The following is a 117,396-nucleotide window of genomic DNA, read 5'->3' as shown; positions in this document are numbered from 1 at the left end:
ATGTCATAAAATAATACCAAAGGGGGGCCTTTGGTTTGTGAGGGGTTCGAATCCCTGAGGGTTGGTGAGGGGGTCGAAGCCCTGAGGGTTGGTGGGGGGAGGGGTAGGGCGTCCACCTTTCTTTTAAATCCGCCCCTGAGTGGAGGTTCAGGAGCAAGTTTAGGGGATGGAACGCAGAAGTTTCTCAGGAATTGAACAAGGATTGCTGCCCTGCTAGTATTTGACGACACACATCCAATAAAAATCGATAAAAAATTCAATGCGTTTCGCAATCAAAAAAAGATTTTCAGACGTCTAAGGGTCAGTATTAATATTCAAAGCTGTGCTTTTATTCGAGCAATCTTGTTTTGCATTTGGGATGCCGGATGACTGTGCAAAATCATCAGGTAAAATGAAGACGGTGGTCAAATGAACCCATTAATTTCACAATATCTTCAAAAATTAAACTTGCACCAGTTTTCTGGGACTTTTCCATGTTTTTCTGGAGCACATGTGTTCGCTGTAGTGTTCAAGCTTTGAGGCGTTCAAATTTTAATTTGAATTTCATTGTGATTGTATCTCCATTATGCAGTTTATGACGTGGTTGGTATTGATTTTCTCGGGTTGATTTTGGCGGCTGGTATTGACTGAAAGATGGCGTGAGATGCTTAATCACCCTCTCTGTTTATACACTAAACTGTACAGGGAGCTCCCACACACCGAGTTGTACCTGAAACAGAATCCTAATAATTAAGAAAAAATTGATGCTTTGAGTCAATTTGGCAGGAAATTAAAATTTCGAAAGGCAGAAATCAGATCAGCAACGGATTTAGGAAAGAAGGCGTATCTCGTGCCTCTTTTTTTAAATAATCGGACTCCCTATTTGGGAATTGAGCCACCTTCACACTTTGTACCATTTTGAAACATATATTTTTGCATGAAACAAACACTTATAGTTTTACTAGGGTGCATTTAGTGGCAAAGTTTTAGTCTTTTTTGCGGACAAATATATACCAGATTTGAGGTCTCAAAAAATGTTTTATTTTTTCAAAAAACTCAAATTGAAATTGCAAGAAAATTTTTAATTCTTATTTTGAAAAAAAAAACAGGGAAACGATCAAAATCACAGGTTTTTGATGGTTATCATCACTGTTTCGTTTATCTGCCAGTTTTTTTAACAGTCTGCGAATATTTATAGCTGCTTAATGGCCATAAAAGCACATCAAAGAAGCAGCTGTTTTGAAATGTCTAATGCTAATGTGACCAAAACAAACAAGAGAATTTCACCTCAAACAAAACCTGTTTCATCTGATAAATATGCCAAAAACTAATCAAAATATTTTACCACGCATGAATTATTTAACATCCAATTTATAATTAACCGATTGTGGAAATGCATTTTAAGTTTTTGTCACTCAGCATCATATTTGAAAGATTTGCTTAAATCTAAGGCATCAGGCGTGGTTAAAAGCATATACTTATGTCATTTTTTGGAAAAAAAATTAAATATTTTGTTTAAATTTTCGGACTCTGAAATAGCTTTGTGATCGGCTTAACCCATTTTTAAATATAATAAGCGTTGAAGATTCAAGTGCCCTCAGAATTATTATGGGACTAGTCAATGAATACGATACGTCGTTAAACCTAAAAAAATTGGTCGAATTGGCATTACGTCAAAATCATTTTGGCAATTGTTTTTTAAACCAAAATTCCTTCTACTGTTGGATAAATCGTACAATTTCTCCCCCCAATCGATTTAAAGGAAAAAAATATGATTTTTTACTGGGATTATTAAGATTAGAACAGAACATCAATCACCGAACTAGCAGATTAAATTATCGGAAATTAGATAAAGCGTCAATTCATTTGACTTTGTAGACTACCAAAAAAAATGTATGAATAATTCTGATTAATTATATTTTGTGCAATCATATGAAATGCAGAATTAATACATGCTTGGGGAGGACATTCTACAGTAGGTCACTTAAGAGAGGGCGGATTCTATGGTTGATCCCTGCTGTTTTTTTGTTTTATTCTCTCAATTATCAAAAAAATATACAATCGACCAATGATTTTTCATGAAAGATCATATAACGCTAAGAAGTTGGATCTACTTAACAATCTCCACCCCTTTCAAGAAAGGGGAAAACTTGTTTAGTAGATCAAAATGGTCGATTTTTCTACCCATCAGAATGCAGCAAAATTAAATTTCTCAATAGAAAGCTCAGTGTTAATTTACTGTGTTTATTTAGAGGGACGGAGATTCTTAAGTAGGTTCCCGTGGGGGGAGGGGGAGGGAGATTGTTAAGTAGATCCAAGACGTTTTCTTCTGAAAAACTTTATATTTGAAGAGTTTTTACCAAGTTAAAGTATGTATGAAGCTGCAGAGCTGTTGTTTTTCCTACTCAACTTACTAATTTTGGTGGTAATTTTACTTGTGATAAAGTTTCCACGAGCAATTGCTCATTAGTGTTTCCTTTTTTGGGTTGGAATGTAATTTTGTGAGTTTGTGTTTGCGCTTCTTTTGAAAAATGCTTTGAGGTGACCCGGCATAGCAACTGAATAAATTCTTTCGGTCGTAATGCTTCAAGGTTTTCTTCAACATTTGTTTTCATCAGGTATCATTATGTTCTTCAAATCAAATGATAAAAAAGAGATTTATTCATCCCTCTGCCTTCTTGTAAAAACTAGCGAACTGTTTTAGAAATTGCGATCAGATCAAAAGTATGAGAATAATTTTATATAAAATTTTTTAAAAACTTTTCTGAGTTTCAATAAACGCTTTGAAGGCACCTTTTTTGGCCGCGCTGATTTTTTAATTTTTTTTTCAGGAAAAAATCAATTGTGTACGCTAATTTTTGATAATTTTTGCGGTTTGACTTTCGACTTTCTAAAATTCAATTCAAATTCATTTGCTGAAGGAAATGCAATTTATGTTTACCATTAACATAATTGCAATTTGCTCAACTTGATGTGAATGACTTTGAATTTTGAAAGTGGCTTCAGTTTTCAAAAACATCAGCGCTAAACAAATTTTTCTACTGATCCAATTTTCTCAAGTTTAGTAAATTTTGTTAAAAAAAGTAAAAAAATAAAAAATCAAATATCTTCAAAGTGATTGATTTCTTTCCATTTTTTAAAACCTGAAAAATGTTCAGGCTTTTTTTATTTCCTTGATTTTTAGAGATCCTTGAATTCTGGAGTCAGTAAAAATCCTTGAATTCGTTGGATTTACTAGAAACATCTGTTTGGGGTTCTTTTTCATCCTTTTTTGAAATTTTGCTTTTAGTCTGCAAAAGAGAACATTTTGAAATTTTAGATTTTTGCAGAGCAATAAAATGTTCTGTTTTCATACACGTGAAGAATTTTCGTAATTGTACCTTTATCAGTTGCTTAGACTTTAAACTAAGAATTAACTGCTGTATATTGAAAACGTATTTGACTTTCTCTTGGTTTCAGCGCTGATTAAGATGATGCTATAAAAATAGGGAACTGAGTTATCATTTTGTTTGCGATTTTTAATTTTTTTTGCAGCAAGTTTTAAAAACCTTATTTAAGGAAATGTGCAAAATTTGTTTCTCTCTCTTAAAATTTTAAGGCTCGTTTTTCAATTTTTTAATGAAAATTTATGCACAAAACGGAAAAGATTGTGCACTGTTGGGAAAAGTCTAGTTACTTTTTTTCTTATGCGGTACCTTGCTAGGTTGGGAGAACTTGTTCAGTAAGAGAGCTTTTTTAAATTGCTAAACTCATTATGCTTAAATATTAAAAGATGAAGGTTTTGCTCGAGAGTTGATGAGTACAATATTATCTAAAGCTGCCTCATTTTTCAGTACTTTGACTATTGTTATGCAAAAATTAAGCAAATACTGCCAAATTAGGCAAAATTATATCTAGCTGCACGTTTCACTAATTTTATCAGCTGAAAGCTCAACTTTTCTAAAAATTGAAATGAGTTTTTCTTTCAAAAAAGGATTTGAATTGTATGAAAATGTTGATTTATATCTTGAAAAACGTTGATGCTCAGGGTTCAAACATGAAAATGATTTCACCTGTGATCAAACATCGCGCTAGTCATCATATCACCGTGCTAGTCATCAAAACAGTGATTGTTACGACTTTCGATACGAAAGTAACGGAATATTTGTGCTCGGGGTGGTTTTTTTTCAGACAAATTTCGACTTTTTAGCTAGCCATACTTGGCGGAATTTTTTTAAATTTCATTTGAAAGCTATTGTTGTCCTGAGCTCAAAATTGAAAAATTATTTCACCTGTGATCATTTTTCGTTAACTTATGAGGGTTTAAACATTGCCATTTTGGCCATTTTGACCAATTTTGAACAATTAACGCGCGATGTAATTCGCGCTATTAACGCGTAAGCGGAGATTTAATCCGTCTTGGAAATCGTTCCAAATTGGTTGAAAGAAGCTTATTTGCCATAATTGATTTGTTACAAGGAGCGAAATCTGTTGTTTTCTACTTGATATGGCGTTTGGGGGACCATTTTCATAGAAAAATTTCAAATTTTGGAAAAAAATTTTCATTTTATTTTCTTTCATTTAATTTTTTTTATGTTGTTTATGTTATTACTGCTCCATAAACAATAAAAGGCAGTCGGAACTTTCAGGGCTTTGCCCTGATACGAGCAGTCTTGTTTTTAGTTTGTTTCTAATCATGTTATTTCAGCAATTATTTCTTCAAGCCGTACTACGCCTAAAAGCAGCTAAAAAGCACAGCTGTACATATTGGTATCAATGAATAGGATATGACAAAATCAATTCAGTTGAACATAATTGCATATTTTCAACTTAAAAATCTACTAATTAAGCTACTGAAACAAAGCCTGAGAAGTCAAAAAGCATTACGCCCAAAAACACGAAAGGGATGTTTGCTTTAGATTTTACAGGATACCAGATTTGTTTGTAATTTTAAATCACTTACTTTGATTTTTGCGATTCGGTACAGACCTTAAATAATTTTTTCTAATGTTTTTTTTCGACTTCTGAATCAGTAGACCAAAACTTTTTTAAGAAAAAAAAACTTGAGGTTTTTGTTTGATTACCTTTCATTACCCTCAGTTTGAGGAAAACAATAAAAATGTTTTTCAATCATACTTCTCAATTAACAAAATGCAAAAAAATAGCAAAAACGGAAAAAAAGAGTTGGAGTAACTAGGACAATATCTAACAACAGTTGTTTCAACAAGAAGTTATTCTGAGATCTTGGAGAACTTCACACCACATAATGCAAATATACATGCCTGTTCGCAACCAATTTTTTTGTTCCGACTTTTTTGTGCTTTGGTGGTTTTTTTAGACAAATGACAAGTTTTGACTTTTTAACTACCAAGTTTGACAGAATTTTACGGTTTGAAAAATGTTGATGCTCAGGGCTCGAACTTGAAAATGATTTCATCTGTGATCAGTTTTCAAAAAATACAAGGATTTGATTTCGGGACTAATTTGGCCGCTATAATTAGCGTTCAATGAGTGATGCCCAAATCTATTCAAGCCATCACCTTAAAGAGAGGCTAGAAGTTGCAAATGGAAATCCTCAGAGGCTTTCCATTTGAAGTTGCACAGAGGCTAGACATTTTTAAATACCGAAGCTTTCGACCAAAGTTAGAGATCGCTCGGAGCATCCAGAGTTTCGCCTTGATACGAGTAGTTTTTTTTAGTCTTTCTGACAAAATTGGCAATTGTTTGAACGAAATTGCTGCCTCGTTTTAACCAAAAAGCGAATATTTCCAACCTATTTCGTTAATTACTAATTTTTTTTCGCCCTAATTACATTTTCAAGGTCCAAAAAAAATAAACACACAAAGTCTAATTTCGCAGGCCACGTTGCGAGATCGAAATTTAATAAATCATAATTGTTCAAAAGGTTGTTTTTATCATCAAAGCAATAATTTGTGCGAGCACAATTGAAAATTCATAAAAGATTTTTCGGCCTCGTTTTGGTTTGAGGTAGATCGGTTTCGGGTAGCTGGTTGATTGGCAACATTTCTTTCCGTGCGTAAACTTACCGTAATTATCGGAAAAACAAGTCAACAAAGAATGTCGAACTGACATAAATTTCGCTATTTAAAAACAGAATTATGTTAGCCTTCTCTCTTATAAATTGACTGAAAAAAAAACTAAGATAGAAATGAATAAGTTTTCCGAGTTCTCAGATTGAAGTCAAAATTAGAAAAGTTTTGATGTCTTGTTGAAAATATTCTCAATTGTCCTAAAAACTCAAACCCAATAATGCAGTGTTCGATTACTAAATTTTGTAAATTTTGAAAAATTATTAAGTTGTGTAATAAGTTCCTCCCATCTGCACCCCAGCTGGTCAAGGCCAGGGGCAATGGTTCTGACTTTATCAAATCATTAGAACTGATTCAAACGAAATGAAAGTCACCACCGGGAACCCGTTCTACCTTTCCGAGGTAGCAGTGGTGGTCATGACGCTACAATCTGCACAATTTTGCCTCTTGATTGTACGCACCGGGGCAACGCCAACATGACTTGGCGGCTCGGGCATTGGCCTTGCTTTCACCCAGGAGTATCGGTGCTTCACATAACAGTGATTGATCATTGACTTTCTAACAGAGCACCGGTAGGAGCAGAGCGGACACTTTAGCACCTCATCACCCGTGCTAGTGTCTTGGTTTGATGCGAAGGATTGCCGACTCAGTTGCGGTGCTGAGACGGTCGATTCTGATGCGCTGATCAGTTTCACATGCGGGTGACAGTTTTGCATGTGCTTTGTCCAACCGCTGACATAGACATAAGTCTTGTTACAGTCGGACAGAGGGCAGTCGAATTTACCCTTTTTGGACCCCCCGTCGCTGGGCTGCTGGGGGATCTCTGCAGTTCTTTCAATTCCTTTAATAGTTTCAGATCTTTCAGTTCCTTTAGTTACAGTTCTTTCATTTCCTTTAGTTACAGTTCTTTCATTTCCTTTAGTTTCATTGTCACTACTAGCGGAGGTCTGGACCGAGGGTGAATGATTGTCTCTGAGATGCCTATACATCTCTTTTTTGCTATGAAACATTCTACCACAGTTTTCATTAGCACATTGAACTGTTTGCGTCCTCTTGCCGATAGCATTTGCTTTAAAATCCCCGCCGTCTGTGAACTTGAGTTTGGTAATCGGATTATGCAACCAGTTATCCTGGTCGCACTTGGTCTTGAGCCCATGGTTGTCAAGGTCAACCCTGAGCTGCCTGACCCAATCCTTTTGCCAAACTTTAGCACCTTCAAGCAGTTCATTCAAGCTATCGACCCCGATGTTTTTAAAGGAAGCATACAGTTGTACCCTTCTCCTGCATAGTTGGTGAGCGACTGGCGTTGTTTTTACTTTTTCATTCAGTTCCTTTAGTTTCATTTCATTTCTGGTTTCTAGCCTGAGACACATTCTTTTAGCGCGGTGTATAACCGCTTCTAATCTACCAAGATCTACGCATCTGATGACAAGGGTCTCTAAGCCGTATAGAAGGACAGGCTTTAGGAATGTCTCAATGAGGAGACCCTTGTTCCTTAGTGTCAGCCTTTTAGACACCAAGGCCGGTCTAAGACGTAACATTGCTATTCTTGTCTTAGAGATGCGAGCGCTTATAGCCTTTTCAGCGCTCCCATCAGATGCTATGATGCTGCCGAGGTACTCAAAGTGATTAACCTGTTCTACCTGTTCACTGAGTACATTGATAGGGACATTAGTATTGTCTTTGGTGTTAATTACAATACTTTTAGTTTTTTCGACAGAGATTTCTAATTGAGCCAATCCAAAAGTTTTTGCCATCTCATTCAGCGACTTGGTAGCATTTGCCTGATTGTCAGAGATCAGAGCCAGATCATCAGCGTATGCAAAGTTTCTTTTCTCCCCACTGGTCTTACTTAGGAGGAAGTCAAAAAGGATGATAAACAACAGTGGGCCCAAAACGCACCCTTGCCTCACCCCTCGGTTAACTACAAAGGTGTTATCCTTATCAAGCTTGCCGATGGGTTTGGTGTGAAGCGCTTCAATCAAACTGATGATATCTCCTGGGATTCCAAAAGATAGAAATGAATAAGTTTTCCGAGTTCTCAGATTGAAGTCAAAATTAGAAAAGTTTTGATGTCTTGTTGAAAATATTCTCAATTGTCCTAAAAACTCAAACCCAATAATGCAGTGTTCGATTACTAAATTTTGTAAATTTTGAAAAATTATTAAGTTGTGTATCTATGTCAACACCGACTTTTTGCAATAGTGCTCACATACTAGTGTTTCATTGTTTATTGCAGTTCTGTTTTCTTATTTTCCTCGAAAGGAGTCAAAAAAGCCCTGTGGGGGCTCTGATTACATTGTGAGCACTTAAAAGATTAAATTTTCAAAATTGTACTTAATATGTAGTACAGTTCTGAAATTCGATGCTTGTAAGTCCTCAAAACTCGATCGATGCCCTCTTAAGTTAGATCATGTGTGGTTGCTTTAGTAACACGGCTTGATTTTTCAAGGACAATCTAATTTTTGCTCTTTATCTTATATTCTTTCCTCTGGAAACTCCCATAAGCAGACAATTTCTGAGGGAAACGCCTTTGCCCTAGAATTCAGAACCGCCCTCATTTAATTTTTCATCTTGTTATTCATTTAGCCTCTGACACAACAAGATGAAAATTACATATTTAAAAATTAGCTGAGAACAAATCAGGGCACACTTCCTGGAAAAAAGTGAAATTCTTAAGTGATTGATTGGTAAAATAATCTACCTTGCAACTCAAGTCGGCTTTTTTCTACTACCCCGTCTCTCTTCTCTCCCACGCACTCACACATCAAATATACTATTTCATAATTTTTATTCGAGTTTTTCTGGCTTAATGAGTTGTGTTACAATCTAAACCAAGAATAACAAATGTGTTCACCATACTTAGTTTGCTCACTGGCAGTAGAGTGCCGAGGGGGGAGGTGGGTAGGGAAGTTCGACCGCCCCTTCTCCCAACCCCCCCCCCCCCCCCACTCAATTCTGGTTGTCAAATTTTTCCTAAGGGTCTCCCCGTTGCTACAACTTTATGACATCCATTTTTCGCTGGAAAACTTGAAAATTTTTCTACAGTCACCAATTGACTAAATTGGAGGGGGGAATGCGCGCCAAAAAAGCGCAAACTTTTGGTCAAAATTTTTCAAAAAGTGTCTAAAAACGCCTTTTTTAGCCTGTTTTTTGAAAAATTTGCGTGCGGCGCAGAAAATTGTTCACAATATATGGTCCTTATACTATTTTGGGAGAGCTCAGAAAATCAAATTGTTCAACCTAATAAAAAAGTCAGACCCCCCCCCCCCCCCCCCCCCCCCCAGAAAAATATCTGCGCATGCCGCTGTTCACTGGCCAAGATTCATTTGCATTATGACTTTGCTAACAAATTTTCAAAAATGGAAACAATGAAATTCAAATGAAATTCAAATTCAAATGTGTTAGTTGTGTGTGTGTGTGTGTGTGGGGGGGGGGGGGGGGGGTACTGCAAAAGAGCCTTGAAATCTTATAATTGATTTGATTATCAAATTGGAAACTTACTAGAAAAAAAGATGTGACGATTCCCATAACAAGATTTTTAATAAGGAGTTTGCTTGACATATTGGGGGAAAGGAACTGTTCTGAGTCCTGAATGTGTCACATAAATACTAGCTGACTTGAAATTGTTTTCAAACAACACTTGTTTATTTACAGAAAACTAGTGTACTATTAGCAAACTGAATCTGAAAACGTTGGCGAACTTTAAAATCAGTGATCTTATCATAAACCTTTCGAAAATATTTTAAGAAAACCAACATAATTTTTTAAATTCACCCGGTTCGTAAAAATTGTTGATATTGTGCAACCTTATTAAATGAGAAGATGAAATATTTTCTGAATATTAAATAGTCTTTTTCAGTCATCTTTAGTTGATTGTTTTTAGTCGTTCCCAGGACTTCACTATCCAGTCATATATTTTCACACAGGTTGTCTTTTAAAAAATGCTAGTCATACGACCGACCCCCATATGTCAGAATCGATTGCTAGTTTTTTCAAAAACACAGTTTTTCCAAACTTTAATTTAATTACGAAAAATTTAAAGCTGATATTGGTATTCAAACTTATGTTCTACTCTAAATGTTCCGGAAATTTTGATGTTAATTGTTTTTTGAACGAAGTGAGTTAAGATGGATATGGTTAATTCATAGAGTAATTTCGGATAGGGTACACCGTCTGCTCGTCACGCTATCTTATTTTCGGCCGGATAGATTCGTGCCGAACTTCTTAGTCTAATACCGATCCTAATCTTACTCTTATATCTACTAGTCTCATGGTGTTTAACTAGTCTCTGCTAGGCTCAATAGATCTAGAGTATACTGGCTTATTGCAACTGCTGAAGTTCTCTTGGAGAGGCAACTAATTTCTAAGTTAAATTCAATTCTCTCTGGTGCTGAAATTACAAGTAATTTCAGCACTTACAAATAAGTGGGTTGTTAGTTAGATGGATTATGATTGGTTTATATTAAATACTTTACAGTGGTAAAATATCTAATTTATTCAATAATAAAATATAGTTTAGATCAGGTTCCACCCATCCGGGTTTTACAGAGTTTTTTGGAAATATCTTTCTTCTCTGCAATTTGAAGGATGGGTGATGAACGTTTGTATTTGGCGAACATCATTTTCTTATCCGGTTCCTCTTGAGGAAGAACTTTCCAGGACGCTGGAATCAGGGATAGAAAGTTATTGTTTCGTCATTCGACAACGACTGTGATCCCCAATGAAATCAATCAGATTTCAAGATGGTTTGCTATGTCAGGTTTTCCTTGTATTATGTAGAGAACTTGTTTTGTGTGCAACCTCGTCTGGGAATGGCGTGAAGATCGTGTGTGGAATGGATGCCTTGTAACTCGGATCTGTAAGTATACTTGAGCATCGAGGTGGTCATTGGTCTAGTTCAATGAAGTCCTTTTCTACGAAGTCAAGTCGTACTCTAAATCCTTTGAGTCGTGATTGTGGACTGCATGTCGGTTGTGTTTAGCCATTCTTTTGTTCGAGTGTGATGGGGTCATCTAGTCTTTGGATGTTTGTCTTTGTTGTTGTGTATGTTCTATATACTGCAAAGTATGATTTACATTTTATAAAATTATGTTAGTTCGGTTTTTTAATCATGAATTTAGTTAGTTGTTTTCACCAAAGCGTTTTGTTTTAGTTCGGTTATTTTGAAGAGTTACTCACCCTTGAGTACCTCTTATTAAAAATAGAAGTGTGGTCACAAAGCGTGGATGTAGCGCGGTGGGTTAGGCCGGCCATAGAGCATGCTCAGGACGTCCTCTCTGGTGGGTTAGGCCAGGAGTGGGAGTATGATTGCATGCTGTTTCTTTGAGAGGTCCTGTTTTGTGATAACGTTTTATGTTGGGTTTATGTTGGTCTTTCTTATGTTACTTTGGTTGTGTCCTTTTTTCAAAAATCAAATTGTTTTTGGTATTGGTTTGTCTTGCGACTTTTTTGTGTTTTATTATTTCTTTCTTAGACTTTATAATAGTCTTCAAAAGAATAAATTATCCAGTTTTAAGCTGGGTTAATCCGGTTTGGGTAACGTTGGTTTTCTTTTCTTAGTCATGCTGTTATTTTATGATTTGTGGTGTTTAGTGGGCTGCGTTGGTTAGTTTGGTTTGGTATATAATTCCTTTCCAACCGGATTAAAGGAAAGTTTGAAACTTGTTATTGTGTGTTAGAGTTGTTGATAGTGAAGGCTTGAAACTCAAAATCATTATTTAAACAATTCTTCGTGGGCGAGCTGTGCGAGTTTGGATAGAATTCTTGTGCGAGTGAATGAAAATATTGAAAAGGTTTGTACTGCTTTCTTATTTTATGAATTTATTGCATTGAATTTGAAATTTACTGCGTTTTGGGGTAATGTAAAATTATAAATTTTCATCGGAATTAAGTTTACTGCTTCATGGGGGAATAATATATAAATGAAATTACTACATTTGGTATGAATTTTACTACATTATTTAGTACACAAAATTAATGAATTTTAAGATAATTTAACAAGTTCTTATTTTTTAAAATTTTTCTTCTCTGTTTTGTAGGTGATCGTGGTGTGAAGACTAGAAATAAAAATCAAACATTGATAAAAAATGGTTAGTATTAATTTAAATTTATTAGTTAAGAGTATTTCAAATTATACTTACCTTAATCTTCTGGGAAAAAGCCGTGGGGGAAGATGTCGTGTATCATATCTGATGTTGTTAGTAATTTTGCTAGTATGCGTATGATGTTTTAAGTTTGTAGCAGTGGCCAAAGCAATTGAAGTGCTTTAATGGTGTTTAGTTCTTCGGTGCCTACTGCAAACTCATAAGGTGTGTTTTGAATGAGGTTATATATCTTATGATTATATTTAGTCTTGTGAATGAATTCTAATATGGGTATTTCAGTAGGCTGGATAAATTCATGCAGGATAAGGAAGGGTCTGGAATCTTCGGTATTGAAGGTCTTCGTTATGGGACAGAATATATACATTTGGGTAGCTGGGTCATAGTTGCGGAGGATACCGTGGAGGTTAGTATCTTTGATGCAATATGTAAAATTAAGGAAAAATGGTGACGTGTACCTTGAGTTAAGAAACTGAAAACGATGGTGAGGTTGTCTTGATGGGGTGTGCAAATCAAAATGATTTTGTATAAAACGATAGTATGTATATGTGTGCGTTTGTTTAGTGCGTAACATAATATCGTGGGAACAGTGCAAATCGCGTTCCTGTGGTGAAAGAAAGTGAAAGGTTAGTGAGAAAAACTGAAAATTATCATAGAAGCTCTCGTATGCTTGAATATCAGCTAGTGATTTTGAAATAATGTGGTGATTCTTTCTATCAAAAATATTAAGTGTGAATACGTATGATGTTTTGATGAAAAATTTTTCTGTTAGTCGCGGGTTTGCGAAGCGGTCTTCATCTAAAAATTGGTCTTGATTAGGGCGGATGATATTATGATCGTAGTATTCTTTTGAAAATTCGTTAGCTCGGGGTGCAGTGAATGTTTTTAGTAATTTTTTATATCCAACGTAAGTAAACTGTCGAGGTTTTAGTGTTGTGGTGAGACTATATAACATGTTTTTGTTCTTTTCTATGCTGTCATGAGTATTTGTTAGTGGTCGGCAAAGGGGGTTAGTAAAATTATAATAAGCTGTCCAATGAAGTGTTGGCATTAAAACATGTTCATCTACAAAATTGCGTGTGTCATTAGTGTCGTTAGGTGTGTTTAATGTATATTGCGGAAATGACGGTAAGGTCATTTCAAGAAAATTTTTCGTGTTGGTGTGTTGCGGGTGATTAATATATTCGCGGGCTGTTCCTGGTTTGGTCGGGAATGGGTGATTTGGAACTTTTCGTTTAAAAGTGCGATAAGCTCTGTGAGTGCTAGTGGGCGTTTTGGTGGACGTGGATGATTGTGCTAATGATGGAGTGTAAGCTGAGGAGGGTGTGGGAGTAGGTGGGTTTGAGGATGTTAACGTGGATGATAGTTGATGTATTGAAAGGGTGTTGGGGTGTATTAATTGTTGTTGTAAAGTTATAAAATTATCGAGCTCCTGCGAACTTTGGAGGGGTATCTGGGGAATTATTATATGATCTGTCGGAATGAAGTGGAGAATAGGTTGGGGTTACTTGGGAAGCGTAGGAAGGAGTGGAAATGGATGGGAGTGGATGATTAGATGGGTTTGGTTGAAAAGGAGGTTTGGAAAAAGCTGAAGAGTTGGTCTGGGTATAATTTGAGGGAGATGGTTCGGAGTCTGCAAATTCGTCGGGGGTTTCTACATTAGAGTTATTAAATTGTGAGATAGAATATAAAACTGAAATATCTGAGTTAGTATCAGAATTCGTGCTTGATGGTGTATTAATAATCGGAAAATCGGGTGGTGGGAAAGCAAAAAGTGGTATGATTGGGATTGGAGTTTGGAGGTTGGCTGGGTGGGAATTTGAGCGATGGAGGGATCCAAATTGCCGGCTCATCGTGGGCTAAAAAAATGATTATTTTGAGATTGAAAAGTGGTGGTGTGAGGTTGTTCTATAATTTGTTCATAGGTATTATCATTTTGTGAATGATGTGTCATTATGTGTTGGATGGGACTTTGTGTTGCATTTGGTCTAAAATTTGGATTATGTGTGATTGCTAGGTTTCGAAAATTACGGGGAACTAATGATAATGGATGGTTTTCTGGTTGGTATCTATGGTGCTGTAAGTGTTGTATCTACATTAATATGTTCTTCATTGTATGTGTTTGGTCTCGTGGATATTTTTGTATTATAATCTTTTATTTGTGCATCTAAAAGTATTTTGTTTATTGACGATGAAAAAATTCCAAAAATCCTGCAAATAGTATACGTGCTACACTCGCTTGTCTGTTTACTTGTGTTTGTATAGCGCATGTGTTATAGATTCCTTTTAACAGTGAGAAAAGAAATCCTATAAAATTAAACATGGCGTATAAGATAGTTAATTTTTCTAAGATGTAATAGGGCCATCCTAGAAAAGCAAGAATTTTGTTTTTTAAGGTGACAAAACTGAAAATATTTATGGGTGAAATATCTTGTGGTCTGTATTTTTCACCGTTTAAATATATGTAGTCTTTGATATCTTTAAAATATCCGCTATAGTCTTGTGTATAAATTTCTGCGAATCCTGCGGTTTCGGCAAGTTTTCTTAAATTCTGGTCAATTGATTGTTTTTGTATTGTGTCCATTTGTGTTAATAATTCCTGAAACTGTGTGTTCTAATGTGACATTGGATATTTGATTTAGAATATATTCCAATTGATTGTAAGTCAATATTTGGATTACGAGCAATGGCTCTGATGCTTTCGGGTGAAAACTTTTGAGTGATTGCATTAATGTAGGGTATGGTGTAAGGAGATAGTATTTATCTCCATCGGGATTTAATTGTACTACCTTGTGGCTATTTTTTGATCCACATGGGACTGCGGTATCCCAAAAATATGTTCGTCTTGAAAGTGTGTCGACAAAATGTACTTTGTTTTTATAGAATATGGGGATTCTTTTATAACAACGTTTATCTTCGAAAACATATAATGGTGATACTTTTTTGATGCAAGTATAAAACCATAAAATGTTTCCTTCGTAATCTAGAAAATTTGATCTGTTTCCTGATAATAAACATCCTGCCTAAGGTAATTTTAGTACTGCTAGTGCGAGTGATTGTAAGATTTGTGTTCTTTCCAATTCGCATAGTTGATGAAGTGTCTCTAATTCGAAGAGTGACATTTCTTGAAAAATTCGACTAATTGTGTAGTCTAACTTCATATCTAAGTGGATATCATAATGAATATTACCAAAATAGGTGCTATTCATTAGTGATAGTTCTTGTAAACGTGTGCTTTAACTGTCATGTGGTTTTAGTTTTCCACCAGGTTGACCTGTGCTTTTTTGAAAGTTAACTGGGATGTATGATGTTCCTTCATTTATAGGATGACTTGCGGCATAAGGGTCAAATTTTATTTTTCCAGTGGTCATGTCGAAACCTTTTTCGTATTCGACAAGTATTTCAGAATATTGTGTTTTATATAGTGGATTTCTGTATTTACATGCAAATTCTGTTTCTTGATAGATTTGGAAGCGTGTTAATTTATTTTCTATATCATGAATATTTCTAAAATTATTACTTTGTTTTCGGGATGGGTTTACTTGTTCGTATGGAATTGATTCAATAGAATATTTTTCATGAAATTTTATCATTCGAGCGTGTATTTTTGCTACTTGGAATGTTGTGCATGTATCTTCGGGAAACCAAACAATTGTTGCTTGGGTCCTTGTTGTAGGGTCGCAATAACCCTGATCATTTTTGCAAGGTAATCTAACTCCTTGATAGATCATGGTGTTATCAGATAAATCTCGTGTGAGTTGTACTTTTTTGAGTTGTATTTTCCAATCGAAAAACATTATTTCTTGATAGCCTTTATTTTTTGTGTCTGCTTTGCAGTTTGAGGGGTCATTTATTCCAATGTGTGGTATCCAGTTTTTAACGTTTATGTCACAAGTTAATCTTCCGTGTGCGCCGTTATATGGATATTTTTTGTCTAATTTAATATGTCCCTGATATCGTTCAAGTTATCGTTTAATACAATGTTGCTATTACATTTGTAGTTTCTATAGCTTGTGGCTCTGTTTCGCATTGTGATACTTGATTTCTTGCATATTTGTGTAGTGTTTTTTGTTCGTTTTCTTCACAATCATAGTGTGTTACTAATAAATCTTGGGGTCCAGTGCGAGGAGAAGAATTTGTGTTTTGGTTGGAAAATATTAGAAAAAAGATGTGTTGAAATGTTAATATTTTTAGAATATACATGTGTATGATAATCCTGAGTAAGGGTTATAAAATGTTATGTAACCAATTGTGTTTTTCGTATATCTATTGTATTTGTATATTACTTCAGTGGTTATAAATGGTGGTGGTAGCGATTGAGCTGTTATATTTGGAGGATTTAATGGGTGGGGATGTTGTACAATATTGTTAAGATTGATCGTGATTTCAAATTTTAATTGGAGACTGTTGTGTTGAAGTATTTGAATATTGTGTTCTCAAATATCTTCGTGGATATCTTGTCTATATTGTAATCTATTGAGTGCCCAACTGTGGAGTCGGTTACTTTCTTGATGTTGTCCAAATAATGGGGGAGGTGCTACGAATGTGTTCCAATCTAATCGTAAAGGGATATTTGTTGATGATTGTTCTCGATATCTAGCGTCGAGGTTATTTGGAAATATTAAAGGAAAAAATGTCGGTGAGATTTGACTTAATGATGGTGTTGACGGTAGTGATAATGTTTCTGGTAGTGATGATAGTGTTGTATCCGTAGAAATATCTTTTGGATCATTCACTAAGTTTGGTTCACCTTGTGTATAAGAGTGTGTTGTCCATTATGATAGTCATGATGTGGGATTGGAGGGTTTAAAGGGATTTTCACGTATTTGTTCAGATGTTGGTGTTGAACCTAAGTAATCTGAGGGTATATTTGAGGTGCTCTGTTGTGAAAGCACTACTTGAAATTTCTGGAGTAGTTGGTGTTGGTGATTGGGGTATATCAAAATGAACGCTAGGGGTTTGAAAACTTCTGTTTCGTCGTGGATGTATAATTTGTCTATTTATTTCGACTGTATTTTGGTTTTGACTAATGTTTCTTATTCTACTTAATTCTTGTGGTAATGTGGGGTACAAGTTATATGTTGGTTCACTTAGGGGTGCCTGTCGCTGAACTGGTTCTAATGGTTCGGATAAGCGAGCGTGTCTTTCTTCAAAAGTGTATGGATTATCTTGGAAAGAAATTCGTGTGGATGTTTGGGGGTTTTGGGTAGTTGTGGGTATTGCTGGATTTTCTTGGGATGATGTCGGTGAAGACTGATTTTGTGATTGTTGGTTAGCATTTTTTGAAAGTGTTCGATTGATTTTTTCTCGTGGGAAGATTTATGTTTATTGTAGTATTCTTCAATGAAAAGAATTAAAAAAATTGTTGCTAAGGCGAATGCGATTATTGCCTTTTTTACACATTTGCACATTGTCAATATTAGGGATGATAAAAATATGATGAAAATTACAAATAGTAAAAAAATATCTGTTCTACTAAAAATTGTTCGTATCATTTAAATAAACTTTGGGTTATCGTACCTGTGAATATGGTCAATGATTTGGGAAAGTTGGATATATATTTCAAATAGGGAGTAGAAAATTAAAAAGATGTTGCAAAAAATTATTAAAATGATTATAAAAGCTTCAAAACTATCAAATAGAAATATGAACAAAAGTTTGAATAGTATGAAAAATTTTATTAAAAGATTTAATATTGTTTTTTTAAAGATATTTACAGATCGAGAGAAGAGCATTTAAGAAATGATTTCTTTCTCGAATATTTTTTGTCGTTTGAGGCGAGATTCAAGTGTGGTCGAGTTATTTATTGATTTTTTGACAAGTGGGTTGAGTTTTGTGAAAAATTGTTGGGGGCCAATTTTATGGTGTTTGGGAGGTCTTCTTTGCTTTATTTTTATTTGTCGGGTGATCTGGGGTGTTTTTGAAACATTTGTACTTTAGGCCAAATGATTATGGTCCTTTTTTACTTTAGGCTAATTTGTCATTTTTGGTTTGAGGGTTTTTGAGGTCTGAGTTGGGAAAATATTGTTGATCTTTGCGTTATTAGATAGAGGAGGGTTGTAATATTATGGTGGTATTTATTTTAGTTGTCAAGTTTTAGCGAGTTGCTTATTTTTGACCTGGAGGTTGTAAAGTTATAGTTATAGATATGCCTGGAGTTTAATATCTTTCGGCTAATAGGTTGGTGTTATAGATATAGAAGGTGACGAATTTAAGTGAATCCTATTGGCTGAATTTATACTAGAACTGTTGCGTGTTCGTCAGCATGTTATCTTGAAAAATCAAAGTTCAAATCGATCCAGAGGTGCAAAAATTATTTATTTTAAAAATAAAGTTGTTTTTGAAATTCAACTTTTTTTATTATTTTAGATTGTGGGATGAATGTTTTGTAGTTTTAACGTGGTTGATTTCTAAGTCGTGATGATTCTCTATGTTCTGATTTTTCTACTTGTTTTTGTGGTAAAATTTTTTCTATCATTTTCCTATTTTTTCTTTCTTTTTGAGGTATTTTTGTGTTTTTGGCGTTTTTGTATTGTTTTGAGTTGTGGTTTGTTTTTGTTTTTGGTTTTTATGATGAACGTTGTGTTGTTCATCTTTTTCTTTTTCTGTATGATTTGGAATAACTTTCAAACCTGTGAAAGAATATAATTGAGTTAATTCGCGTAGTGCGTATTCTTTTGGGTAGTCGGGCAATAGATTGTTACGATGTTGAACAATTTCTTTTTTGGTTGAATCTGTGAGTTTGTACGTTACGTCAGTGGGTTTGGCAATGATTTGGTATGGTCTTTTTCGAAGTGGTTGTAATTTCTTAGAAATTCCTTTTTGCGTATTAAAGTTAGGTAGTAAAACAAATGTTCCAATTTTTAAATCTGTGGCTGGTGTAAGGCGTGAATTAATTTGATTGTTAATGTTTTGCCTTTGTGACAATTTCTTTGTTACTTTCTGGTAAATATCATTGTGTTTTTTATCTCTATTTAATATCCATTCGGTATGTGTGTCGGAGGCTAATTGAGGAATTTGTGGGTGATGAAAATGATCTTCATCATGTGTGTGTAAAGGTAGGTTATAACAAATTGAGTCTTTATTTGGTTGGCAATAACCTTGTGCATTTTATGGGCATTTGCTGTAAACATAATTGGTTTACGTGGCTTTTGATTAAAAACCATTTCGTATGGTGACATTCCTAAAGTTGTCGTTATTTGTGAATTGTATGCTAAGGGAAATAATTTTACATCTGCTGACCATTCTGTGTATCGTGTATCATTTCCATTAAAGATACATCTGAGATATTTTTGTAGTGAACGGTTCATACCTTCGACTAAACCGTTTGTCCAAGGTGCATGAGATGTACGTGGTTTATGTTTGATGTTATATAAGTGGCATAGTGTGATTATTTCATTATTAAAAAATTCTGTACCGTTGTCTGTAACTAGGATTTCGGGTAATCCGAATTTTGCTATGCAATGTTCATAAAGTGTTGTGTAAGCATAATAAGCATTACAATGTGGTCTTGGGTCGAGTGCTACATAATGTGTGAATGCGTCAACAATGACCATAATGTGGGAGTTTCCTTCAGAAGATGGTGAAATTGGTCTTTTTGTATCGAATGATATGCGATGGTTAAAATATAAACTTTGTCCTTTAAAATCTTGTTTTTGTGCTATTTGTTTTTGATTTGGATAAGGTTTGTTCAATTGACATATTATACAATCATTGCTTAATACTTTTATCCAAATTGGTGCATTTGGGAAATAAAAATTTTGTGTAAAGTTCGAGTATGTTTTTTCTGATCCGGAGTGTCCTTTAGTATTTTGTGTATGTGAGATATTAAAAGCTATTAATATCATACTTAAAGGAAGACAGGGAACTTTAGAATCATTTTATTGATATTTTAAAAGATCTGTATTTTCATTAATTGTTGTGTTATTAAATTTTCGGAAATATCGGAGGAGTGTTTTTTTTCCTAAAAATGTGGTATCTGCTTTTACGGGCTTAGTTTTGTATTTGTGCCATGATTTTAGTTGTCTAATTACTGGGTCAAGATTTTGATATTATTTTAAAAGTTCAAGTGTAACTTCATCTGTTGGGGGGGGGGGAGAAAAATATTGTCAATTTCTAGTTTTGATTAGGGGATTGTGTCAAGTGGGTCATGAAGGTCAAAAACTTGGTTGATTGTGTATTTTAAAACCTTTGTTTGTGGTCCTCATAAATTTATTTTATCGGTAAAATTTTCTTTTTCAATTAATGGAAAAAGGTCTTTTTTATGCGAGTGTTGTTTTATTCTCTTTTGTTGAGTATTATTTTTTATCCATTGTGAGTATGGAATTGGTTTAAAAATTGATGTTCCAAGTAAATCAACTTCGTAGTGATTATTTTGATTATGTTAAATTCAAATCTCTCTGGTGCTGAAATTACAATAATTTCAGCACTTACAAATAAGTGGGTTGTTAGTTAGATGGATTATGATTGGTTAATATTAAATACTTTACAGTGGTAAAATATCTAATTTATCCAATAATAAAGTGTAGTTTAGATCAGGTTCCAGAAGAATAAAAAAGAACAAGGTTACATGTATCCCCCTATTTGACCAAAATATAAAGATATTCCACACCACTATGTGTTTTTATCTAGTTTCTTGTTGCAGCAAGCAAAAATTCTCGATGTGCTGGTCAAAAAAAATTCAATTTAGAAACAAACATTCGCTACTTTACAGCTTGAAGGAGGTAGGCAGGAGCGGACACGAGAGGGGTTGAGCGGATTTTCAAAACATTTTCTAAAATTTCGTTCTATTTTTTTTAGGTCGACCAAAATGATTTTCCGAGCTCTCCCAAAGCACTAAAAAGACCCTGTTTTGCCCAAATTGTCTGCGCCGCAGGCAAAATTTTGAAAAAACTGGCCAAAAAGACGTTTTTAGGCACTTCTTGAAAAATGTTGACCAAAAAATCGCGCTTTTTCGGCGCGCGCTCCTCCCTCATAATTAGTATATTTTGGCGCTTAAACCGCCTTTAAAAAAATTAACGGGTCTGTCAGCCAAAAATGGAGACCTCAAATCAGTACAAACTGGGGACCCTTTGAGTCGGCAGGGGGGGGGGGGGGGTCGAATCCCTGAGGGAAAAAGAAGCATCCAGCCCCCCCCCACGCCTCCTCTAAATCCGCTGGTGGGGATACGTTTTAACTTGTTTCTTAAACTTCCATGATATACTGAGAACAATGCGAGTTTTAAAATTGTTATGATTACCTTTAAAGTTCTCCTTAAACTATCCGATCATATGAAATGATGACTAAAAACAGATAGTTTCCTTTTAAAACTCTAACAACTATTATTCAATATCTTAACAGAGGCTTATGTCAGGAAACGCTAATTTTGTAAGGCTCTTTATCCTGATGTTTAGACAAGAGGAAGAAAACTTGTTACGCTTGGTAGTTTTTATTACATGGTACGTGATTTATGTTAGCAAATCAAAGAAACAGGCGATAGGCTTGACCAGAATGTTAATCGTTATACTTTCCGTATGAACTCGCTTCATTTTAACTCGCTTCATCTTATTTTTTTGCTTGTCTGTAGTGACAAATGTGGGATTTAAATTGATATAAAATTTTTTTTATTCAGATTTTATACAGTATAAAAATCGATTTTCGATAACCCATTTGTGGAACAAAATGGACTTACAATGAATTTAAACAGCTTCTTGTCAATAAAAAAAAACGATTTCGTTGACTAAAATATCTGAAAAAAAAACAAATGACAGAAAAATTTCGTTTCATAGCTTGTTAAATCTATTGTAAGTTGCGGGCTTAAATAATATTTTCCTGTGCAGACTAATGCTTAAATTTTTTTTTTCAATTAACAGATTTCAGATTATGCTTTTAGAGCACGTTTCAGAAAACGCTCTGAAAAATTTACATAAGATGACTAAAACTCGAGTTTGAATCTGATTTTGGGCACAAATTTATGTTAGAAATACCGGAACTACATCAGATTTTTTCACCAATTCAGGCAATAAATTGATTAAAAGGTAATTTCTAAATTAGATTTTGCGCCAAAAATTGTCTTACTGATTGATGAAAGTAGTGTAATTGAATAGTAGGTATTTAATCGAATTTTGGTTATAAACAATGAAAATGATCAACCAATTTATAATTCGTTTTGATCATTTTCATCATTTTTTATGAAACACTCACTACCTTGATACACTACCATACACTACGTTTAACAATCAGTTAGACAAATTTTGGCAAAAAATCTATTTTTCATCAGCTTATATCTTCAATCGATGCTAAAAATTTAAAATATTTGCAAACGCTTAGGTTTTTGTTTCATGATTTTGAGCCAATAATATCATTTTTAATCAAATTCTTTGAAACGAAACGGTGAATGGTGAATATGTAAATTAATTTCGGCCGAAAAAATTTCAAAAAGAAAGGACCGCAAATTATGATATTTAAATAAATTTTGTTGCGCAAAAATGATACAACAAAATAGTCAAATTAAATCAAAAGTAAAACCAAAATTTACTTGATAAAAAGACTAACCTATATCAATTTTTATTGATAAAAATACTACTATAAAATACTTGAATACAAAATTTTCTCCGAGGCGTTCAAACAACAGCATGAAAAACAGGTGACAAGAAAAAGGTCGCTAGCCATAAGAAGATTATTTTAAACCTAATTTTGCAGCAAAATGTTGATAAACCACACGTCAAGAAAATTTTATTTAAATCTATATGAAGCTGGTTTCAATTTTTATATAGTCTGAAAAAAAAACTTTTTAAAGATGGTTTTGAGTCGATTTAAAATTGATCAATTTTTTTTGAGGTGACTTAAAATCAGCGATTTCAATCCACTTGTATTCAATTTGAAATGATTTTTCGGAGAATCTTTGTATTATCTCGTGATGCGCCAAGTCTCAACTAAAAACTGCTCGCAATAATAGGCCATTTGCATTAAAAGATCACTCGCAATATATTCACTGCCGCAGTCGCGCCAACGTTTTGCAAGCTTGCCAACGTAGATTAGGAGTTACTACGAAAAAACGAGCAGTTTTTTGCTGCGAAGCTTAAGTTGGTTATCGCCGCGAAGCTTTAGAGCCGGTTATTCAGCGGCGACCTTAAACGGAAATTCTTAAGATTTAAGTCATTTTCAAATTTTGCGAATTATCTTTGATTACAAGTTGTCTTTTGTTGCTAGAAGTCGGGGTAACGAATTATCTGAATATTACCGTATTTCAAACCATTTCTTGTCAGTACTTTGAGTTTCTAAATGTATTAGAACCCTCTCAGAGAAACACAAGCAACTTTTCAGAAATATTTTTCAAGTATATCAATCAAAACAATAAAGTCGGATTTGAAAAAACAAAAACGATAGAAATTGATAAACTGTAAGCAAATCTTCCAGCTTATATGTGTTGATGGTTATTAGTGTTTTTTAAGGTAATTTATATAAATCTGCTGCACTTATAGAAAATGAACAAAATGCATTATAAAGTACAACATTTGAAATTTTTTAAATCACTGAAATTTTTTTAAATAGATTTTTTAATGATAACATTTTGTAACAAGGTAGCATAGCGTTAATTAGTTAGCAAGATATTAAAAATTTTGCATTATATCCTGATGATACCGCAAGAGTTAAAATAATCTTCGTTTTTTCTTGTCTAAGTTAATAACGCATTTAAAACATTGTTCTTTCTTTTGCGCTAATTTCCTTGTTTTTTGTTTCACTTTAGCTGAACACTTTTTTGTTTCGCTTTAGTAAATAGACGTTAAAATGATTTTTAATTTGTTCTCATTTGCTTAAAACTAAAAGAAAACTAAAATTTAATTTAAAATAAAGTTAGTAAAGTGAACAAAAACACAAGAAAATAAGTAATTTAATTGAAACTGACGATTGTGGTAGAACAATTAATTTATCCAAAGGAACCCGAATAAATTCAATGTGAATGGTTTTATCCCTGCGCCTCAGCTTAACATTAAAAAGAAACGTCATTCTTGGGCATTCAAATGACGGTTTTCACCAAACTTTTGCCCGTTGTAACGCTTGTCTAAAAAGTGCCCGTGCTTGCATTATATAAACTGCCATATCCGAATCCATCAATTGAAAACTTCGCTATATTTCTGTTTTTTTAAATGAAAATTTTAATTCAGCCTTTTGTGATATCTTTCTCAAACATAGTTCAATTAAGCAAGTCGGCATGGGAATTGTTTGATGTTCATGAAGGTGTTACCTCTAATAGACATTTCTTTTTATATGAGATCTAAAATAACCATTAAAAGGTCAAATTTGGAAACGCTGCCAAGTTTTCTCGAGCCGCTTTGTGAGTTCCGTTTGTTTGGTTCTGACCTTTGAACTCGTTTCTTAATGCCATATAAACGTATGAAAAACAGCATAATTTACAGTTTTTGCAAAATAAGTATTCGGCCACAATAATAAACCCAGAAATTGATTTATTTAGTAAAAATATTTGTTAGTTACACCAAGTTTTTTAATCAGTAAGTCTATTCTGATAAATCGTCGTAAATGGGCGCCTACCAAAATACTCACAGACATATCTGCAAAACTTACTGATTCGATTTATTTTTCAGTTTCACTTGATGGTTAGCAGGACTCGTTCTCAGGTCAGAAAAACATAGCCAACTGACAGAGTGAAAAGAGTAATGAGCGCGTTTGTATTTTGAATAAGGAGTTTGTTATTTCAAAAAATTCAACTTCCTAATTTTAATGAACAAATGTATGCCTTAAAAATCTTTGAATTTCAAAAACAATTTGAGACTAGAGCTTTTTGATAAAATTGATTCAATTTGAGAAAACTGGAATAAAATGTAAATTTTTAATTCGCTGGAAAATTGCTGGAAAATCAAAATCCACTTTCGGAACTAGAAGTCGATCATGTTTTTTTCTGTTTTTTTTCACTTTTGTGTTCAATAGTGGAGTTCGCTTTTCTTTCATCAAAAAAATGAGCTAATGTTGGGAAAAAATCACCAAGAACTATATAAGTGTCTTCACTACGTTCGTTTTTTTAAAAAATAATAATCAGTTCAATAATCAGCAAAAGCTCAAAAGTTTTCCAAAAATGAAAAACAAAAGTATTTGAAGTCCCTCTTCAAAAATTATGAAAAAATTATTCATTATTGAATGTTTTCTTTTTATTAAGTCAAATTGAGATACGACAAAAAATAGAAACACAGATTTTTCTGACAAATTTTTTTATAACATTGCATCTGAGCCCAAAATTGGCCAATTGGTTACCTGTATGCTCTTTGAATTGAAAAGTTTCAAAAAGACTAGAGAAAATTGAGCAAAATTGTTCGAAAATGTTAGAAAACCAGTTGCTGGTCTTAGAGCTTACATTACAATCTGATTACAGTTTCAGTATTTAAAAAAATTATCTAATACTCAAGAAAAAATCCTTAAAAATCTTGAATTTTTCAGGGCATGGGATAAGGAAAAAATATACTTATCTTCGAAAAACTTACACTATTCTAATTAATGTGAAGATTTTTCTGTTTCTTTGCTTCTCAATGCAAATTTATTGTCAGTCTTAAAAAATATACCGCCAGGTTTTGTTGCAAAACCGACCACTTTTGTGGGTTTTCTTTATTGCAAAATAAATCACGACTGGTTTGACTTTAGTATGAAATATCTGGTCAATTTCAACACGTTGTTCTTCCTAACGTTCTGTCACAGGATTTTACACTCCCTAAACGGATCAAAAATGAAGAACGATTTTTCATTCTAACACGTCTAGAGATATATAGAACTCCAGAAAATTGGAAATTTCAAAAAATATGTATAGGTTAAATTTCAATATTCCTGGTTTATTCTAATGGTACTTAACATGAACAAACTTGAAAAAACAATGATGAACACATTTTCCAGCAAGAAAGTTATAGTACAAATTTTACAAAAAACTGAATTAAGCTTTTGTTAACTATCAAAGCACACCCCCTATTGCAAAAGGGTTGAGATTTTTTACAAGGTAAGAAACTAACATATACAAAACCGTAGAGTTATTTACTGCTTTGGAAATAGGGTGGCAATATAGTGTAAGAGGGGGCTAGTCACCAAGGTGGTATTCTTGGTTCCATGGTAATTGTTGAGAGTTTTCGTTAATTGTTTTCAAACTATTGTCAATTTTTTGGACTCCATTTTCAGCGTGACCAACCCCAATTGAGTTTTGTGTAAACCGCCAAAATTTCGTAGATTATTTTTTCAAGTTTTTGTTGTGCCGACATTTTTTAGGCTCAAAGACTTTAGGCTCAAATCAAAAACAATATTGCAATTATTGTTGTTTATTTTTGCTTGTTGTCTTAGAAACTAAGAAATTTAAAAAAATACACATTTTTGTCAAAAACAAGGGTGTCTAATTTGACATTTATTCGTTTCCTACCATCTGAAACAAATCAGAACCTGAAGCTCAAACCTCAAAAAGTGTTTTAAAACAACTATCTGTGCGTATTTTTAGTTCTGTGTCTATCTTTGTTGCATGGGTTTGAAAATATCTAGTTTAGTCAAATTGGAAACAGTAACGCCCAAAACTTCCAGTTTGATTTTTACGCGTACTAAAATGCGGCAAAGTAATCCTGCTAATAATTTTTTAAAATTGAAATACTACACGCTAATCAATCCAAATGACGTGTTAATAGTTGGATACTACATCAATTTCAAATGACTTTGAGTGTTGGGAAGATTGGCGATTAATCATTTAAAATTGATATAGAAGACACACCATAAAACAGTCGGAAAATTTATTTGATCAATTTTATTTATACTTTTTTTAATTGAGATTAGAACCAAAATCAAAATCAATTCTATCAAAAGCGCTTATTTAGATTAATTCATTTTTAAGGAAACTAACGATTTTTAATTGTCCTACAAATTTTCTGCTTAAAAAATTTTGAATTGAGCCGAAGTAAAAGTCTTAGAAAAAAAATAAATCAATTTTCACAATCCATCAAAAAGTTCTTCACAACTATATATTTAACAAAAAACACCATAAAAATTCTCCGAGTCGGTCATTCATCATTTTGATTAGACTTGCGATTAGCAAGCGTTATCAATGGGAAAGTTGACAATCAATTTAATAATTCAAAATCAATTAAATCACTTATGATGCTGCTATGCAGCTGACATGTTCAATTTTATGGAAAATCATTTTTAACTATTGGGTGAGAACTAGTTACTACATCGTAGTTTCAGGGAGGTCTTGAAACTTTTAAAGTTTTTTTATAAATCAGTTTTTTTTTCAGATTAACTGGTTATGCTTACAAATTGTCGGCCTTATATCGGCTTCGTAAGTTTTTTTCAGTTGTTAAATTGAATTTCAAAGGTCTTGCTTGGCATGTTTGCCTGGAATTCCTGTTTGATAAAATCAATTCTTATAAAAGTGTATGGGGTTGGGTTTTTTTATCTTATTGTGTTTTGAGACGCTTTGGAAAATTTTTAACAATTCAGTTTTGTCAAAAATTATGTTTTCCTCAAAAACCGTTATATCAAACTCCAAAAAGGGGTACCCATAGAAAGAGTTTGCTTTACATTTTTGCTTACCCCTTTGCCTGCAGCTGTCGAAAAGGTCTGTGGGTTGAATATTTGTCTGTAGGTGAATCAAAAACTAACCTAGGAAATCCGAGATTTTGGTTTCAGTGAATAGAATGGATTTGAAAAGCCCCCTCTCATAAGCGGTTAGGCCAAAACTTTTTTCAAAACTTACAATTATGGCCCGCGGAACAGTCAAATTTTTGATTTCTTTTAACCGTTTTTTGAAACTTCTGTAATTGTTTTTGAAAACTAACCTTCCAAAGCTGAGGTTGCGGGTTCAATGGAGATAAATGGTACTGAAAAATTTTTTTTGTGAGAAGTTGCCACTCACAACTTTTTTACACAAAAAGTTATCGTCCCCGGAAAAGTCAATTTTCTGAGTTTTTGAGCGTTGTTTTCCTTTGTTTGATGAACTTTACTGAGAAATGCCCTTCCATTTCTGAGATTTTAAGTTCAATCCAAAAAACCAGTTGTGTCAAACTCCTTTGAATATTCGACTAAGGCCAAGTTTTTCTACACAAAAAATATGGGCCTGGGAAAAGTCTATTTTTGATCGTTGGAATGTGTTTTGAAATTTTTAAACTTTTCTCGAGAATTACTCTGCCAAACCTGGGTTTTTGGGAATTTTGGGAATTGGGGTTTTCGCGAGTTCGATCCAAAAAACAAGTGAGTTGTAGGTTTAATTTTTTTCTGTATAAGCGGCTACGCCCAAATTTTTTAAAACAAAAAGCTTTGATTCTCGGAAAAGTCATTTTCTGATTTGTTGACCGTTTTTGGACATTTCTCAATTTCAAGAGGGCCAAATCTGATATCAAAGGTTTAATTGACACAACGGGCTGTACGATACTTATCTTTATAGGTTCCTGCGCCCTGTTTTTTTTTAGTTATGGTCTTCAAACAAATAAAAATTTTGAACCTTTGACTGTTTTTTGGAATTTTTTCTGACTCTACTCGAAAATCACTGTGCCAAATCTCAGATTAAGTGTTCGACCGAGAAACCAGATTTTTGGAATTTTCTCTATTTTATCGGTCACAAACTGCTTTTAGAAATAGTTATGGATTCGGAAAGTCAAGTTTTGGAATTTTCAACGTTTTTTAGAACTTTGTTTTGATTTTTCTTAAAAGCTATTTCTTAAATATTTCGTCTGGAGGAATGATTTTGAAAAAAATCTCAAAAAAATTAAATTTTTTGCATTTTATAAACAAACTTTATCCAGTTTTTTGAACACTACTGCAACGTTCTTTGAACATTCTGAACATTCAGTGCTCCGCCTCTTTTTAACTTAAGAATTAACAATTGTCTATATGCAGACGATGCGTTTTTTTAAAATCTGCTTCACAACAAATTAAAATTATAATATTTTTAATGACACTTTTTAACATACTACTTGGAACAAAAAGCCTGCCTCAATTTACTTTGAATCAGTTTTTTTTATTGAATTTAATTGCCACTTGCGCGTTATGAAACTCAAAAACGTCAAGTCAATTGTCTCAAATTAACCCAAGAATTAATTTTCAAACCCAATTACTCTGCAAATACTCTAAATACCCTTTTGTTTCGAAAGCAGGATCGGAGAGCAATTTCCAGTTTGACATAGAAAATTTTTCAATTCAATTTTCTGCATTACAATCAAAAGCCAGGTAATTTTCGTAAAATGGTAAAAATGACTGTAGTAATAGCTACCATTGCCAATTTAAAGCTTAAACATAGTGGAGATTTTCATGAAACAAAAAATAGCTTCGTAGTTCAGTTTTTTTAAATTAAACTGAGAAACTTTTTTTTATTTTAAGCATTTTAAGTATTAGGCCACTGGTTCCTAGAACAAGATAATCTTAATAAAATTTTTTGTATTTTTCCGTGTATAACAAATTGATACCCAATAAGTGTGCACACTGCTAGGTCTTAGGTAAAGAGTTTTAATATCAGTCTGTCAATTTTGTTTTTGAATTTCTTTTTGTGCGTGAAGCATTTAGCGATTAGGATCGCAATTGCTTTCTAAGAATCTGACTGGCTGAAAGTTTTCTATCATTCCGTTCCTTCGTCAAGAGAATAATTTTTATATATAGTGTTTTGAACGCTGAAAAAAAAATTTTTTGGGTTTGTTAATCAAGACTACTGATTGATAAAAAGGAAAACTATGGTTCTTTGAAAATAAACAGAAATGAAGAAAAATGTTTAATTTATGAATTCTGTTAACAAACATTACGAGGCCAAACTGTGCACTGTATGGGCGCACAATTTTGTTTCGGTTTGTTCCTGGATTCTAGAGACAAATCTTCAAATATGTTCCAAAATGTAAGTGGATTCCACTAACAAAATTTCAGTGGAAACACTTCCAATTTTGAAAAAAAAAGATTCTAAAAGCTAAAGCAAAAGTTTTAGCGCGTTTTAAGGCGTTATTATCAAAATCACCTCTTTTTAAATCGGTTTAAAATTATATTTTGATCAAACTTCCACAAATGTTGAAAGGAGAATGCTGCAAGGTTTGTCAACAACAACAGAAAATATTTTTATTTTAAAATTGATTTTTGCCTCCAAAGAAGCAAATTTACCATATCAAAAACAAGAGAAATTCTAGTGAGCAAATGATAATAGAAAGTTTCAAGCAGATAGTCTAAAGAGTAGCGTTATTTGTTTTTCTTCTGAGGATTATTGTTTTAGAAAACAAAGAAAAAAAAGGAAACCTTTTAGTTCTAGTTCTTGATTTGTTCGCACATCAACCCGCTGTATGAAGCCGTCGTTATGATGTCTATGTGATTAAGCACACATGAACTTGAAAATAAAGTTCTCCACACTTTTGAATTGTCCTTAAAAATTTTAACAAAATGCAACTTTCATCTTAAACATCTCGGGTCGGAAAAAAGAATGAAAGCCATTAAATGACAAATAAGCCGATTAAGTTGGGGGTCAATTGGAGCAAGGAAATCTCCCAACAAGATACTGACCTATTTCTGTCAGGTTTGTCCCCCTTTACTACCCGTATTTAATACAATATCTTCCTAGATACATAATCGTCCAGCAAATTTTTTTGACCGACCGACCTTATAAATTCTTTTAGCGTACTGTTTGAAGAATTTGGTTTTTAATAACTTATTAAATTCAAAGTTTATTTATCAAAACTGGTTTTAAATGCAATCAACAGGATGTATGCGGATTGTATAATAAACATTTTTACAATATCTTCTTTCGAGAAAGTATTGAAAAAGATCATAAAAACGCCAAACAGGAGATAATTTGGCAGCAATAAGTAAGTGGTAACTATCTAGATTTTGTAGCATTTTTCCTCTGACATACTGATATAACAAACGGTGGTCGATTGTAAGAATTTTTCTTCAATTTTCATGATAAAAATGACGAATTTATCGTTTTACCCCCACCCTGACAATTTTATCTTTTTCATAATATTTACGCATGCTAATATGGCTTAGTGTGTCTTTTTTGTCAAAAGAAACGATGTAAACAGACGTAAACTATATAACCCTTGTTCGATATGCAGAGTATCATTATAGTATTACGGTATTACAAGGATAAAATTGTTTTTCAAAACTTGTTTTTATTTTTTATGGGGGTGGGGGTGGGCGGAGAGTAGAAAGAGTAGTAGGAGAGTTGTGGAGAGTATAAAAGAGCAAAAAATGTTGTGACAATCAGACTACAGTCCTTCCGGTTAAATCCCCCTAGATAAATTCCACTGGTACCAAAACTCATAAAGTTTCGATGAACATGACGGTGCAAGTTTGAAACCTAATCTTATTTGAATAGCGATCCAACTTGCATTACTCTAACATCGATGCATTGATCATTTAATTGCTAATTTTGATGCCAACGTAAAATCATTGGATTAAACTATTTCTGATTATTTTCTTTTATTTATGTCTGGTTACGTGAATATTGACTTGCAAGAAAATCAAGATTACTTCTATAGAGATCTTAAAAACTTTTACCGTGACAATAAAATTTATAAATTTTCATTCGTCTTAGAAATTAAACTGTCGAATTTTTATAATGTTAGTGATCTCAATTAGAAATTATCTCTGTTAGTTGAATCCATAGCTTCAACAATTGATCGTTTCGCGCCTTAGAAATCACAAAAACAGTCATGGGTTACCGATTCAACCAAGAAGTCCTCAAAAACCATGATCGGCTTTTGAGGAAATGGATAAAAAATCCTACTGAATCAAATAAACTGAAATTTTGTCGAGCTAGAAATTTTGCAATTAAGGCAATAAGAATTAAAATAATAGTTTATTCTGACAAAAAACAATTGGGAATGGTAAAAATTCAAAAAGCCTGTTCAAGGCTTTTATTGAATTTTGCAAAGAAAACTCCAGAAACACGAATTTTTTTGATTCTGACGCTTCTAATAAATTTTTTGCCTCAATTGGCAGAAGCTGAGGAATCCTGAATTTAAAAACAAACAAGCAGTGGGTTATGGAGATCAAGTAGATCGGATCAAAACATCAATGGTTTTTAATATTTTTATCCTCAAAGAAAATGAAAATGCCATATGCATGTTGAAGAACAAAGATTCAAATGATGATGACATAAAAAACAAAATTATGAAATTATTGCTGCCTGTAACTTTTGTAATAATTTGCAGCCTTTTCAACCAATGCGTTATCAGTGGTTATTTTCTTGAAGGGTTGAAGTTGCAAAATTATGCCTTTTTTTGATGGCGGTTTAAAAGAATCTCTGGACTTATTTGTTTACTCAGTTCACTAATCAAAATATTCGAAAGGTTTATGTTCAAAAGAATATATAACTTTGCTAACGAAGAGCAGATTCTTTATGGAAATCAGTTTGGATATTTAAAGAAAAAGTCATGGGTGGACGCATATATCGATATTACAGAATTTATTAGAGAGGGATGAGACAAAAAATTGGTCGGTCAATCATGTCTTGTTGATCTCAAAAAACATTTGATACTATAAATCATGATGTTATTTTGTCAAAATGGGAAAAATACGGCTATAGAGGTCGGATTCATTGTCTTCTGAAAAGTAACTTTACATAGCGGTTTCAATTTGTTCAAACTGAAAAATAATTATCTTCAAGGCGCTCTATGTCATGTGGAGTACCGCAAGGGTTAGTCTTAGATCCGTTTTTGTTTTTAATTTATGTAAACGATCTTCCCAAAACTGCTGAAGGATCTGAGGTAGTTCTATTTTTGCTGATGATACTACAGTATGCAATGCTGAAAAAACTAATGCGATAGCTTTGATAGCTCGTTAAAAAAAGTGGATAGATGATTTAAAACGAGTTGTTTTAATTTCATTCCTGGTAAAACTCAAATAAGAAAATTTGGTAGTAACTTTTTAAAAGATTACTTTGCTTTCGGTACTTCAGTTCAAATTACAAAATTGTGTAAAAATATAAGCATTTTTGTTGACAATTAACTTATTTTCAAATTTCACATTGAACTTGTGTGCTAAAAATCAGCAATATTTTGTGGCTGTGTCTGAGAGGCTATGCATATTTTTTCTAATAGCAGATGCTTCGCTTTTATTAAGCCTATGTAATTCCTACAACCACTTATGTAGTTTTAATATACGGTAATACATTCCAATCTCACCTTACCGAGATAATGAAATTACAAGAAAGAAACTTGAGAGCAATTTTTTTCAAACGTAGTTATGAATCAATCAGGGAATTTATTGACCAAAATAAGTTGCTTACTGTTTTCGACTTATACTTTTTTGAGATATTTAAATGATTGCTTATGGAATTTCGATCGGAAATTGAAATGGTTGTCTGTCTCAGATTTACTGCGAAAAAAGTGGATCATGTACCAGGAGCAAAGCGAAAAGCGTAATCAAAGTGACAAAGTTTTTTTTTACTACCGCTGGACAGAGATCGCTTGCAGTTAGATTTGTGCAGGCCTTCAACAATTTAAAACAAAATGACTTGATACCTGTTAGTATACATGAAATGTCATAATTTAGTTATTTGAGTTTCGATAAACACATTTTTCAAATTTCCCTATAAGACAATCAGGACCTCTATAACCTGTTTTTTTAACTTCAGCCTTTAAATTAATATGTTTGTTATGTTGAAGCTGGCTGTCTTCTCTTTACTCCCCAGCATATCCTACTCGATTAGCAGTACTGCTCTTTTGGATCTCCCTCCAGAAATATTATTTTGCTTTTGGCGTTGTATATGTAGCTAAGTATAGCTAAGTATATGTATGTTGGCGAAGTAATTCAAATTCAAATTCAAATTCAAAGTTCAGTCATAGTTGAATCTCTCATTATACAGTTCCCTAGCAAAATAAAAAACTGTTTTCGTCGTTAAAAAATCAATTTTTTAAGTTTGAAGGTATTTTACATGAACTCGATGCCCAAGAAAGGCATAACAGGTGCGAGATACGCAAGCAAATGTTTCACAAATTCAAGAGGATTCAAGCCTAGCAGTAATAATCTCCCAAAGTTATGGTTGACTTTGCCTATAAATCCACAGTGAGCAATCAACCTATGGGGGCTAACAATGCGATGGAATTGTTTCGGGGCTTTTACCCCAAAAAGTGATTTTTTAGGGCCATCATTAATTTAATGGTTTACAAGGAATTTTTTTTTGGTTTTCTTGCAAAAAAACTAATAACGTAAATTGTATCACATATTTTGTAGTTTTGTGGCCCAAATTGTAATTAAAGCGTGCGCTACAATCGTAAAAGTGCGTACTATTTTGTAAAGTGAGCCCTTTCGATTAAGTCCTAACTTGATTAAGCTTGAAAAATTATTTTTCAGACAGGTTTCTGTGTGCCTAACTAAAAAAAACGACACAAAATTTAATTAAATTGCGGAAAACTTGATTAAAACAATAGTGACTGTTGCAAGTAGCATTGGAATGGTCAGAAAGGAATCTATTTTGTCGATCTTCTTTTCTAGGCCAACCAAATTGATTTTTCGGTAAAGACTCAGTAAAGAGCACTATGAAGACCCGACTTTGATCGCAAAAAACATTACAAAAAGGGCAAGCTTTGGTTGATAAGGTGGTCGACTCCCTGAGAAGAAAGCGTCAACCCAAACACCCCGCCCTCCTTAAATCCGCCTCTGGGAATGGTCAAAAACCTAATCATTCTACTAAACGAGTAATCCTTGACGGCTTTCAAAAAGTTTTCTTTTTCGAAAATTTTATTGGGTATTTTGAAAAAGTTGATTTTATAGTTTTTTCTAAATCTTAGATTTTTTAAGGTTGGAGGCAGTGAGTTTTAGGAGAAACAATTTAATGTAAATAGTTTTTTGATCAGATAAAACTGCTTCTCTTATTTCTGCGAAAGCGCAACAAATTGCACGGTTTGCCCAAACTTTTTTTGGGTTGCTTGCAAATTACTGAAAAACAGGCAATAGAACAGACTAAGAACGGGAAAAAATCCTAAGAACATGCCAAAAATGACCATCTAAAATTTTCAGAGGCAAAATTTTGATCACAATGCCCTTTGACAGAAAATAAAAATTGTGCTTTTTGGCGCGCGATCTCTCCTTTATTTTCGTATCTTTTGGAACGGAGGTCGCTTTTAGAATGGTTTAGGGCAGGGTCGAAGCTAGGATTTTATCAAGCGGAGGCGGATTTTCAAAATAATTTAGAAAAAACGGTCGACCTTTTTCTGCAATTTTTTGAAAAAACTGGCCAAAGGAGGCGTTTGTAGGTCTTTTTTGGAAAACTCTTACCAAAAAACTTGCATTTTTTGGCGCTCTCCCCCCCCCCCCCCCCGCAAAAAATAAAAATTATTATAATCTGGCGCCCAAGGCCCCCTTTGAAAAATTTGTGGTCCGTCAGCCAAAAATGTATCCACAAAATAGTACGAGAGGGGGACCCTTTGGGTTGGCAGGGGGTCGAATCCCTGAGGAAGGGAAGGGCGTGTTAATTCGATCTAACTAAATTTTTTGCTGCGAGCTATAGTTTACTGGAGGGTTACAAAAAAGGCTAAAGTACAACGGATTTTTGGTTTTGGTTTTGTGTGTATAAAAATTTGTCCGTTGAATCTATTCCAAGCAAGTACTGGTAGAATTATTTCAAGGTCCTTGTTAATTAGCTTACAAACAATAACTTTTAGTAAGTAAACTTCAGTGTTAAACGGCAAGTCGCAAGAACTGAATATAGCGATACTTTTAGGTACAAATTTGCAAGTTTTTCTGCAGTTTTCTGTTTTTCTTTATTGCCTTGCATTATGAATGATGGGCGAACTTCATTTCAAGGGTCGAACTATAAGAGTAAATTTTAGACTTTTACAGTCGCACCGAATTTCATTATATTACCAAAACCTGTTTGAACAGGATTTTATGGTCTCAATAACAAAGTTTAGAAACGTCGAAACTCAGTTGCAATTAATCTAGAAATTAGTAGCGCTAGTCTTGAAATTGGTCACGATAGTCTGAAATTAGTCGCTCTAGTCGGGCAATATAGTCAGCAAACTTGGTCGCAAAAACCTAAACCTAAAGTTGTGACAATCTGCAAAACGTGACCGCACCCATGATCAGAGCAATAGATTGGTCCACATGATTTCAACCAAAGTTTCACACAATAAAGAAGCATAAAAATTTTATGAGTGTAAGAACGCAAAATTCTAAAAATGTTCAAAAATGTAAAAATGCAAAAAAAACCAACAAGCAAATACTGTTTCAATAATTCGATTTCATAGTGCTGAAAACAATATACAGCATATACTTCAATGAACTGCAACAAAATATTCAAAGTTTCAGAAGAGAAAATTCGAGTCGGTTGGTGTTATGTTTCTTTAATCACTCTGGACGCGGACATTTCTCTGTGTTCGTGGATTTTTTTTCGTCAATTCAGCTTATCACAATAGTTTTTCCTCGGTCGCGCTGGTCGTGGATAGTTTTTATCGGCAGTGGCGGACATTTTTTTTGAGTCGCATTGGTCGTGAACACATCTCTTTGGTCTTAAGCTTCTGGAAAAACTAAATTTTGGTTGAGAAAGTCTGTAAATATCGAATATTGGTCGCGATACTCTGGAAAATTACCCAAACTCGGCTACAATGGTCTGGGCATAAAATCACGACCTCAGCCCGCGTCGAAACAGCTTGTATTACGGACGAACTTTCATCAAACATAAATAACAATAATAAACCAGCAATTAGAATTTGTTCATACTTTTTTTTGCGTGTTGGTGATGCATTTATTAATTTTTATCTGAAATATTACCAAATTGGAATACCAAGTTTAGAACAGAGGTGATTACGTTTCTACCGAAAGATCTTAAGGTCTTTGACATTTCGGCAGTGCTCAGCTGTCAATAAAAAGACAATACAATTACAAACTGGGAAATATCGCCACTACAATCTTGTTGGGTTTAGGGGAGGGGGGGGGTACAACTCGGTCAAAAAACTGTCTTTTTTTTTATTCAAACGCCCCCTCTACTTCATATCTATCCTTCTTCACCCTTCTTTCACCGTTTTATGACATTCCTAATTGACCTCCTGACCCAAAACGTTTTTATCGTAGTGGAAGGATTTTCAATTAGCAAAATGCAAAAATAACCAACTGCATTTATGATATTTTCTCGCTCAAAGTTCAATGTCAAGAATTAATAGTTTGTTGTAGCTATATATCAGGAAAGAGACACATTTGGGTTCAAACAGGAGCAATTATTTGAAAAAAAAATACGATCAGTTGTATCCCATAAGATGCAATTTTTCAACGTCCGTGATTTCGCTTCTGGTGGGCTGTTGTAAAAAAATTTTACCAAAAGTAATAAACTCAAAAAAAAATATATTTTTATGTAGTGGATTACGTTAACTGTGTTATGCAATATGTCGTTGATTCAATCATAAATGGATTTTTCAATGCAAAAACGCAGTAAAATTGTAACCTCAACTTGATGATAAAAAACGCGAAAATTTTTTGTTAGTAACTCTAATTTTCTACTGACCAACCAATGTGGGAAGGTTGCAAAAAACATAAAACTGAAAAATCTCATTTGAAGTTCAACACAATTGCTCGCAGTAGGACAAAATCCTGAATGTTTGAGCTGCCCTATAAAGTATCTGAGGGTTTTTTTTGGGTTGGAAAATGATAAATAAAAAAAAATATGATAACAATGTTAGTTTTTGCATATTTTCACCCCACACTATGTCTATTTTAGAGTGATATGTTTATTAATTAGTAGCGCGTTATTCGGACTATTTCGTTTGCCTCCGTTCACTTCGAAAGCTTTCTGAGCCTATTTTATTTGTTAAAAAACGTGCTTTAGTTATTCCAAATTGGTCAAAATAATTCCAAACTGAAACCCATATTTCTTATGCTACAATAAATAGTCCGTCAAGCAACGCTAATTAAACTATCGAAAGATGCTGAAGAAAAAAACTATCCGAACACAAATAGTTCGACTATTTCAAAAGGAAAAGTTTTGGTATTGAATTTAAGCCAGAGGTAGCTTACTTATAAAGTAACTTCAGATAAGGTACACCGTTTGTTCGTCACGTTATCTTATTTTCGGCCGGATAGATTAGTGCAACTTCTGAGTCTAATACCAATCTTAATCTTACTTTTATATCTCCTAGGCTCAATAAATCTAGTGTATACTGCAATTCGCGAGTTAGGTTAATGGAACTTGTTCCAAAGGAGAACAACTGTCTTCTAAGATTTATTCGAATTGTTCTGGTGCTGAAACTACTTGTAGTTTCAGCAATACAAATATTTGTCAGTGTTAGTCATTGATCATGATTGGTTAGCAAGGAATATTTTATAAGGATAATTTTATCAAGAACATAATTGGCTATAAATACTAGTTTTAAACTGGTTCCAATTGATTTTGTTACGGGGGGGGGGGGAGTTTTTTTGCCAATTCAGCCAGTTATGGATTATAAACTGGCTGAGAAATGATTTCAAATTCTCTTGAGTCACGCTTTTACGTCCTCCTGAAAAAAATTAGACGCTAAATACGCTATATATCTCAGTGTGAAAGAGGAGTTTCAAAAAATCTGAAAAGAAGTATTAATTTTTTTTATTATCTTTTGAAAATTTCAGTTTTTTTCTTTTAAAACGATGTCAAAACATTCAGGGCATGTACCGCATCGTCATTCGGATTTCAAGTAATCTCAGATCATCGAAAACTGACAGCTTGTTTATTTTAACAGTGTAGTTTAACAAGAGTTAATTCACTTCTAAGTATATTAATGGCAAGGTTTTAAATATATTCAATAATTGCAACGTTTCTTAAATTTCTAATTGATTCGCTTAAAAAATTACTACTTACTGTGGCATTGTAAGTTGACAAAAGGAAAAATTTAATACAAGGTTGCTGGAATCGCTGCGATATAAACCAGTCGTGATGAAGTAAAGCAAAAACTCCGCCCAAAAATTATCTGATGATCTTTCTTTAAAAAATTTCAAAAAGATGAGTCTCATAGAACAGAAAAGTGGCATTCACAGGAAATTTTTGATTGGATGGGTAGTATTTTGATGAAAAAAATTTGAAAACTTTTATCTGGATCAAATTAATTTTTCGAGCTACCCAAACCTTCAAAAAATCTTTGGAGCAAACTAGCAATTTTGGAGCAACTAGCAAATGGAAATTAAAAGAAAAAATTTTAAATTATTTGATTATGCCCGAAAAAACGTACTCATTGCATTTTGCACCAAGCTTCTAATTGGAAAAAAAACATCAAGTTTGAAAGCTCAGCGAAAACAACTATCAGCCTGCAGTTCTTTAATTTTTTTATTTCAATCTCGAATATCGACCTGCTAATGATTTTGATACTTTTTATTTAAACTTGATTATCGAACGTTTTCTTAGATTTTGAAATTTTTTAGAAATTGTTTTGAAGTTTTTAATAAAGCTGTATGATTGGCATCTTTTTTGACAAAATAAGAAAATTTAAAAAAATTGACCATTTTGAATGAATAAATTTGTTCATTCCCTTGGATAACTAAATTTCAACATCTTTTATGAATCTCAAAGTGAATCACGTTTTTTGGCGCCATTTTTATTTTTGTTTTTGGTGCTGAGTATATCTGTCATTTGACAAGTGAACTTGAATTGATCTTTGAAGGAACCAAAGAGGAATCAAAAGTCAAACGAAAGTAACTAACTTAAAGCTGATGGAATTCTAAGACCAATTTTATATCTCACTACTAACTTAATAATTACAACCTAACCTATGTCTGTAACTGCAAGACAAGAAATCGGTTAGTAAGAAACGAAATTCAAGAAAAAATTTCATCAAAAAAAAACTTATTTTTTTCATTATTTTCAAAAAAAAATTCATTTTTTTGCTTCAAAAGCCATAGTCTGGACAAAAGATGACGCTGTTAGTTTTTATAACCAAATTACTTCCAAGATTTATATAAGAACAAACACCAACAACTGAAGCATCTTCCAATATTCAAATTAGTAGATAGCCAGTCGATATTTATAATCATTCCCAGAAATAGTTATTTTACGTTTTCTGGTTTAAAAAAATTCTTCTACATGCAACATTCAATCCCAGCTATGTACTAAATGCGACTTAGTCGAGTGCAAACAAAATTTAGTATTTTTTGGCTGTGCGCGGACAAAAAATTTTGAGCGGACAAAAATGTTTGATACTCCATTCACTTGAAAACTTTTATTCTGCAGCCTAGGACCAAACTTTCCCGAAAACTTCCTTTTGCTATTTTTATTGACTGCTCACCATTGTTGCTGATGTTTTCTGAAAAAAAAGGCGAAAAATTTGATTGTTGGATTTATTTAACTTTGTAACTTTGCCTGAAATTTACTTTTCTCAGAATTGATTATTGTTGAAAGAAGCTTATTTGCCATGATTGATTTGTTACTAGGAGTCAAAGTCTATCACTATGTACTTTAAATGGCGTGCGATGAATTTCATAAAAATTTTCAAAAAGATTAGAATTTCATTAAAAAAATTAATTTTCATAAAAATTTCTTAAAAAGCAGTCGGAACATTCAGAGCTTCGCCCTGATACAAGCAGTCTTGTGGTTCCGACTTTCGATACGAAAGTAACGGAATATTTGTGCTCGGGGTGGGTTTTTTTTCTTCAAGCAAATTTCGACTTCTTAACCAGCCATTTTGACGGAATTTTTTTAAATATCATTCGAAAGATATTGTTGTCCTGAGCTCAAATTTGAAAAGATATTTCACTGTGATCATTTTTCGCAAAGTTACGGGGATTAGATATTGCCATATTTGGCCAATTTGGGACAATTAACGCGCGATATATTTCGCGCTATCAACGCGTAAGCGGAGATTTAATCAGTCTTATAAATTGTTCCAAATTGGTTGAACGAAGCTTATTTGCCATAATTGATTTGTTACAAGGAACGAAATCTATCTTTTTGTACTTTATATGGCGTGTGGGGGGATGATTTCCATAAAAAAATTTCAAACTTAAAAATAAAGTTTTTTTTTTATTTTGTTTAATTTCATTAAATTTTTTTAATGTTATCACTGCTCCATAAACCTTAAAAGGCAGTTGTAACATTCTGGGCTTTGCCCTGATACGAGCAGTCTTGTTTTTAATATTAATTTGATTTTTATGTTGTCTTCAACATTCCTCCTCATGGTATGAACTGGGCATAATTAGAAAACTTAATAGAAGCATTTAACGCAGTGGAAAGGCATTAACTTTCAGTAAGTCAGATCAAGCATTCGATACCCTGTCGTGACAATGAAAGTAAAAGAGTTCTTAACTTAAATATAGCATGGGGTCTACCTCAGCTTGTTCAATTTTAGAAGCAATAGTGGTACCGCGTAATGTTTCTAGATGCAAAAATAAACGGATTTGAACTTGAGACGCAAAAGGAAGCTTCGCATAATACAAAAATAACACAGTCTGATAGAAAGGTCTGCTAGCTTTTCATATTTCCGCTGTGATTCGCTGAAATATCAGTTATTTTTTATAATAATTGAACCAAAGTTACATCTGACTCAAAGAGTTATCATTTCTGCATTTGAGGAGATTTTTACGTCTGCAGGGTTCTCTTTGTAGTTAAACTGCCTAATACGTGCCACAAGAAAAGAAATTGTTGGAGATATCTAGGGAGGGGGCTCTTTTCTAGTACTATCTCCTAATTTTTTCTGAAATTCAATATAAAAAAATCTAGTTAAAATGACTTTTCATGTTATAAATTGCTTTAAAACGTGTCAACGTGAACAGGTGAACAAATTTTTTAAAGCTTTCCTTTCATGCATAATGCCATGTGAACAATTTTTAAACAACTTTTATTTGTAATTTTACTGGAGATGGGGGGGGGAGGGGCTGGAGAAGAGCTGGGAGGGTGGTGAAGTGGCTACGTGTTCCTCTTTCAGATGGACCGAATTTAAAACCTCATAAATCACATAAATCAAGCCAGGAGTGTAGTTTTGATCAAATATAGGCCAGCTAAATGAAAAACACCTGAAGCTCAATTAAGCGAAGTGTTCGAATGTATTTTTAATAAACATGTACCACAGCTTTTCTAGGGGGAGGAGCGGTCGTTATTTTTAGGTGGTCGACCAATTTTATTTTCTGAAAATCCTAAGCACTATGAAGACCATATTTTGACATGCCGGCCAATTTTTGAAAAACAGACCAAAATTGACGTTCTATTTCAACATTTTTTAAAGAATTGTGAACAAAAAACTGTATTTTTTCAGAGCATGATCTCGCCTCAGTTTTAGTGTAAATTGGTGCCAAAGGCGCCTTTAGAAACTTTTGTAGGGTTCGTCAACCTAAAATGGACGTTGTAAAATAGTATCTAATAAAAGGAAGAAACTTAAGAAATTTTCGCCGACCACAATTGAAGGAAGGTTTGCAACCATATCCCCCCAAACAAACAGAACCTCCTTTCTCTCCCTCGTCCCTTCGCACGCTACTTGGTCACGGTATCGGCTATGAATTCTTTTCGCACAGGTGGTTTAATAAAAACCGCTTTTCGAATAGTTTTTTTGCAGTTAGAACATTTGTTGGGAACTTTCAAGTCTTACCATTTTCCTTGTGCTGTGCAGTATGTGTGGAGGGGACAGAGACACTCGAACGCAGGCACCCCGGGCACTTTGCACACTTCCCCATGTCCACAGATCATCTGAACAAAGAACAAACAGTTTTCAAATTAAAAAATACAACAAATACAAACAATCAAAAGACAAGGATAGCCGGTTACTGTGCAAGTAGCACAGAATGTTTCGACCGTAGTCTAAAAAAATACAACAAAGAATTTTTTCAAATTATTGTCGTTTTTTCGGCGTGGTGTGATAAAAGGAGCTGAACACACATTTGGTATTAGGTATATTCGACAGTCATATTAAATAAGCAAATTGAAAAACAGCTCTTTAGAAAATTGACAAGAAAAACAAAAAAAATCCGTTTTTTTTTCAATTTTGCAGTTTTTTAAGTTTTTCAATATTTTGATTCCAAACAGGCGCTAACATAGTCAAAGTAAACTAACGTTACTCAGGTAAAATATCACGCATTAAAATAGTCTGTAAAGTGAAAACATAAACTTGGTGTTTCTGTCGATTTGTTTTTATTTAAACTACAACAACTTTGAAACGAACAGGAGTATCAAAACACTTTTTTTGCCACGAGATCAATTCATTATCAAAATTTATGAAGATGAGAATTAATATACCAGCAAAGAATAAAAAAATATATTTCTGTTTCTGTAAATAAGCTGATTTGCCATCAGCAAAATATTCGAAATGTTACAACACAATTGTGCCTAACTTACCTTTTCAAAACCTTCACACTACAAAACATTTTCTGACTGGAGTCAATAAAAAATTTCAGAGGTTTTGATACTTTTATTCACTTAATAGCCAGTTGAAAAAGACAGTTTTACAGATACACACTGGATATCAATTTTCCCAGAACCGAAAAATTTTGAAGAAAAATTATGTTTTAGTTCAAATCAGGAGTACAGATGCTTCATTGTGATTTTTTGTTCATTTTCTTACCGTTTTTTGATAAACTGATTTTATAAGATAAAATCATATTCCAATATATTTTTTCCACTATGTGGTCGTATCAATATACAAAAAAGTGAAATGATTAGTATGAAAAATTGATCTAAAAAATTAAATTAAAATTGACTATGCAGCAGTGATTTACAGCAAGTCCTTCCAAAAAATATTTCAAATTGGTTACATAAGTATAAAAAATTGAAGCATTTTTTTTATTATTACACTTTGTGTCGGTTTTTAAAATTTGTTGCAATGGTTATAAGTGCAGATTAGATCAATTTCGCCATATAATTTGTGTTCTGAGCTTTATTATAGAAGGAAATTCGAGCTTGTAAAAGTAACAACCAAACCTTATTACTTATATAAGTTCCACATAACCTAGCAAAACTTGCGGATTTAAAAAAAATTTTCGAGAATTTTGACGACCTTTTATTTTTTTAGGTCGACCAAATTGATTTTTCGAGCTTTTCTAAAGCACTAAAAGGTCCCTGTTTTTGCCAAAAATTGTGCGCCGCTTTTAGGCACTTTTTGAAAAATGTTGACAAAAAAATCGCGTTTTTTTGGCGCGCGCTCCCCCTCAAAGTTAGTATATATTGGCGCCTTTAGAAAAAGTTTAGGGTCGGTCGGCAAAAAATGGATTTCTTAAAAAGTACCAAAGGGGGGACCTTTTGGCTCGGCAGGGGGTCGAATCCCTGAGGGAGGGGGGCGTCCGCTCTATTTTTCGCATATTTCGCGCTATTAACGCGTAAGCGGAGAGTTAATCCGTCTTAGAAATCGTTCCAAATTGGTTTAACGAAGCTTATTTGCCATAATTGATTTGTTACAAGTAGCGAAACCTATCCTTTTGTACTTTATATGGCGTGTGGGGGATGATTTAAAAAAAAAAATTTTGAAAAAAAAAATTTCATTTTGTTTTATTACTTTTAATTTCTTAATGATATTACTGCTCCATAAACCTTAATGGGCAGTCGAAACATTCAGGGCTTCGCCCTGATACGAGCAGTCTTGTTTCTATTAAGAATTATTTCATGATGTCTAAAAGCATTGGTAGTATTCAAGGCCTAGTCTTGATACAAGCAGTCATGCTGCGCCTTATATCTGACTTTGTTAGAAATTTGGCAACGATTTTTTTCTACAATTTATAACTCATTTTTGGTCATAGGAAGTATACTGTCGATTTGAATACTTGTCTGAAAACTGAAATGCGAAACTTCCAGAAATTTTTGATATCCACCCAATCAACATTTTGAGCTTTCGTGAAATTTTAAAAACGTATACTGAAAATACTAAAATTTGAGCTTTCGCGAAATACTTTAAACATTCGAATCAAAAAAGTCATTGAGTCTCACAGTTTTTAAGCTGCAGACGTTTTCGGATTTTTGTATAAAAATTCTCATTTGTTTTTAGAAAAAATTTTTCTTTTCCAAAATTTGATTTATTTTCGTACTCTTCCTTGAATTTAGTGAGCATGCACCAAAAGCGTTTCTTACAAGTGTGCGGCTGTTGGGTCGTTTCCGTTGTACCGCCCCGCTAAATAATGAAAAATGAAACTGATTTTTTATGCAAATTATGTAGATTTTTTTTAGGAAAACAGGGCTGTATATTCAAGTTGGGAAGTATATCAAAAACGCTGTCTTGTATGGTCTTTATTTGTAATTTATGTGATGAAAACGGCAAAAAAGGGACAAAAAACAGTTTCAGACAAAGTTAGATGAACTCGCCTGGCCTTGGTTTGACCCAAATTAATGATCTGCTTTCATAGCAAACTTGATCCATTATTTTTGATGTAGCGATATCCGTTTTTGATGTAGAAATCATTTAGGTGGAGTTTAACCGAAAAGAATTTGCCTTTTTACTGATGCTTAGTCTGTTTTACATTAAAGCCTCGTTTATTTTACTCTTTCGGACTATTTTGGAAGAAATGAGCGTTTCTGTTTACAAAATTGTATCGTGTCTTACTATTTAATACCAACTTTATAGGAACTTTTAAGAGTTAAATTTTTAAGTATGCCGCCATGCATGGCTGGAAAACTGAAATGAAAAAGTGCGTAATAAAAGAAAGTGCCAACAGTGCTTAGCGTGGTCATTATAATAAGGAACTTATGGTCTGTTTTTTGGTTGGTAACACCCTTACGTTTCTTTTGAGGCGATATACTTCATTAGCATTTTGAATAACACAGTGCCGGCGCTTTTTAGATGTTGTATCGTAAGATAACGCAAACAAATAGCAACCGCCTTGGGACTATTTATGACATTTTGAAATAATTCATACAAAACAGGTACATCCATAAAAAGAAAATGTAGGAAAAATAGGTGATACTATTCCCCTTTGAACTGTGCGAAAAATATCTTAAATTTGCATCAAAAATTTTATATAATCTCACATTAAAGTTTTATATAATGAAAAAACCAACCGCAGGTATAATTTAGACACAAAAAATGCTACATCAAAAAAAGTCTGGTGTACTGAATTGCGTAGCAGGCTTTGAAGTTCCTGAAAAACAATTTTTTTTTGAAAAAAAGTTCATTTAGAGGGTGATTTAGGGCAGAATTGGAGTGTAAAATGGCAAAACCTCGCTTTAATGACTTCACACTTTGGATCGAGGGACTAGGAGGTGGAAATCAGAAAAGCTATTTTCGCAAAATATCGTGGAAAATTTGCGTATTTTGGCATTAGATTTTTTCCTGAGAATGTAAACAAAAAAGCACCGGAGAAATAAAAGTGAAGCTCTAATTGTAGTGCTAAGTACAATCAGTGGCCAACTTAGTGCAAATGCGATGTCTGGGGTAAATTTCAAAAAACAATTCAAACTCTTCCACAGGAATAACACTATATTTCATTATTTAACCAAGTTTGTGAAACCGAATCAGAAAATCAGTTATCGAATTCCGAATTTCCGAAAAATTTGACTGTCTCGTGATTCAATGTTGTCAAATTTAAACATTGATTCTATTTCTGCACCAATGACTATCAGTCATCATTAGATGAGTCTGCTCATTGAAATTGATTTAGGAATTCAGGTACCAAATTTCTAGGATAGCAGTCAGTCAGTGGACAGTTATGCAGACAAAGAAAAACATTGAAGTCAATTGAAAAGTAATTAATTCAATTGAAAGTCAATATTGTAAAAGTTTAAGGAAATTGAAAGTCAATTGAAAAATTGAAGTAAATTGAAAGTCAATTGAAAAATTTTAAGCTTTTGATGGAACGTTTTCCTATGGAATCAAGGAAAATCTAAGAAACTGCAACACGCGGATGAAAGTCTCAGAGTAATCAAAAGCTCAAGAAGTTTCTACCGTTTAGCACGAGTAAGAGAAGAAAAACTAACTCTTCAGTAAGAGAAGAAAAACTAACTCCTTCAATTACAATCATGTTAGTCGAGGATAATGACGAAGTTTTTCGCGTAAAGGTTACTGAATTTCTCATCACAGAACAGCGCTTGCGGGTCCGAAGATAGAGACAAACAACCAGGATGTACATAACTGAAAAAAAGACTAGGTCTAGGTTCGATTCCGGAAGCAGCTCTAACTCGTTAGAAATTGGCAAAGAGCTTGCGTTTGAAACGTTTTAGCATCGAAACAGGAGCTTTCATCGGGAATAGTTATTGTTGCAGCGCATTGCACAAATCTGATGATCGGGGAAGAAAAAACTTTTTACACTGACATTTTTAATTCATCGTCGCCTCTCAAAACTGGCTGACTGATATTTGGACAAAAAACAGCAACATCGGAGTTACTCCAGCACATCAAAAACATTTTGTCAAAAACGATAGCAAAGTAAGTTTAATGGGTTTGTTTAAAAGTTGTGAACTCGCTTCTGAAGAACCATGAGCTCTCATAGAAGTACGGAAATATCATCGACATCTTCATGATAGCTGATATTTAAGAAATGTCTACTCCAATTGCTTTTAAATGCTAATTGCGTTTCCAACCATTTTTGTTATTGCGTTTTCAACCACTCAAGTATAATTAGTAGCAAAAAGTTCGGACAGACAGAATTAATTAAAATGAGCAATCAGTGCTTTTCGACGCTTTTTTGCATGCAAAATCTGAAGCCGAACAACCTAGAATTTTTTTTGACGCCAAATTCAAAATGCGAGATCGTACATTATCCGATGGTTATGCTAGCCTAATTTTTAAATACCGACATCCAGATTTTACTATAAAACATTTCGACGCTTCGGATGCAATTGCCCGCCGTGGTTATAGTTTTTGAGCGAAACCCGGATACTTAACAATCTCCTCCGCCCTATTGTATTTACTGAATAATATCCACCCGTGTAAATATTAGCATAAATACCGCACTAGAGCATTGTATGTAAATTCGAGTTTTGCTGCATTCTGATTGGTCGAAAGTTCGCTGCAAGTAATCTAATTAAAAATCTCCTCCACTTACTTGAAAGTGGGAATTGTTAAGTAGATCCCGAAATTCTGCTCTATGAACTTTCGATGTTATGTTTATTTCAGTTTTAATTTTCGTTGGTGTCTAGACAGTTGCTCTTTTTAATTAATCAGTCTGTCCAAACTTTTTGCAACTCTCTATACAGCAAATGTTTTTTCGTTGCACCAAAAAATGACGACCTCGCTTGAATTTATTTTCAAAATCAGTTTGAAATTAGCATTCAGGACCCAGAAAACTTTTTTAACCTGGTTTGTGAAACCGAATCAGAAAATCAGTTATCGAGTTCCGAATTTCCGAAAAATTTGACTCTCCCGTGATTCAATGTTGTCAAATTTAAACATCGATTTTATTTCTACATCAAAGACTATCAATCATCATTAGATGAGTTTGCTCAGTGATATTGATTTAGGAAATCAGGTACCAAATTTCTAGGATAGCAGTCAGTCAGTGGACAGTTATGCAGACAAAGAAAAACATTGAAGTCAATTGAAAAGTAATTAATTCAATTGAAAGTCAATATTGTAAAAGTTTAAGGAAATTGAAAGTCAATTGAAAAATTGAAGTAAATTGAAAGTCAATTGAAAAATTTTAAGCTTTTGATGGAACGTTTTCCTATGGAAACAAGGAAAATCTAAGAAACTGCAACACGCGGATGAAAGTCTCAGAGTAATCAAAAGCTCAAGAAGTTTCTACCGTTTAGCACGAGTAAGAGAAGAAAAACTAACTCTTCAGTAAGAGAAGAAAAACTAACTCCTTCAATTACAATCATGTTAGTCGAGGATAATGACGAAGTTTTTCGCGTAAAGGTTACTGAATTTCTCATCACAGAACAGCGCTTGCGGGTCCGAAGATAGAGACAAACAACCAGGATGTACATAACTGAAAAAAAGACTAGGTCTAGGTTCGATTCCGGAAGCAGCTCTAACTCGTTAGAAATTGGCAAAGAGCTTGCGTTTGAAACGTTTTAGCATCGAAACAGGAGCTTTCATCGGGAATAGTTATTGTTGCAGCGCATTGCACAAATCTGATGATCGGGGAAGAAAAAACTTTTTACACTGACATTTTTAATTCATCGTCGCCTCTCAAAACTGGCTGACTGATATTTGGACAAAAAACAGCAACATCGGAGTTACTCCAGCACATCAAAAACATTTTGTCAAAAACGATAGCAAAGTAAGTTTAATGGGTTTGTTTAAAAGTTGTGAACTCGCTTCTGAAGAACCATGAGCTCTCATAGAAGTACGGAAATATCATCGACATCTTCATGATAGCTGATATTTAAGAAATGTCTACTCCAATTGCTTTTAAATGCTAATTGCGTTTCCAAACATTTTTGTCATTGCGTTTTCAACCACTCAAGTATAATTAGTAGCAAAAAGTTCGGACAGACAGAATTAATTAAAATGAGCAATCAGTGCTTTTCGACGCTTTTTTGCATGCAAAATCTGAAGCCGAACAACCTAGAATTTTTTTTGACGCCAAATTCAAAATGCGAGATCGTACATTATCCGATGGTTATGCTAGCCTAATTTTTAAATACCGACATCCAGATTTTACTATAAAACATTTCGACGCTTCGGATGCAATTGCCCGCCGTGGTTATAGTTTTTGAGCGAAACCCGGATACTTAACAATCTCCTCCGCCCTATTGTATTTACTGAATAATATCCACCCGTGTAAATATTAGCATAAATACCGCACTAGAGCATTGTATGTAAATTCGAGTTTTGCTGCATTCTGATTGGTCGAAAGTTCGCTGCAAGTAATCTAATTAAAAATCTCCTCCACTTACTTGAAAGTGGGAATTGTTAAGTAGATCCCGAAATTCTGCTCTATGAACTTTCGATGTTATGTTTATTTCAGTTTTAATTTTCGTTGGTGTCTAGACAGTTGCTCTTTTTAATTAATTATGTCTGTCCAAACTTTTTGCAACTCTCTATACAGCAAATGTTTTTTCGTTGCACCAAAAAATGACGACCTCGCTTGAATTTATTTTCAAAATCAGTTTGACATTAGCATTCAGGACCCAGAAAACTTTTTTTAACCTGATTTGAAAAGAGGTAAAAAATAAAATTTGGGTCCTGAATTAAGTCTTTGCCTTTAGAATGGCTCCATGATAAATGCAGATTTTGGAGAAAAAAATGGATTTCAAACTATCAGAAAGTGATAGAATGACTGCCAGTGCATTACTAAGAAACAAGGGTCAATACGTCACTCGAAACGCTTAGAACCCAATTGAACGAAGATAAAAACATAGCAGTGAAACTAAACTAATTGCCTCGAGTGACAAAAATATGAACCTTGCTCAAGTTATCAACTAACTGCCATATGAATAGATTGAAAAAAGAAAATTCAATCAAAAATTTTTCTACAATTTTGTAATTGAACAACGTAGCGTGGTGTCAATTGATATTGTCTGCTTTACAGGAAAACACTGGCCGCTCTCGATGGCAGCCAAAGCAGCTGGACGTGATCAAGTTGTCTGGCCAAAATCTTCAATCGGAGAATACCCAGAACGTCTGTTGTATTCATGCGACAAGCAACCCAAGAACGTGAAAACGTTGGGAAAGAAATGCTTCCGCCCATCAACTGTAATGCTTGGATTTTGTTGCATACTTTTACATAGTACAATTTGTGGAAGCAGCAACGTCAGCTATCAGAGGATCAAGGTTTATCGTGTCCAAAGTTGTTTTTTGTGTAGACTGGCTTCCCAATTACAACAGGGGGAATAATGGAGTTTTGCATATAGACAATCGGTCGGCAAAAATCTGAGAAACATTCCGAGCCAAAAGATTGAAATGTAAGCCGACTCACGACAATCACACTGGTTTTGCTTCTCGAAGATATCAATTAACAACTCTGCTGTTGATAGACTTGATCTTAAGTGCAAAAGGGTCATCATGGCTGTCAAGTTCATTAGACTGCCTGCATGAATTATTCTCAAGCCCAGTGGAGATAACAGAAGACGAAAGTATCATAAAATATATACCTACACTCAGTATAAAGGGAAAATAATCGATTATACTATAATTATAATCGTACTTTTATCAAAACTATAATTAAATATAAGCGCCAATTTTCGATGTTTAACCAGCTTATAATTCATTATAATGATAACATTTTCAGTGACATTTTAATAAAGTGTAATCAATTTGTTTAATAAAGTGTAATCAATTGATTATAATCTCTTATAATCTATTAAAATAGATTATAATCTCTTGTTCTATCAAAATAACATCTCACAAAAAAAAATTCATTATAATGGATTATAATTTAACTAATTTGCATGAAAGCTCAGTAAAAATCAAATTTAATTTAAGTTTGAGCTATAAGCAGGACCGGATCTAGGATTTTCTCGAGGGAGAACTTTCAAAAAAATTTCGAAAATTTTGTCGATCTTTTTTTTAGGTCGAACAAATTGATTTGCCGAGCTCTCCCAGAGCACTTAAAAGACCCTGTTTTGGCCAAATGATGTGCACCGCGGGCAAAAATTTGAAAAACATGCCGAAAAACGGCTTTTTTAGGCATTTTTTTTTTGGAAAATTGTCACAAAAAATCGCGTTTTTTCGGCGCGCGCTCCGCCTTCACAATGAGTATATATTGGCGACAAAGGCGCTTTTAGAAAATTTTTTATATAGGGTTCGTCACCAAAAATGGATATCTCCGGGTTGGCAGGGGGTGACGTTTGTTGAATAATAATGGGTTATAATCCATTATAATGGTTTATAATTCAATAAAACATAAGAAAAAAAGTTTACAAAAAATAATTGATTATGATCGATTATAATGATTTTTATTGTTTCGAAAAGTAGTAACATTATAATTCATTTATAATCGATTATAATCAATTATTTTTGAAGTTTATGGAGACTCACAACATAAATCCCTTATAATTTATTACTTTCCCTTTTAACTGAGTGCGGGTCAAAGGAACTAATACGATGGTCGTCAAAGTTGTAAAAACTTTTTTGAAAACTCCAGAAAATTTTCGGAGTCTTAGGCTACGCCAGGTGATATCTAAATAACTATGCTATCAAAGCTAAAATATCAATCTGCAATTCAAACTGTAGCAGACGCATCAATTTTTTTAGTTTATTGGTATTAAAACAGGGGTACCCACACTCAGTAAAAAGTGAAAAAAATCGACTATATTACAATTATAATTGTAATTTATCAAAATTATAATTAATGATAAGCGCCAGATTTAGATGTTTAAACGAGTTATAATCCATTATAATGATTGCATTTTTCGTGACATTATAATAAATTATAATCAATTTGATTGATATAACTTTTCCAAAAATCTTTCATAATCTCTTTTAACCTTTTTAAATCTCCTATAGTCTCCTATAATCTACTGTAATCTATTATATTAGATTATAGTCCTTTTTGGTCAAAAATCTCTAAAAGTGAGATGTTTTGTCTTTCTTTGGTTCATCTGAACACAAAGTTTTACCACGAAACAAAATTTTCATAGAGATCCTTTCATATTAGTTGAAAGAATCCCGCGGTAGGTGAAATATAATATTTCTGTAAGAGTTATGGATCTAAAGCTATGTGCTGATATTTTGGTGGTGAAAAACACTTAAGATGTGCATCATGAAACAATTATAATCAAAAAGAAATGAAAAAATAAAAACGCCATATATTTGAATAGATTTGAAAACCATCAAAACATTTTTCACATAAACCAACGTCTACAAAAAGCACAAAATATAAGCAATTCAGATGCAAGGTCGAAGAGAAAGTGGGCAAACAAAAAGGATTATAAATAATAATAATTGATTATGATGGATTTTGTCTGCAAAATAAATGAAATAGAAAAATCGGATAAAAATAATCGATTATAATCGATTATAATTTATTATAATTGATTATACTTGATTTCAAAAAGAGAGACTATAATCAAATATTACTTGATTAAAATCAATTTTTTCTCAATTTTTGTAAGACTGGTACAAAAATCATTTTATAAGCAATTATTAACGCTTGAAATTGGATGCGGGTAGGTATGCGGACAGAAAATGAGTAATGGTACTCGTGTAGGTTTTGAAAAGTCTGTACTTTGTCCCCTATTTTTTACTTAGCGGGTTATCGATGATTGAACTTCAAGCTAAAATTCATCAATTAATCAGTTGAACTCTTTCAAGCTCAACTCATTCGAAGAAGAAATTAATACTTCAGAAAAAAAACTGTTCCCGCCAACAATATGCAGAATGAGACGATAGTATTTTGGAGCATCTCCTTTGGTTTCACGAGCACTATAGTATTTTGACAATTTGGAAAAAAAATGTTTTTTTTTCATCAATCTTGTATATTTCGTAATTTTTTTTGAAAAAATTGTGAACTCAACTTCAGGTTATTTCATTTGGCATGAGAAAAAACAACTTAAGTTTTTTTAACCTTCAAAATCCGTTAGAACAGGGGCGGATTTAGGGGGGGCGGGGCGGACGCCCCCCTCCCTTAGGGATTCGACCCCCTGCCGACCCAAAGGGTCCCCCCTTTGATACTTTTTCAAAAACCCCTTTTTGGCCGACCGACCCTAAAATTTTTCTAAAGGCGCCTTTGGCGCCAATATATACTAACTTTGAGGGGGAGCGCGCGCCAAAAAAACGCTATTTTTTTGTCAAAATTTTTCAAAAAGTGCCCAAAAACGGCTTTTTTTGACTGTTTTTTCAAAAATTTGCCTGCGGCGCAGAAAACTTTGCCAAAATAGGGGCAAAACAGTGCTTTGGGAGAGCTCGAAAAATCAATTTGGTCGACCTAAAAAAAAAAGGTCGTCAAAATTTTGGAAAATTTTTTGAAAATTCGCCAACCCCCCCCCCCCCCCCCCCCCCGCCTCGAGAATCCTAGATCCGCCCCTGCGTTAGAATATGATCAACGTCAAAAATTCTGATTTTCACAAAGGATCAGATTTTTGATGGATAACAGACTTGATTTGAGAAAATGATGACAACACTGAGTTTAGACCTGCAGTGACATACTTTTGATTTTTGGGACGATTTAATTATTCTAATCAGCATGTTATCTTTGCTCGTTTTTTGCCGACTTTCATGCTCAAGGTGCTGAAATTTTCAAGAAGCACTTTCATGGTGCTGAAACTGAGGTTTTGTTTTTCGAAAGGCAATGTAATATTTTTGAATGAAAAAAAAACATGTAAGCATACTGTTGGAAATGAAAATAAGAACAGAATCGCAACTTCATTGCTAAAATCTAATCAAAATTTTGGATTTTTAACTCAAACTTGTGCCCTAATTTAACATAAAATTAATTAAAATAATATAAAAACATAGAATTATAAAGCAATAATAAATTAAACTCACCGATGTTTTGTAGTGTTTGATGCCCCGCACCATCAGAGTTCTTTTTCGCACCTCTGGAATCGAACCGTGGTCAGCCGGATTCGTCATCTCGAAAGTATCCTCCGCTCCTCGTTTGAGAGTCAAGTGACTACTTGTGCCCTCATTATAAAAAGGTTCTATTTTATCTGATCTGTCAATCAAATATCCGTTCACGTTTGCGAACTGAAGAAAACCGAGTGTAAAAGCAACGAGTGAAGATATGCGAAAGAAGCTCGTTCTCATTTTTCAGTTTGTTTCGATAATATATTCGAACTTATCACTAAAAAAAATAAACAACTTGAAATGAGATAGTTGAAGCAGCAAAATTTATTATAACAATAGCTTTCAAGGGTGGAAGTTTTAATCTTTATACAGTTATTATTAAATTGATAGTTCAAGACTCTTTTGACCACGATTTCGTTAACTTGTTTTCGGAAATTCAATTTAGAACGGAATTTGATTAAGGATAAGAAATATATGTAAAATAAATGTTTTCTCAGTTTCTGAAATGATTGAAAGGTCACACTCTAAGAAGTACGAGTGAACTTTTTCAATTACTTTTATGATGTTTCCCTCTTTTTTTTTATTTCCCCGTGTTTTTTTTCTACCTAACTAAATAAAATTGGTGAATATTGGCTGATAGAGCTAATGACTGAATTCTAATGTTCAAACAACTAAAAAAAACAGTATTTTCGCCTCATCAGCTGAGATTTTTGCTTGTTTGTGCTATGAAAATTCACATATAAATAATTAAATTAAAAAATCTGGCCAGAATTGTCAGCGCGATAGGAATGTTTAATTTATGATTCTTGTTAAGGTTCAGATAAAAAAATTATTCAGGTGTCAAAATAGATTAATATTCAAGACATACTTTGCGGAGAGGACTGAGATGAAGTTAGTCCAGAATATCTAAAATTCTGAGAAAAATTCAGTTTGGATATATGCGCGAGGGTTAATTTAATTGAACGGTTTAAAAACATTTTGTGTGACATTTCAGAAATTTTGAATAATGAATCTGAATTTTTCTAACATTTCTTCTGAGAAGTTGTTTAAGTGATTAAGTGAATCCTATACCAGAAAATTTGGGAGGAAAAACTGCCAGCATAAGAAAAAAAAAGAAAAATAAACTCCGATTACAGCTGAAAATCTGATAGGCTGAAAAAGATTTGAATTTTCCCTAATTTTTTTTATCGACAAAATAAGGCTTTAAAGGATAAAAAACAGATTTATTCAACCTGCTTATAGGAGAAAAAAGGCAGACAAAAAATCTATTCATATTTATTTCAACTCGACTTTTTCGGTCAAAAGCGAAGTATTATTTCTAGCTATGTTGACGGTTGTTAAATCAAATTATGGAGAGCTAGATAAATCGTACTCTTGATTGATTAGCACGAGAAATAATCTTCAAATGAAGTAATTGAAAATCGATCAAGAAAGGTGATAAAAAAGAAGGCAGAATTATCATTTTTCAACAACCTAAAAAGCTATTGAACAGTGGAAGAAAGTTAAATCTTATCTATTATGCGCTCGTTAAAAGTACTTGCTAAAGAACTGAAGACGATTCAGAAAAAAAAAGAGAAAAATTAGAAGAAGAAAAATCACCGATAAGAACAAAAATAAAGTTACACTAACACGTCGTTATTGTTACTGGAGCCTATATTTTGATGCAAATGACTATTTTTGTTCCGAACAACCCTTGAAAATGTCGGGCGGTAATCAGGGCGTACTGTTTCCCAGTCAGTTTTTCTTACTTAAAGAAAATTCGCAGAGGGTCAAGTGTGGTATCACGTTGAAGCATTTCACTCGTGATTCAGATCCTACAAAAATTTCGGCACGAGAGGAAAACTGCGCGTGAATCAGTGTTCCTCGCTTAATCTACTGTTACGAATTTTAGCCTGTCATGAATTCTCACCTCACAGAATTCGTTGAAAGCCTGAAACCCCAATTTATTGCCTGATCAACGATTTAAACTAAATTTAGCTATAAATGACTTTCATTCTTGAAGTTTTTGACTTATGTCATTCCACCTTTGGCTTAAAAAACACATGATTCTGCAGACAAAAAGACTGAAAAAATTGAAAAAATTTTGCTAATTTTGCAGAAAAGATTCAATAGTTTTGGGGTTAACTCATTATTGTGATTGTACAATTCTGTGCTTTTGGTTCCGCAATTGCTTTCCTTGTTTCGCTTTGATAACTAACATGAATAGACAATATTTAATTTGTTGTGTTTTTGCCAAATTGTTTTTTTTCTAGTAGTGTTTTTTCAAAGTAGAACACATACATTTTATGAAGAGTTTTAAATTTATGTTTTCATCTTTTTATGACAGTAGAAACACTGCCAAAATGAAACAATGCAGTATTAGGAGTAACAAGACCACGGAAAACTGGAGTCGTTTTTGGTGGAAAAATTTTACTTTTACAGCTCGTCTGATCTAAATTTAAAAAATTTCATCACTTGCAACGACCTGTTTCAGAAACTTTTGAACGGTTGATCTATAAAAAATACGCTCGACATGTTTTTTACATAGTCATTGATTTTTGAGCTCAATGAGCTCAAAAAATAAGTTACATTCAACTCGGTTCCAGTTTTCATCAAAAATTGCCCGTACTAACGACCCAGAGCAAACCAATTTTGCTACAGTGATTTCACGGCAAAGCTTAGGATTGTTGAGACATAATCTTCATCACAATTAGACAAATCTGAGCCACCTAGGTTCCGAGATTAAGATAATTTCAATTTCTCAAAACTGGTCACAGACGAAAAAGAATTTATCATCGCTGATTCAGTGTAAAACCGGAGAAGTTAATTCCGAAAATCGTTTTTTTTTTCAGTTAAAACCTTTGTTTTTTTTCTATAGGTTTTTCTGCGATCTTTGAACATTCCGCACAATAATGTACTGACCTAGAGGTGGTAGGGTAGAAAAGATCAAACTAAGCATTCGTTGTGGCAGATTGTACCCGGGTTGACCTCCATAAACCAAAAATACTTATCTTACGATTCCATACACCGAAAATGCTTATAATACATTTCCATACAACAAATGTATGAAAAAATGCTAATCACACAATTTTCATACAATTTCAAAAAATCATTGAAAAAAAGATTCGAAATAGTTTCTGCGGCTATTTGAACCAAATAAAACAGTCTGGTGTTGAAAAAAAACTATGTTTCTTTTTTGGAAAAGAAGGTAATCATGCAATTTCCATATATGAAAATTGTATGCCTAGCATTTTTTTGATGGCGAATACAAAAAATATTGAAACTGCCCCAACCGCAAATCGAATTATAATCAAATCGTTTTTTTTTCAACCGCAAATCGAATTTTGTACTCAAGCAAACATTTTCCAAACCATGGTTTTAGTCACTTGTCTTCGGTCACGAACACATTCCAAAAACTTCGAGAAATTAAGTTTAAAAAAATCAGTTTTTTGGTTCATGAAAAAATGCTTATCCTACAGTTTCCTTAAAGGAAAAAATGCTTATCTTAGAGTTTTCTTAACATTTTCTGTATCCATGGAATTGTACGAAATTGTATGGCAAGCATTTTTTCATTTATAAAAATTGTATTACAACTATTTCTGGTCAACCCGGGTAGATTTGAACCTGGTATCTCCGATGTTGTCTTCAATCAGCATTGTTTCATCAATGACTCACAACAGCTTCAGTTCTCCGGTGTCTATCTCTGACATTATCTTGCTAAGAGTCAAAGTAGTGTTTACGCCGTAATGTTACAGAACTGAAACAAAGGGCAGCGAGACACTTGAATTTAGCACGGCTTTGCGCAGCGATACCAGGCTGCGTGGAGCCTGAAAACTGCCAGTCTCTTCAACTAAGCATAAATCAAGCGCCCGAAATGTCCCGTTTTTTGCATACCGAACATCGAAGGCAACAGGCTACAGCTGCTGTTCATGATCTATTCCAAGTCATTTTTGAAGAATGGTTTTGATCCAAATACTTTGGTATTCCACACGGAAAACATCAACTTTTGCTCTCATTTTTGTCAAGAGGAATAATTCATAAAAATCTGGAAGCATCAAAATGCTCTCTTGGTTGAGAGAAAACAAATTTTGACTAAAGAACTGCTCGCATCGAGCCAAATCTTTGTATGTTTGCGAGTAGTTGAGATAGCACCAAATTTGACTAGTTCACTGCTCGCGTTAGGCCAAAACCTTGATTTTCCATGTTTAAACTACTTTAGAAGGGTTAAATGACAATCAGAACGTTCACTTTTTGCCTTAATACGAGCAGTAATTTAGTCAATGCTCGTATTCTCTCAATCTGAAAATTATACTTCAATCATCAAGCGAGGTGGAATGATTTTAATGTTTCGACGTTTGATGACAGTTTTCAACAGTTTTTTCAACTTTTGATGATTCTGTCCAACAAAAAAAAATAGAAAAAACCAAATTTCGATTGCATTAGCTAAAATTTCGGTTTCGGGTTTTTGGCCACGCAAAATCCTGTGCATCAACATTTTTTGAATCGAATTCAAGCCATCAAACAAAAAAAACGTCATAAGCTTTAAAACCCCGTTGTTTGTTTTGATCATTGAATCGTTTCCAAGAATAAACCTAAATTGTGGTTGTTTAAACGCTAATTTGTTTGCAAGCTATTTTTTTAGCTTTTGTGTCCAGTAACGAAATTCAATTTTTACTTGCTATTTTCATTAAATTACAAATTCATGGCTTGAATAAACTGCTGAAAAATTGTTAGGGATGTGCAAGCCAGTTTCAACTACAAAGTTGGCCTGAAAAGCTACAATTTTTTGCAGGAAACTTTTGTTTAAACGTTTGTCCCAGAGGTTTGAATTTTTCAAATTCTGCAGATTTTTTTCGCAGACCCGTTCCAGCTGCAGACGCGTTCCAGCTGCTTTTTCCCAATAAGTTGCTGTTTGAATAAATTGTCTTTTTGTTTTGCAATCTAATGAGAAATATTAAGATATTTATTTTTTCAAAAATTCTTAATTCAAAAACGTCGTTTGTTTTTTTCTCGTCAACTGAGAATAACTATCGAAAAAAACAATCCTAAAGTTTTGCTTGAATCAGCCTAAACTTCCTGATTAAAATCTTAGAAAAGTCATTAAAACTCTTTTTTGCTTAAAAACCTCCAACTTTCCACTAATTAGGCTTCATTGTAATGGTCAACATTGAGTTACATGTGTTATTTCTGTTTTTGCCGTTACCCCTTTCACGTGTTGTTCACTTTTTTTTCCTTTTCTACCATTTTTTCATGTTTTGTTCATTCCTGCGTGTACAAGCCTAAAGTTTGGTAAGTTTCCTTTGTGTGTTTTCATTCTCTGTAACTTCCAGTGCCGTTTTTGTAAAATGTGTAATTTAATGTTGACCGTTTAACCTCTGAGCTATACTTAATGGTGACCTTTACCATACTAATTTAAAACACCTGCCAAAAGCGCAACGGCTTTTGGTAGATTTGGAATTTGTTCACTATCATGTTTTGATATGCAACAAATCATCTGAAACTAATTCAACCTTTTTAACATCTTTTACTTTAGATAGATACCACAGTCTTTTATTTAGTCTTAGATAAAAGCCTACAACTAACTTGTAGGAATCTTAATCAAACACATTCTTAAGCTAGTCTTAGTTTAAGTTATCCAATCTTAATCAACAACGGTTTTATCCTAATTTTTTAACATGGCGCAGTCAAACGATTCGAACCTACGAGGACTAGAGTTTTTTTGGAACAACTCATCGAATGAAAATCAACACGACTGGGAAAGGTGGTCGGAAAAGTTTCAACTAATAATTATCGCGAAAGATTCCGTACACATCGAAGACGTAATCAACCCACCGGTAAGAATCGAAAAAAGACCTACTACATGAACTGAAGATACGAGATAGATTTTTAAAGTTAGAACCTGTGGATGAAATAACAAAGAAAGCGTACCAGGGCTTCGGGAGTACAATACACATTTTTGGAAGAGTTCGAGTGAGAACCCGATCGAAGAGCTGGAAGGCTTGCGACCAAAAACTCTTCATTACCGAAGGAGCAGAAAAAAACCTACACGGAAACAATACTTTACCGAATCTGGGAATAGTAGTATTCCAGAAACAACCTCCACGCAACGGGTCAAAGTCACAGAAATTTCAGAAAGGATCACCCATCGGGAGAGACGTCAATCAAAGAAGATTTGCATCGGACAGCAAACAAGACCAAAACCAAGAGACACCATCTCAAAGTGAGTTTAAAATATACATATCAAAACATTTTTCAGACCTCATAAAAAGAACCGGTAGATCAAAGAATTTCGTAGTCAATACTTATTTTAACGAACCAATAAAGCCGATACAGGGAAAGGGGAAAAGCATTCCGATCCATCTTCTCCCTAAAGTCAAATTATGTATCGACCAACTACTAAGAGACGGGCACATTGAAAAACTGTTTAGATGCTCTGAAGATTGTTTCATCTCCCCTATCGTGATTACAGCTAAAAGGGACGGATCAATTAAGTTAGCACTAAACTCGAAAATATTGAACAAACAGATATTTCGTAATAGATATCAAATGCCGAACCTATTCGAATTCACTGATAATGTAGCAGTTACGATTAGCGGTCACGACGAAAGAAACATTTGGTTCTCATCGATTGATCTAAAGTACGCATATAGTCAAATACCGCTTTCAAAAAAGGCTAGTAACCAATGTAATTTCAACATCGTGGGGGGAGAAGTAACGTGTTCCTACCGTTTTAAAACCGGATTTTATGAACTAGGCGATATGCCTAATGAATTTCAACGCATAATGGACCGTTTGACGGAAAAATTACCAAATACCCATTGTTACCTCGACGACATCTTAATCGCCACCGTGGGTAGCGAGGATGAACACAAAAAGCTAGTTATTAACGTTTTAAAAACGCTAGACGACGAGGGATTAGCCATAAAATGGGAAAAATGCACATTCTTGACTCACAACATAGAATGGTTGGGATTTAAAATCGACGCTAAAGGGACGACACCATTAATACACAAATCTGACGCAATCAGAAATCTGAAAGAACCAAATTGTATAAAAGATATTAGATCACTAATGGGATCGATTAACCAATTCATTAAGTTCATACCAAATTTGGCGTCCTTATCAGCACCGTTTAAAGAACTTATACGGAAAAATAAACCATCTAAGTGGTCCACGGTGCACGCTGAAGCGTTTGAAAAAATTAAGAAAGGAATTTGCAACACGGTAACGAACCATCATTTCGATGTAAAACTGAACACCCAAGTGAAATGCGATGCCTCACATTTAGGATTGAGCGCGTCCATCGAACAAGACCATCGGGGGAATTGGAAGACTGTAGCGTTCGCGAGCAGATTTTTGAACATAGCCGAATTAAAATACAGCACCAATGAACTCGAATTGCTGGGACTAGTGTGGGCATTAGACCATTTTAAAAACTATCTATTAGGCAAACAATTCTCAATTTTAACAGACCACAAAACCTTAATAGGAGCACTGAAAGATGACAAATCTACTAAAACGGCTCAATCACGTCTCACCCGTTGAGCGGACAAATTTCTACTATTCGACTTTACTGTCGAACATTTACCGGGTAAAGATATGGGATTCGTTGATTATATATCCTGACAACCATCGGGTGAACCCGTACCAGTTTCTCTTGATGACGAAAAAATTGTTATCGCATCGGTAAATCAGATTAGTTCACTCCTAGGTTTCGATCATCTGATGCCGAGAAATTCGTGGACGCAAATAAGAAACAAATTCTCCCAACATTTCTTAGCACATGACGTCACTTACTGCAATACGATTGGCCAGTCGACAGATCATATGACCTGCCAAGAAATAGAACGTGAGAAACGAATTGCTAACGCCGCTGAAATTTTCCAAGCTATAGCTAACTACTCTAACATTTCAGTGTGCCAAAATTCTCACTCGCGTACGGAAGATTGTGACTCATCCTGCAAAATAAACAACTTTTTAAAAAAAATTTAACATCCTGAAAGATATGGCTGAACAATTAGAACCTAATCAACAGAAAGAACATTCTACAAATGAAAACATGGATACTTTAACACCAAGTACTAGTAACCCGTCGGATAACCCCGTAAAAAGATCACCTATTAAGAAGAAAACAGTTAACATATTCCCTTTCTCTTGGCCAGAAATATTTGATTCAAAATTTATGTCCTCATTATCAAAACAAGATCTAGTACTGAAAAAGATAATTAAAGCAATTGAGGAAGACCGCAAACAAGATATGTTACAAGTGGGAAATTACAATAAATCGTTCTTAAATAACCTACACATTAGCGGAGGATGTCTTTATTTGGACAATCGACTAGTTATCCCAGCATCCCTAAGATCGACAATGCTCCACCGGTTACATGAGGCTCACCCAGGCCAGTTTGCAATGAAGAGTCTGGCAACTCAATACATCTGGTGGCCGAAAATTTATCGCGAAATCAAAGTCCACGGCGAAAACTGTATTGAGTGCGTTAAAGCAGGTAAAAACTTGAAACCTCTTTCAAACTATAATACCCTAGGGAAACTCCCAACGGTCGAAGAACCAAACTAAGAAATGGAATTAGATTTCGCCGGTCCGTTACCTCTAGTGTGGGGAACAAAAAATTACATATTGGTTTGTGTGGATAGATTTTCAAAGTTTGATTTCTTAATTTGATGATAATTGTATTTATAGTTTGTATTTAGGTTTAGATCCATCTATTACATAAACTCACGTTGTTATCGTGAATTCGTTTTCATGGTACATCACAGTGATTTTATTCGAAGGATCACCAAAGTGTAGAGTCCATTTCCGTGATGTCAAACAGGAATCAGCTCAATGAGAACACCCGAGATGGCTCGGATGGGCAGCTGCCGAAGACACGTCCCAGTCGACATCGTCTTGCACCAACGTCACGGCTCCGCATGCAGTTTGAGGGTTTATACGACGAGTTGGAGGAACTGTTACGCCAAGCGACATCAAATAGCGACTTTTCGGTCTCGCAAGTACTGCAAAACATAGATTCAGTTCATGCCAGTTTGTTTGCCACGTATATTGATTTGAAGCGAAGTTTGAGCCATCGAGGAGCTATTACTGAACAAACGCGAGTACGCTGACGTTATATCTGACATGGATGAGAAGGTAAATTTTGTTGTAAAGAAGCTACGCGTTCAATCCGAAGTATGTACAAGTTTGTCCTCAAAGTCTAAAACGAAGAAAAGTGAAATGTCTAAGACCAACAAGGTCTAAGATCATCAACAAAGTCTGAGATCATCATACGGAATGCCTGAATCGAGCTTGTGTTCAAAGCAACCAACTGTTGAAAACTACAGCAAAGAAGCAGCGCAGTACGCATACCAACCTTCGCGCGAAATTTTAGACACACAGAGCGTTCATTCTTTTAGTCATTACGATGCTGCAAATGTCACCTGCGAGGCTCAGTGGGTCAACGATCGTCACGACCAACTTGGTACGTTCCACGGTTTGCCAGTCAGCAATATTGCCGACGTAAAGCCCTTACGGGAGCAACCAAACACACCGATTAGCATCTTGTCTCCACTGGAAAACATAAATCGGTTCTTCAACAGTATGCCACCACAGCCGCCGCCGAATCAAATCTCTGCTCATAACGCTCGCCACAACGACAATTAACGGCCTGCAGGTCATCAAGTAAGCCAACGGCAGCCAGATTGCCCGTCACGCACACAGGATGCTGTGATACCGAAGCAAAACATTCAACAATTGAATCCTCAAGCACCAGTCTACAAACCGGTTTCGTCGCCACATGATGTTGTCCCTCGCCTGTTGATGAAAAAAGAAACATTTACAGCCCCGAAGCAACCATTCAACGGCAATGCTTTAGAATATAAACACTGGGAGATGAAGATGAGGCGTTTCATTGACACATTTGAGCTCTCACCGGACGAAACCTTAGATATTCTGGAACTCCATGCTAGAGACACAGTGCTTACTACAGTCAGCAGATTCAAGATAGCAGCCGGTTTTGACCCCGAGCAAGCAGTGGAGAAACTATGGAAAGAACTCTCGTGCAGGTTTGAAAAATCAACTCGGATTGCGAAGGCACTTCAGGATAAGTTACACGGCTTGCTCGCAATCGGGACAGACATGACAAAACTTTCTGACTTTCACAATGAATGCGAAATTGTTCTTCTTCACATGGATCATGTCGGCGATCTCGCCGTATTGAACTACACTCAAGGACTTGCACCACTCTTCCATAAGCTACCGCAATTTATCCGGTGTGGCAGTCAGTTGTATACAGATACAGCACCCACGAACACGACAAACACCCACCCTTCGCCGAATTCTGCAAATTCTTGGCTGAGCAAGTACAGACGTTCTCAAACACACTCTTTTCGTATCAGAACCACGCAGACAACATGAAGACTACGAAGGACAAGAGGATTTTCAAGTCAGAAGTACCCTCATCTTTCAACCAAGCCGCAACATCAAACCAATCTATATGTTCGCTACACAAGATTCGAAGCAACCACACTCTGGCAAATTGTAGAGAGTTCCAGAAGCTAAACGTTGGCAGTCGGCTCGACATTATCAAGGAGAATAAACTCTGTTTCCGGTGTTTTGGGAAGCACCATGCCAAGGACTGTAATTCAACTGAATCTCGTCGGGAATGTAAATCCGAACGACATCACTATCTCCTACACTCCAACAGACGGACACCTGATGCTACAGCCGGCACAGGCAACTATCGGAATGCTGGCGCACCTTCAGATACCTCACCAGTTTCCGCGGTACCTTCACTTGCAGCAGCATGCACCAAACTGTGTGGCAGGAACCAACCACCTCGTCTTCGCTGCAAGAGTGCTGTGGTCACCATTTCAGCGCTCAACAATAAGAAAAACTGCATTCAAGGATTGGCAATAATTGAGGAGCAGTATAACTCAACACTCTCAGCACCCGAAGTCTTTCAGCAACTTGGCCTGGATACGATTAACGTCGAGTACACACTGACGACACTCACAGCAGCAAAGACACCCCATACTGGGAGACTAACCAAGAAACTACTTGTCAAAGGCACTTCCAACTACACGTTCGAATTGAACAACATCACCGAGTGCAACAAGCTACTGGACGCATCAAAGGAACTGGGTACACAGCAAGACAGCGCTGATTGGCAGCACCTGAAGACGATTCGACAATTTCTAACACAAGAACAAGACCGAAAGCTCAAAATACTCCTTTTAATTGAAAGAGACGCATCTGAAGTGATCAAAGTACACGAAGTAAAGAACAGTGCTTCGTTTTGTGAGCCGTACGCTCATCGGATAGGACTTGGCTGGACACTTCTTGGCCCCATCTGTCGTGACAACAACCCAGCTAACAAAATCACAGTTTATAAATTCCTCCGAGAATACAGTTGCCTCCGCATCATACTGAAGCACACTGTTCACCCAGTCAGCGTAATCAACAGCAAACAGGATGCCCTCGCGTCTAACCCATACCACTACACTACAGATCAAGAAGATGAATCTGTATCGCAAAACGACAAATTGTTTCTGGAAAAAATGAAGCAAGAGATCCACATCAACAATAATGGATTCTTGGAATGTCCATTGCCGTTCAAATCCGAAAGTAAACCACAGCTTCCCGACAACAAACATGAAGTTCTCAACAGAACAACAAAGCCACTGAGCAATCTCAAGAACAAATCGCAAAAATTGCAAGATTCACAGAAATTCATTCAGAAGTTCATCGACAAGCAACACGCCGAACCAGTACCACGTGATGAATTGGACTTCAATCCAAAATGGTATATCCCCGTATTTCCAGTTTATCATCCACGGAAAAAGAAACTCCGACTTGTGTTCGATGCATCAGCTAATTTTCAACAGACGAGTCTTAATGAACACCTCCTACAAGGTTCCGATCAGAACAGCAGCTTGTACGGTGTGCTTTGCCGTTTTCGGGAGAATCAAGTGGCAGTTACGTGAGATATTGAGAGTATGTTTCATTGTTTCTACGTTAACCCTGAAGATCGGAATTTTTTACGCTTCTTCTGGTGGGAAGACAACAATCCTGTAAATGACATCATTGAGTACCGGATGCGGGTTCACTTATTCGGCAATCGTTCGTCCCCTGGAGTGGCGATCCATTGCTTACACTTTGCAGCAGATATGTCCGAAGACGAAGACGTGATGCAATTCGTCAAAAGAAACTTTTACGTTGATGATGGGCTCGGCAGTTTTGATACAGTTGATGTTGCTATACGTATAATTGCATCAACGCGACATGCATTGTCCAATTACAATATTCGGCTGCATAAACTGATGTCCAGTCACGCTGAAGTCCAGCAAGCATTCGCGCCAACCGAAGTTGCGCAAGATTTACAAATAAACACGCTTTCCGATACCAATGTCCCACGAGTTCTTGGTGTATTATGGGACGTTCCTCTGACTGTTTTCGTATCAGATACACGCCACTAGATATGAAGCTGACAAAAAGAGGACTACTTTCCCTGATAAACTTGATCTACGGCCCACTTAGATTCGTTGCCCCAGTGCTGCTGCGCGGAAGACAAGTTCTCCGGCAAGCTGCTTCAAAGCAATACATCGAGCGTATCATACAGGAACCGATGGATCCAGCCACCCTTATATCTTGGGACGACATACTGCCACCGAAAATGCAAACTGAGATTTCTGCTTGGCTCAAGCATTTGCCAGAAGTCAACGAAACATCTATTCCTAGACTCATTATCTATCCACAATGCCTAGAGTTCCAGTTACATATTTTCAGTGATGCATCAGTTATTGCCATTGGGAACGTTTTCTACATGACTTCAAACGAAAACGAAATTATCAACGTACGATTCATTCAGGGCGAAACACGTCTTCATCCTCTTCACGCAATTACAATTCCTCGACTGGAATAATGCGCAGCAGTTGCAGCTGTCACAAAGTATCAAAAATTTGCGAGCGAATCTACTCGAGCACTCACACAAGTCGTTTTTTATACCGATTCGATGATTGTTCTCGGTTACATCAACAACGCTGCACGCAAATTCCCAAAGTACATTACCAACTGTGTCACGTATATTCTCAACCACACAGATGCACAACAGTGGAGATACGTCAACACGAAAGACAATCCGGCAGATATTGCCACAACAGGAGCTACACCGAAGACACTCAACAACTCAATTTGGTTCACTGGACCAGCTGTTCTCTCTCAGTGCAGTTTGAATATTCCACACACGGTTACAGATGCAGACACTCTCTTGCCGGAAGAAACAAAAATTCAAATGTTGAAAATTACCAAGATGCAGTCTGGTATTCTTGACCGATACACAAAATTCTCCACCTGGCGATCACTTGTTCGCGCAATATCCACGTTGCGATCGTTCCTGCAGCACAAACAACCCCAATGTTCAGACATACCTCTTGTGCTACTGTATTCCCAAACAGAAACCCATATTATTCAAGTCATTCAGCAGGAGCATTTGATTGAAACAATTCGAGCTATTGAGAACAAGATAGCATTGCCCAAGGACACAACACAGCTTTATCCTTTTCTTGGCAGCTACAGCATCCTACGAGTTGGAGGACGACTGCAACATTCCCAACTTCCACATCCAGAAAAACATCCTGTTATAATACCGAAAAAATCTCTTATCGCATCACTCATCATTGATGAAGCACACAAGTCTGTTTATCATCAAGGTCGTCATATAACCCTCAGCAGAATCATCCAGAATGAATACTACATCATTGGCGTTCGAGCGGCATTAAAGTCGCGTTTGTCAAATTGCACCACTTGCAAGCGAATGCGAGGACAAGCTACGTACCCTGTCATGGCCACTCTACCTGAAACCAGATTGTCTGAAGTACCTCCCTTCACCGACATCGGCCTCGATGTGTTTTGACCATGGCACGTCACAAACAGAAAGACGCGCAGAAATTCGGCATCCACAAATAGGTGGGCAATTGTTTTTACTTGCCTTGCAAGCCGCGCCGTACATTTTGAAGTGCTGCTAGATATGACAACAGACTCATTCATTAATGGATTACGACGATTTCAATCAACTCGAGGAGCAACAAAATCAATAACGTGCGACAACGGAAGTAATTTTGTTGGAGCAAAGAACGTATTCAAGAAGATAGAAAAGAAGAAGGTCGAATTATTTTTGGCGATTCAAAAGTGCAAATGGAATTTTATCCCGGTTGAGTCTTTACATTTCGGCGGTGTCTATGAGCGGAAAATTGGAAGCGCCCGACGCATTATCGGAGGAATGTTAACTGACCTTGGACCAAGACAATTTTGTACGGACACATTATCCACATTTCTAGCTGAAGCAGCAGCAATCATCAATGCAACACCACTAACGTCAATTTCAACCCTGCAGACGAACCACAACCCTTGACACCAGCTATGTTGCTAACCCGGAAGTCACAACCACATCCTCCAATACCAGACAATTTCGAAGCCCCAGATGTTTTTTCTCGTCGAAGATGGCGACAAACGCAGTTTCTCGCGAATCAGTTTTGGAAGCGCTGGCTAACCGAATATCTTCAAGGTTTACAAAAACGCCAGAAGTGGTTGAAGTCAGGTTGCGACTTGAAGAAGGACGACATTGTGCTGGTTGTGGAAAAACAAGTGCCCAGATGCGAGTGGAAAGTTGCTCGTGTCCAACAGCTTATACCGAGTCATGATCGAGTATCTCGTAAAGCTTACGTCACTTCGCCATACAAGACATCCATTCGCGCAACTTGCGACCTAATTCTAATGTTTCGACCATCCGTCAACGTGGGGAAATGTAATTGTCAACATTGAGTTACATGTGTTATTTCTGTTTTTGCCGTTACCCCTTTCACGTGTTGTTCACGTTTCCTTCCTTTTCTACCGTTTTTTCATGTTTCGCTCTTTCCTGCGTGTACAAGCATAACGTTTGGTAAGTTTCCTTTGTGTGTTTTCATTCTCTGTAACTTCCAGTGCCGTTTTACTTTGATTTCTTCATTTGATGATAATTGTATTTATAGTTTGTATTTATGTTTAGATCCATCTAGTACATAAATTCACGTTGTTATCGTGAGTTCGTTTTCATGGTACATCACATTCATTGCAGATTTTGGCAACATGCAATTTGGTTGTTCACCAGTTTTTTGCATCAAAAACAAGCCATCCAATCAAATTGAACTGACTCCTGGTTTCATTCTTTGGAAGTTTTATTCAAAGACTTTTACAAACTGATTCGAAATATTGCACAACTTCAGAAATTTGAAGTCGATCTGTTTGTTTCGCTTTTTGAATAGCTTCCAATATTAGTCCTAATTTTTGCATGTTTGAACAATATATGTTTTGTAAGTCCGTTCTAACTTCTATGTTCCCTAACAAAATTCACATATTTTCAAATTGTCGCTTGCTTAGTTTTTCGACAAATATTAATGGCTGTGTGAGCCAGCTTTGAAAACGTTGTTCGTCATAAAAAACTTCATGTTTTCTCATGAAATTTTTGTTTTAAAGCTCGGCTTTAACAGATTCAAATGGATTGAAACTCATTTTATTCGAAATTAATCGAAATTATAAATTCAAGAAAATTTCCTCTCAATACTCAACTCGAGAATATTTTTTGAAATTTAAAACGAAAACTGTTGATCAGTTTGTATTTAAAAACTAGGAGTTTTTTATAACCAAGTTGATTTATTAAAATAGCGTTTGACTTTTCCCGGACAAAAATTTCCATGGTTATAAATGCAGATCTATAAAATCTTAACTTTTGAATCCTAATAGATTCTGAGCATCGATGAAAAAATGTCCGTGATTAGCATGTCAACAACCTCAATATTTTTAAAAATTTTTTACAGGTCAATTTTTTTTCAAATCGCTCAGGAATCCAGAATTAATGCATTGAAAAGCTGAGTTTTTTTGGAAATTTTTTCAGTTCAACAGATTCTGCTCAAAAGTTGCATGTTTGAGTCATTATCGTTTTATTGGTAAACCCAAATTTTTAGAAGACATATTGCCACCAACGGATTTAGAGGTGGGAGCCGGACATCACCCCATCAGGGATTCGAACCCTGCCGACCCAAAGGGCCCCCCTTTGTACTATTTTGAGCTTGTTTTTCAAAAAGTACCTAAAAACGCTTTTTTTGCCTCTTTTCAAAAACCTTCCTCCGACACAAAAAAAAATATGTTGAAAAAGCTTCCTTGAAAATATTCCATTGTTTTAAAATGTAATCTTTTGCAACCGCCATGAAACTTTCATCGCTTTTTCGAAACATGAAAAAAAAATTATGAAAACGCTTAAATTGTCGGAACCAACGAAACTCGAAAGACCAAATTTTATCGAATATTTCAGTGGAAATTAAATTGATGAGCTGCAAGTTCTGCAGTAGTTAAACTCTGATTTTATCTTGGTAAAAGTTACAATGGTGTTTTCACAGTGCTGATACAGAACTGAAATTTCACAGAACTATTTCACTGATTCGCACTGCGAGTACAATGTGAGTGGAGTCGTCTTTTCACAGTCAGTCTCTTGAGCTAAGTATAAATTATGCGCGTAAATTTCCCGCTTTCTTGCATACCAACATGCATAGCAAGTGAGCTAAAGCTGTTCATATTTTCATCCAAAAATACTGAAACATTTCAATGGAATCAAAATGTCTGTTATTCGACACGTAAAAACACAAAATTTTGCTGTCAAATTTGTGAGGAAGAATGTTTCTCAAAAATTTGTGGAATCAACAATCTACCTGTTTTTTTTTCGGATGAGTACACAAACTTTGACTAAAGTACTGCTCGCGTTAAATAAAAAGCTTGACTGTTTGTTTTATTCAAACTACTTTAGACAGATTAAATTTTTTGCCTGATCACGAGCAGTAAATTAGTCAATGCTGGTCTAAGCTATTACTGTAATTAAAGTTCCTGCCTATCTATGAGAATATTTCACTTGTGCTAATAACACTCTCTCTCTCTTGCGATGTTGAGTGATTACAGTCGTATCTATTGCTCTTTAGATAACCAAGTGATATTCAAACAAGACTGCTCGTATCAGGGCGAAGCCCTGAATATTCCCACTGCCTTTTGAGGTTTATGGAGCAGTAACAACAAAAAAAGTTAAATGTAATAAAATTAAACTTTTTTTGCTAAAACTTGAAATTTTTTATGAAAACAATCCCCCCACACACCATATAAAGTACAAAAAGATAGGTTTCGCTCATTGTAACAAATCAATTATGGCAAATAAATTTCTTTCAACCACCAACTTGGAGCGATTTCTAAGACGGATTAAATCTCAGCCTAAAAATATCGCGCGTTAATTTTCCCAAATTGGCCTATCACAGGTGAACTATCTTTTCAAACTTGAGCTCAGGACAACAATACCTTTCGAATGATATTAAAAAATTCCGCCAAAAATAGTTAGTTAAGAAGTCGAAATTTGTCTGAAGAATAAAAAAACCCACCCCGAGCACAAAGATTCCGTTACTTTCGTATCGAAAGTCGGAACAATAACCAATTTTTGTTCCGACTTTCGATTTGAAAGTAACGGAATATTTGTGCTCGGGGTGGGTTTTTTTTATTCAGACAAATTTCGACTTTTTAACTAGCCATTTTTGACGGAATTTTTTTATATCATTCAAAAGCTTTTGTTGTCCTGAGCTTAAATTTGAAAAGATATTTTACCTGTGACAGTTTTTCGTAAAGTTATGGGGGTTTAAAGGTTGCCATTTTGGCCAATTTGGAACAATTAACGCGCGATATATTTCGCGCTATTAACGCGCATAAGCGGAGACCTAATCCGCTTTAGAAATTGTTCCAAATTGGTTCAAGAAAACTTATATGCCATAATTGGTATAATATTAGGAGCAAAATCTATCTTTTCTTACTTTATAAGGCGTGTGGGGGGATGATTTTCATAAAAATTTTCAAATTTGAGAATTTTTTTTTCATTTTATTTTATTATATTTAATTTTTTTTGTTATTTCTGCTAATGAAACCTCAAAAGGCGGTCAGAGCATCCAGGGCTCCGCCCTGATACGAGCAGTCTTGTTCTTTCTTTAGATATTTTTCTTTTTGAGTTCATGTACAGTCTTATCGGTAATTACACGGTAATTCTCACGGTACATGTCTAATCTCACTGTAATTAGTAAAAAAATGTCCCTGATTTTAGTTTGAAGAGTGACGGTAGTTTAAAGTACAGCCCGGGATGACCTCCATAGACCGAAAATGCTAATCATACAATTTCATACACTTAGTCTATGGAAAAATTCTAATCATAGAATTTTCATACAGTTTTGCAAAATGAGTTTAATCGAATTTCAAAGGTATTTTATTGTTGTTTTGGTATCGAAATTGATATCTCTTCATAGAAAAAAGGAAAAAAAATGGTATGAAAAAAATGCTAATCATACAATTTCCATATATGGAAATTGTATGATTAGCATTTTTTTAAAAATTTTTTTGAAAAAAAAACGCTTTGAACAATCAATTCGACTTAATTCGAATCAATTGAATTTCTTAACAAAAAGCTGAAAAAAGAACATTATTAAAAAACTCCTCTCCAATATCGTTGAAACGCATAATTTCTGCGTTTTTTAATTTTTTCAGAGTTTGGTGATAAATCAGAAAATTAAACAGCCAAGTTTGGATTGCATATTTGTTTTTCAATTTTGGCGTAGAAAAAAAAGAATTGCAATTTTAGTAGAAACTTCAATTTTGGTGTAATCTAGAAATACATGATTTTTAAAATCAACTTCGTTTTAAATTAAGCTCAAATCAATTGAAATAATGGACACATTCAAATTAGAAAATCCAAGACCAGCTCTTGTTTTTCAGTAAAAAGCTAGTTTATCAAAATTTCGTATAGCCAGGAAAAATTCGAGCCGTATAACCTGGTTTTCGCATATGATCTGACCAAAGGTTTGGTTAGATCGACCGGCTGTTCTCGACGTTTTTTTTGAAGCTGCTTTCGAAAATCAACATGCAACATCAACATTCATAATATATTCAACGACCCGGTTGAGTCTCTGCTTTCCTCGTCGAAAGCTCGAGTATAACTGCATCAAATAGATTCATTCCATTTTGTCATTTATTCATCGACTACGGTTGATACCTGTACTAACTGTAATTGAAATAGAGATCGTAGAAAGCGCACAGCCAAAACCGTAGGGTCAATCATGTCTGTTTTTTCAGTACAACGTTTCGATGACGTCAACTGTCGTTCTCGAACTGCGGGTTTGGCTTTTCTGAAGATACTCACTAAGCTTTATGCCAACCAATAGTTTGAAAAAGTTAATCATTTTTTGATATTTTTGTTCTTTTGAGGTTTTCCTAATTTCTTGTTGGTTTTACTTAAGAATAATGTGAAATCGGAGAACAATCTACCCTCTTCGCTCGAAGTGCTTCTCGAAATCCTATCGGAAAAGTAAGTATAAATTACATCTATGGAGTTGTTCGTTTCCAAAAGTTTTAAACACCGACAATGATTATCAAAAACCAAATTTGAACATAATCAGCAATTTTTTTTTATCGTTCAAAAAGTATTGATGTCTTGAGCGTAAACATGAAAAGATATTTCAACTTTGATCATTTTAGTAAAGTTATCGGGGTTTAGGGGTTGCCATTGAGGCCAATTGGGGACAAATAACTCGCGATACATTTCGCGCTATCAACGGGTAAGCGTAGATATAATCTGTCTTAGAAATTGTCACAATTTGGTTGAAGGAAGCTTATTTGTCATAGTTGATATGCTATTAGGAGCAAAATTCATCATTTTGTACTTTATATGGCGTGTGGGGGATCATTTTCACAAAAATTTCAACCATAACTCTTTTATTTTTACTCTATTACATTTCATTTATTCATGTTATTACTGCGGCTTTAAAAAGCAGTCGAAACAATCAAGGCTTCGCTCTGTTTATTGTTATTAATTAACTCAAGTGATGTTATGACTGACAGTCTTATCTCGTGGAGTAGTTTTCGCTATTAAAAACACTATCTATTTTTGGTCGGGTAAGTTCCTGAACAACCTTATTCTTAGGCTGATCTCAATCCTGTTCTTAATTTTTTTCTTACAAATGTGTTGGCAAAACCGATAAAAGCCAAGTGATGCTTGAATCAAACTTCAAATTAGTAGTATTGATTGGTGGTCTGTCGGTAAACTGATCTCTGGTTCAAAAACTTATTTCGTGTAACTATGGATCAAGACTAGTTAGCATGCTTTTTGTTCTGACTTTCGATATGAAAGTAGCGGAATGTTTGTGCTCGTGGTGGTTTTTTTTTCTTCAGACAAATTTCGACTTTTTAACTAGCCATTTTTGACGGAAATTTTTAAATATCATTCAAAAGGTATTGTTGTCCTGAGCTTAAATTTGAAAAGATATTTTACCTGTGACAGTTTTTCGTAAAGTTATGGGAGTTATTTTTGTAAAGTTACGAGGGTCAAAAGATTGGTATTTTAGCCTATTTGGGACAATTAATGCGCGATATATTTCGCGCTTTTAACGCGCAAGCGGAGGTTTAATCCGTCTTAGAAATCATTCCAAGTTGGTTGAAGGAAGCTTATTCGCCAGAACTGATTTGTTACTAGGAGCGAAACCCATTCTTTGTTTTATATGGCGTGTGTGTCATTTTTCGACACAAACATTTTTTTTCAAGTTTTTTTTAAGATTGCGACTATTTAAGATTTCTCAAAAGCGGCGGATTGCTTTAAAAAAAACGGGATAAAATAAGCATGTTTGGTCACTTTTTGGAAAGTTTTGACCAAAAATACGTTTTTTTGTTGGCGCGCTCTTCCCCTTCATAATTAGTATGTATTGGCACCTAAAGCGCCTTTAGAAAAAATTTAGGGTATACCAAAGGGGGAATGTGAGAGGATGATTTAAATTTCAAGTTTAACGCAATTTGTCCGGTGAATCTAAATCAGCACTACTATACATGGTGGTCTCAACTTTCCGACAAAGGTCATAATTAAAAAAAAACCCTATTTTGGAGTGATAAAAACCATCGATGACTATGCCATCACTGAAAATAACTGTTTTTTAAATGAAACATTGTAATTAAATGTCTTTTTGTATGAGGTATTAATAAAAAATTTTAAAGTAATCTGAATGCCACAAATTAACTGTGCGCACAATTTCTCAAAATGTGTTTTTTTTAAAACTTCCATAAAGAAAAAACTCCAGTCACGATAAAAAAAGTTCTTTACCTTGCTCCAGCTCTTCGATTGACTTTTGCACTGGTGACTTTGCTTTGCCCTTTGGAGCCTTAAAAAAATCAGGAAGCTATATTTGGGTTTGCGAAGCAAACCTTACTTATTAAATTTCCGTTACAAAAAATTATTGCTAGGCCCACAATTTTTCAAATTTTCAGCTTTAGTTTTCGATTTGCCATTTCAAGTCATATAAAAAACTTTCGAAGTCAAGCAGCTCGGAGTCATGATAGAAAATTAAACTAAAAACAAATATCAACGTTTTGTACTTACGCTGGTCTGAACAGTTTCAAAATGGTGAAAATTATTGAGAGCTGAATTACTATTTCATTCAAGAAGAACTAATTTTTGCTGGGTTCGAAAAACAGTAGGCACAGAAGATGCTTCAGCAAGTTTTTTGCACTGCTCTAACCGATTTACGATGATACTTTTGAAGAAAACGGATTATTTATGCTCGGTGTGTTTTTTTATTCTAAGTTTAATATTCTGAAGTTCAAAGAAAGTGACGGAAAATTTCTTGGTCTTTTTTTTCTCTTTGTACATTTTGACATAATAGCTAGTTTTTTTTTACAAGATTTGTTAAATATCAAACAAAACTTATTGAATCCAGGTGCGCGATTTTGTTTTTTGATGTTACCACGCGCGCAAATTTCACTATGCACTTAAAATATCGTGTGGAGGAATGATTCAAGAAGAAATGTTTCAAGAAATTATTTTTTTGTCTTCTTTTTAGTTTTTTCAGATTTTTAGATTTTTGGATTTTTTTTGAAAATTTAAAAGGCAGTTGGAAAATTCATGGCGTCGCCCTGATATGAGCAATCTTGTTTCAGGTTTAAGAACTCCTTTAAAGTTTTACAGTTTAAAGGTTTATATGAATTTATATATAAGTATATGTATATAATTTCTTACTTTCAATTTTTTAAAAAATTTTTGTATTAAAATTTGTTTCATATACGTTTATTTTAGTGGTAGTTTTTGAACAATTTATGAGTGAATCAAAAAGTCGCAAACGTTTTAAAAGCATGAAATATTAAAATTAGCTAGTTAAAAAATCAAAATTGGTCCGGAGTTAAAAGCAACCTCGAGCACAACAATTTCTTCAAAATTTAGGCAAAATCAATTAAATTAGCATTTTATTCTTTGACATATATTACTTTTTTTGTAAATGATCCCATTTTTTGAGCAATTGACGGAATGTTTGTTCTTGATTTGTTTCTTTTTTGCTCAGTCAAATTTGGACTTTCTAACCTAACCCTTTTTACATTTTTATAGCATCTGACAGATACCGCTGAGCTGAACTCTAAATTGCGATAGGTTTTTGTTTTACGTGTAGCTTTCTTCTAAAGTTATGAAGGTTTGAATTTGAGACTATTAGTAATGATAATTCAAATTGAGATTTAAAAGAAGCGATGTAGTTCGTCACATTTAAGTCGTCATGGGAAATTAATATTTCAAAACGAATTGACACATTTCCTTGGTCGTATTATTACAGAAAGAGACCTTATAAACCTCGTTTAAAAACTGCGCAGCTTGTGAAGGGATAAAAAGAAAACAAAAAAATTGAAAACTAATTAAGAAAAGACCCGAATTTTTCAAATCATTTCGACGGAAAATTCGACGGAAAACTCTTTGGACGGATTTTTTTTTTGCGTCAGTCGGAACATTCAGGGCTTTGACCTATTTTAAGAGCAGGCAGTTTTGTTATTTTATCAAATCCTTTATTGTTCCGACTTTTGATACGAAAGTAACGGAATATTTGTGCTCGGGTGGGTTTTTTTCTTCAGACAAGTTTCGACTTTTCAACTAGCCAATTTTGACGGAGTTTTTATTATTCAAAAGGTATTGTTGTCCTGAGCTCAAATTTGAAAAGATATTTTACCTGTGATCATTTTTTGTAAAGTTATGGGGGTTTAAAGATTGTCATTTTGGCAAACTTTGGACAATTAACGCGCGATATAGATTTTGCGCTATTAAAGCGTAAGCGGAGCCAAAAAGGGAAATCTCAAAATGGTAGAAAGAAGGAACCCTTTGGGTCGGCATGGGGTCAAAATTCTGAGAGGTTAGGGCTCTTGCCCCCCCACCCCAAATCCTCCCCTGTAAATTTACATTTACTCCCCTTATTTTATTTCCGACTTCAGTTTTTTTGTTGTATCTCGAGTTTTGCGGAGCTCTGCTTCACCTTTGTGTTTTTTACTAACTCGCTTTGCATTGGTCAAAAGTAGTTTTGAAGGTCATCAGAGGATTCGTATCTGAGAAAACCTAGTCGAAAGTAAACCAATCGATGGCACCCAGAAACACGTTTTTGCACAGTTTTTACCTTGTAAATCGGTACAATTTGGTGTTTCTGTGTGCCATAGCTTGGTCGACTTCCGACTACATCTTCTCATATATGATCCCAAAAGTGATCTCAAAAGTTGAAAATTCTCACGTGGGAATAATTTAGGATTTTTATGATGTTTGAATGTTTGTTGATGTTTAAATGTTTGTTTCAATTTTTCAACCTGAGTGTCAATTGAATGTGTGTTTTATAGGGAACTGTTTTAGATGTTGTTGTCAGATGTGATTGGAAGAGAAGAATTCCAGAATATTGATGCCTCTGGTGGACTGTTTCTTGTTTTTGATTACTCAGCTAGCTAACAGGTTTTTTTTCCTAATTTTTCTGAGGCAATCCCTCCTGGTTTGGAGTCCCCCTAAGATAAGATTAACAAATGCTCTGCTTTCTCAGTATGTGAGGAGAATTGACTATGAGAAAACAAATTTTCTCTGGTTTTTTTCTTCTCTGTTCAGAGACTGCTCGTCGTATGGGATGGGAGTTAAAGTAGTTTTTTTGCCTCATTTTGCTGGATTTCTAATTGTTAAAAAATGCGAGTCATAAAATTTTCATATATGAAACATTTCTAAATTTTCAATTTGCATATATGAAAAAATGCTAGTCATACACAATCCATATATGAAAAAATGCTAGTCATACAATTTCCATATATGAAAAAATACTAATCATAGACCTTTCATGCAATTACCTGTACGTATGGAATTGCATGGAAAGTGTATGACTAGCATTTTTCCATATATGGAAATTGTATGACTAGAATTTTTGGTCAACCCGGGAGGGTTATATCAATACTTGAATCGACAACCTTCAAATCCAATCCTTAAAAATCTTGAGAGAAGATGATTTCGACAAAAAAATATGTTTTTAGCAGATCTGGTATTAATCTATTGAAATTTTTTTAAATTCCGGTCGACTTTTCATGCATTTTATACTCATTATTATCTTAATGCAGTCAAAGCAAAAAAAGCAGAGACGTTGTTTTGTTGTTTCTGTTCTTTGACAGTTCCCAGGTCGAATTTGTGGTTTGATGATCAGGCTATCGCGACCGAGGTTTGGTATTTCCAGACTAAATTGGGTATTTTCAGATCACCTCGATTAGAAATCAGTAATTTGAGATTTTGCAGCTAAGTAGATGTGCCTACTTGCGTGACCTCGAAAAAAGCAACCACGACCAGTGCGACCGAAAAAAAATTTTACGACAAAAGATGCTGCTTTTTGAACCACCGCAACTTTTTTTGTTACAAAATATTAAAAATGTTTTTCTTTGTTAAAAATAGTTTGGCAGTACGATTTTGCTCGAGTTTTCACACTTTTTGGTTACACGACGCAGCAATGCATGTTTCATTTTCACAAACAACGCTTTGCTTCTCATTTTGTTATCTTTTTCCCCTTTTTTGAAATTTAAATCTAACTTTCGTATCAATTGTTTAATGTATCCGTAATTTCATCTCCTTCAGTCGTTTTATTGGAGATCATAGATAATTAACCTGCCTACTAGTTTTTTTCTTACTTTGCCGACTAAAATGTAATTTTTCCCAGACGTTTTCGACTACCCGGATCGAGTTGCTCGTATTATGTCTCGACTTTCCCGATCAAGAATGGGTATGTCTCGACTTTCTCGACCAAATTTCGGTACAACAACGACTTTTTCAACCAAATTTCTGTATGTTTCGACTTTCTCGACCAAATTTTTGTATGTTTTGACTGTCTCGACGCAACAAAAAAATTTTTGACTTTGTTCGACCCAGTTCAGATATGTTTCGACTTTCTCGACCAAATTTCGGTACAACAACGACTTTTTCAACCAAATTTCTGTATGTTTCGACTTTCTCGACCAAATTTTTGTATGTTTTGACTGTCTCGACGCAACAAAAGAATTTTTGACTTTGTTCGACCCAGTTCAGATATGTTTCGACTTTCTCGACCAAATTTTGGTACAACAACGACTTTTTCAACCAAATTTCTGTATGTTTCGAATTTCTCGACCAAATTTTTGTATGTTTTGACTGTCTCGACGCAACAAAAAATTTTTTGACTTTGTTCGACCCAGTACAGATATGTCTCGACTTTCTTGACGAATTTTGGTACAACAACGATTTTTTCAACCAAGTTTCTGTATGTTTCGACTTTCTCGACCAAATTTTTGTATGTTTTGACTGTCTCGACGCAACAAAAAATTTTTTGGCTTTGTTCGACCCAGTTCAGATATATTTCGACTTTCTCGACCAAAACTCGATATGTTTTTGATTTTGCTGACTTGTTCTTTCAACCCTGCAAAATTTGTTTTTTTTTTCGACGCTGCATGTGAACTTTATTTTTAGCTCAGTCTGTTATTAAGTAAATTTTTGTCTGGTTAAATAAAACTACCCGAAATCAGTGAATAATCACTCTCCTCAAAAGCCAGAACAGCTCGGCTTTTTGCAGCGGGAGGAAGACCTGAAAGTATCAGGAGGAAGCCCTCCCGGATCGAGGTTTGCAGTTTATGTTTCGACCGACTCGACCAAAAAAATTGTATGTTTCGAACATCTCGACTCAAGCTGTTTATATTTGACCGAGGAAGAACAGTTTGACCAGTTTCGATCGAGGAAAAACATTTTGACCAAGTTCGACCGATGAAAAACATTTTGACCAAGTTCGACCGAGAAAAAAATTTTTCGACCAAGTTAGGCCGAAAAAATTTTCCAAAGAGAAGATTTTCGACTGAGGAAAAACGTTTCGACCAAGTTCGACCGAGTAAAAACGTTTCGACCGAGTTCAATCAAAGATTTTTTTCCAACGAGAAAATTTTTGACCGATAAAAACATTTTGATTGTGGTTTCGACCAAGGAAAAACGTTTCGACTGATTTCGTCACAGGGTTTTCTCGACCGAGAAGGGTTCCGACCCAAAGTATAATTCTTTGAGCTGTTCGACATGTTCGAGCGTTTAGCCCGAATTTGGAGGTGAAATATATACAGTTTTTGAAATAAAAGACTTTATAAGCTTCAGCATCAATCATTTATCTCTCATTTTGCAAACGGAGACCTCGTTCAGTGTGTCCATGAAAAGTTTTGCCGTTTCTTTTTGACGTTTCTTCGAAACAGTTGATTCGTGGAGTTAGCATCATTTTTTTTTAACAAATAGAAAAAAAATGAAATATTTTTAGCTGCAAGCTGAGTGACATTGATACTAAAATGATTAATTGGTATAATAGGTTGACGAATGTCATTTTGTTCATGACTGAATGTTTCATTTGGCTGTTTTCTTTGTGTTGACAATTTTGCTGTTGGCCCAAAACTGGTATGTGTCGACTTTCGTGAACTATATTTTGACTTTCTCGAACAAACTCGGGTATTTTATGATTTTCTCGACCTATGTTTTGATTTTTTCGACCTGTGCTTCGACTGTACTCGACCTATATTTGACATTTTTGACTGAAATTGGGTATGTTTCAAATTTCTCGACCTCTGTTTCGACCTTATCAACCTATTTTTGACTTTGTTGACCGAAATCGGGTATGTTCCGAAATACTTGACCTATGTTTCGATTTTCTCGACCTTTGTTTGACTTTCTCGAACAAAATTGGATATGTTTCGACCATGCTCGACCTGTGCTTCGACTGTACTCGACCTACATTTGACATTTTTGACTGAAATTGGGTATGTTTCAACTTTCTCGACCTCTGTTTTGACCTTCTCAACCTATTTTTCGACTTTGTTGACCGAAATCGGGTATGTTCCAAAACACTTAACCTATGTTTCGATTTTCTCGACCTTTTTTGACTTTCTCGAACAAAATTGGATATGTTTCGACCATGCTCGACCTGTGCTTTGACTGTACTCGACTTATATTTGACATTTTTGATTGAAATTGGGTATGTTTCAACTTTCTCGACCTCTGTTTTGACCTTCTCAACCTATTTTTTGACTTTCTTGACCGAAGTCGGGTATGTTCCGAAATACTTGACCTATGTTTCGATTTTATCGACCTTTTTTTGACTTTCTCGAACAAAATTGGATATGTTTCGACCATGCTCGACCTGTATTTTGACTGTATTTGACCTGTGCTTTGACTGTACTCGGCCAAATTTTTGTATGTTTTGACTGTCTCGACGCAACAAAAATTTTTTTGACTTTGTTCGACCCAATTCAGATATATTTCGAATTTCTCGACCAAATTTCGGTACAACAACGACTTTTTCAACCAAATTTCTGTTTGTTTCGACTTTCTCGACCAAATTTCTGTATGTTTTGACTGTCTCGACGCAACACAAAATTTTTTGACTTTGTTCGACCCAGTTCAGATATGTTTCGATTTTCTTGACCAAATTTCGGTACAACAACAATTTTTTCAACCAAGTTTCTGTATGTTTCGACTTTCTCGACCAAATTTTTGTATGTTTTGACTGTCTCGACGCAACAAAAAAATGTTTTGACTTTGTTCGATCCAGTTCAGATATGTTTCGACTTTCTCGACCAAATTTTGGTACAACAACGACTTTTTCAACCAAATTTCTCTATGTTTCGACTTTCTCGACCAAATTTTTGTATGTTTTGACTGTCTCGACGCAACAAAAAATTTTTGACTTTGTTCAACCCAGTTCAGATATATTTCGACTTTCTCGACCAAAACTCGATATGTTTTTGATTTTGCTGACTTGTTCTTTCAACCCTGCAAAATTTGGTTTTTTTTTCGATGCTGCATGTGAACTTTATTTTTAGCTCAGTCTGTTATTAAGTAAATTTTTGTCTGGTTAAATAAATATACCCGAAATCAGTGAATAATCACTCTCCTCAAAAACCAGAACAACTCGGCTTTTTGCAGCGGGAGGAAGACCTGAAATTATCAGGAGGAAGCCCTCCCGGATCGAGGTTTGCAGTTTATGTTTCGACCGACTCGACCAAAAAAAATTGTATTTTTCGAACATCTCGACTCAAGCTGTTTATATTTGACCGAGGAAGAACAGTTTGACTAGTTTCGACCGAGGAAAAACATTTTGACCAAGTTCGACCGATGAAAAACATTTTGACCAAGTTCGACCGAGGAAAAAGTTTTCGACCAAGTTAGGCCGAAGAAATTTTCCAAAGAGAAGATTTTCGACTGAGGAAAAACGTTTCGACCAAGTTCGACCGAGTGAAAACGTTTCGACCGAGTTCAATCAAGGATTTTTTTCCAACGAGAAAATTTTTGACCGATAAAAACATTTTGATTGGGGTTTCGACCAAGGAAAAACGTTTCGACTGATTTCGTCACAGGGTTTTCTCGACCGAGAAGCGTTCCGACCAAAAGTATAATTCTTTGAGCTGTTCGACATGTTCGAGCGTTTAGCCCGAATTTGGAGGTGAAATATATACAGTTTTTGAAATAAAAGACTTTATAAGCTTCAGCATCAATCATATATCTCTCATTTTGCAAACGGAGACCTCGTTCAGTGTGTCCATAAAAAGTTTTGCCGTTTCTTTTTGACGTTTCTTCGAAACAGTTGATTCGTGGAATTAGCATCAATTTTTTATTTAAAAAAATAGAAAAAAAATGAAATATATTTTTAGCTGCAAGCTGAGTGATATTGTTACTAAAATGGTTAATTGGTATAATAGGTTGACGAATGTCATTTTGTTCATGACTGAATGTTTCATTTGGCTGTTTTCTTTGTGATGACATTTTTGCTGTTGGCCCAAAACTGGTATGTGTTGACTTTCGTGACCTATGATTTGATTTTTTCGAATTGTATCTTGACTTTTTGCGACCACAATAGGGTATGTTACGACTGTGCTTAACCATTTTTTGACCGTGCTCGACCAATAATTCGACTTTCGCGACCGAAATTGGATGTGTTTTGACTGTGCTCGACCTATGTTTCGACTGTATTCGACCTGTGCTTTGACTGTACTCGACCTATATTTGACATTATTGACTGAAATTGGGTATGTTTCAACTTTCTCGACCTCTGTTTCGACCTTCTCAACCTATTTTTTGACTTTGTTGACCGAAATCGGGTATGTTCCGAAATACTTGACCTATGTTTCGATTTTCTCGACCTTTTTTTGACTTTCTCGAACAAAATTGGATATGTTTCGACCATGCTCGACCTGTGCTTCGACTGTACTTGACCTATATTTGACATTTTTGACTGAAATTGGGTATGTTTCAACTTTCTCGACCTCTGTTTTGACCTTCTCAACCTATTTTTCGACTTTCTTGACCAAAATCGGGTAAGTTCCGAAATACTTGACCTATGTTTCGATTTTCTCGACCTTTTTTTGACTTTCTCAAACAAAATTGGATATGTTTCGACCATGCTCGACCTGTATTTCGACTGTGCTCGACCTATGTTTCGACTTCTTTATCGATCAAAATTGGGTTTGCCTCAACATTCTCGACCTTCTCGACCTACGTTTTGACTTTCTTGAGCAAATTCGGGTATGGTTTAACTTTCTTGACCTAGGTTTCGACTTTCTTGACAGAAATCGGGTAATTTTCGAATTTGTAATCGACTTAAGACTGCTTCTCGACTGTGGAACTCAGGTCCCAAAACTGCACTTGCTCAACTTTTAAAGTCGAAACTTAAATTGAGCAACTCCACCGGGTAATAAAGTCTGAAAATGAGCTGCGGATCTTGACCGAATCAGTCTTTTCCTTATTTCTCATTTTTTATCAATAGTTTTTTTGATCAGTTATTTCGTGGTCTAAGCACAGCGCTGTTTTATTGCTGTTACATATATTTTGATTGGTGATTATAACTCACTTCAATAATGAATATAGTTTCAACACTGAAGAAAATCTGTCCTGTCGATAATATTTTTGTAACCATTTTTTTATCGTGTTTCTGTTTCCTATTCATTCGCGTGTTGAAATTTCATTGAGTTAAATCAAAGTCCACCATTAAAATTTCACTAGGCCTCTATCAGTCTACGATCAGGCCTGAAATATTGACTAATCAGCGCTGAAAATCAGACCTGAAATATTGACTAATCAGCGCTGAAAATCAGACCTGAAATATTGACAAATCAACGCTGAAAATTAGAGCTGAAATGTTGACTAATCAGCGGTGAAAATCAGACCTGAAATATTGAATAATCAGCGCTGAAAATCAGACCTGAAATATTGACTAATCAGCGCTGAAAATCAGACCTGAAATATTGACTAATCAGCGCTGAAAATCAGACCTGAAATATTGACAAATCAACGCTGAAAATCAGACCTGAAATATTGACAAATCAGCGCTGAAAATCAGACCTGAAATATTGACAAATCAACGCTGAAAATCAGACCTGAAATATTGACAAATCAGCGCTGAAAATCAGACCTGAAATATTGACTAATCAGCGCTGAAAATCAGACCTGAAATAATGACTAATCAGAGCTGAAAATCAGACCTGAAATATTGACTTATCAGCGCTGAAAATCAGACCTGAAAGATTGACTAATCAGCGCTGAAAATCAGACCTGAAATATTGACTAGTCAGCGCTGAAAATCAGACCTGAAATATTGAATAATTAGCGCTGAAAATCAGACCCAAAATATAGACAAATCAACGCTGAAATTCAGACTTGAAATATTAACTAATCAGCGCTGAAATTGAGACCTGAAATATTGACTAATCAGCGCTGAAATCAGACCTGAAAATATTGAATAATTAGCGCTGAAAATCAGACCCGAAATATTGACAAATCAACGCTGAAATTCAGACTTGAAATATTGACTAATCAGCGCTGAAATTCAGACTTGAAATATTGACTAATCAGCGCTGAAAATCAAACCTGAAAAATTTACAAATTAACGCTGAAAATCAGACCTGAAATATTGATTAATCAGCGCTGAAAGTCCCGTCTCATAGCTATGCCCTAATCAAAACTGAAACAAACTACTCAATGATAATTCAGCTCTGTAATATTCACTGACATATCTATGATTCAATGAAGTAAATCACACTATAATGAAATATCTTTGAAATGAAGGTTATACAATTACAACCATGAAGTCAACGGAGTTCAAATTTTCATGTTTTAATAAATCCGATGACCCACAGTTTTTTGTTATAGTTTGTTTAGTTTGACACACTCTAATTACGTAACACCAATCAATGTGTAAGAAAAAATGCTACATTGTTTTTTTGAAACAGCATAGAACTGAAACATCTCAATAGGTCTGAATTTGAGAGGAAAAAAACCAAATCTGCTATGAAACATCAAAGTTTGTTGCATTATTAGAGTTTAAAAATACTACTTCTGAAAAAATTGTGTTTTCATTTAATGGTGTAAGTTTTCATAAAGGGAAATCAGTTGCTCTGAACATTCAATGATTTCACATTTTTATCTGAATAATAATGCAAACTTATTTTTGTCAATAAGTAGTTCTATATATTTGGCAATGAGAATTGATTAAAAAAGATTGACAGAAATTGTGTCGTTAGGTTATAGTTTCTTATCTTTAGGTAGAAACTCCAGACGTTTTTGTAAAATGGAATCCGTATAGAATTGAAGTCGTATAGAATTGGTCACAAGGCGAATTTTTTTTTAAAAAAACTGAATATATCACAGTATCAAGAATATTAGATTTGCACTTTTTGTTTTTCAGACAAAAAATGAGCATAGAGTTTCAGCCTTCATTTTTAGAAGAAGTTTTTGCTTTGAGAAAGAGAATTTTTTTGGCTCAAGCACCAAAACAAAACAGAATTTCAACGGCCTCTGATTTTAACCGGAAAAACATATTAGAACCGGCCTATCACTTTTCTCAAATGTTCTCAAAACAAATTTTTTTGACAAAAATAATCAATTTGGTTAGTTTTTATTTATTTTGTCTTCAAAAACTGCGCAACTTCGGTAGGAAAAAACTGAGCTACATTGCCAACAATTGACGATCTTTGCTATTATTGGTGTGTTAAATATTTACTTTTACCACAGTTGATCCAGTTTTCTGCTGTATAGATGATTTTCTTGTGATAGAGTGGAAACATATTTAAGAGAAAGATAATTTTTCAAAGACCAAACACATAAAAAATTCATGTTGCATTTTACATCAAAAAACGTTCAAAATTATCATAGTCATAAAAAATTACAGAGATACGAAAAAAATACATTAATCATCTCGGTTCAAAAATTTCGGTTTTTTTAGGGACCCGAGATCACATTAATGATTATTATGTTCCCGGGTTGACCTCCATAGACCGAAAATGCTAATCATACAATTTCATACACTTAGTCTACACTTAGTCTATGGAAAAATGCTAGTCATACAAATTTCATACATTTTGCAAAATGAGTTTAATCGAATTTCAAAGGTATTTTATATTTGTTTTGGTATCGAAATTGGTATCTCTTCATGAAAAAAGGGAAAAAAATGGCATGAAAAAAAAATGCTAACCATACAATTTCTATGGCAGTTCAGTTTTTCAAAAATTTCAGATGCTTCATTTTTCATAAAATGATTTTTCCAAAGTCAACTGAGAAATCTCCAATGTAACAAAATGACGAAGATGTTTTACTTACTACAACGAATGAATCAAAGCTAGAAAAACCATGGATTTATTTATCTAAAAACATCTAAGAAAACGTCCAATAAAAATATGTCGTTTCGTTTGCGAATACACCAAGTTTATTCAAACATGGGCCAAAACAGAGAAAACAGATAGTCATCTAAAAACACAAAATCAATATCAAGGAAAGAAGTTTTTCTTGTCACAATATCACTTCTATACTCAAAGTTTTTGTGAAACTTTCACTTTCCCATCTGTAAAAAGGCAAACTATTGTCCATAAAAGAGTCCAGATACATTTCAAAAACTGTTAATTCTAGAATTTTTCATCATGACATCAACAGTTGTTTTTTTTCGGAAAATTTTAATCGCAGCAAACTTTCACTAATTCTTCAGATGCCTATAAATTGAAGTTTATAGATGTGTAATCTGTGATTAAATGTATCGCACGCATCAGCTGAGTTGAGAAACATGCTGCATTGTTTTCACACAATGTAACATTTTTCCTAGCTCATTCAATAAGTTATTGATCAGCTTGTAGATGAATGGTTCATATAAAAGCGAAATAAAAATTGAACAAAGAAGATTATTGTTCATTGAAAGACATGCTTTTTACTGACATAAATTTCTTGAAAGTGAATTTGAGGGCATTGAGAAGAGATATTTGGAGAAATTTGGATATCGCATGCAACTCAACAAGTCTCCCAATTGAATTCATTAATTTATAAGAAGGTGATTTCATTAACCTCAACCGAGCCGTATATGAACTTTCCGAAAAATTTAGCGTTTTACGATGAAAAAAGTTTTATTGTACAGCGAATTGTTATCTAACGGTACAAATTATAATCTGTGATTTTTTTTCTTGAACCTTCTCGAAGCTCTAGAAAAATTGTTTAGAAACGCAGAAACACAAAATAACAACCTTGTAAAAGCAGGTTGCTGTATGAGTTATAAAATTGCATGCTCTAAATTGGCATTCCAACTTTTATTGTTCAATTTTTTATATGCTTATTGGTTATCCAGAGGAAATTTTTTGAGCTTGAAGATTATCAAAAAAAGGTAATATATATGTTAATTACCTTATTTAAAAAACTTATATTGATTGACACTCTCTTGGAGCCAGATCCAAACTAGTATTTATCATTGGTTATTATTATGATATTTTATCTTTATAAATAATTGAATAATGACCAATCATACTCCATCAAACTAACAACCCACTTATTTGTAAGTGTTGAAACTTCTTGTAGTTTCAACGCCAGAGCAATTTGAATTAAACTTAGAATACAGTTGTTCTCATTCTGGAACTAACTCGCGTAAACCGGTGTACACTAGATCTATTGGGACTAGGAGATATAAGAGTAGGAGTAGGATTGGAATTAGACTAAGAAGTTGCACGAATCTATCCGGCCGAAAATAAGATAGCGTGACGAGCAGACGGTGTACTTTATCTGAAATTACTCTATGAGAACAGTACATAATAGATAACTCATTTGACGCGACCAAAAGTCTCGAACAGACCTTAACTAACCTAGACTTAGACAAAAACTAGATTAGAATTAGACAAATACAACATTTCAAAAATGTTTTATGACAAAAACTTAGTAGATATAATTCTACGCCTCAATAGATCATACCCAATATTCCGAACAATACGAGAACTACCCAGTATTGGAAGAAGAACTCGAACAAGAGACGAAATACGACTACGAAGAAATCTACCAATCGATTTCATGATTGTACGAAAAAACAGAGATCAAACTTTTGTATTTAGAATTTTAGCAGCAGTAATTTTATATTATCATTTACTGACATAATATTTTGAAGAATCATCTTTAATAAGCTTCCATGGCGCTAAACCTAATAACTACACAATAACGACTGATAAAAACAACACTTGTCGTTTTCCTTAAATCAGCTGTAAATTAAATAACATCTTGAAAAAATAGATATTGAACATAAAAATACAAAAAATAGTTAGTATAAATCATACATCGTTAGTATATATATAATTCATCTCTTCATCCTAGCTTCATCACCTAAAACATAACAGCAAATTCTCAAAAACTAACAATCATCAAAACTAAAAAGTTAATCCTGACCTTTTATCAAAAAATTATCAAGGCTTATCCTTGCTTTCACTTAAATTAATTTCACTTTAAATAAGAGATCATCAAGGCTTTTCTTGGATCTTTAAATTAAATTAAACTATATCTAAATTTCAAATTATCTAAATTCTTGATCATCAAGGCCTATCAAAATATAATAAGCAATCAAAACAGTACACAGAATGTTTCACGAAAACACCTTATTTTAAACCAACATTCAAAATATCACACTATACAGAACAACAACAAAAATCCTTGACAATGTTCAATTTTCAAAACTCTCAAATAACACAACATGAATTTGAAAAATTAGCCGATTTACTGTTAAGATATCCAACAGTTTATGTAACATCTAAATTTGACGTTGGAAAAATAAATTCACCACTACATTTACTCTTGAAACCTGACGCAGTTTTCAAAAAACAAAGAGCAAGCAAAGTACCATTCTAGAACAATGCCAAATCATATCTCCAGTAAATAAAGAAGAACAACCAAAAGGAAACGCCTTTATTAACCCTGTTTTTATTCTCGCTAAAGGAGAATCACTAAAAACAGTTCTAGACGCTAGATACCTCAATTCACTTTTTAATGAATCTAAATGTAATTGGCCAAGAGAACCAATTCAAGTAACTTTAACAAAGATAAACGGTATATATTTCACAACCGCAGAGATGAATAGTGCATATAATCAAATGCCATTAGAACAATCCAGACGATTAACACAATTCGTTATTGGAAATCAACAATACGAATTCAACAGATTAATCCATAAGAGCACCTGCATTTTCCGCATTTATGAGTAAAATTTTGAGACCACTAATACTCAATAAAAATGCAATCACATAATTAGACGATGTTTTTGTGCAATCACAAACAACAGACGAAATGTTCATTGTCTTAGAAAAATATCATCAAATATTGTTACACGAAAACATGAAAGCATCCCCGGATAAATCAAATTTTTTTCTGACACGAGTAAAATTCCTTGGACATATTATAGAAAGAAACACTATAATTCCATAAAATCTCGCATAGATGCAATCCAAAAAATGCAACCACCTTCGAATAAAAAGAAAATACAAGAATTTTTTGAATTATTAAACTTCTTAAGTAAATACGTATATAAAATGCAGTTATACTTAAGACCATTTTACAACATCCTTAGACAACAGAATAATTTTGAATGAATATCAGAACATCAGAAACAATTTGAAGAAATAAAAACTCTTCTCACTGAACAATTTTCAAACACTATCCCAGATCCCGACCAACCATTTTATGCCATGTGCGACGCCTCAGACTTTGGCATTGGCGCAGCATTACTACAATCTCACAATGGAACAAATAAAATGAACCTCAATTCCGCAAACTCTAGACCATTTACACAAGCTGAACTTAGACTCTCTACTCTTATGAGAGAGTGCAGCGCCATAATATGTACACTTACAGTAAATGAATTTTTGATACTAGGATCTAAACATCCAACGGTTTTATTTACAGATCATAAACCAAAAATTTTTTCTTACACAAAAATCAAACCCAAACCATAGAGTTCATAGATTTCAACTAATTTTAATGAAATTCCCAAACTTACATATAGTTTGGACAGCAGCAAAAAAAAACCTCGCCTTACCCAATACTCTCAGTAGAAATACACCACTTGAATTGTTAACAAGAAAAGCAACAGTTGAAATACCACAAAATACTAAATTTTTCCATGTACAAGATGAAACCTCACCAAGATTAAATGCAAATATGCAGTAAAAATTGACATAAACCAATCACAAGTATAAAATCTGCAACATTTTCCACTATATCTAGACTGTCAAAACAACCACTACGAAGTAGACCTACTAGGAACATCTAGATTCGAACCGATGCCATACTGTTCATGGATTAAAAACAACACACAGCAAAAACCAATCAAACAAAAATTATATAAAAAAGATCTATTCCCTTTAATAGAAAAAGAAAACCTCACTGATAATGTAAATTTATCAGGCCTAACAAATAATGACTCAAAATATACTATAAACCATGTTTTTAACCTTCAAGACCCATTAGATACAATACCCCTATCTTAAGTAGAAATTGAAAACATTTTTCTCCCAATAACAGAAAAAATAACACTCGAATTATTACAGAAACATCAAAATCTTGACCCAGTCATAAAACAATTAAATTCTTGGCACAAATATAAAACAAAGCCAATTAAAGCCGATATCACCATTATGGGAAATAAAACTTTTCTTTGATATTTCAGAAAATTTAACAATACCTCTAAAACGAAAACACAGATATTTTAGAATTCCAAATATCTGACACCAAAGTACCCTGCCTACTTTAAGTATGATGCTTATAGCTTTTCATACCTCTCACCCTTTACACACTATAGGACAATCAGGAGCAGTAAAAACTTATTCAAATTTTATACAACAATTTTATTTCCCAAATGCACCAATTTGGATGAAATTATTATGCAATGATTGCATAACAAGTCAATTAAACAAACCATACCCAAATCAAAAACAAATTGCAGAAAAACAAGATTTTAAAGGACAAAGTCTATACTTCAATCATAGAATTTCATTCGATACAAAAGGACCAATTTCACCATCCTCAGAAGGAAACTCATATATCATGGTCATAGTCGATGCATTCACACACTACGTAGCACTTAACCCAGTACCGCATTGTAATGCTTAAGATAGCAAAATAGCAAAATAGCAAAATAGCAAAATAGCAAAACTCGGTTTACCCGAAATCCTTGTTACAGACAATGGCATTGCATTTATAACAACGAAATCATTACACTATGCCACTTATATAATATTAAGCACTAACCACGTACATCACATGCACCTTGGACTAATGGATTAGTCAAAGGCATGAACCGTTCATTACAAGAATATCTTAGATGTATCATTAACGGAAATGACACACGATATACAGAATGGTCAACAGATGTAAAACTATTCCCGCTATCTTAAAACTCACAAATCAGAACAACTTTAGGACCATCACCCTCCCTATGAAATGGTTTTTAACCCAAAAACCACGGCAACCGATAATGCTCACAGCAAATTCTTTAGAAAATGCACAAAGTTTTTGTCAACCCACTAAAGATTCAATATTTTACAGCCTACCACTACATACCCACGATGAAGATCACTAAATACCCATGATGAGGAGATAAAAAAAACAACGAAATCTACCAGAAAGAAACAAAAAAATTGTTACAAAGACAAAATATTAATTCACAAATAAACTCCCGATTTACCCCAGCTATAAACTTAAAAATCGGAACATACGTTTTGATTCCAAATTTTTCAACACAAAAAGGAATTTCTAAAAAATTACAACCACTGCGAACAGGACCATATCAAACAATTGATAAACCCACTGATGTAACATACAAATTTACAGACCTAAACAAAAAAGAAATCGTTCAACACCGAAACAACCTTTTACCTTATTATCCGAAAAAGTATGCTCTTCGCAATCTGACTCAATTATACTCTTTTACAGGACTTAAGGTTATTCAAAATAATTCAGATCACGACCAAAATCAAAGCACTGATATGAACCCTAATAAAAAAACCATTAGATAAAAATGAAAGAAAACTTCCCAAACAAAAAACAAAAAAATAACTCAAACAGAAAGAAAAAATCGAAATAAGAATCATCACCTCTTCTTTAGCCGACAAACAATCACTTTCGAGCCAAATAAATAACTATAACTAAAGGAAAAAAATAAGCATCATCACCTCTTCCGAATCATCATCTCTTTTTTAACACGACTTCTTTAGCCGACAAACAATCCTTTTCGAGCCAGTCTATAACTATAACTAAAGGACCTCCAGGTAAAAAAATAAGCAAACCGCTAAACATTGACACCGGAAATAAACAAAGTCTCCATATTACAACGCTCCCCTATCAAGTACAACAAAAATCAACAACTTTTTCCCAACTTAGAACCAAAAACCCCCTCAAGCAAAAATATTAATTAAGCCTAACAAAAAAATGAACGTGATCATTTAGCCTAAAGTACAAATATCTCTCAGATACCCAATCATCCAATTAAAAACAACAAAACTAGGAAGACCCTTAGGAGCTCTCAGAACCTCCCTTCACCAGAAATCCAACCCACTTGTCGAAAAACCAATAATTAATCCGACCACCTTCGAATTTAGCCTCATAAAATAAAAAAAAACTCGACGGAACAAATAATTTCTTCAAATGCTTCTTTCTCGAAAAGGCAACAAACTTCAAAATATTCTTTCAAACTTTTTTTCAGTTCTATCAAATTTTCTCAAAACTTATATAAACTTCATATCCAATATTTTAGACAGAATTCATCCTCTCCCTGATAATGTTTCGCAACTTTTTTATCATTTTTTCCCCTAGCACAAACCTACGTTAGTTTTTCCAAAATCATTGAACACCTTCTCAGGTACAATACTTCAAATAACTACCTAAATTTTCCAACACATATTCAGTAGAACAGATGTTTTTCTTCTTTTTATAATATTTCTCCCATTTTCGACATCCCACGTAATGACAATGTCCAAATGTATAAAAAAAGCTATCATAACTTTCGCCTTAGCAACAAAATCTTTTAAACCTTTTCTTCGAGGAATATTACAATAAACATAAATCTTCTTCGTAAATAAATAAATAATTTTTAAATCTTTCGAAAAATGTTAATCAACAACCCCCACATCAGTTCCCACCAACAACATCCCATGAACCTCCAACAACACCAACAAATAGTCAAACAAACAACCCCCAATCATCAGCACGCATCTCTTTTCAAGACAACCCATACACATTTGACGAAAGACACGCACGACTGTCTGAACCACTAGAACCAGTAATTCGCCAAGCATCTCTAAGCGAACCACAATACGAACCAGTATGTAATATATACCCCCTCTCCAAAACGATCTTAATATAGCAAGACACCAAATTCAAAACCAAAACACGCTCGAAATAAACAGACAAATAATTCATCCAAGACGAAATAGAAACTTGTAAAACTCCAGAGTTCAATTCAATATAACTCATTCACCAATAGCAAACCCTATAGACCTCTCCAGTAGCAAAATTCAAAGTACTCCCCAGACCCCAACACAACAAAACACATCGAATATCCCATCAGATTATTTAGCTTCAACCCCTACATCTGAACAAATCCGAGCGAGAAAATTCTTTAAATCCCCCAGCTACTACAGAACATCTCCGATTTTGGATGACACAAGCTTTTACTCAAGGCGAACCAAATTTAGTAAACGACCCAATAGACGTTTCATCTGACATAACTTTGTCACTACCCGAAACTCTTTCACTCCCTTCAACCCCTTCTTTAAACAAAAATCTCACAAACAACATTTCCTTCAAATTTTCTTACAAATCTCGACGCTCGATATAGAGAAAAGTCAACAAATGACATACACCTGCAATTAGATTGGAATACATTCGTAGCACCCCCTCCAATATTTGGACAACATCACGAAAGTACTAGGTTACACAACTGCGCACTAAACAGATTAAATTATCGACAAGATATCCACAATGATATACAAGAACATAACATACCAATACTTACACAGGATAACCTGACACTCAAGTTTGAAATCACAGTACAACTAAATAACATAATTCATCATCCCTTATCCTTAGCCCCACCGAATATAACAGCTCAATATTTACCTGCCCCATTTATAACCACAGAAATCATCTACAAATACGATAGATACACAAAAAAGACAATTGGATATATCACTTTTTGTAATCCATACTCAGGACTATCATACACATGTATCTTCTAAAAATAATAATTTTACAGACCCTTCTATTTCTCAATTTCACAAAACCCGATCATAATAATCCTTCCCCCCGAACAGGATTTCAGGATTTACTAGTCACACACCTTGATTGAGAAGAAAACGAACAAAAACATTACACAAATATGCAATAAATCAAGTAACTCAATGCAAATTCGAACCGCAATCAATCGAAATAACAAACATAATAGCTACATTTTACTCAAAAGCACAAGCTACAACACTGACAGGATATAATTTCTAAGCGAAATTTTCCGAAAAGAAAGTACATTATTCCCAAATCTCAAACGGAAATAAAATAGACTAGATCACGCGTCTTTCTACCAAAGTAAAATTGAAAGAATATTACATCTCAGCCCTGACAATTGTAAAAACGAACTTAAACGATTAAAAATCACATCAAACAAAGGCACAACCAGAAAATTGGTAAACTTTCAAGTTTTTCCAGACTCTGCACATCAAGCTGCACTTGAAAGATACCAAGGTCATATAAAAGTAGACGATAAATTTCCCTTCCACGGAGCACATGGAAGATTAACTTAAGATCTTCATGATAAAAATTGGATACCACACAGTGGAATAAACAACCCCTCAAATTGTTAACCGACACTTAAAATAAAAGATACCAAGAAATATTGTTTTTTGATTGGAAAATACAACTTGAAAAAGTACAACTAACACGAGATTTAAAAGATGACACTATAAAATTTCAAGGACTCAGACTCCCTTGCAAAAACTACCAGAGATATTGAGATCCTACCACACGAACACAAGCAACAATTGTTTGGTTCCCTGAAGACACTTGTACCACGTGTCAAGTAGCAAAAATACACGCTAGAATGATAAAATTTCACCAGATTTATTTTATTGAATCGACCCCTTATGAAGATGTAAACGCTGATCAATCAGAAAAAATAATTTTAAATTCAGAATTATTCATAATATAGAAAATAAACTGACACGTTTCCAAATTTACCCAGAAACAGAACTTGAATGAAAATAAATCAAACCACTTTATAAAACACAATATTCAGAAATTCTTGTCGAATACGACCAAAGTTTTGACATGAATACAGGAAATTAATCATACAACCAATGGCTACACATCACTCAACCAGAAACGAAAATTCGTACATCCCAGTAAACCTACTACAAACACAGAAAAACATTGGTGGAAAAAAAACCACAAGACAAAGACAGTACACGTTTACAAGAACTATTACTAATGAACAACACTCATTATGGCGCAATTCACTATGACATACACTTGGACATGAAATTAGACAATAACATAAGTAGAATTTTTCAAGAAATGTCTTTAACAGAACTTGAAACATTGCATCACTTATGCGAACTTGAAAGAACACAAATTTTACAATCACTTGCACTAGCAGTACTTAAAATCCCTTGCGCAGGATATTTACTATCAGGTAACAGATCAATTTTTATTGGATACGAAAGAAACATACTATGGTATTACAATTGTACCAAAAAAATATCACCCCTATATGTTTTTGAAGACAAAAGATGCTATAAAAGAATCCCTATATTCTACAAAAATAAAGTACATTTTGTTGATACACTCTCCCGAAGAACTTATTTTTGGGATACAGCAGTACCATGCGGATCACAAAATAGCCACAATGTAGTACAATTGAACCCTGAGGAAGATAATTACTACCTTCTCACACCATAACCTACACTTATGCAACCACTAAAAAAGTTTTCACCAGAAATCATTAGAGCTATTGCCCGCAATCCAAATATCGATATACAATCGATCCGCATATACTCTAAATCAGACATTCAACATCACATACGTACACAACAATTTCAACAATTACTTACAAAAATGGACACTATACAACGGCAACCTATAGATCAAAACCTACGCAATCTTGCAGAAACAGCAGGCTTTTCCGACATATACGCACAAGACTACAGCGGATATTTTAAAGATATAAAAGATTACATTTACTTACAGACCACAAGATATATCACAAATATAGGTGACAAATACAGACCACAAGATATATCACCGATAAAAAATTTTAGTTTTGTTAAGTCGAAAAACGAACTTCTTGCCTTTTTAGGATGGCCCTACTACATCATAGAAAGGTTGACTATCTTATACGCAATGTTTAATTTTCTTGGATTTCTTTTCTCTCTCTTAAAAGCAATCTGCAACACATGCGCAATACACACACAAGTACACAAACAAGCAAGCGTAGCACGCATACTTTTTGCAGGATTTTTTGGAATATTTTCCACATCAATAAATAAGATACTTTTAGACGCTCAAATAAAAGAATACACAAGCAAGCTATTAACAACACCGAACACAAATGACGATTCACAAAATAATACAAATACAACACCTACGGCACCAAAACTACAAAACCTAAATCATAACCATCCATTATCATTAGTACCATGAAATTTCAGAATTGTAGCCCTAACAAACCTATCGAGATCTAAATATCCACAAAGCCCAAAGCAACACATAATAACCCAACAACCCAACATCGAAGACACATACGAACAAATTATAGAACAACCTCATACCACTAATTTCCGTTCTCAGAACAACTATATTTTAAGCCCACGGTGAGCCGCCAAGTTGGATCACTCCATCGCTCGATTTCCTATCCAGTCAACCTCCAGAGCAACCTCCCCATCATCCCATTTTTCGCTTTCCCTCCACCTCAATCACCTCATGATAAAACTTCATCCAGCATGGAATCAGACAATAATTCTAACACAACCGTATATAACACTATCTCCCAATTTAATAATTCCGATATCGAAACCCCCGACAAACTTGCCAACTCCGAACCCAGCCTATCTACGTTTTCCCAACCTCCCTTACAACCTATTCATTCCCAAGTCAAAATTGAACCCCCTTCTCCTCCCTCTCCCATTGCAATGATAACACCCACATATTCCCCCTTAACCAGTAAACCATCCAATAATAATAGCTCTGTAAGTACACAACTATCTCACGAGCTTGAGAATTTCATCACACTTCAACAACAATTACAGCACCCTCAAACATTAACCATTCAACAACTCTCACAATCTATAATATCATCCAACACATCAACCCCAACTCCCTCTTCAAATTATACCCCTTCGCAAAACCCAACTTCCCCATCAATCCCATCCTCAGGTACAAACCGAGCTTACCGAACCTTTAAAAAAAATCCCAAATACTCCATTTCCCTCTAACCCAGGAACAACCACAACATTTGTCAACCATCCACTTCACACTAACACAAAAAAATTTCTCCAAATATGTTTACTCTTTTTCCCCCAGTACGCATATCTTCATTCAGACCCCAACGACGAAACACCAAATTATATAAATGAGCACGTATTATACCCTACACTTTCATGGACATCAAACTATCACTTACTAATCCACTATCACTACGACTATATAACACCCCATATGATAACGAACTATGCAGCACCGAACTCTACCTTCTAACAACAGCACTGACCCCCAAACAATTCACACAGATAGGATATAAACAATCACTAATCAAAGTCACCGCACCCAAATCTAATGAATATACTATCGACTACTACGATCATGACATCATACGACCTAACGAAGACACCTTTCTACACGACGACCCATTTGCTAATCCACAACTAACAGAGAAATTTTTCATCAAAACACCAGATGTTATCACCCTCAACACCTTAGATAAAAATACAACAGCGTCATTTCAACAGCACGCCGCGATATTCATGCTTCTGATTGATACTTTAACAAATTTAACCACTTTTCACTAACCTTTCAATTCCTCACACCCAAAGAACGTGAAATGCACTGTACACACGACGTCATGTTACGAACTAAACAAACACACACGTACACTTACTACCAGTTTATCCAACACCAATACACTCGTAAGACAACCTCACCATAGATATCAATACATTAACTCTAAATACACCTCACCATTTTCCCTTATTTTCACCTATCCCATCATCCAGATGTATATATTCTGTCCCCTAACCAAACTCTTCAACATAGACGAATCCCGCCCACTAATAGTCCCACATGAATTCCTCCAGCCCGTTGAAGTCCCAATTCTTGATTTCATATATAACACTTGCTATAATCATAAACTTTATAACCTTATTCAAAATGCACCATATGAACTCTCACCTAGTACTGAAGAGCACAACATCATTAAAGCACTCGAATTGCTTTGGCCACTTCTTCGGACTAAATACATCTTTCGTTGGCTAGCTAAATTACTAACCTCATCAGACATCATCCACGACGTTTTTCCCCATAGGTTCTTCACCGACGACTAGGTAAAATGAATTAAACAATTTACATACAAATTCCATCAAAAAACTAACCATTTTTACTGAATGTTTTCTTATTTCTTCATAGGCACAATCATCAACCATCTACAAAACAAAAAAGCGAAATAAAAAACAGAAAACTTTTCATAGATTCATAAATTTTATGAACCAATTTCATAATTAAAGCAGAAAATTCTCTCGTACAAAGCAACAAATTGATATATAAATTCTTTTCCCTAATGCAGTAAAAATTCTTACAATTGAAAATAAATTGATAATTTCAGCCCCTAAAACAGGCAGTAAACTTCATAACTTCAAAGTAGTAATTTAATAAAAATTGCCCATGAATTGCAAAAAGCAGTACTAACCTTTTCAAAGACGCTTCTTTTATATATTCACTCGCCCACAATTTCTATCCACAATCGCACAGCTCGCCCACGAAGAACTGTATAAATTAATGAATTCAAGTTTTAACTTTCACTGATAACAACTCTAACCAGTTTTAAAACGTTTCAAACTTTCCTTTAACCCGTTTGCAAAGGTACTACATAAAAATTCAAATTAACCAACGCAAGTTTACTAAAACACCACAAGACACAAGCTAACAGCATGACTAAGAAAAGAGAACCCACGGTACCCAAACTGGATTAACACCAGCTTAGAACTGGATAAATTATTCTTTTGAAGACTACTTTTAAGTCTGAACACAAAAAAAACACCAAAAAGTCGAAAAAGAAACCCAAAACAAAAAATTTGATTTTTGAGAAAAAGACATAACTAAGACAACAAAAGAAAAAACCAGTAATTAACAAGGCACGAAAGGTTGAACTAAAACAGGACCCTCCAAAAAAGAGAGCATGAAACTATACCCTCACTCCTGGCCTAACCCACCAGAGAGGACCTCCTGAGCATGCTCTATAGCCGGCCTAACCCACCGTGCTACATCCACGCTTTGTGACACCCACGACTCTATTTTTGACGAGAGTTACTCAAGTGTGTGTAGCTCTTTAAAATAACCGAACTAAATAATAACGCTTTTGCGATAAACACTAATTTTTATATGTAAATAATACAATGCAGTATATAGATAATATACAGCCCAAAGACGAGCAACAAGGAACTTGACAACCCAATCACAACTACGGGATGGCAAGACACACCTGACATGCTACCTACAGCCACTACACCCAACGGATTTAAAGTACGACTTTTCATCACAGCAAAGGAAACCCATTGCAACCGAACACTGGCCATCTCGATGTTCAAGTAAACGTACAGATCCAAGTCACCAGGGACTGCATCCAAAGTCAATATACATGCCACTCCCCAACGAGATTGGACCATTGCTATTCTCTAAAATCAACCAGATCAACACTCATCACAACCAATCAGAAATCACACTACAATCTCCCGAAACTATCGTGATAACAACTCTTCTTCCAAACCAGAAAAAAGAATATGCTCGCCACTCTAAAGAAAAACACCATCATCCATCCTTCACTACAATAGAACATTGAACAACTAAAACTCTCTAAACCCCGGATGGATGGAACCAGATCTAATTTAGTATTTATCATTGGTTATGATTATGATATTTTTTTCCTATAAAATATTGATTACTAACCAATCATACTCCATCAAACTAACAACCCACATATTTGTAAGTGTTGAAACTACTTGTAGTTTCAACACCAGAACAATTTGAATTAAACTTAGAATACAGTTGTTCTCATTCTGGAACTAACTCGCCTAAACATGTGTACACTAGATCTATTGAGACTACGAGGTATAAGAGTAAGATTAAGATTGGTATTAGACTAAGAAGTTGCACGAATCTATCCGGCCGAAAATAAGATAGCGTGACGAGCAGACGGTGTACCTTATCTGAAATTACTATATGAGTACAGTACATAATACATAACTCACTCTGGACTCAATTGTAGTAAAAACCTGTTAAACTTATTTTGTCAACCAATAGTACAATGTTGCCGGAAAACAAGTTAGCCAATCATTACTAAAGGGTAATAAAGGAGTTGACCGAAAAATTGTCTATGCAGGGCCACCCACAAAAATATCGAACGCTTCGATTTAATTAGAAGAGATTATAACCTTTCAAAAAAAATGTTACATTTTTTGTACCCATTTTCGTTTTTTTATTGATTTTCCAACCATTTGAGAATAAACTTGGACTAAAAGATTAAATTTTTCCTGAAGACGAAAAGAGAAAACTTTCTTTCTTCCAATAAAATTTTTTTGAACGATAAAGAGCGCAGTCGGATGAGATATGTAAAAAAGTTTTGATATCGCTTTCATGTCACCAGACTTATGTTCGAAAAAGTTGCAAATTGGAACCCATCTGAAAAAAAATCCATAATGGATTAATTAAAATTAGTGAAGAGATTATAATGTGTTTTGATAGTACGGAGAAAAATCATTTAAAAATTATTCTCAAACATGTTTGTTTGTCCATATTTTGAATAATTGGTGTTACAAAATATTAGCCAAATATGCTAATGAATTTATTAGCTAAATATTTGTTAATGAAAAATGGCAGTGGATCAAACCAGGGGCGGATCTAGGATTTTCTCGAGGGGGGAGGCGGATTTTCAAACATTTTTCGAAAGATTTGTCGACTTTTTTTTAGATCGACCAAATTGATTTTTTGAACTCTTCCAAAGCACTAAAAGTCCCTGTTTTGGGCGAATTTTCAGCGCCGAAGGCAAAACTTTGTAGAAAAACAGGTCAAAAACAAAAACGCGTTTTAGGCTTTTTTTGGAAAATTTTGATTAAAAAATTGCGCTTTTTCGAGCGCTCCCTCCTCAAAATTAGTATATATTGGCGCCAAAGGCGTCTTTAGAAAATTTTTAGTGTCCGTATCCAAAAATGGATATTCCAAATTAGTACAAAGGGGAACCCTTTGGGTCGGCAGGGGGTCGAATCCAAAGACTGATTGATACAGATCGCACATGGCAGTATTGCACGTCTTAGAAGTTTTTTCCTGTAAGCAACAGTTGTCAAACACTAAATCTATGATGCCAATGCAGTGAAGCTTATGGGTGAGTACTATGTGCTTGATTGTGTAGCGCACGCATCACTTAAGGCGAAAAACACAATTGTGACACATTATAACTTTTTTTCTTAGCTGATTCAACCAGTTATAGATCTGGTTGTAGTTTTCACGTAAACGCAACAAGAATCGAACAAAATTTGTTGACTCTATATCACAGAAAAAGATAACTGATGCTGATATAAATTTCTTGATGTAGAAGAGACATACAGAGAGATGTACAGAGAAAAAAAGATATCGCGTTCAAGTTAAAATGTTTGAATTTTCGAAAGAATCTGAAAAAAAACTGTTGAGAAATTTAAGAAAATAATGAAGGAGGAATCTGATAAAACAGAGAACAAAAATTTGAAGCTTTTTTTTTAATTCCATAAACACACTTTGAGCTTGAACATCCAATTGAAGAACTTAATGTAAAGTTGTCAGTGTTTTCAGTTTCTATAACAAACAAATAATTCTGAATTTTTGATTGCTCTATTTTCCATATTTGAACAACAGCAGTTAAACCTATCCAACTTTTCAATCATGAATGTTGAATTGAAGTTTTGTGACTGTACTGTTTTCTACAACTTAACTGATTTTATTTCATTGGCTTGTTTCATAGCAGTTTTTTTGGGTCTTAGTTTCACTAACTCGCATTGATACATTCCGCTTAGTTTTGCCAAAACATCGTTTGGTTTAAACTTGAAAAAATCTAGGGAGAGCCTAAATATATTGTGTCAAAGAAATCTATGAAAAATTCTTTCATTTCGGTTGTTAATTTATCAAAAACTACCAAAAATCACTGTTGTGGTGCTTGGAGACTCAAATTTTCTTCTTGCTTGTGTAATACAATTCGTTAGTGTACCATCGTGATTCTACTTAAACTGACCTAGTTGCCCAATTAGGGCCCAAAGTTGGCCAATAGGAGCAGCGCTTTAAGAAACGGAGCGAAAGCAACAAATTTTTTAAATTCGAGCGAATCAGCTTTTTTTTCCAAATATTGGGCTCAAATATTCCCTTTCAAAAAAAGTTCATTCAACCCATACACCACCACTTTTGACAAATGAGACAAATAATTGAAATTAGGTACTGTCTTTTTTCAGAAAAAAAAAACGATGTTCTTCAGGCATCTTTCCTAACAAAACAGACTCACTTAGAAGACTCCGTCAAAAAAATTAATTATTTTGGAGGATCAGACATGAATGTACTGATATTCTCACAGATAAATGCATAAACATACAATAGTACTAAGAACGAATTAATGTTTTTCAAATTGAATATACGGTTTTGGCCAAGGATCATGAACAACTTATCGAATTATTCAATCTTACAAACTGAACTTTGAATACAGCATGTTTTTAACGAAAAAACACAACTTTTCAAGATTGTTGCAGGAACCTTTCAAGATTTTCGTCTTCAATTTTTTCTTAATGTAAAACCCTTTATGCTTTTTGCATAAAATCAAATGTCTTTAACTATTCAGAAAATCAGAGAAAGTCTCCATTAGTTATTATGGGTAGCTATTATGAGCTTGGTTTCAACGTAAAAATGTGAGAACAGCCGACAAGAACTTTTAATTTGTAAAATATACAATTTATGGTTCAAATTTGCAGAATTTTTTATGAATTAAACACAAAGTATGTTTACTTTGTGCATCTTGAATATGATGTGTCGCCAAATTTTTGCAAATTGAATGTTTTTTAGTTTCGTGCAAATGGAAAACACAATATTGTCATTCTCTGGCAAAAAGAATATAAAAAGTTTGCATAACCTATAAAAACAAAAATTAAAATAGCAAGAAACAATGAAACAATGTACTCCAGATTGGTTACAGAAACTTTAAACTCTAAGAAAACTTTGATGATTCAGATGTATTTTAGAAAAATCAAATGCGATCTTCGGACGAGCAAACAGATTCAGGAAAGCTTCAGAAACTCATAAATCACACAACAACACTGCTGTATTTCATGCAAAGCCCTGAATTTTTTGGCTGATTTTTAATCGGTATAGAAAATATGGTACACAAAATATCAAAAACCCGTAAAACTCTAACATTATCAAACATCAAGAGTAAAAGTGTGAGTACTATAAAACTAATATGACCAATTAGGTCGCTTCAATTCATTTCAGAAAGGTTTTGTAGTTCCTGATAGTTTGCCATAAGCAGAAATTTCGCGTTACTTTTTCAGCATTATAAATCAAATCTTCACGGTCTTCATAAATTATTGCAAATTATTGCCAAAATAACAATTTTCAAACCTTCAGAAACATTCAAAGGTAAAATATCCTTCACTATTTGAACTCAGGAAGTCAATATCTTCAATGTGGTATTAAAAAAACTTTTGGTATAAGTTATTATTTTGATCGCCAAAAATTAACTGAACAACAAAACATCAAATCAAGAAATATTCTGCATTGTTTATATCACCCCTGAATATTACGACTGCCGTTTAACGTGTCTGAATAAGATTTTAGCCAAAAAAGCAGATCCCAAATTTCAAACCCCCAGAACTTTTCAAAAAATAATCGGAGGTGAAATATCTTTTTTCTATATGAACTCAAAAAGTCGATATCTTCAATGGCTAAAAAAAATTTTTTGTTGAAAATGATTATTTCGACTGCTGAAAACTGACTAATTAAAAAACCACGCCGAGCATAAATATTCTCTTCTCTTCGAAAGTCGGAACAAAAATGAAAATTCATCATAACTAATTTTTCGAAATTGGCGAATTTGAGAATCGTCAAACCTCCGTGAGGATTATAGAAGCTGGTTCAAGGAAAATTTGCTTTTCACTTCGAGCTCAAGAGATCAATAGCTTAAGTATGTATAAAATAATTTCTGCCAAAATTTAATTTTCTGAAAAAAAGCAACCGAGCACAATTATTGCGTCACTTTCTTCGTTAGTCGGGTCAACCACCATTTTTGTTCTATAGGCATTGATCATTGGAGAGCACACGTATATATGAGTCATCAAACCATGATTCACAGATTTGTTTGTTCTTTTCTTGTAGAAATTACCCACCCTGGATTTTGCTGTCCGAATTAGCGCTTAGTATAATCATATAAATTGCGGTAAGAAAAGTCATCAGCAGAAATGAGATAACGAAAAATACTCGATTCATGGTCGCGTACGCAATCACGACTTGTTCCTGCTGCGTCAAACCGTCCAACGAAGTCTCCTCCGAACTGCTTCCTGCTTTCTGCTGAATCTTGTCGTCGTTTCGAGCATTGTCATCGAGATTGACCGAGTTGTTGTTCAAAGTGGTCTCCTCAACTTTTTTGTCAGTTAACACATCTCGCTTTGGATTTTTGGGACCCATAATTGGTCGAATTCTTTCCAGAACAAACCGCAAAGCTTTCCCAACTTTCGAATGATTAGACATCGGATCGATATACCCTGAGACCATAAAAATTGTCACCAAAAGACAGGTCGCAATAAATAAAATTGAAAACACCAGGTATTGGCCCAGGAGGGGAATCGAACTGGCGCCCTGTGGCATGCTGTCTGATATCATCATCATGTTGACTGTCTGCGCAAGGAAGATGGTCACTCCGTAAGATATTTTCTCCCCGGATTCCGCCGGAATTACAAAGTTGAACAGACTGAGATAGTTGATTGCAATACTGGGAGCAATTACGTTTGCGACATAGAAGGCGCTTTTTCGTTTTAAGTGCACAGCGAAAAATAGAGATGAAAAATTTTGACCCCGATATGTTTTCAGCTCGTCTGATTCGACGTTTACGACATCCCAGGTTGTGCTCGGGGTCAAAATATTGGATGTCAGGACATACGCTGCAAGAAAAAACACTGACTGATTAATCAAATGCCAATATATACCATTTTTGAGGGTGGAGGTCGCGCCAAAAAAAACACGATTTTTCGGTCAGAACTGTCCAATAAAAGCCTAAAAACGCCATTTTTGGCCTGTTTTTGGAAAACTCAACTGCGGCGCAAAAAATTGGCCAAAACTGGGTCCTTTTAGGGATTTGGGAAAGCTAGTGATTTGGTGATGTGGGAGACTTAAGAAAAGGTCGACTAAATGATGGAAAAATTTTTCGAAAATCCGCTCCCCTCGAGAAAATCCTGGATTCGCCCCTGCCCTAAATGATAAAACATGAAAGCAAAAAATATTATTGAATTGATATTACTAAGAAACAAAAGGCTGATATCTATAGCCTTGAATTAACTCGGAAACTATAAGAATTCAGAACGAATTTGGTTTCTTTTGGAGAAAAGTTTGAGGCTAAATTAGATAAAAAAGGCTTCGTTCGGCCTTCAGTAATTGATAGCCAGCATTTCGTACCAAGAAATCTTTTTTGATTTCTTTTGATGTCGACTTTGGTGTTGACTTTTCATCATTTAAGGGGGGGCATAACCGAAGGGGGGTTTTGGGTAGAAAACACCCGAGTACTATCATACTTTACTCGTAAACATGAAAATTTCCCTTTATCATACTTTCCACGTGGATGAGGGGCGTCGGGTGGACCCAGGGTCCCAATGACTGTCGGCAGACGTGTTCGTCGAACGGGAAGTGATATGCATCTAGAGCACACAGGAAGTCCGCTCTCAGAGGGCGTGACAAATAGGTGTGACCAGAGGAGTTGATCACGTAGGGCACCGGAAGGTCCTTCGTGATATAATGACCACTAATTTGGTTGAAGAAAACTGAAAACATTCACTAGGTGATTGAGTGCTTGAAAACTACCCCGTTAGCGACCGAAGTTAAATTCGCAGAATTTTAGTTTGCACACCGAAGAGACGCGTGTTTGCGAGTTTCGCGGCTAGAAAAATTGTCCGCCACCGGCACGATCGAAGAAAATTTGTCCGCCACCGGCACGATCGAAGAAAAATTGTCCGCCTCCGGCACGATCGATGAAAAATTGTCCGCCACCGGCACGATCGAAGAAAAATTGTCCGCCACCGGCACGATCGAAGAAAAATTGTCAGCCACCGGAACGATCGAAGAAAAATTGTCCGCCACCGGAACGATCGATGAAAAATTGCCCGCCACCGGCACGATCGAAGAAAAATTGTCCGCCACCGGCACGATCGAAGAAAAATTGTCCGCCACCGGCACGATCGAAGGAAAATTGTCCACGACCTCCACGATCGAAGAAAATTTGTCCGCCACCGGCACGATATATGCTCAGACAATCTCGATTCAGCGATGGCATTTGTAGAATCTTCCAAAAAACTTGAACTTTTAGCAGAAAATTTCTAGTAAAAAACCGAAACTGAAGGATAGATTATTAGGATAGCTGTCTACTGTGCAAGTAGCACAAAATGTTCCATTCAGTCCTAAAGTTACAAGTTTTTTCATATGAGTGTCATATTTGTTTCTGCCAAAAAAATTTAAAAAAATAATTAAAAAAACATTAAATTTTTTTTGGAAATTTCAAAATTTTCGTTCTCTTTTCATTTTGAAGAAGGCGCTAAAAAATGCTCGGTAATTTTTTTCACTTGAGTAAAGATAAGTTATAGTCAGTTTTAAAAGACTAAAACTAACTATTAAAAGCATGTTCGCTCGCTAATTCGCGTCAAGTTAAACGAAAAATAAGAAAAACCGAACCCCGAACCGGTTTTTCTCGACATTGGGGAAATGTTTTGGAATTTTTAAATGTCGTTCGAGTCATGTGTTGAAAACGTGATTCAATCAATAAGTAAATTCCGATGAGTAGTAACTTAATCTCACAAAGTTATAGCTAAGAGTGACGATAGAGGTCAACCAAGGGTGACAGACAATACCAATGTCAGCACCTGTCAATAGACTAATTAACCCCATATTTGACAACTGATTGACGGATAGAACTGAAACTCTCGTGAACTGAATTAGCACTGTACGACACTTCCCCTTCAATAATGAAAACTTTAAATGACTGAAAAATACTGTTTGCTGTTGATTGTAAAGTTAAGGAAAAATGATGAAATTACTGACTGATGATTTTTTAAAGGTTAATGAACTAATGTTATATAACATCGGTTTTATCAACTAGAGAATCGTCAAGCAGTGATAAAACAATTTCAGTTTTTGGCCAATGCTGGTCAATCCTCTCCCAGGGCTCAATGTAAGTTTTTTTCTATTATTTTCCCTCCGCTCGATCATGTTTCGTTGTAATGCAATCAATCGTTACGCCGCCCATTTTAGTGACTGCTGATCTTTTTCGTCCGTTTTTCCTCGAAGCCGTGTCATCCTGACTATCGTCATGGCTGCTGTAAGAAACCAGTCTTGCTTTCCGTGGTGCTTTTTTCTTCTTATCCGTGGGTGCCGGCATTTTCTGATCCCTTGGAGTTGGTATATCTGTTTCGCCCTCCAGTGCGGGGATCGTGTCCTCATCGCTTCACCTGTCTGGTACTGTGATATTAGTTTTGTCGCTCGGTTTAGATCTCGATTCTAGTTGTGCCTGTTCGCCTGTTGCCGTTGGTTCTGTCAAAGTGTTTTGTGGTTGTGAAGGTCCCGCTTGATTGACCACTGTTGTGGGTTTCTTTACTGATATGATTGGTAAGTAGTCGCTTTCCCCGACTCCGACTCGCTGTATTCAAATTGTTGTCTTATTTGTCTCCATTGCTGCTGTTTACCGGCGTTGGTTTTCCCCTTGGTTCGCTCCTTCACTTCTTTCGGGGTCGGTGGCGCTTGGTATGATACGGAAGTCTTTGGCTTTTTCTCTATTGCCACACTCAATTTCCTAAGCACAACCCCGTTGTTTAGTGTTAACGTATGTGCACTCTGGGAATTTATTTTAGAATAAATTTTTCTATACCTTTTCAAGTTTCTAATTCCGGTTTGCTGGTGCAAAGTTTTAAAGGGTCCTGCTTCTTTGATTGTTCCGCAGCTTAAATGATGGATGGATCATCATCCTGGTTTCCGGCCTGCTCATCCGTTAAGCGACGCGCATGGTTCCGGTGCTTTTTCTTGTATGCCAAATCAGACTTTAACCCAATTCGTCTGAGTAGGATGCGGCATGTCCCCCACAGTCGGGTCAGCTTCATCTGAACAAGCAATCTTTTTAGTACTCGATACCAATCCAGACTTTGCAGAGAGGGTTTTTTTTGTAAGATTTCTCAGCACTGTATTTGCCTTTTGACCGTGATGTGCCTCGAATGGCGAACTTTTAAGCGTTGCATTCTTCGAGAATCTAAGGGCACCCACGGCTCATTCGATCATTTTTTCCAATGGTTCGGGGTGTTTTTCCTGTGAAAACGTCAAGATCGAATTCTTAAGACTACCAATGGTGCGCTCCACACATCTGGTTGCCCGATGGTCATTTACTGGTGATTTTATTTTTCGATCCACTCCCCATTGCATAAAGCCTTGACTTCATTCGATATAAAACTTGTTCCTTGGTCCACGTGGATCTCCCGGGGTACGCCATGGTTTACTATATATGTTTTCAAAAATTTCATGATCCTATCTGACCGGTTGTTTCCACAGACCATCGCTGATGGCCACCGTGAAAAACGATCAGCTGCCACTAACTCATGTTTTTGAGACTTGTTTGAATAGTTAATAAGGCCCCAAAAGTCAAGCTGGACCGATTCGTTTGGTTCTTTTGGTTCAGAAATGTTTCCAAGTTGGTTTTTATTTAAGAGGGGTTTCAAGTTTTTACCGGCGCTAGTACATTCTGGACAACTTTCCGCAATTGAGGCAGTTGAACGGTAATTAAGGGGGTACCAGACGTCTTTGGCGGCGTCAAACAATTTGATTTTCCGTGATGAAATGCGTGAATCCTGTTTTTGATCGCGGTTTGGAGGTTCATCGGTATAACCAGCTTTTCGTCAATCCACACAACATTTCCCTTCACGTAGAAATCATTCACGAATTGAGAGTAATAGCAGTTCATGGCTGATACTTTTTTGTGAATTTTGGGGTCCCTTGTTATGATTAACTCTCTAATTGCACTAAGATGAGGATCGGAAACATAATTTGACTCGATGAATTGTAAATTAAATAACTCAAGTGATCTTGCTAACTACCTTGTAACTGCGGGGTACAATTGACATACACACTGTATTCGGATCAACCGGTGGGATTGTTTCGCCTATAAATGCGGATGGTAACGATAAAGTAGTGTTTGTTTTAATTGATCTAGTTTCTTTTGTAATGGATTCTAAATTTAAATTCGATTGTAATTCTTCTATTTCGTCACTGCTACTATCTATACTTGGATGTCATTTTAAAAAAATTTCCCATTTTTTCATACTTCGGTTCATTTTGATGTGAATGTTTGAATTTTAATTTAGACTTATAGACTTAAGCGACTTTCTTCCAATTGAGTAATAGCACCGACTAAATTTTCGCGCATATTATATAGCCATTAGTTTGAGCCATGTGTTCGATTTTGATTGGTTATTTTTTTTTCCCATGATTTTACCTCCTCTACTGGCTGAAATCGGCGAAATTTTCAATCTATTTATAGGTTGTTTATTATGTGCTTCTGAACAAATCCGAGATTAGTACGTATTGAATTTTTCTTTGCAACTGTGAACATGTTATCGTACGTACTAGTTGGTGTAGCTTCTTTACTTGGATGACGTGATAAGTAGTCCGCCAGCCCTAATTTCGCCCCTGGCTTATGTTCCACGTTAAAATCGAATGGAATGGGTCGGTCCAACCAACGCGTTAAACGGCTAAACATGATCTTGTTTTTCTGATTATTGCCGTTTAAGAGGGAAATTAACGCTTTATGGTCTGTTACTACCAAATTTTTCCTCCCAGTATTTAATTTCGGAAATTTCTAGCCCCCCATACTACTGCCAGCATTTCTAATTCTTTCGTCGAATATTTTTTTTCCGCGTTGTTCAGATATCTTGAGGCAAAAGAAATCGGTCTCCACCCCTCCGGTCCCAATTGTTCCAGTACCGCGCCTAAACCTTTATGACTCGCGTCGCAAACAAATCGTATATCATTGTGAATGTCAAAATGCCGCAACTCCACAATATTGGAAACTTGTTTCTTTAAATTTTCAAATGCGCATTGACATTCTGGCGTCCAAATGTAATCAATGCTTCTACTTAATAGCGGCCGTAATGGCGAAGAATATATGGCCAACGCTGGCAAATAATTGTGGAGACTGTCTTTTGACCCCATAAACGACTTCAATTGCGTTAGGGTCCATGGCGGTTTCAGCTTTTCTATTGGTTTTGTTTTCCGCAATTATGGTGTAATTCCTGTTGGTGTTATTTTGTGGCCTAGCCACTCACATTCACGTTGTGCGAATTTGCCTATCGTTAGTTTTAACGATATAATCTCTTGTCTTTTTTCAGGATTTTCTCAACCGTTGCTATGTGATCGACTTCGATTCCTTTGGTTACTACCAAAATATCGTCAATGAACGCATGCGCTTGCGGTAATACGGATAGGATACAATCCATTGCGCGCTGGAAATCGGCCGGCATCGTGGTAAGACCATAAAATCCGGACTTGAACCCGTACGTACCCGTTGACTGACCTCTGATAATAGAAAAATTACAATGTACGCTTGTCTCCGCATTTAAGGGTAATTGACCCCATGCGTACGTTAGATCATTGTTGTAAAAAAATATCCCCCGGTTTCTTCTCGCTGATTGTTTGCCCCACAGTGTCAATTAATTCTTCGATATTTGGCAAATGGTATTTATTTTCATGCACTTGTTTATTTAGTTCCCTCGACTCGAGCGCTAGTTTTACCGACCCGTCATTTTTCACTGTTGTTACGATTAGCGACACAAAGTATTTATCCGAACCTTCTTCCAGTTTCCCAATATGACTTTGTTTCAGTAGTTTGTCAATTTCCGTATCCACTTTTTCTTGCAATGTAATCGGGACCCGTCGACCCAGCTGTTGTACTGGTGTTAGATTCTCAAAAAAATCTGCTTGCACTTTTTAATTTCTTATCTTCCCTACCCTTTTAAAAACTTTGAAAACTGCTTACTGAAGTAAGTTTGCCATGAGCCCAGCTCTCCATCTTGCCGCGATTCCTCCGTTGGCTCTTCATCAATCGACATGATCTGGTCCCCTGGCGTTTGTTGCACAATCTGTAGTCCCAACTGAGGCATCAATTTTCTTCCGATTATAGATGGGCGGTTTCCTCCGATGACCTTTATCCTCGCGTTTATTCTCCAACCATTTGATACCAAAGTGACAGCCATTGTTCCAATCAGCTTTAACGGGTTATTTCCATAATCCCGAAATGTTTATCGTCGTTCGAGGACGCATCTAGTTTTAGTCCCGATGCTCCAAGAGTTCGTCGTGACTCGCCGATGCTGAAGATAAATATTGGGGACCCACTGTCGATCCAAACTCGACAAGCTTTCCCGTTAATCCGAATCGGCAGTTGTGCCCCAGCAACTTTTAGCTCTGTGAATCTTTTATGATTTACCGCCATCACCATGTAGTCCCCATCCGAAATGATCGAGTTCCACGAATGTACCACTGGTTTATTCCTATTAACCCATCCGATAGAACTTGCGTGCTGGGATGCTTCCTCGTCTTCCAGATCCCCTGGATGGATGTGTGTTGTCGTCATTTTCACGAATCATTCCCACTGCTTCTCGTCCTTGCTGATTTCCACGCTTCCCCGTGCAGGTACGTTCAAAATGTACTATTTTACGACAAAAGTTGCATGTGGCTCCTCTCGCTGGACATTTGTCCATATGTTCTGGCGTAAAATTCGGTTGGTGTCAGTTATAGCATCGATTGTTTTGGGTCCTATTTCGTCCTATTACGTGCCTCTGCCCATTTGACGACCATTTCGGGATCCTCCTCCTATAATTCCGACAGGTTCGGATTTGATTTGAATTGCCCCCCCCCCTGATGATCCCTGGGTTCCCGTAATTCCCCCGGCGGACGTTGCCACATAGGATATCGCGTACTTGTCGCCTCACTCATACGAGAGTGCAATCCTCTACACCTTTTCCGGTGTTTTGGTGGGTCGGCACAGTTCATTCTGCGCTTCGCGGTTATTCATATTAACAATGAATACGTCCCCGGGGATTCGGTCCTCCAATGCTCCAAAGTTACATCGGGTCGCAAGGCTACTCAGTACAGAGTGAAACTGCTCAAGACTTTCCTTGACAAATTGTTTAGGAGAGAGAATTTGGAATGTTTCATATGTCTCGTTCCTTTCCTTCTTAAATTCCGTCTCCAGTACGTCTAACATCATTGGGTAACGAACCGTTGAGAGATCCAGGTAAGGTCGTTTCTTGTGCAACTCGTCCTGTCCCTTTTCTCCAAGACACAAATACAAGTTAGAAATTAATATTTGTTCTGATTCCAATCGATTCTTTCCGTCGACTTCCCCTGGCAATGCGGTGATTAGGGTTTCAGTAAGGCTTGCTGCGAAGTAGTAGTTTTTCGGGTTGATCGTGTGCTTCGCCACCATTCCCCACTGAAATCTGTTCATCCAGAACTCCCAAAACATTGGCGGTTCAATGCATTTCGATGACCAGAATCCGGTGATACTAAGTGGATCCCCCCCCCCCCCCACTTGAGACTGCTGACTGTGCCATGTTGAAAACGTGATTCAACCAATAAGTAAATTCCGATTAGTAGTAACTTTAACTCACAAAGTTAGAGCTAAGAGTGACGATAGAGGTCAACCAAGGGTAACAGACCATACCAAGGCCAGCACCTGCCAATAGATTAATTAACACCATATTTGACAACTGGTTGACGAATAGAACTTAGACTCTCATGAACTGAATTAGCACTGTACGACACATGGCTGATGGGGGCTTTAATATGATATATCACTCGACAAATTCCGGTGGTAGATGATTTTGCGTGGAACAAAAAAAAACAACGATAGCTGGTTATTGTGATAATATCCCAGTACTTACCCCAGTACCACAGTCTTTAAAAAACTACAAAAAACTTTTTTTTCTCAAATTAGTATAGTTTTTTTTGCGTGATGTGATACAAAAACCGGACGTATAACTGTAACTTAGCCATGTTCGACAGCCATTGTTATATGTTATTCTTAAATTTCGGTCTTTTAAACAATTAGTAGAATTTTTTTAAAATGTATTTTTCTTTTATTATCCACTATTCAAGATACCACTCAAACTGCTGCTAACTGGCCTTTTTGGCGTTCATTAAAGATATCATTTTTTATTCTTATGAGTTGGGTAAGTAACAATCGAGTATGTTCCCGTTTTTAAAACGAGTTTGTGATCACTATGATTAAAAATTCGGTCAACATAACTGACCGATGTCGGGTAGCCAGTTGTCGTTGTCTTCTGTGAGGAGTATTCTGTCGTGTCCGTCGTAGTCTGCTGGATCCCACGACACTTTCTCGTTCTCCCACCGCATCCCAAAGAACACAGACATGTCCAGCACCTTAAGCGATGCAAAAACAGTGATTCTAGGGGCAAACCCATAATGATACCGATGGTTAATTCGAAAAATCACGATAAAACACCAAAAAGATGGTTAATTCGAAAAATCACGATAAAACACCAAAAAGATGGTTAATTCGAAAAATCACGATAAAACACCAAAAAGATGGTTAATTCGAAAAATCACGATAAAACACCAAAAAGATGGTTAATTCGAAAAATCACCAAAAAAAATACCAAAAAGATGGTTAATTCGAAAAATCACGATAAAACACCAAAAAGATGGTTAATTCGAAAAATCACGATAAAACACCAAAAAGATGGTTAATTCGAAAAATCACCAAAAAAAATACCAAAAAGATGGTTAATTCGAAAAATCACCAAAAAACAACAAAAAAGATGGTTAATTCGAAAAATCACAAAAAAAAGCACCAAAAAGATGGTTAATTCGAAAAGTCACCAAAAAAATACCAAAAAGATGGTTAATTCGAAAAATCACCAAAAAAACACCAAAAAGATGGTTAATTCGAAAAGTCACCAAAAAAATACCAAAAAGATGGTTAATTCGAAAAGTCACCAAAAAACAACAAAAGACGGTTAATTCGAAAAATCACAAAAAAAAGCACCAAAAAGATGGTTAATTCGAAAAGTCACCAAAAAAATACCAAAAAGATGGTTAATTCGAAAAATCACCAAAAAAATACCAAAAAGATGGTTAATTCGAAAAATCACCAAAAAAATACCAAAAAGATGGTTAATTCGAAAAGTCACCAAAAAACAACAAAAGACGGTTAATTCGAAAAATCACAAAAAAAAACACCAAAAAGATGGTTAATTCGAAAAGTCACCAAAAAAATACCAAAAAGATGGTTAATTCGAAAAATCACCAAAAAAACACCAAAAAGATGGTTAATTCGAAAAATCACCAAAAAAATACCAAAAAGATGGTTAATTCGAAAAATCACCAAAAAAATACCAAAAAGATGGTTAATTCGAAAAATCACCAAAAAACAACAAAAAGACCGTTAATTCGAAATCGTTCAGTGCTATGCGACTAACTTGGCCATTTTTCACTGTGAGTCTAGTTTTTGAGTTAGGATAATGTAAATTGTTGCTCTCCGTGTTTGTTGGAGATTTTGGCGTATAGTTTTATACAATAAAGATTAGCTAAGAGATTATGAACAGTAAACAGGTCTCTAATAATTGCTGAGCTGTCCCCCCTAAGTCGAAATCGGGGGGGAGGGGGAGGGGGGTAGAGATTGCTCAATTATCAATTGATCCAATCTTTGCAATAAATTTTGTTCACAGTGTGCAAAATGTAACTCTCTGATATTTCAAAACATCCTTTTTCAATTTTGGTGTTCTGCAAGATTTATAGACCGTAAAAAGAGAGACCGTTTTACAATACTTCAAAAAACATGATATAACAAAAATTTGAATTTAAAAGACTGAAAATCTGCAAAACCAAAACAATCGCAGTTATATCATGTCGTCTTTTGAATCAAAAAAGACCGAAATGAATTTTTTCCGACCTGGTCCACGACATCGAGCGAGTTGATCTGGTTGATTTCGAACTCCACGCCGACGATAATTTGTTTGTTCACGTCCAACACTGGTCTCAGACTGCGACTGCAATTGGCCAGCACGTCACTCACCAGTTGTTTTCCAGGGTCAATGCCCTCAATCAGTCTGGCTAAAAATCTGAGAAAGGACAAAAATTGTCAGTCAGCATACTTCATTGAAAATATAACTTTCTGAAAACTTAACCTCTAGCTAACATTTACCAAACTATTATTTAATTATTCTTTTGTCATATTTCGCTGGCTTCTAATAGATTGCCCGTTTTAAGCGCGCACTCAGACCCTCCCTTTATATTGGTACATATTGTGGCCAAAGTGCTTTTAAATAAGTTCAGGTTCGTCAACCAAAAATCAAAAACAAAGGATTTCGTAAAATTTAATTAGCATTTGAAACCCTGAAAAATCAAATCGAAAGTTTAAAATGAAATATGTAATGACAGAAACATCGGATATTACTGAAAATACAATTATTAATGCGAAAGCTGTTTAATGATTAAATTTTGCCTCAAATTTTTTCTACAGAAAAATTTGATGCTTTGAATATATCTGTTAGTGGTGTCGGTCTGTGTGTCTCTAATGTTTTTTCGATGAACGCGCAATTATTGATATTTTGACTCTTTTCTTATACACATTCATCTGTCATTGTTTAGATGAAGAGTAACCATTGAGCGCGAGGGCGCCCCCTTTTTGACATAACAACTGTTTGTCTAATTTTGCTCAAAACAATGTTGTTGAAACCGGCCAGGATTTAAAAGTTTTGATAAACATTTTGCGATCTCCAGCGGATCTATCCAGCTTGTTTACTTATACTCAGTTTCTACTATTAATTTTCCACATATCAGATCGAGTAAATTTGTTGAGTTAAGCTCCTTTTTTGCCACTCATGGTCGTTATTTTTGAGTATGTAACCACTGCTTCAGCCACAATTGGTCA

General features: G+C 34.9%; 2 protein-coding genes across 3 annotated transcripts; both read right to left on the bottom strand.

Annotated features, from left to right (window-relative positions):
• Positions 1-404: 404 nt before the first annotated feature.
• LOC134851669 (uncharacterized) lies at positions 405-55,452 on the bottom strand. 2 transcript variants are annotated; one of them, XM_063867851.1, is made up of 4 exons: positions 55,319-55,452; positions 54,271-54,791; positions 42,571-42,668; positions 405-709 (listed from the first exon to the last, which is right to left on the bottom strand). In XM_063867851.1, exons 2-4 carry the CDS (start codon positions 54,529-54,531, stop codon positions 652-654), a joined length of 417 nt encoding a protein of 138 aa, XP_063723921.1. In that variant the 5' UTR covers positions 54,532-54,791; positions 55,319-55,452; the 3' UTR covers positions 405-651. The 2 variants fall into 2 exon arrangements, with proteins under 2 accessions (XP_063723921.1, XP_063723922.1); XM_063867852.1 differs by having other exon boundaries at positions 55,279-55,438.
• Positions 55,453-105,416: 49,964 nt separating this feature from the next.
• Positions 105,417-116,584, bottom strand: LOC134851644 (acetylcholine receptor subunit alpha-like 2; the record flags this gene model as incomplete). Its single annotated transcript, XM_063867820.1, is given in 4 exon segments — positions 105,417-106,363; positions 107,027-107,236; positions 114,755-114,884; positions 116,416-116,584. Coding segments are annotated over 4 exon segments (1,288 nt in total), but the record flags the coding sequence as incomplete, so codon positions are not given.
• Between the last annotated feature and the right edge of the window lie 812 nt (positions 116,585-117,396).

This window comes from Symsagittifera roscoffensis, chromosome 7 (genome assembly GCF_963678635.1).
Source record: "Symsagittifera roscoffensis chromosome 7, txSymRosc1.1, whole genome shotgun sequence".
Classification (NCBI taxonomy): Eukaryota; Metazoa; Xenacoelomorpha; order Acoela; family Convolutidae; genus Symsagittifera; species Symsagittifera roscoffensis.
Note: the sequence above shows the minus strand (reverse complement) of the source record. Positions and strands in the feature narration are given on the sequence as shown.

Coding starts and splice junctions, on each gene's coding strand:
- LOC134851669 (XM_063867851.1), bottom strand. CDS start 54,531: ATGAGAACGAGCTTCTTTCGCATATCTTCACTCGTTGCTTTTACACTC. Junction 42,669..54,270: donor TCAAACACTACAAAACATCG/GTGAGTTTAATT, acceptor TTCTTTGTTCAG/ATGATCTGTGGACATGGGGA. Junction 710..42,570: donor TGCACAGCACAAGGAAAATG/GTAAGACTTGAA, acceptor ATTCTGTTTCAG/GTACAACTCGGTGTGTGGGA.